General features: G+C 42.0%; 1 protein-coding gene and 1 long non-coding RNA gene across 7 annotated transcripts; one reads left to right on the forward strand and one right to left on the reverse strand.

Moving 5' to 3' along the window:
• Positions 1 to 28,029: 28,029 nt before the first annotated feature.
• LOC140992252 (prospero homeobox protein 1-like) lies at positions 28,030 to 71,060 on the reverse strand. 6 transcript variants are annotated; one of them, XM_073462548.1, is made up of 7 exons: positions 70,112 to 71,060; positions 65,211 to 65,626; positions 64,372 to 65,022; positions 62,822 to 64,057; positions 57,047 to 57,154; positions 46,160 to 46,354; positions 28,030 to 30,664 (listed from the first exon to the last, which is right to left on the reverse strand). In XM_073462548.1, the coding sequence occupies exons 2-7, from the start codon at positions 65,559 to 65,561 to the stop codon at positions 30,479 to 30,481; spliced, it is 2,727 nt and encodes a 908-aa protein (XP_073318649.1). In that variant the 5' UTR covers positions 65,562 to 65,626; positions 70,112 to 71,060; the 3' UTR covers positions 28,030 to 30,478. The 6 variants fall into 6 exon arrangements, with proteins under 6 accessions (XP_073318649.1, XP_073318651.1, XP_073318647.1 ...); XM_073462550.1 differs by lacking the exon at positions 70,112 to 71,060 and adding an exon at positions 68,730 to 69,604 and having other exon boundaries at positions 64,372 to 65,001; XM_073462546.1 differs by lacking the exon at positions 70,112 to 71,060 and adding an exon at positions 68,730 to 69,604.
• On the forward strand, positions 34,397 to 89,421 carry LOC140992254 (uncharacterized). Its single transcript, XR_012178013.1, has 3 exons — positions 34,397 to 34,459; positions 83,577 to 83,674; positions 89,398 to 89,421. It is a non-coding gene; the product is annotated as an uncharacterized lncRNA (long non-coding RNA).
• Positions 89,422 to 144,179: the final 54,758 nt, after the last annotated feature.

Genomic DNA, 144,179 nt, shown 5'->3' on the forward strand with positions numbered 1-144,179 from the left:
CATTTTGGACTTGTTTTTGTGTACCATATTTTTCTATGTTAACATATATGAACTTTAGGGTTTTGGATAGGTTCATGGGGTATTCAAGGAGTTTCCTCCATATATATCTTAACACTGACATTCTTTTGACGCACTCCAAAGGGATATACACAGTTTGAGCCTTTCTTTTTGGAGTAGAATATTTATTTATCTATTTGTTTATATCACAAATGTATTAGAGGAAAGACAGTATGATAATCTGTGGATTCGTTTGGTGGCAATTGTTTTCCTATTTTTGATTATATACATATGCTGTTCCCTTTTTTCTATGTATATTTGTATTGGACGTAATATATATAGTTTAGTAAGTGTTTTATGCTATTTTTTTCCAGTCTTACTTATTGTCTGATAGCTTGTCTTTGTGTTGTGGCCACAACCTTTTGACACTAAGAGGCCGACTTAGCATGCTGATGAAGGCGTAGTGCTGAAACATGTTCGTTCATTACCCACAGTAAAGTAACAGTAAGTGGCATGAAGTTCTCATCATCAGTGTTATTGTTTACATGGTGAAACCGTAGTTTAAAAAAGGAAGCGAATTGGCTACCATGAAAAATGTAAGTTGTAGTCTCCACAGGTGAACACACCAACTGTACCAGCTGCAGAAATTTGACCATCTTCACTCTTTTATCGAGGTGTTTTGTCAACGAAGTGCACTGCGAAAGTACCACAGCAACGAGTGCTGAACGCCAAGTTGGTGCCAGAATGGAAATAAAACCTTTTAACTTACTTTCCGCCGAGTTCTTCAAGAGGAGCTGAGCAAGCATGTGGCACAAAGTACAGAAGGACTACAGCTATGAATCACAAGAGAGGCTATAAAACTACAGCATCCATCAAGGCACGGGCCAAACGGCTAAACGCTAGTATTCAGCAGTTTGGATTGGTGGATTGATGGTCTCTATTTACATTGAAGCCCTTTACTGTTGCAGCGCAGCAAAAACAAAAGCTTGGACACATTCATACAGACGGGCTCTGCAGCAACAGTCGAATCTGCAGTTCGGGAGCTGAGAACGACCGCAGCAACTCATCATTTTGTTTTACATCCATCTGTATATTCGTCAAGTCATCATCAGTCCTTCATTTGCTCGAATGCAGACTTTTATCTTTCCCTTACTGTCATGCAGACCCTGCCTCACTCTCTCCTCCTCTTTACTGCAGGGTATTATGTGTTTTGGGTGTGTCTTTCTTCCTCAGCGTTTGTCTGCAGTGGAGGCAATTTCCCGTGAGGCGTACAGATGCAGAGACAGACTGGGGAGCAGCGCAGGAGCTGCGAGGTGAGGATACAAGTTTTTATGGACATTTAAACGAGGGATGCTCTGAGCAACAGGCAGCGTACCGAGATCTAATCACAAGTCTGTTCATGTAGTGATGGTGAGGCAGACGGACAATTCTCAAAATCTGCGTCCCATCAAAAATTGATTCCTACTTCCAATATGATTACTATGATGTCTTCTTCCTTAGATTGTTTTGCTGACCCAGCAGCCATTAGATTAAACAAATTATGTCTCCCAGTTCCCCTTTTTTCCACCAAAATAGCTCTGGTTCTTTAACCGGTTCTGCTCAGGACACCATCTCGCAAAACAGCCGCTGTTTCCACCAGTTTTGAGCGCAATCATCACAGTTGAGGATCTGTCATCAATAAATGGCGTTGCAATGAGCTATATATACAACTAATTGTCATTTTTTTTTTCAACTTTGAAGCAAACTTTTGAAAACGTCACAAAACCAAATACAAATCTGACGCTTTTCCATCAACTTGTTTGGAGCGAATAAACAAAGCTTTACAAAGCACAGTCTCGTCAGAAGATGGCGGTATTGGCAGCGTTGTGCATGGTAGAAGAATTAGAGGTCACGAACCGGAAACGAATTCAGTTTGAAGAAGAAGACATGAAAAAGAAGAAGAAGAGGAAATATGTTGATAGAAACGTGGCTAGTGCTGCCTTCTCCATCCTCTTATTTCCACCTGTAGAATATGAACCAACTTTTATGGTTCTGAAACAATTTGATTTTGGTCGAAAATGCTCCAAATGGTTTTAAAATTACATTGTGGGTTGGGGTGAACTGTCCCTTTTTTAATGCAATACAAGGAGCAGACCTACACCACACAGCAGGGACCAAGTACTTAATAAAGGAGGCAATTGTTTAACCAGTCATCTGGTAACTAGATTGATAATGAGATGCATTAAGATCTGTCAGATTCGGCTCAGCAGGTGAGTGATTAATCACATTGTCACCGTTTGTAGTAATTATTGAGAGCAGCGTTAAGCTCTACAGTATCTGTGTGTGTGTGTGTGTGTGAGGGTGTGTCTCTTAGGTCAGACTATCACTGACAGCAGAGGGAAGAGGAGGAGGAAGAGGGGTGACAGAGCGACAAAGGAGAGGAGCGCTTGATTAGAAAAAGAAGAAAAGTCCATCATCAGCAGGAAAACTCGCAGACTGCCGATTAATCTGTTGCTGCAGTGTGTGTGTGTGTGTGTGTGTGTGTGTGTGTGGTGCACTGGGAAGCCCAGCCCAACAGAGCTGTCTGGTCAGTGAAGTTCCCCATCCAAATGAAATCCATTTACTGATGGCTAATGTCCTGCTGTAAATGGAGGGAGACAGCCACCATTAGAAACAGACACAAACACTCACTCTCGTTAAACGTTTGCTGGCCCCGAAGTGAAAAACATTACAGGCTGCCATTAAAGTTCGGGGACTTGCTTTTAGTAAATAGTTGAGTCAGAGTCTGGTGTATAACTCTTCATGCAGAAAGGACAATTTAATGTTTTGTTTTTGTGGAGCGTATCGGGGGCTTGTCACAACTTCTCTCTTCTGTCTTCCCAACCCACTCAGAAAAAAGGTGGCAATGTACATTTCTGCAAACATGGATACGTTGAAACTTAACGTTTCTACAGGTACAATCTTCCATTTCCAGTTGGGTTTAGGCGCCAAAACCACTTGGTTACAATTGAGAAAAGATCATGTTATGGCTTACCTGGTTTTGTTGCCACAAACCCAACTTGAAAATGTCCAGATGCAACCCAATCACCAGAGTAAATGTTAGTTAAGTATATTTCTGCAAAACCAAAGTTGAGTTGAAGTTGTACATTTCTTTATACTGAAACTTTGTTTGTTCAGGAGCTGTGCTTATGCTCTGGTTAGGTTTAGGCACAAAACCCACTTGGTTAGGGTTAGGGAAACATCATGATTTGACTTAAATAACTTTGTTTGGTCACCACAAACACAGTAAGCAGGGTCCCCAGCTCTCCTTAAAAATATATCCAATGGTGTCACACTTACAAATGTTGAAAGCAGACTTGAACCTTGCTTGGCAGCCGTCTCACGGAGCTATAACGCCACCACCTGCTCCTCTGGATGCTAAAGTCGCTTTATACACATGTAAGGTGAATGTGGCTTGACATGCATTGTAAAGATGTTGATGGTACATATGACAAATTTGAACATCCATTTTATTCTGGCGACTGGGCTCATCTACCGTTTTCATTTATGCAGAGAACCCTCTGTAATGAGCCACTGCAGAGGTAACATGGCCGCCTGTACCTTCTTCTTTTCCTTTTTCTTCCTCTACGCAGCACCTTCTCCTCTGTAACACGGTGATTTGTAAGCCTGAGTGAAAGCAGAGATATTTACAAAGATAATGCTGCTGAGCTGCAAGGGACGTCTCCGTCTTTCAGGCTGTTTTAGTCCGAGCAGATTGATGAAATCATAAATTAGAGCCCTGCCTCGCCCCGTCTGGCTTTATAGCTGCAGTAAAACACAGAGCAGCCAGCGTCGAGGCGCAGAGGAAAATGCTGTGAATCTCCACCAGCATTAAGTTCCACGAGACACAACCGGAGTTACTTGAATTGAAGCTAAGCAGACGTTGCAAGGCTACAGAGCAAAGAATACCAAAATATAGTCAGTTTCATGTGATACTTTGCTCTGCTTCGCGTCTAGATGTTATATTTTACTCACGTTTTGATTTGCTGATTGAGCCAAGCATTTAGAGATACCGTGTAGGATTGTGGTTCTTGAGAATAATGTTTTGATGGTTTTGGGTTTATAAGGGGTGAATCAATGACAGGTGCCGTCGCAGTTCCCAAGACGCTGCATGTTCCTGCCGCATTTACACTCGTCCATCTAACAGCACTTAAACATCATTTTAACTAACCTTGTGACATGATGGGACCGCCAATCAAATCTTTGTTCTTTGTTCAACGAATGTGAAAGAGAGTGACAGATCGTTGGTCGTCTGTTACGTAGCTTTCCTTGACATTTGATTTTGGACTTTAAGAGGAATTCTGGTATTTCTAAACCTGGGCTTTAGGTCGACATGTTCCCATCATTCTTGGACGCGATCTCTGTAGACTTGAGCATATTCTGATGGTTCTTGATAAGTCACAATCTCCTTTTTTTTTAAGTAGTTGCCCTTTTTATAAAGAGGCTCAAGAATACGGTGACATTTATCAGGAGTCATATTGTCGAAGCTGCTTCTTATGTCACGCCACCTTACCCTTTAGTTTTTTTTACACACAGTAATGTCACTGACATTATCAGTCGCATTCTTCATCAGCGTCTTTGTCACTGGTGTCCCTTTCATCTCGCTCTATTTTTGGATTATTATTCAGTTCTTTCTTTTTTTTTTTTTTTCGTCTCGTACCCCTTTTTTTTTTTTTTTTGGCTTTCACTGTGAGAAATAGGTAAATTGTTTAGGAACCATTATGTTCATTTGCTGCCAGAAATGTACATTTTAAGTGTGAGGCTCGAGTGTTTTTAAATGAGTTGTTCTGACCAGGATGCAAAGGAAAAGCTTCAACCTGCAGGAATCTCTTTAGTTTTATTTCATCTTCGTCTTTCATGTATTTTTCCCTTCTTTCATCTCCCTCTTCCTGCAGGTTCGGTGTAAAGACCCTGGTGTATCCTGCACGGCTCTCAGCCTCTCGGGCTATATTGACCATTACAGTTTAATTATTAATAGACAGAGGAGGTCTGATCCTGCTGCTCTTAGCCCAAGGCTACACACTCACACCTAAGTCTTAAGAAGAAACCATTATACCCCACCTCATGAGGAAATTAGCGATAGCTCGGCTCTCGTTTTAGTTTGTTACATCGCGGTTTCTCAACTTTGAGTTATATTTTTGAGGGTTGATGTTGAGGTATACCCAGGGTTAACTTTGACAGCAGGTTGCCTTTTTAAGATCTGAAACGAGTCCAGAAAGACGGTCCAGTGAATTGATTTTCAGGAGTACGATGCCTGCTCTCCTCATGTTGTCATTCATGTGCGTTTGACCTCTGACCTCGTGTCACATGGTCCCGAACAACAGTCTCTCTCTCTCCCTCACATGGACGCGAACAATAGGACTTCTTTCTCAGATTCCTGCAGTCTAATCGCGTTATGCAACCTCCCACTGACCACAGTCGGTTGGACCCCCCCCAACACACACACACACACACACACACACACACACACACACACACACACACTTGCTCTCTCTTTTTCACTTTGTCTCTTTCTCACACTCTCTCTCTAAAACTGACCACTGACGAGGGAAACGTGAGGGAAATATAAAGTGTGTGTGTGTGTGTGTGTGTGTGTGTGTGTGTGTGTGTGTGTGAGCTCAGTAGTGCCAATGGTAGAAAAGATCTTTTGTTTTAAAAGCCAAGTTTCAGCCGTTTAAAGGAGCAGCGCAGGCCGGCGTGAACTTGGAATATAGCCGGTTGATTTTTAATACTAACACGTTTTGCAGCGTTCAGACCATCTCTGTGTTTTGATTGGCGGTTTGTTTCAGAGTTTAGCTGTAACACACTAATCGCTTTTCTTGGTTGAGTCCATAAATGCACTCTTACGTGAACTAATGGTTGGATTTAAACCCATCATAGTCATCCTAGTTATGATTTGTAGCCAATTTATTGCAATTTATTACCTCTGCCAAGCAGGTTGTATTTTCGCCGTGTCTATTTCTTGGTTGGTTGGTTTGTGACCAGGATTACACAAAAACTACTGTATGGATTTCCATGAAACTTGGATGGAAGATAAGTCTCGGCCCAGAATAGACCCCATTAACTTTTGGTGTGGATCTGGAAAAAGGGATGGATCCCTTAACAGTAAGAGATTAGGCGTTTTTTTGACATTTTTTGTTAATTTCTCAGGGAATAATGCATGGATCTTGAGGGGAAAAAAGGCTTTTTTAAGTTACCTGGTATCTATGAGTGAGTACAACCTGATGCAGATGCAAATAAATCTGGATATAGCGGATTTAAATATGTTTTATTTGCTAGCGGATAAGCCTTGATTGAATTAAAGGTGACCATTGGGCCTTTGCAGAGGTATGCGCTCTACTGAGTGCCATTCTAGATTCTTATGTTTGATTTTGAATGATTAATTGATGATAGAGGTATTTATTGTGCATGTCATTCTGTACATCTTTTCTATCTTTACACCATTCCCCTCAACAGAAAGGGGAGCATTTTCCAAGACATTTTTCTTGTTGTTTATGATTTAATATCTTCCTTTTCATCATATTAAGTAAACTAAGCTGGTGTTATTTAAGTTTATACTGCTTGTTTTCCAACATTATTCCCTTGTGTGTCTGCAAACAAACAGCTTGGCTGCACATATGAGGGCTCATCTCCCCTTCCTTCAGAGGAAAATACTTTCTGCTATTAATTGCTATACTATGTCCGTGCAGAAGTAAAAGGATATAACGTGGTTTTGCCAACAATTTTCTTTTTATATTACAGTTATGCTAAATTTGTCAGTCGTCTGAGAATAAAGGATGACATGAAGTCTCTGCCAATACATGATCATTTGAAAGATGTTAAATTTTCCAATCTTCTCATATTAACAAATACTCAAATTAATAACCAACTATTTTGATTATTGATAAGTGGTTTAACTTCTGAAAATGAATTGTTTGTTACAGTTCTATCTGAAAATGAATTTATACGCTATATGCACAAACTGATGAAGACTGCAGCTAATGATTATATTCATTATCAATTAATCTGCTGATTATTTTCTCTATTTGTCATTCAGTCTACAAAATGTTTTTAAAAAAATAGAATATTTTTTGCATTTCTCCTTGAAAAAATGACTAATTTTCTGTCAACTGCCTAATTGATTAATTGACTAAATGTCCCGACTCTAATTCCCACTCTACTGTGGACAGGCAGCAAGCTCTCAGCTCAGCAGTCTAGTGTGACTCTGTAAATGAGTGTTAACAGCATGTGAACTCATCCTTACAGACGACCGGATTTATGATCCGTTCATTTTGGCGCCAGTGTGCTGAAGTACAGACACTCCCTCTGCATCAGCATTCATCATCCACCGTGCACTCACTCACTGTGTCTCACCTACCAGTTATCACATCACTATAGAATAAACACACAAAATTATAGCACTGTAAATGTAGCCTTTATTTGCTGTAGTTCACATGGATCAGTTTGAAACGTTACCTTTCCGAAGACAAAGTGTTTTAGAGCGATTTCATCTGATATCATCATATGTTCATTTGATTCTTATCAAACTTGAATGATATCTGTAGTGAATTTGGGTCATGCTAGAAACAACTTGAGTAAAGCCAAGAAACAGAGACAATACAGTAAACGAGAACAAAGATGGCTCGGTTTCATAAACATGCAAAATTGATGATTTCAGCATCAGAATGTAGAGCGTTTTTAGGGTTTTTATTGAGGTCAGAGAAAACACAGAAATCCTCCAAACTAGAGCTGCAAAGATTACTCTTTAAAGGACTCCTCGACTGACAGAATATCTTTTAAGTATTTAAGTAGCTGATCAATTATTAAACTCGATTTGTCAAGCAAATATACCAATGATATGTTGCATCCAGCTTCTCAAATGTGTGAATGATGTGTGTTTCACTTTACAGTAGTGACCACAAAACAGTGGTGGTTACTGAAAGTCTGTACTTATGTCAAAGTACAATTACTCCCATAAAAATGGGCTCAAGTGAAAGTAACCATTTCGGGAAACCTACTCAAGTATAAAGTAAAAAGTACCTGATTAATGAGTCACTCCAACAGACCACTAGCTACAAGACAAGCTAATGTCATTATCATCAAAGGTTTGTGAAAAAATTAAGCTTACGTTAGCTAGCTAACTTCATTTTCTGTGGAGGTTAGAAGAGGAGTTTATAAAAGCAGAGATCAGTGTTTTTTTTGGGAGGCACAAGAAGCACTTCATCATTTAAACTTGCAATAGCCAACATTGTTGCTTTACCGTATCATTCTGAAGTAAATACTGATTGCACTGTGTAATGCGACAATACCTGGCCAGATGGGGCCAGGTATTGTCGCTGGAAGCTGCCTCTTGTCCTTTTTTTTTCTTCCAGGCAGCTGGCAACCATCCCATTTAGAGGAACCTAGTTATAATAAAGGTATGATTTGGCAAATGTAGTGAAGTAAAAAGGTGATTGCTGGTTCAAATGTATCCGAGTAAAGAGTATAAGTACAGTTCCTTTTTAAAAAAGCATGAAAAGTACATGCACAAGTGAATCGTGGCTCTATCTCTTAGGATTTTTTTTGTACAAATCTGTTTTCCTCCCTCTCGTTCAGTCTCCCATACACACATGCGGAGAGGCGGGGAAATATCAAAGCGTAATTCATTTTGCAGGATAAAAAAATGGCACATTTCTAATGACCCATTAATCCGGGTTTACATTTCCATGCCCTGCAGGGGAAGAATCACATAAATGCTCATCATAAAGCAAACTGTGATAAATCAGGGAGAACAGCAGCAGGAAATCTTGTCGGAGCAACAGTGTCTGGGATGTTTCTGGTTCAAACGCACAACACAAAGACGCTTTAAGGTTGCTGGTGGTTAACCTCCCTCCTCTTGTCCTCCTTCATCCCAAACTGAATCGCCCCGTGTGTTCTCGTGTTGCCTCTGGAGGCCTCGCACAGTCGATTATATAAGCTTTTTCACAGCAGAATCCCTGCGTGCGGGTCTCAGTATCGCTGGCCCCGATGGGACAGAAACCACTTACGCTGGTGATGTTGACAACATTAGTCCGACCAGTTGAGCTACATGCCAGTCGTCTGCCAATCTGTCTTTTTGAGCTAGGATTGAGCTGTTCCAATCTGTCACACAACCCCGTGCTCTCGGCTTTAATGTCGTACTTTGTCTTTTTATTCTCTTTTAAGTCCAAGACTGGGAACATTTCTTGTGTTTTGTATGAATGAATGAAAGAATGAATGAAGAAAATGAATGAAAGGAGTGGTGGAGATGGATGGAACCAGCCGGGCAGCTCTCAATTATACACTGTTTGAGCTGTCATGCTTAATTGAACGCTCTAATACATTATTATTTCTTTCATTTTCCTGTCACTCAATCCTCCAGAGTCAAAAAGCATTAATCAGCCGCTGCTTGATGGCTTTAGCAGACGTTGCCTCCTGGAAATCGTGTGGCTTTTCGAGCAGCCACTGAACATGGCTGCTGGGATTGCGTGACAAAATACAGAAATAGCTTTTGCATCCGCTCACAGCTGATTGTGAAGAACAGGACTGAGCTGTTGGCTGGCAGCTCTGGAGAGAGATGGATCACTGCAGATCACTGAGGGCCCCTGGTGGCTCAGAGAGTTAATCCTCTCTATCACTCAGCTGGATGGAGCACAAGTAGTGTGGTCATAAAGAACGGTAATGGTTATCTGTGTAGGTTTACACAAATCAGAGGATGCAAACAGATCTGTCAGTCAAAGTGATCACGCTCATTTCACAGATTACCAGTTTATTTGTATTCTCAACAGAGCTGAGGGGTAATTATGTCAAAAGGTAACGCAGATATCAAGTTATGCAATGAGAAATGAAAGTAATGCAGTAAGGGATATTGAACCCAACACTGCAGCTGAGTGGTTCCTGTCAGGGAAATGATAATTGGTCTGTGAGGACACCTGGTGGATACTATGAAGAACTGCAAGCAGAAATAAAAAGGTACCCACTCAGCAGCACTATAGGTGGAAAATCACATCATTGGAGCAACATGACAACAAAGTTAAGGTTAAAAAACCCTCATCTTTATAGAGAATACTTTGAAACTCCTGTTTGTATCCTTTATCTTGTTTTCTGTCTTGTTCGAGCTTCTATTTGTCACTGATTCACTGTTTTCTCCCCTCTGCTTACAACTCTTGAGCCGCTGTAACAGGTGAATTTCCCTGGTGAGGGATCAACAAAGTCTTCTCAGAAGTTTATTTGAAATGATAGTTCAACGTAAAGTTTATAGCTGCATGATTCATTTCAGTATACAATGCAGTGTAAGAAAATGTCACTAAAACCAAAATGAAATAACATACTTCACAATCAGGGAGGCAACATTTAGGGAAAAGCGTTATCACTGCATGGGACCTCACCTGTAGATCGCTTCTCATGTGTTTTTAAGAGAAAAATATGAAAAATTCCTAAAGTTTCTGCCATTAAACTTTATATTGTACGTAGCTATGTTGGACTTTCTTTTGTTTGCTCATTAGGTCACGTCAGAATCAGAATAAGCTTTATTGGCCAAGTATGTGTTCACATTCAATGAATTTAAACACTCACAAAAAAGAATTGACTTTAAGTATTTTAATGTACATTTTCATCTAATTCTATAACAAACGTTCAATGTAAAGGGACACATTTGATGCTTTTTTCTATTATGTTGAGTAAATGTGAACACTTGAAAAACACGTTTATGTCGAAGTCCCCCTTAACTGTAGATGTAATAACTGATTAAACACATAAGGGTTATGCATAAGTCTGCATTAATTAAATTTAATCAGACTAAGTTATTAATTTTGAACACTGAGTCAACATGATAGAAATAAACTTTGCATTACATGTGAGTCAGACGTCACCTTGAGTCTCATTTTAGTCAAATAACAAACAGAAGTCTTTTCTCTTCAGGGACGCCATCAAAATAAAGATTTCACCTCACCAAGCCCGGGTGTTTGTGTGCAATATGTACCAAATAGAGGAATCTTTAAACATTTAAAAACACATTTTAAGACCTATTTACAAGGCTGCTCCAAAATCCAATCATCTCACAGTTATGCATGTTCACATTTATACTGTTAATCCTGAATTAACATGAGGTTTTTGGGTTTCCTTCAACATTTAATAGTGATAAGTTGATATTTATCGGATTCTAGGGAGTCCCTGTTATTGGGTAGTTTTCAGGGCCTTTTGAAAATTGTCCACGTTTAAACACACATGATAGTATATACATGTTATATACTTATGTAGCAAGACAGCCTTATGGTTTAAAGGATGTATAGTGCCATCTTATGGTAAAATGATTCCTCTGTCATTGTCAGCAATGGCCTCAAAATTGCACACACATTAAGACTGTGTCATAAAATACCTAATAATCCTTTTACTTATAATTCACCATTTATTTCCTAGTAATCTGGTTTTCTTCATCACACCACGGTTGAGACCCGTTTACACCTCTAGAGGGTGCTGCTGTTCTTAAAACAGGAGCATATTTAAAGCAGCGGGCCATGTGAGGTCAGCAATAGCAGGTCAGCTCCATCTTATCTTTGTTTTTGAATTGAAATGTAATTTTTAAGACAAATCACTTCGAATAGATTTCTTTATGCCTTTTACTTAAAAATATCAAGTGCTGTTGTACTGAAATTCCCCTTGAGAGTTTAGTGACTTGATTGGAAACATTTGAAGTATATTGTTCTCTTCATTATCATAATTTTATATGCACTCCAATCCATAGTTTTACTGTCCAAATCAAGCTGACCGATAGAGAACAAGAAATATCCAAACCGGTATGATGTTATTTCACTGCTCATCAGTTTTTAGAGTAATGTCTTAAGTCGTTCCAGCTTGACATAGATGGATTCCTTAACTCCTCTTTCAAACCATCTATCTTCTCTGGCCAAGATGTTTACATTGCTGTCCTCCCTAAGGAATGATTTAAAAAAAAAAATCCTTTGAGGACAACAATGTAAACATCTTGGCGAGAGAAGACAGATGGTTTGAAAGAGTCGTAAAGGAATCCATCTATGTCAAACTGGAACGACCGTCTTGGAACAGAGGAGGTGGCCCAAGACGTTACTTATCACTCACAGTGTGCTTGACGACTCTGTAAAGACACTCCCACACAGAGTTTAAAAGCCTGCAACTCCCCTCTTGGATGAGAGGTGAGACGTCTTCAAGAAGTCCAGTTGCCTACGATACAGCACCTAGATGTACCATGACCTGGATGACTGAGAACCTTCACCAACATTACTTCAACTCCTTATTCTTTAAAAGTTGGACACATAACTGATAAACTTCAGTTGCTTGATTGACTGTTGAATGTTAGAAACAAATATTCTTAATCATTATTCTTTACATGAGAATTATAATAAACAGTCCAGACAAGTGTATAGCTAAGAGACAATTCATTCCAGTTCGGTTTCCTTGATTTTAAAGTTACTTTGTCAGAGTTTACAGTGTACTTAGGCGACAAAATGAAGATTTGCATCTTTCCAGAAATGCAAAAAAAAGCAGTAAAGTGCAGACTAATGCACATATGTATAGAGATTCTCAATAAGAGTGAAGGATATATATTAAAATTTGAAGATAAATACAGTATGAACTGAGTGAAATGAACACAGTATTGATATATGCAGCACTTATAGTAGGGAAGGAAACTCTTGCGTCTTTAAATATCTTGTTTTATTTGATCAAAACTCAGTGATATTCAGTTTAAAATGATATATGACAAAGAAAATACAAATTTCTCACAATTGAGAAGCTGGAACTGGAGAATTGATGTAAATTTTGCTTGAAAAATTGCTCATTTTGCTCAGAAAATGTGAAATGAACCCCTGTTGGTACCCTGACGCCTCCTCCTCCTCTCTGTCGTTACAGTCCGGTCGAAAGCTTAAACTGATTGTTGGATTTGGGATTGAAAGAAAAGCGGTCCGAAACCGCACAGGTGACGACCCCGACTTCTTATCTCTCCTCCCTCCCTCCATCCATCCATTGAACTCCCCCCTCCAGATACACCCTATTTCATTTTTCATCATTTTCACCCGCCCTCCCCTCCCCACCTCCCCCTCCTGCTCTGTCCGAGATGAAGATTTGGCTCTCGCTCATCCACTCGGCCCCCGCGCGACCGCTGTAATTCAATTTTTCCAATCTTTCTAATCTAAAGATTTCGTTTTCATTTTTCTAATACTATCAAGGCAGCGTGGAGGGGAGGCGGGGGAGGGGATGGAGGGGTGGGTGGGCCCACAGCTTGGGCACCATTTGTGAATATTACAACCCTCGTTTTATTCCTTGTCTTGATTAATAAGAGACTTCTTTGAACCCGTCCCTCCCCCTCTCCTCCCTCATGTCTCTTCATCTCTCTGTGGTTTTTTCGCTGTTCCCTCACATCTTTTCATTCCTTTCACTCTTCCCCCCTTTTTTTTCTTTTTCATCTCTTCTTCTTTTCTATCCCCCTTGAGTCGGGTCCCGAGTCTTAAATCATTAGGATTATTTGGCTGAGGGAGGGCAGCAGACCGTATGGGGAAATGATAAATCCATGATGGATTACGACGTCCAGATTGTCGTTTCGAATTAAAGAAAATGATAAGGAAGATATGAAAAAGAAATATAAAAACAATCGTAAGTAGATTTAGTTCTCAAGGAGAAGCTGTGTTATAATGACAGAAGGGTTCGGGGGGGGGGGTTGACGGCCGATGTTACAGCATTCAATCACTGAATATCGGCTCGGCGCGGCCCCTTAAAACCTCCCCCTGGTAAAAACGCAGCCGGGCTTAACCGGGACCTGCATCCACTCAATTTAGGCTCTCATCTGGAAAGCACTGGGCAGCCATCTTGTTTGTCAGTTTGTGTTATTGCTCTCCTCCTTCAACCGTCTGAGGAGCAGAGAAGCTTTTCTAATAGATGATTCTGCCGTGTGACAACAAACGGTCGCGTATTTGATCATCCGTATGTTCGGTGTAGTTTTGCGGTATCATTGTCTCTTTCTTTTATTTGCATTGTTTGTTGATTCACAAGCCCAGTTCACTGAATTTCTATAAAAAGGGGCAGAAGATTACGGTATTTTTCTTTTCTTGTGATACATTTTCTAAGTCTGACCTAAGTTATCTTCTCTCCTCTGTTTGTGACTTGCAATCTGGTGGGGAAAAAAAAGTTTTGCCAGGAAGTTCCTTCTTTTTTTGTCCATCTGTGAAAACATGTTAAGACAAAAAAACTGTGTGAAACGGAGTAAAAATATTTCTTTTCAGTATTTGTTTTGTTCCATGTACGAAAAAAAGTTTTTTTTCTATTGTGGAAACATTTTTTCAACTCTTCCTCACACATGGAAAAAAAATCTAGCAAAACTTCTTTGTGATCCATGCCCATCGAAACCTACCTTGCGAGACACCTGGATTCACGCCATCATCATGATGTTGCAAATCCATCTCTCCAGGCTTCAAGTTATGTATCCACAGTTGCTTGTACGACCGGTTTAGATGTGACGACCAGCAAGAGAAGTGTCCGTTCATTTGAAAACAACAACGGCGGCTCCTCACGAGGTTAGCGTAGAGGCTGCTTTAGCATCAATTACAGAACTGGAGTTTGTTTCATTGATAGAAGATTTTCTCGATGTTAAAAGATGTTTCGCTCTCAATGACTGGCTCTGGTAAAAGTTTGATTTTCCAATTGGAAATCATGAGATCAGGTTACTTTTAAGGTTGGCTGTATTGTGAAGTTGACATTTTCAGAGTGAGATAATCACTGCAGCTAATAGTTGATTTTTGAGAAGTCAATGCTGCTCAACCACAGCGACTATCTGCTCATCTTTGTGTACTTTATGTGGAAAAGAACAAAAAAAAAAGCAGCTACAGCATTTAAAATTCCTCGTAGCTGCAGGTACCCACTCAAGATAATTTATGTAAAAGAAGTCAGACCTTTCACAGACGTGTGCTTCTGTCCTTTATTTACACATTTGTATTTGATAGATGGAAGCCCGAGTGTGAGATCAAGCTCGTGGTCTAAAGATGGAGGGGGAAGAGTCGGATTAGTAGACGAAGACTGCGTGGTCTTGGGTGGGATTACGTCCTCAGGTCACCAAATGCTTAAACTCAGATTATATTTATGAAATGTTTTGGTTTCTAATTCCTGCCATGTGGTCCATTTATTGGGGGGTCAAATCTGACAAATATTAAGGCACGGTTTGCGACAATGAATGTTATATTATGGAGCAGTTGGCTCACTATGCCACTCCCGAAATGGGAAAATTAAAGCAACATTATGTAACTTTTTTACCTTAAAATAATTGATTCCTTTATGCTGAATCCAAATTTTAACTATGGAAACAGATTTGCATTTAATAAACAATTGATTGCTCCACATTATTCCAATTAAAATGATCAGTTTCTTCTGTTTTGAGACTTTGTTTTGGACTTTTGAACTCAACATTTAATATCACTTTCCTTTCCACTCTTCTGCTGTAGTAATCTGTAGTGATCCTTAAAGCCAGAGAAATATAATCTTCCTAATATTATAAAAACATTTCATTATCATCATATGTTTGCCTCTATTATCCTCATTCGGAGGCTTAGATTCTGCCCGCAACAATGCCTTTTCTCCGTCTTTTTATCCGTCTCCCTCCCTGACGCTGCTCTCCCAATCTCATCTGGACTTGTGCGAGAGAAGGCAGGGGGCAGTAAAAGAGCATTACATGGTAATATGCAACACCGTGCCCTGCTGTATTATACAGTGCAACAGGCACCGTAAGAGGCTTTGAATAGAAAAACCCTGGAGCGCATTGTTATGGATAAACAATGTCTAATTGATTACTGTGTGTTTGCGAGTGTGCATCCTTCTTTTGGCAATTTGTTTTGTCACATTTCACGGCAAACTTGCTGCAAAGGCACAAAGGAGAGATCTAATCATGACACAAGTGCTGGATTGTAATGTTAAAAAGAATATTTTCTGGATATTATCAGAAGTGCCACTTCTATAAAACAGATGTCTGTATCTGAAAACAAATTACAACAAAATTCATTTTAGTCACAACAAATCCAATCCAGGGGCGACTGGTTTTCTTCTCAAAAGTGGGTTTTGAAACTTAATTTAATTTAGTAAAAGGTCTGCCAATAAAAATCTAAGGAATTAAAGGAAGAGTCCGATCCTCACAGACTCATTCGACACATCTGATTCCAGTCAGGAGACAAGAAAGATGCAGATGTGGAAGGTAATCTGGAAGCAGATGTTTACGTAATTACATCATTTTTACCAGCTTTTCTTTGTCTTTTGTGAATATTTTTAGTAAATAAAACACCTGAAGGCTTTAGGAAATCTAAAAAAGGCACATTTTTCATTATTTTAAGACATTTTACAGACAACAACTGATTAATTAATCAAGATCAGCAGATACCGACACATAATTGTAGCTAGATATTCAAAGTGGTTATAGAGGTTGATCAAACCTGGCAAAGTGAGGGGATGTAGCTCGTGACCTTTATCTCAGAGAATTTCTGATGGATTATTGAGTTTATTTCTCAGAACTTTACCACTAAAATCTGAGAGAATATTCAAGTTTTATTTTGTTAATTTGTAACCCTAATCTCAGAGATTTTTTTCTTGCATATTTACCACCTTAATCTAAAAGAAAACACAAGTTTTCTCTCATAAATTTACACCGTCAATCTTGGAGAATATCTGTCTTTTTTCTCAAACGTGACTATAATATCAGGGAATTTCTACATTTTGTCTTGCAGATTTATGACTGTATAATCCCAGACCTTTCAGTTCTTTCATCTGTAAATTTGTGGGGTTTTTTTCTTGTAAATGTACCACTTTGATCTGAGAGAATATCTGAAAACTTTTCAAGTTTTTCTCCTTGTAAATTTACCACTTCAATCTCAAAGGCAAGGCAAGGGGACTTTAATCTCAGAGATTTCTGAGGTTTTTTTTTTCTTGGAATATTACCCCCCCTCCCCTGGCTCGGTATTGGCCATTATACACTGTAGTACTCATTAGCCTACCTTACTGCTGACATCATTTTCTTCTCTTTCCTCTGTTGAAGCCTTCGGAGCGCACAGAGCCAGAGACGGGGAATTCCTCGGTGTCTCGTAATGTTCGCAGTAACTGTAAAAAGAATTGGTGCTAGAGGATGTTTGCGTGTTATAAACACACATAAGATTCTTGGCATGTCTCGTACTGATTTACCGCGGCACATGCCAATCGGAGAGCTTAACCTTGTTTTAACCCCAATAAAACTCTTTGGTGTTCTCCTTCAGCCCCATTGTTTCACCTCAGACCTGCTTAGCCGCCAACTGACAGCTGTCCACAAGTGTCTTTGTGTTTCTCTCTCTCTGTGTGTGTGTGTGTGTGTGTGTGTTTTATTTTCCATGTTGTGTTCGCCCAGTCCACCAGCTGACCTGCCAGTGAACCTTGACCGCTGCATGTTCAAAGGAGCCGCAGAAGCTTATTTGTAGTCCGTTTGTGTGTGGACAGACGAGGACGGCAGGCCTGAGATTCTTCCCTCTGCCGCTTCTCTTTCATGCCAGTTATCGTATATCATCTCTTCACTACTTTCACCCTCCTCTCTTCACAATTTCATGCTCTCTTTTTCTGCTCTACTGTGGCAAACCGAACACAGGAACATTAGAAGAAACTCACCTCTGTCATAAACATTTTGACGGTTTAATCGAAAGGCTCTTTGTGCCTGTGTTGGAGTGCACAGAGACACACTTAGACCCAATGACCTCTGACCTTTTTAAGGAGGAAGGATGTCAAGAAAGACGAGGAACAGACCCGAGAAGACGTGCCTTGTCCCTCCATCCACGGACTTTGCATCCTCAGCCTTGTGTCTTAAACCTATCAAGAGTCATAAATATACCGCATTCCTCTTTCTTCTCCTTCTGTTCACCCTAAGTGACTGAGATGCCAGCACTACATGAGTGTATTTGAAGTTAACGAGAATGATTTACTCATGATTTAACTTTTATTTATTTATGTTACTCGTTACTCAGTGTTGTTTAATTAATTCATCTTACAAGCTCTTAGTGCCTCCATTGGTTCTTATGATATGTTGTGTATATATTGACGACAGATGGAGTGACTTTCCGATCTTTTACGATCTCTGAACTGAGCAGAAAGAGCGCGAAAAAAGCCTGTTTGCTTGTTTCCTTTTGGCTCCGTGCATCCCAACTCTGCAGTGTGTCTCCTCTGTGGCCTCAGGTAGGCCTTGTCTGAGCCTGGACTCATCACCCTGAAGAAGTGAGACCAGCTGCTTCACATCTGGCTGCAACGTGGCTCCCGACGATCACCGAGTCCGCTCGCCATGCTCGATTCATTCATTCTGCCTTCAATTGTTTAATGACTACATTTACAATTCATTCATGCCCGTATATATGTACATATGTATGCTTCGTGTTCCTTATTCATCATCCATGTCCCTTAGTAGTTCAATAAATATCTTCGAGACAGAGTTGGAGGTCAACGTAATCCTAATTAATTAATCAATGTATTCATTAATCAGTGGAAGTGGTGCCCCTTCCATTGAGATCTTAATAATATCTCATATGTGGTGAGGACGCTACACTACTCTTCCTCCTTATCCACCTAACCGTAAGCAGTTCCTCTCCAACTGTGCCCAGTGTGTCATTTAGTTATTTATAGCGTGTGTGTGTGTGTGTGTGTGTGTTTCTGAAGAGGGCTCTTCGACGAGCCCTATCCATTTCTTGATAAATGAAATTCCTTGGCCCTCTGTGGGGTCTTAACAAAAGGACAACACAGACACTAAGCTCAAGAGACTCGCTGAACATTTACACGTGTGCAGCTGCTCCACGTGTCACGTTTTTTTCCTCCGGTCACGTACATATTTCATCCAAAAGCAGCCCGAAGATTTTGCTTTGTGCTAAAGGTTGCTTTCAGTCAAATGCCGGTACCGAACTTCGACACTTGATGATGCCAAATTTCAATGTCTAAGGAGGGTCAGCGAGCAAATGAGCATGCAGCAGCTTGTTGTGCCGAGATCTTATAGTGCTGGTGATTGGCTGTCTCGAGGTTTTACATTCACAAGTTTTGAGGTTTAACTTTTGATTGAGCATCTGCTTGCATGATAATTACTGGTTAACACTCCTGTCCAACCACTGTAGCTGTGAGGTTTGCATTGGCAATCATAACCTGCCCTTATTGTGGAGCGGCAGCGTTGGATTTGAAGTTATTTCCCTCTGAATGCATCAGAAGTTCCAAAATGTGAAGATGCAGTTTTTATAAATTGGTGGCCTTTTTCCAACAATGCCTCGCTTTTGATTGGATTTGTTTCCCATTGTAATATTGTTTTATCCCCCATCAGATTAACCCGTTTGTCCATGAACAGAATAACTCCCCTTTCTTTTGATGAGAATAGCAGCCCTGAACCGGATTTGTTTGCTTGCTCAAGGACACTTCAGTTAGCTGGATATTCAGTTATTGTAATTTTTTCCCAAGGCCAGGTTTTGCTGTTCTTTTGGACAGGATCAGCTCATAATAAAACTGCCTCTCATCTAGTCTCTCTTGAAGGGCTCAAAGCACCGGATGCGTTTACTCTGACTTTTGCAAACTTTTGGGATTTATGATCAGTTATGTTTTATTGTAATTTAACTGTTGCAAAAACACAGCATTTTTCAGTTAATTCAATAAAAATCCCTCTTTCTGTCTCTTAGAACAAGTTTGAGTACAATCACTCTGTGCAACAAATGCATATTAAATCGACCCTTCATCAAATCTTATCACTGGAAACTGACTCATTACTGTTGAACAAATGCATAATAAAGAGCTTATCTGTGGTTCTTGCTTAGATTTCGTGACCAGGGGCAAAATACAAAGGACGGTAGTGTAGCTAAGGATAAAAAAACGTGTGAAAGATGAGGAGGAAACATAAAAACGTGGGAGTCGAGCGATGTCAGGAGAGGTGGATTAAAATGGAACGGCCCCGGGCTTCACTCCTTTTCTGTCTGCTTAAAGGACAAAGTGAGAGTAAGCCCTCGTGTGTGTGTGTGTGTGTGTGAGTGTGTGTGTGTGAGCACAAATGAGGGTGTATTATCTGTCCTCATGTGTGTCAGTTGACAGAACCCCTGGTATTCTTGAAAGGCTCTTATTGACAGACCTAATGCCCTTATTGGACACGAGACACGTGGCTGACACGCTCCCTCGGTGCATGTGTGTCCGAGCAAATGCCAAAAGTGTGTGTGCGTCTGTAAGCATGAATTAATGTGTGTGTGAGCCCCCTGTATCTGCCCTGTGTGAGCCTGTATTGATTCCCTCACCAGACGTCTCCTCTCTCTGCTGGTTGAGTTTTACCATCGCAGGGCGTCCAGTCGCTGCCCTCAGGACGTCTGATAACACGAAACAGGGAGAGAAAAAAATGATTTGATGAATAAAAGTTTAAAAAGCTTTGATGGACGCGTGAGCTGTGAAACTTTTATAACGTCAAATAATCTCTAAAATCTACATAAGTGCCTTTGATTGCATCTCTGTAGTGGTCTCCTGCTAAAAAATCTTTAACCGGCGAGTCATTTTTTCAGCTTTGGTGTTTGACAATATGACATTGTTTTAATGACTTCACACACCTAGTGAGCAAAGCTTATCAGGTAGCATTAATTGGAAAGCATTGACTGCAACAAAAGATGCCAGGTGTCCTCGAAACATCATTTTCAATAAATTAATTTCTCTTTTTCTTTAAAGAACAGAGAAGTGAGTGAATAAATCCACTTCTGACAGCGACTACTTTTCATTAAATGAAATCAGCAAGGAGGCACATAAAGCTGACTTCTTCTCTGGACAATCTTCTTGACAATGTGTGACCACAAAAAGTATACTCTAACTGTTTGTGCTAATTTAAAGTAAATTTAAATGTACTTAAAAAGTGTCAAATACTTCTAAGAAGTGTTTGCCCATTCACTAACGCTTTACATTAAGAAATCCTTGTAATACGCGTTAGTTGATCGATGAAAAGGCATTTATAAGTCCTAATAAGATGCTTGTATATCTTAATAAGACCATGTAAGCATTAACGATCATCATAAACACATGTATTGTTAGATTATGAGACATATGTAAGCATTTATTTTTAATCTACAGTTTATAGACTGCTACATAACGTTAAATTGTTTATAGAAGCATTACAAACACATTCATTGAGTTTAACTAACTTACCTGTAATGTCATTGTTAAGCCTTTAATAAGCTTTTTTGTTGCTTTATTAGATTTGTTATGCATTTATTAGTGTTTACCTAAGGGAAGGTTCAAGTTATGTGTTATATGTATACACTAACATTACCAACAACCTGCTTTATTTCAATGTAATGAACAATATTTATATTTACATAAACACACACACCGTATCCTCTTGTGAATGACCGTAACAATGACTGTACTTCACCACCTAGCCACCAGGGGGTACGGTAGAATATCGCACAAACTACAGTATATGCCCGTTTTGTGCTCGTTAGCTGTTTCATGAACAGGAAGAAGCTAATACATGAATCACAAGCCAATAAATGTATCCAACAGAAAGTACTAGCATGGACGAGTTACTATACCGCTGTAAAAAGGCCGCTGCTAGCGCTGGTCCCTGACGTTCATCTTTTCAGAGACCCCCACAAATCTCGGATTTCAACTTGAACCTTGCAAGACGTGACATGCAGATAGGGCTCCAGCTGAACCTGAATTAAACCTAGTCTTATAAATGTTAATGAGCATCTTTATAAAGGCCTAATGCCTTGTTTCATGGACCTCAATATAAAGTATTACCAACCATCGTCCTGTCACTGATCCTGCATCGTCGGACAAACATGTTGGTGAATCTTCTTCTCTGCTGGCCCAAAAAGAAGCATAAACAAACACTCGGCTGCATGTAAGTACGTGAACCTTCCCACTAGGTGTTTTGATGAGGTATTATCACTTACCTGAAGCACCTCAATGCGCCACTGCTGCTGCGTTTACAGCTTATGCGATGTTGAGAAATTCGTCTCTATCACCTTCTTTTATCCACACCGTTTTATTGTCTCGTCTCACTCTGGCTCCCTCTCCTCGGCTCTTTCACTGCCTCCTTTTATTTCTCTCTCCCCTCCTCACCTCTTTTTCCTTCCCCTTTGTGTGATGAAAAAGTGCAGTCTTGGCGTTTCGGTCTCATATCAAATGCTTGTATGCGTAAAGGGAGACGGAGACAAAGATGCCAGCCAGTGTTACACTCAGTGTGTGTGTGTGTGTGTGTGTGCCAGGAGTACATTGCATTGAAGCACCAGCGAACATCTGGCCTATGTGCCGATGATTGGTTGGGGAAGTTCCTCAGGATATAACACTTGAAAATGTCTTGGCATGTTCGCGACAACAGCAGTGCAGTTTGCGCGGCGAGTGTGTGTGTGTGTGTGTGTGATGGAAAGTGATTATATTTGTGATGCGTGTCGGTGAGGGATGGTTGTATTAAATGTGTGAGAAAACTATTATGTGCGAGTGAGTTTAAGATGATTGTAATCTTCTTTTTTTTGCGTTTGTGCGTGAGTGGTGATTGCGGCGCGCTTGTGTGTAAAATTGTATTCTTGTGTGTGTGTATGTGTTGGGAGCTTTTACTTCCCACCATTAGCTCTAAACCCCTTTTTGAGCAGGCGGCTGATTCTTCCCTTGATTACTATTTAGACTTCCACTCGTTTACCGAGCGCCATTCCTCCTTTGTTTTATCTCTCCGTTTATACCTTCTGCTCGCTCGTTATTACTCTTTCTCTTGGATGATTTTATTTACTTTGCCCGTGGTTCCTAACGGTGCTCCTTAGGTTCAACGAGAGGCCAGTAGAAGTTTTCACAATTTCTCCTCCTTCACTTTTCTCCTAACACGCTCTAATAGGCTGCACATGAATGCTTCCCGAACGCCACTGATCGCACACGTCTGTGTTTTCGCGGCGGCCCTCGTCGAGCGACGTCCGCCCGGCGGTGGCGGCGGGCCGTGGAAGATGCGGCAGGGTTGTTAAAAGTGTTGTTAAGAGAGCGGCTGGCAGCTGTTCCTGACAGGTTGGGGATGGAAGGACAGATGGTGTTTGATTAGCGAACAGACCGCTGATGGAAGGAGGGATGGAGGGGAGGAACGAGGGAGGAGGAAATGGATACCAGTTAGGAGGGAGGGGAGAAAGAAGGTGGAAGGAATCTTTGAGGATTGTTAAATCATGATAAAGCATCACTTTTTGACTAACTGATGGGCCTTTTTTTTTAAGAAATGAGGGGTTGATGAAGGTGGTGACTGAGGAGAAAGACGCAGGATCGATACGAGGATAGAAAAAAGGAGCAAGACCTGACGGAGAAAGGAAAGGGATTCAGAGCACGCTGGGAGGAGGAAGTTAAAAACGCTGTCGGGGCAGCTGCTCCAAACAACAATTATCCTCGTTCACCTGGGTGCCATCTTAAAGAACTGATGCAAATAAACCTGCAGCGCTGGCTGATTAAAGTCTGTTCGACAAGTGAACAGTGATCGTTGCAGCCAGCGATGGTCCGATTCAATCAGCCGTTTATTTGAATGATGTCTTAAAGTTGATGCGTTCAAACGAGTCATAATCGGAGCTGGATTTAGCTCTCAGGTCAGTCCGAGGTCAGACGGCGCACTGAGGTTTCTTCTGAAGCAGCTTGAAATATGAATGAATGCTATTTATCAAACGGTGATGACAGAACTAATGAATTCTGTCTGTGTGCAGCAGACAAAGGAAAACACTTTGCAGCATCTTTATCTTCTCTGACAACAGTGTTTTAAAGTTGAAAAGATGCAAGATGTTCTCCGTTTTCATGATTCATTTTCAGAGTTCACTAGACAAACAACTAGTTTGATTATGGTTTAATCTGGCCTATATTTTCTCATGTATCAACCAATATTTGAGGCTATAAAATGTCAGAAAATGGTAAAAAACGCCATTAAAATGTCTGTTTCGTCCGACCCCCAGTCCAAAACCCAAAGTATCTTATTTACTCTCACTAAAGACAAAAGGAAAGTGATAGATCCTCACTTTTAAGACGCTGGAATAGAGAATAATTGGTTTAAAAAGTGACCAAATCAAAATAGTAGCTGTCGCCGTGCTTTCAACACAGCTGTTCTATCAGCTCAGTTGTAGAAAAACTTTAATTTAAGCTTCAAATTTGTACCTTTAGCTGGAAATGAACACTGAAATGAGGTTGAGCCAAAAGAGCAGCTGTCGGAAAAAAAACCTTCACTTCTATAAAAATTCATTTAAAAATGAGTCTAATGAAGTGGTGGTTGATCAGTTTACACCCTCCAAACAACCAGCAACAATTTAACTGAGAAATTTCCACAGTTGTGTCAAATGTATTATCTTTATTACCCTCAAAACACGACATTGAGATAAATCCCACTTTTCTCACTGACGTCCTGTCGTAGCTTTCTCACAAACTTAAATATGACTGAATATACAACTCTCACGCTGAGAAATGCTCAATCTCAAGTGTTTTCATGATGATGGAAAACAAATATCTGTATTTATCTCTAACAAAACCCTTTAAAAACAATGTGAGGTGCAGTCAGAGAGTCATCGGACACAAACGTCCAGCCCTGACTGTTAACAATCATCAGTAATAATGTGGTTAGGGAACAAAACTCCCAGAAAACTGCAGGTCCGCTCCAACTCTCACCTGTTTTAAATCGAGACTGAAGACCTTTCTGTTTGCCACTGCACTCTGACTTTTATTCTTTAGTCTTGCCTCTTTTAAACCTATTCTATTATAGCTTATTTAGCTTATCAGCTATTGTTTTAATGCTTTGTTTCTTTATGTTTTCCTGCTTGTCTTTAAATGTAATTTTATGCCCCTGTAAAGCACTTTGAGTTGCCTTGTGTCTGAATTGTGCTTTACAAATAAACTTGCCTTGCTTTTTTGAGTTGCATGAAGTTTTCGACCGTGGTTTCTTGATTGTCTGTCCAACTTTCTGGCAGAAAAATGTCTTTCTCTTTTTGTTTATTTGAGGTCGTCTATTTGCTGGTGGGTGAATACCAAGCTTTTTTCTCATGTCTGCAATCCCCTTTTGTCGACAGGATATCGATGTGGATGGATAAGTGATATGTCCTTCGTGCTATCCAGGTTCTTGTTTTCTTACTTGATTACTTGTAAAGGTATCGATAGATTCCTTGCAGTCATCCACGGTGTAATTGCGTTGCTTTGTCCTGCGTTCATTGGAAAAAAGTCTAAAAGTGTCCGAAAAGCATTAAATCTTTTGGTTAAAGTTTATCAGAGGTGAAGAATCTGATCTTGCAGCCTGGCACCGCCACGTCGAGTCTCAAAATCTCGCTGTTGTAGAGATTTAAAACGTAGCCAAGGCAGCAAAACAAACACAACTTAATACTTAATTTCTGCTTTCATGCCAGAGTAGAGATGTGAACCAACGAGCTAAACACTGAATTATATCCTGAAAATATAGTCGCTGCAATTACTTCAGTGAATTTGGGCCGATTTTCTGATTATTCTCTAGCAGTATGGCAGCAGATATTGTAAAGTGACACACACACACACACACACACACACACACACACACACACACACACACCGACAGTCCTCTTTGGCAGCAGTCGACGCAGAGAAGACAGTTACAGCTATTAGAATTATGTTGAGGAGACATTTTCCTCCATAATAAACTCTCTCCCTACTCCATTATAATAGCAGCCATTACCCAAGATGCATCCCTGTCATGCCATCTCTGCGGACAGTAAGTGTGTGTGTGTGTGTTTGTGCGAAATGACGGGCTGATTGAGAATGAAACAATCAGCAGGCCAACACAAACACAGCTGTTTTATTGTTGCGCTGCTCAGATGTGCTTTCACGGGCAGACGGTGTGTGTGTGTGTGTGTGTGTGTGTGTGTGTGTGTGTGTGTGTGTGTGTGTGTGTGTGTGTGTGTGTGTGTGTGTGTGTGTGTGTGTGTGTGATCATATAGAGCAAAGAGTGACCCCACCTCCTGTTCAGCCCCTCCTGTTCTAATGAAAAGCTCTGGCAGTATAAACCAATGCACAGGACACCCGTCATCTCTCTCCGTCTGTATGTTTTTGTTGTTCTTGAAGCTGAAATCTGCAACAGTTTCACTTAATGTCTCACTATTATATTAATCTGAGTGCTGCCTGACAAAAACACTGAGTAGACAAGTTAAACTAGATGATGTGCAGAATGATAATTTATGCTTTTCTTCAAATAACTCGCTGATAAATTTGCTGGAAACATTTTTAGACTTACCTCCGAGGGTCTAATACTCCCTAAAGTACTTTAAAAAGGCACCCCAGCCATTTAGTATTGCTCTTGTGAGAGACGGATCATAAAACCACTTGTCAAAATCTGTTGAGTAGATCTAATTATTTCTCTCATCTCACAATATTGACTGATGTACAGATCCGATGCTGGCCACATGGAGAAAAGCTTGTCAGTAGACGGAGGAGGAAGCATGAGGGCAGGTTGTCCAGTTAATGGATTGTGGATCGTCGTTCTCTTTTTAAAAATATGAGTTTAAAATGCTAAAATCGGTCACTTAATATACTTGTGTGGCTGTTAATATACCTGGGCAGTCATGTGTGGGAAACACTGATGACAGGATGTGATGTTAGCAGCAGAGATACAGTGCGTCCAAGTCTGTACATGTCATAGGCTGTGTACTATATTGATATTTGTACAAAACGTACCGTATCACGTTCACACAGAATCTTGTTACCTGACTTTCCTATCAGGAAGTGGAGGGGATGGTGCTGGAGGTACAGCTCGAGTCTGCGTTTCAACATTTGTAAGTGTGACACCACTGGATATTTTTCAGGAAAGCTCAGGACAACTTCTTGTAATGTTCGTTGCGACCCAAACCGGATACTTTTCATGGGAAGCCGGGCCTCCTCCAGCCATGTCTGTGTTTGAGCCAAACCCTGATGTTTTCCTGACCAGAGCCAAGTGGATTCTGTGCCCAACCTTTCCGTGCGAAAATGTTCTTAGCTAGCATTTGTTCTGGCGATTGCTGCACTTCTGCGCTAAACTAGTATGGCGAACATGGCAAACGCTTGCCAAACATCAGGAGATTGGCTTTTAGCATGCTGATGCTTAGCATTTAGCCTCACGGAGCTGCTAGCATGGCTGTGGACTTTATGTGTTGTTTTTCATGCTTTTATTTTGCGATTAACTTCCTTGTTGGTTTGTTTTATTTTGATTTGACTTCTTTATAGACAAACTGCAGACCTATAAACACTTTACTGTGCTATTATCTTAACTGGAGTTCTGTCAGTATATGTGATACTGCATACAAATACTACATCTGTCAGAAGTTTGTGTACTCTTGTTTTACACGTGTTTTTTCCCGTCATATTTTCTATGTATGGACGAGAGAGAGAGTTCGGGGAGAAACAGGACAGGCACTTCATCAGGCACTGGCACTTTATCCCATGCTGGTGATGGTGGTTGGCACTGTGTGATGCCAGTTAGCGTTTGGCGCCAGCATACAGAGGGCATGTCGTGTGTGTGTGTGTGTGTGTGAGCGTCGGGGAGGTAAGTGGTGTGGGAGGACGACAGAAATAATACCTACGAGGAAGGAAGCGAAGAGGAGGAGAGCGATGAAGGGGTGAGAGAGGACGAGCAGAGGAGGGACAGAGGAGCGAGAAGGATGGCAGGGCAACGAGGGCAGACAGGCCTTGTGCCTTTTGTGTGTGTGTGTGTGTGTGTGTGTGTGTGTGTGTGTGTGTGTGAGTCTGTACCTATGTCTTTTTGTGTGTGTCCCTGCGTCTTTGTACTGGCTAATCTAGGCGTCAGCAGCTTTTTGAGGCTTTTGTGCTGACAATAATCACACGGCGCTCCTCTTTTCAATTCATCAGCAACAACAACAAGGGATCACATGTCCCCTATACAGAATCCAGAGAGCGAGGGAGAGAGTGGATGATGGGGGGGGAGGGGGGCATGGTCGGAGTTAAAGTGGCCATCATGTTGCCTAGTTACTGCTCTGGGATGATGGCGATTTGGTGCGTGTGGGCAGGCAACACTCGGTCAACGCCCTCTGAACCTCCGCTGAGCAGCGAAAAGTACAATCACGCTTTTTTTTTTTTTTTTTTTTTTTTTTTCAAAGAATAATTTATTTCATGTTGCAGTGTGATGGATAAACAATGAGTAAACCACTGGTCAAATCTGTAGCAAGCATTAATAATCATCATCATCATCGTCATCATCAGAATAACATTAATAGGAATAATTATTTCAATTATAAATAATAACAATATCAGAGTGATCAGAGTAATTATTACATCTATACAAGCTACAAATATCAGCATTTTTGTCGTATGTCGTCTTTTTTTTTCTGCTGTTAAAACCTTAAACACTTCACACATGACCCGGCCGGTGCAGCTGCCCCTCTCGGCCACCCAGAGCAAACGAGACAAAACAGCTTTTTCCCCAATGGAGGTTTGGTTTACTTCAGTTTGGAGAATGGCTGATTGTACCACTGTGTGTGTTTTTAAAAAGAGTCGTATCCTCTGTGCACGTCCGAGAGCACCACGATGAATGATTCTTGTGTTTACATTGTGTGGGAACGATGTGCTGCTTGCAGAGTGAGCTCCATGTGGTTTTGCAGTTAGGGGTGGTGATGATTCAATTCAATTTTCTATTTTAAACAACATCTCTGTTAGATCGCGAGTCTTGATTTGTAAAGATCAACAGCCGTGTTGTCAAAAATATTGACTCGGACCATTAAAAACAGTTTCAGTACTTGTTTTCTGCTGAGAAGAGACAGCGATGTCTCTTCTCTTTGACAGCCAAACGACAATAACATTATTTTAAAGGCCTGATCTCGAGTGTGATATTTAATATTTACTACAGTCATTCTGCTGTTTTCTGTCATAAGATGTTGTCATATCAGTCATTTTTGTATTTTAATAAAAAAACATGTTAATTTTAAGTCCTCAATGTTGTCATTTTTTTCACAGCTGTATTGAAAATTATATTTTTCGAGGTATTTCCAGTATCGTGACAACACCGATCACTACATTATTGGTTTCATGTCAAATTACAGAGATGCAATACATGCTGTGTTTTAATTTTGCTCGGACGTGCACCGGATAAAAAATACTGTGAGAGTCACAAATCATTCGATAATTTAAACTGAATGCTCATTTCTGTTGATTTTTGATTTTGGGGTTGAATTTTTGACCCCTTTTACTGGTAAAACAACGACTTACAAACAGTAAATCCACTTTATAGCAACAGAGCTACATTTAGAAAATATTATAAATAAACCAAGAGTAGTTAAACATGATATCAGATTATCCCAGGTATAAAGTTGTTTTTCTGCCAAAAAACGCCCTTACCCAGTTTCTCTACCTGAAAGCACTGAGACGGATGTTCGTCACAAATCCTACAGGAAAAATTTAGTAGATCCTTCTGAAAAATGTATAAATATATGACTATAGATATAAGCATTGGATGTGTTGGTCAGGCTGTAGTCATTTAGTAAAATAAGTGCAGTAACTTTGACAGTTTGGCAGATCAGTCTGGTTCACAAGGGCTTAAAAAACAATTTTTCTAATATCGCAAAAGTGTGTGACCGTTAACGTGAAAAATGAAATAGCAAGGTGTTTCGTCTTCGATGCTCCGGGTGCCTGAATGCAACATGAACCAAGAGGGGCGGCCAGGGGAGGGGTTGGGGCGGGGAAGAGCCACACAGTCAAAAAAACACCCAGTACGTCTCAGTACAGTAAGAAGAGGGAGAAGTAAAAAGAGGAGGGGAGAAAAGGAGGGAAATAAACAACAACTAAGTTTGTTTACGCCCAGTTTGTCTGGGCTCGGGTGAGGATCTGGGAATGCTACTGTGCTTTCCTATTCAAGAGGTGTGTGTGTGCAAGTGTGTGTGCTTGTGTATCTATGTGAGTGACTGAGGGTTCATACGTAGAAGAGAGGCTGTAAGCTTTTACAAAGGAGAAAAAATACAGAAACATCACTTTTTTTTCTTAAAAATGTCCATGTAACTTAAAAACATCCACAATAAAAAGATTTTTATATATTATCTTCTTTACTTTTAGTTCGCCCCGGACCCCCAAGTCACGGTCTGAAGATTGATCCGTCATCTTCCTCGTCTGTTTTGTTCCTCCAGCGAGGGGATGAAGAGCGAGCTTGGACGAGGCGGCGGAGGGCAGCAAGGAGGAGCTTTTTCTGTAAGTGCAATGTTCAATTTCCACTGTTTTTGCTTTCAATTTATAAAAGTCTCAACGTAATTTGTTTAATTTGAGCGTCGGCTGACTCGTGAGCCCTCGTAGAAGTCGTTGAAGAGGAAAATCTTTTTTCTTTATAAAACGTTTTGAGGGCGGTTACGTCTTTTTAAAAGATGGACCAAAAACAACCACCAAAAAAAACCTCTCCGGAAGTAGAATCACTTCAAGTCTCTGCATCGCGTCATGAACGTCAAACGTTTTGAAGACCTCAACCTAGTCTAACTGCACCTTTGGGGGGCCTTGGAGGTTTGTCTTCCTTGCTGTGTTTCCTCCCTCGTTTCAGTCAGTCATGGAGGAGTTCTTGTAGACAGTTGGGGGATTTGAAGACGTCAGGAACCTCGCTGTCCAGTTTGCAGATCACCTTGTAGATGGCCTTCTTCCAGGACGGGTCCGCGTCCTTTCCGGCCACAATGGCGTTGAAGAACTCGCGGAGGGTCACCTGGGCCACCTCCAGAAATCGATCAGGAACCTGCCGGAGATAAAGGAAGTGGGAAAGAAAAGGGAAATCATGAGTGATATGCGTGCTTCGATTGTTTGAACTGAAGAGGAACTTTCCTCCAATCACCTTCCCCTTTCTCGTACCAAAGTTCAAGTCACGATCGAGTAGTTATGACTATAAAAAGCTAAAAATACAGAACTGTTTTACTTCTGTATGACCATATTCGCATCTTGTAAGTAGAAAGTACATGTGTGGTCAAACGTATGTGGACATCTGAGCACTACAACCATCATACGTGATTGTTGTGCATCTCAATCCAGAAACTTCCAAAGTTTGTTTGTGGACTTCTGCTTGAAATTGTAACCGATTTAAATATGTAATTTGCCACTGATGTAAGTTGCCGGAATCGCTTGAAAATGCACATTAAATATGCCATTTACCATATAATGTGTTTTACAATTCTAGCGCTGATGATAATCTTATTAAACTGAAGTAATAATTAGACAAACTGACCTGTTATCTTAAAGCTATTGCAGAATTTCAAAGCACAACATTAAAATATTTACTTCGTTAAGTTACCTGAAATGTTACAGAAACATATAGAATAATATATCAACATTTTTAATAAGTAAATACCTATTAATAACACAACTTTTTATACATCTTTTACAATACACTCGTCACGTGCCACAGCTGTTGAAAGACACATATTAAAAAAGCCAAACACACAAACATATATATAGATATTTCATATGTAAAAAAGGCAGTCATACGTGAAAATGTCCAGTTCATCATTCATGTTTGTGACATTATTTTTCACATGTTAAAAGTCTAAAGTCAAATTTCACATAATTTAATCTGCCATAGTTTGTTTCCACGTGTTGAAGCTCTTAAACCACAGTCCCGTATGAATGTATGTAAAATGCACCTGTGGAAATGTTCGTTCGTATGTGAAAAAACCTCAATAACTTGCGAAAATGTGCAGTTGACACGTGAGAACAGCCGATCACGTGTGACATTTAGACTTTAATTTTAGAAAAGTGACTGAAAATGATGCAGAATTAGGTGCGCGTGTGTTTCAGGTGTCTATATGTTACTATTCCCGTACCGAGTTCTTCCTCAGCGCTCGACTTCCTTAAACCTACTTCCCCTTTCTTAACAGCTCTCAGCTGTGCGTGTGTGTGTTTGCTGTCAGAGTTCATATGCACACACACTCGCACGCCATGACACGTTCAGTCCTTGACAATGGCAGGTGAACAGTTGTCTGTGATCTGTCACCGTGTGTGTGTGTGTGTGTGTGTGTGTGTGTGTGGCAGAGTTTAAACAAGAGTGAAGGGATTGCAGCGATCCAATTGTCCTTTCCACATGCAGGCATAAATATACTGTCATCACAAGGCTTAGTGTGTGTGTGTGTGTGTGCACTCATAGCAGTGCTTGACAGTGGAACAATGGCACACACACACATGCACACACACGCACAAACACACACATTTTTCATTCTTTCTTCTGCCCTTTCTCCCGGGGGCAAGATCATTCAAAGACACTAAACAACCTCTCTACTCTTTCTCTTTTTTTCTTCTTCTTTGTCTCTTTTTCTTGCATACAGATGCACCGACACACACGCACATAATAACACGCACGCACACACACAGGAGACTGACTCTTCCAGACGAGGTACATGCACCTATACACCCCTAACAAACACACACACCCACGTAGAGGACGACAGAGCGCCGTCTGGGTGTAACCCCGTCACGCGTGGCAGGACATGCCAAGGTTAGCCGCCACCAGAACGGATGAATCACCACACACACACACACACACACACACACACACACACACACACACACACACACACACACACACACACACACACACACACCCTAAATGATTCCCTCGACTCTCATATACTCTGTCTACCCTCACCTACCCTCTCTCTCTTTTTAGCTGGCCCCTTGAGACCACAGTTATTTCAATGAGGCCCTCTGTCACTGTCTTGCTATAGACACTACTGTACACACACAGACACACACACACTCTTCCTCTTAGACACCCTCAGGAAAGATTAAACTTCACAGGTGATGTCTACAACGATGCAGACATGGTAGATTTTACACATTCGAAGGAAAAGTTCTGGTCTTCTTTTTCTAGTTTCAGCCGTCATTTCAATCGGATCCAGTCACATTGACCTCACCAAAGTGATTCCTTGGATGTGGCAACACGACAAAATCGCTATAACGGATTTCAGTCTATCAGCGCATATCACTCGAGGCATACGAAGACTGAACTAGGTAAAAGACGTAACAAAAAGGCGTGCAGCGACAAAGCCAGCGACATGGATTAATCTGAACCAGGCTGCAGTGCCGACGACGGCGGGGTGATGAATCCAGGCTCAGACAAGGCCACAGAGGAGACACACAGCATGTGTTCTCCGGTCTTGTTGCGTTCAGCGACAGGCTGCAGAGTTGAGATGCATACAGCCAGAAAGTCTTCAAAGGTCAAAAAGTTAAAAACATAAAGTAAAGGAGGATTACACAATTAATGAATATTCATATAGCAAACGGAGGAATCTGCAGTCTTTCTTCTCAGTTCAGAGTTCATTCTGGAGCTTCGCTTTTGTTTTTCATTTTTCACTGAGAGCTGTTCTCATATAGCAGATTTTAAAGCGGAGTTAGAGTTTCACAGTATCAAAATGAATACATGTTATAAAACACAGGATGTATATGTATTCATTTAGACATCTAGGAAGATAGCTCTGATCGTTTCAGTCACTTGGGCTGAACATAAGGAGAACAAAGAGAGAGGAACCAACTTAGTGAGGACTGCGCTATATTTATGACTCTTAATAGGTTTAAGACGTGAGGATGAGGACGCAAAGTCCTTGATAGGACAAGGCATGTCCTCTCAGGTCTGTTCCTCGTCTTTCTTGACATCCTTCCTCCTTAAGGTCAGAGGTCATTGGGTCTGTGTGTGTCTCTTTTTCTTTGTATATTCCTGTGCTCGGTCAGCTACACCACCCATGGCCTTGTTTAAGTGTTGAAGCTGTTAGAAGCTGTTGGCTAAAAGAAACATTACTTTCTACTTTGAGTACACTTCAGACGAAATATCTGCACTTCTACTTTAGTAAAGAATGTTTGTACTTTTGCTACCTCTGCCTGATTGTACTGAACGGCAATTATCCAATTTAGGAAAGAAAAGAAAAATGGGAAAAAAAGCATAACCCAAAATATTTCTGTTACTATAAAAGGCTAAACCTTCTGGTGCTACCTCTGCAAGCAAACAGAGAAAAAAGCCCCAAAGTCAAGCTGCTGTTTTTAATAGTTGCTGTGAAACGGCCCGCTGGGACAAATAAAAGTTGAAACCTGAGCTTGATCTTGAAGATGAATGTGCCTTTGAGGCGTCCTCTCCCTGCTGGATTACATCCCTTCATCCTGTAGTTGTTCAAAAAGACTCTAACGTCTTCTGAACATTTCTTTCCTCACTGATGTGAATATTGTTGATCTTTGAAGCTCAAATTGATCTTATTCTAGTCAGTTTCACATCAGTGAAACGTGTAAAATGCGTCTACACAACCTGATTGAATATTCCTCCGCACATCTGCTCGCTTGTTCGTCCTCTCTTGTCCTCGTTCGTCCATTGTTTGATATCTCAATTGGAGACAGGAGCGATTCAGTGACCTTGACCTCAGAGGGCCCTCGCTGGTTCAGCAAGATGATTGGTGTGTTTTTTTTTTAATGTTTCAGGACGGCGTGCGTCATCGTGGCTCAAAGTGCTGAAACGCGGCTACGACTGGGAGAGAAAAGGATGCCGCTGATTCATTGAGAGGTAGGAATACACGAGCAGAGAGAACGAAACGAAGCGGGGAGGATATTGTGTGTCTCGTTGGGTATCGGCTCAGCCGGACAAACACACACGCAGACACACACTTGGGTCCAGATGCCCAGATTTGTCTGGCCATCGTAAATCAGTCCAATAAAGAGATCTAAATTAGGCCATCATCAATACAGATGGGCCTGTTTCCCCTATGTGTGTGTGGGTGTGTGTGTGATTTCCTCCTGGCTTGGATCTTGATACGGCGTCTAGTTGCCAGGAGAGAGAGCGAGCGAGCGAGGAATGGGGTGGGAAAAGTGTGGAAGAGAAAGAGAAGATAAAGAGGAAGAAAAGACACTTGGTTCCCAGTAAACATAATTCGCATGATTGCTCCGGTTTGGTGGGTAAATATTGGATGAAGGGAGGCTCAATTACTCTCTCTTCACACACACACACACACACAGACACAGATGCACACACACACACAGAAGGACAAGAGCCCGTAAATCTCTAAATCGCTGCCCAACAAAGAGGCCTACTGGGACGCCCTCCCTCCCTCGTTCCTCCTCTTTTCTCTCATCCTCGGAGCTTCTTGGAAATACGAGAAATCACAAGCTCGCCGAGTGTTTATCACCACAAATCACAGGCAAAGTCATCACACTTATTTTAAGATATCTGAAGTAAAAAAGTTCCCCCGATGTGCTGCTTTCAAAGAAATGAACATCTACTACATCTGCTTTGCTTTTTCCTGATGCGTTCGCTGCCTCTCCTCAGACATTTTCCATTTTTGTTGCATGCTATTGTTATTTGCATTTGCAAATAGATCAATCTTTGCCTTTTGGTTTCATCGTCTGGATCCCTGTCTCGCCGTCTCGTTTGCATTGTAACAATGTTTTGTTATGGGTGGAAAGTTATGACCCATTTTATCTCAGTATATGAAGGAAACATGCAAAAACATTCATCTGAAAACAGGAAGCTGCTTGAGTTAATTTCACAGCTCTATCCTGCTTACAAGTCGTGATTGAACAGGATTTGCTGTAGCAGTCCATCTTTCTAGTCGCAGCAACGGCGAGCGCCACTTGCGCGAAGACCTGAAGTGCAGAAACTGCAGCACAGCAATAAGCACTTAGCAACAGTGACGTCCCGCTTTGCTAATTTAGTCATTTTTTACCGTGCTGCAGACCACGAGCACAAAAGGGCAGTGTTGCACTAAGAATTATTTTTAGAATAAAGGCGAGCCTTTTAGAAGTAGGTTACTTCTTTATGGATACACTGCTCCATTTTAACACATACAAAAGAAAAACCAAGAGTCACACTCATGTGGAGCAGCGACACAGGCGGCATCAACACCCGGTAACATACAGCGGATACGTAGAAATGATCAGTATCTTCACTTTATCCACGACAGTGTGGTCCACTCAGACAGACACGCGAGCAGAAGAATCACTTTATCTCAAACTTTGATGCAAAGCACCCTCTGATGAGAGATGTTCCAGATCATCCACTTTAAAACTTGTTCTCAGCATCACAGCTAAGGCCTGTTCCTCAGACCCAGACACAGATACTCACACTGATGGAGAGGTCTTTGAATATGTGTGTGTTTGGTTTTACATAATCTCTAATGTGATATTGATGCTGGCAGTGTTGTTAAAAGTATCCAAAAGTCATTCAGAATTGGAGACCAGGCAGGGCCTTTCTGTGCCGAGTTTGCATGTTTCTCCCCGTTCCTGCGTGGGTTTTCTCCGGGTGCACCGGTTTCCTCCCACAATCCAAAGACATGCAAAACCTGACTTGAGCGTCTACTCTAAATTGTCCGTGGGTGTGATTGTGAGCGTGAACGGTTGTTTGTCCCTTTATGTCAGCCCTGTGATGAACTGGCGACCTATCCAGGGTGTACCCCGCCATCGCCCAGTGTCAGCTGGGATCGGCTCAGCACCCCCAAGACCCTGAAGAGGATAAGCGGTTTCAGATAATGGATGGATGTTAAAATATTACTGTGAATATTACAATTGAGTAAGAGTCTTACAGCTTCTAATATTAAATGTACTTAAGTATCAAATGTAATTTTCTTGAAATAAATGTACTTAAGTCCCAAAAGTAACTTATATTTACAGGTATGTATATACTGTATATTCAGGGGTTGACCTCAGCATTTTTCTTCAGTGTTTGCTAATTAAATCAGTGTTTTTTTTTTAAATCTAATTGCCAACAAAATCATTTAAAAAATTGTGCCATTGTGGCTCTATTGCAACATGCAAAGTATCTGGTCATGAAAGTTAAAAAATGTAGCAAAAAGTACAGTATTTGCCTCCAAAATGCAGTAGAATGAAAGCGTCTAGAAGTGAAAAATACAAGTACCTCAATATTGTACTCGAGCACATCCCATCACTTAATGTTTGTGCATGTTTGACGCTACTGCTGCTGCCGTTTCATCCTACTTCGTCGTATAGGAAGTCTCCTATTCAGTTTATAAAGAGGGCTAAAGGATATGCAGTTTAGATATTGTGATATAAGTTATGATTTTTAGTGGAGAGGGTAGTTTTTGCATTTGAAATTCAGTGAAAAGGAATATTAGAAAGATGATGATGTAACATTTGTTGGGGTCTAGCACCTTCTCTTACAACTGGAGATTATGATTAACTCCCCTCTCCTCTCCTCTCCTCTCCTCTCCTGAAGAATTAATGACTGTTTCTCTTCATGCTGTCACCATGAGACCAATTGAGACGTCTGGTGTTTGTGTGTCCTCAGCTGACTCTACCCATCCACCTCCCCATACGTCTTTCCACCTGCCCTCCCACCTATCTCTCTCTCTCTGTTTCCTCACTAACACACACACACTGGGCTCTTAAGACATCACTGTGCAAACACCATATGTTTGATTCTCAAGGTATACAAACAGGAGGAGACTGTATTTGCGTGTTTCCACCGCCTCCCTTTAGCGTAGCAGACTATGACGATGTTTACTCAAGTGTGTGTGTGTGTGTGTGTGTGTACACGTGTGAGCTCACGTTTCCACGCGTCACTTGATCATTGATCATTTCTCAGCTCGCTCGTCCCTTTCAGACCCTTCTTTTTGTGGTCTCGACGCAAGGTGTTACTCTTTTCAATTTCAGATGACCCTCACCCTCCCACACATGCACACACACACACACACACACACACACACACACCTCGACACTCTCCATTTTGTTGCCATTCACTCGCTCTGTGGCCTTGAGGTCCACTGTGCCGTTTGGTCAGTGGAGTATTTTTCTATCATCGAGACAATACTGGAACTCTTTCATGTGCTGCTCCTTCTGTGGACTGAGCAAATGCCTCGTGCACGTGTGTGTGCACGTGTGTGTGTGGGACTGAGTGGACATATCATTTTTGTGCCAACACATAAGCATCTGCTTCCTTTTTCCTCCTCCTCCTCTCTCGCACTCTCCCTCTCTTTCCCTGCTATCAGGCCTGGCTTTAGTCACACACACACACACACATACACACACACACATACATGCACACACGCTGGCAGGAAAATACGACCACACACACACAAAGTTGGGACTCTTCCTCTTCTTGGGCTCTGGTTAGCTCATGGTGACCGAACACCTTATGTTGGTTTTTCCATCTTTGCCTGCGCTCCTGTTTTTGCTCTCAGACTGAGCATGCTCCGGCCTCACACTAACACCAATTCATACAATAAAGGGACACTACTGATTAAACTGCACGTACACACACCCCTCGTGCATGCAAACGAGTCCTCTCTCTGCAACTTCCTGGCCCATCAGCCTCCATTTCCTCACCTAATGTTAGTGTGGCAGACGAACACTCAGGAGCACCTTATAAAACTGTGAGCTGGAGTGTTTAGAGGCAGAGCGCTACAAGACAGAATAAATGATTTGACTTGACACCAAAACAAAAACCTTCAAGTCTCCGATGCTGTAACAATCCGGGTACACTAAAAAAAAGAAAGATGAATATGATGATGAAAGGGAGGCCTTCCACGGCCACGGACCTTGAATATTTAATCATGAGGCCAATGAAAGGAGTTTGTTCCTGCTTTTCTTCTGAAAAGAAAATGCAAATACAAATTTTGCATCTTTTTGTTACATTCAGAAATCTGAAAGCCCTCAAGGACTTGACACTCGATGTAAACGTTGCATCAACAAGACTTGAGACCCGTTTCGATCCTTGCTTTAAAGGAGCACTGCGTTGTTTTGGGAAATACATTTTAGCCAGAGGAGAAAAATCTTAGTTGACCGATTTTTAAAAAAAAATGTCATGCCTAAACAGACAAACTCTCTTTGTGTTCATGACCGAGTAAACTGAATAAACAAACTGACCTTACAGGACAACACAATCATACTGTTTCACTTTGTTTACATGTGGCAGATTGGATATATTGGATTGTTTTGGTGCCGAGTTTTGTAGATATAGGCCCTAGAGACGAACTGAGCACCACAAGCCATCTTGTTCTAGTTTATTTAAGAGGGCGCAGACATCTCAAAAACTTTACCCACACCAAAACAATTGAGGTGAACAAATAGCGCTACAGGGAAGAGGAATAATACGTATATTTGATTTTGTTGTGAACTGCCCCTTTAACTCTAGCTGTTCGTTTTATTTTGTGTCCGCTGGGGAATTCTTGTGTTCCTGCTGCATCGCACATACTGCACATAAATAGCACAGACAAGTAACCTGCTGCCGAGGTGCTGTTTGACACAGTCACCCATATTTTGCAGCAGACAGATAGCAGCCATTTTCAAAGAGGAGCGGGATCGCACGTTAGCGGGACGGCGAAATAAGTAAAAACGGTTTACGAAGGTAAAAGTGGAGACTGGGGGTTCCTCCAGGACATCAGCAATATGTTTCCTTTCTCTGCTGCTCTTTTGTCAATCAGTCACTGATCTCACTGTCACCAGGACAATGGCAATAAAGTTTCTCTTTGTTCAGACGGCATGTGACCGAGAGGAAGGGTCTGCGTCCTGAGATTGCGTCTGTGTGCTCGAGCGTCTGTTCTCACTATCTCATGAGTGTGTGTATCTTCTCGTCGTGTGTGTGTCTCTTCGCAAACCGCTGCCGTTTTAGTGCGTTTTTCGTACACGTGCTGCGCTTCCTTGGACTGGTGTGTGTTTGTGTTCTGTGCTTCCTTGTGTGTGTGTGCAAGTGTGTGTCAGCCATAGAGGACAATAGCCCGGGTCATCTGACTGAGAGGCTGCAGACCACTAGTATCACATGACGGAGGCTGAAGGCCACGTCTTTGTTACCAGGCCTATTGTTAAAGCTAAGGAGACAGCTGGGGCAGGGGAAGGGAATCACTGCACACACACACACACACATTCATATTCACACACACACACATACAGGAAGACCATACACAGACACACACGCATGCACACACACACACATACGCCGCCCCCTCGTGACTCCAATCAGGCTCAGTGACAAAGATGATGCCTTCTTCTTCTCGACTGGCATACTAAGACACACACACACACACACACACACACACACACACACACTGCAAGCAGATAGCTATAATTATCGTGACAGAAACTGGCAGGTGGCATTGTCTGTACCATACCGCTCTCTGTAAGGCAGCGAACAGAGCCAAGGAGACGGTGAGGAAGACTTACTTACTTACTCAGAGCTCAGACTCGCTCCATGACACTGAGTGACAGCGACAAAGAGTGTGTGATCACATAGATTAAGTGCTTGTGTGTGTGTGTGTGTGTGTGTGTGTGTGTGTGTGTGTTCAACAACTCTGATACTTTGGTATCCACTCCTGGCAACTACGAATCAAAAACTTTATCAGTCGAGGCCTATCGAAGCTCGTAGGTTCAGGTTAAGGAAAGACTGACGTCCTGGTTTGAAGCAACAAAATGTAACTTCCTGGAGAAACGCAGTTGGTTGTCGAGTCTCATCCTCAGGTCGTCAAACACTGACACTTTGCATTGGCGTCTCGGGTCCGTCGCCAAACCCAAAGCGTCCTCTGGTTGAGACTTGTGGTTGCTTTAAATACAGTAGCCAACAGATAACAATCGTCTCTAGTGTCACAAGCTTTGTTCGCCCTTCCTTCTGCCCCTGACCTACCCAGAAATATAGACGGCGAAGCAAATCGGTATCACATAAACATATTTTGTACTAGACCTAGTTCTGTACTGGTTGTTCAGGATAATCCCTTAATATGACCTCATTTACCTAAAACTTCAAACTACGGTTAAAACTTAACGAGAGGCCACTGTCAGCCAGTGATGGGATATATTCACTTGCTGTTTGCGCCTGCTGCCTTCCTCTGTTGTTGCTGGCCTGTGTTCACTTGGTGAGTCACGCTCTTTCTTCCGAGGCAGACAATTAAACTTGATAAAAAATTGCACAAAAATCCCCCAAAAGAACAACCGGATATATCCGTCCAGTCGCCCGACCCTAGTTTAATAGTTTCTAGTTTCACTTAATACTAAATCCTTTTACACTTCATCAAATAAAGATTATAGAGCACGGGTGCCCAAACTTTCTCCCTTGGGAGGGCCGAAACTGAAATCTAATGATGGGAAAGAGGCCAAAAACAAACACCTATTGTATTGTAAAGGATCCCAAGTTTGCTCGATTGACTGACTTCCTGTGCAAAGTGTCGCTCTGCCTGCCGTGATCAGATAATGGAAAAACAAATAATAATAATAATGGTTAGGAATCCTACATACTGGCGTCTCCTTCGAATCATGAACTCCAGTGTGTAAGATTTAGTAAGTGCCCAAAGCTTCTAGGCTCAGAAAGAGGGAGGAGAGAAAAAAGAAAGCAGGACAGGTGTAGTCGTGCAAATGTGTGTGTATGTGTGTGCGCCTTCTGGGTAGGTTACAAATAGACGACCAAAAAAAAAAAAAAGAAAAAGAAGTGTGAGGACAAAGAAAGACGAAGGAGATTTAATAAAGTTAAGGCTAATGGGCTGAGACGGATGAATCCTTAATATTTTAGCTCGCGTAACAAAAATTATGAAAAGCTCTGCGGACAATACGAGAATGAAACCCAAACTTCAGCACCAAGGCGAGCGATTTTCTATGAGAGGGGACGATCCGATAGAAATCCCACTTTGAGAATCGATTCCTGAGAGGCGGAAAAAGATGAGTGAGCGGATGAATAAGGAGGGACAAAGGGTGACAAAGAATCTAAAACGGCGGAGAAAGACACGAGGAGTCGAGCCTTTCATGAAGAGCACAGCTTATGAAACCAGATAGCCCTGAAATGTGAGTGTGTGACCACTCTGTGGCCTCCAGGTGTGTGTGTGTGTGTGTGTGAGTGTGTGTGAGTGTGTGTGTGTGTGTCAAAGTCAAAGGGCAGATTTTGGTAGCAGCCACACCCACCCTTCATGGGAGGGTATCTGCTCATTCAGACGGACACAAATGAGGATCTGTGTGTGTGTGTGTGTGTTAGTGTATGAACATGTGTGTGTGTGTGTGTGTGTGAGAGGCGCAGCTGTGCCGTCGTTTGGTGCTGACAGAGCCAGCGAGGATCCTTGAACTGGAAAGATGAGAACGTCCTCTAGAAGGCTTCATAAAAACGTCTCATTGTCCCTCTTCAGCCGACACACACACACACACACACACGAACACACATACAAAAATATGACAACTTCATCCCTTTATAAGCTCTCGGCCTCTATTCCTGGCATGTTCAACCGGCGGACCGCGGGCCACATCCACAAATCACCGTTCTCTCATGTGACGCACTTAAAAAAACGCTTAGTATTAGCTTATTAGATATTGACAGCTACAAGTAGGCAAGTGCTTCACAGAAAAATATATCTCCGTCAACCCCAAAACATGAAATTACAATGAAAACTGTCGGTTTTGTCTATTGTTGCAGCACCGGCTCCGACCCAGCACTTGAACAGCCTTGGTCGAACAGGGGTGCGTCTGTACGCTCTGTTCTGGTGCCTGTCTCTTTAAGCCCCTCTCCTGAAAAGTCTGCTCTGATTGGTCAGCCCTTGCAGGCCTGAGTAAGCACCACCCACTGTATTTCCGCATCAGCTCCATCAATGTTTTTGTAACCTAGCGGTGACTGTATAGTTGTGACATCACAACCGTACAGATGTTCTGACAGCTCGTTTGAAGGCACAGTTTCTCCGTGGACCGAGCGATTTGTTATTTTCACAATATTTATATACACCTCGACCTGCTTCATAGTCAAAAAAGACAAGAAATCTCACTTTCTAGAACATGGGACCTTTTAAAAGAATATAATTTTCATAAACACTGCTGTTTTTTATGACATTCATTTACTTTTGTTCAAAATAAGTCATTATGAAAAGCTAAAATATTGTTTTAAAAGGCGAAAATCCTGAAAAAGCACCTACATTTCCTGGTTTTGTAATCGGGTCCACACAGACTTTTCCCTATTCACTTCACTTCACTTCACATTAGCCAAAACATAGGTGTGCTTCAAATATCGTACCAAAACTTTAACACTCAGAAGTTACAAGTGCCATGCCCAATGCTGCTGGCAGTCCAAACCAACCACTCGTCAATCTGTTCTCAATATGAAAAAAAGAAGAAGAAGAAAAAGAGGAAGCGTTTCTCTTCCTCTTGGCAGAAGGTAGAAGCTGACACCTTTCCCTGAGCGTCCTGGCAAAGAAAATCTCTTTTTGTTTTCCCTTTTATTATTTGAAGATGAGTCTACTCCTTTCCCTTTCTCCAGCTTCATTCCTTTCTTTGCCTTCCTCATTAGTAAGTGGGCAGAGCTGCAATTAGGACAAAATTGTTTCAGAGACGAGGGGGGGGAGGAGGAGGCGAGAGGAGACGGGCGAGTATGGAGATGGAGCGAGGGAGAGGTAAACAAGAAAGAAGAGTTGAAAGAATGTGGCTGGAGAGGGGAGGAGGAGGTAATTAATGAAGCCGCTATAATTACTGGGGCCTGTTTACGCCAACTTTGGAAGACGACGCACACACTCGACACACGAACACGCTGCAAATTACACTCACCTTTCGGCGGCAGTAATCTACGATGACTATTTAAAATGCTGCCGGTGTACGTCGACTAATGACACGAGCTTTTTTACAACCCATCAAAACCAAAGAACACAGTGTTGACCAAGATTAACTTCCTTTTTTTTTTTTTAAGCAGAAAAAACATAACAAATGCAAATTATTTAACCTTGTGAGGCCTTCTTTGAGTATTTAATTTGACAAAAAGCTGATTTTTATGGAAGGGAATAAAAGCTGCCGGGGCGTGAAGATGAACGTAGATAAAAAAAAAAAAAAATGACGGAAAGAGAGACAAGAGACGGGAGTCGGGAGGAGTGAAGGGTGGGATGAAGGAGAAAAGGAAAGAGGCAGCAGGGGGATAGAGAGGACGAATGAAAAAGAGGGATAAGAGAGGAAGAAGAGGATAAGGAGACGAGGTGACATCGGCAGAGGACAGAATCAGCAGGAAGGGAGGGAGGGAGGAAGCAAGGAAAAGAGCAGAGGAAGGAGAGGAGGGGAGGCGAGGAGGTGGGTGTGATGGGGGACAAACCAAGGTGGAACTCTGATGATGCTAAATTTGGCAAAAGGAGAAGACTTCAGTGTGTGTGAGTGTGTGTGTGTGTGTGTGTGTGTGTGTGTACGTCGGGAGACTTGCTGAATCGGCCGCGGTTCCAGTTTCACGCCTCTGAGTTTGACAGAGGAGGGGGGAGAGAGAGAGAGAGAGAGAGAGAGAGAGAGAGAGAGAAAGGGTCCCTAGCCGGTAATGTTCCCTCAGGGCGGACGGACGAAAAGGATGGAGGGATGGAAGGAGGGAGGTGAAGGGAGAGAAGGAGGCAGGCGGGGATAGGGGACAAAGCACGGGGAAGAAAATTTATACCTACCTTTGCAAACACATAAAGGACGCACTTGTTCTCCCACTGAACAGTTGAAACTCTTAACCCTTTTCAACACGTTTTTATTTAAATTTCTTATCGTTCGTTCAGCTATCGGCTTGCATTTTTCTTCAGACGTGTGCAAAGACTCTTAGTAGAGGTCCTCATGAGTCAACGTTGGCACAATTTGGCCTCCCAGATGTTTCTTGTGGGAAAATAAAAGATGATATATCTCAGTGTTTATGCTCTTTTGATATTTGATTATCAGTTATTTTTCACAATCTGAACACGTGACGCAGGGAGTCAGTCGATTAAAGGAACACAACATAGTGCTATTTTGCATCTTGGTGATACAACTGACTGTTTTATAATTGTATGGATCCAGTCAAGTGTTGCATCAAAACCCTGACAGGAGAATATTGAGGTCTTAGCCACAAAAATCCGCCAAAAAAACAAGTTTACCTTGTAGGTGATTGTGTCTTATATTAGGTGTAACGAGATATGTTGACTACAAATTAGACGAATATACTTGGTAAGATTAAGAGTTTTACAGTAGTAGTTCAAAAGTAGTTCTGACTGCTGAGGTTTGTCACAAGTCTTCAAAATGTTCGACCCTAAAATGAATCCTTAAACTGTTTTGACAAGTCATTTTTCAAGTGTGAAAACCAAACTCACATGATCTTTTTAAACACAAACTTCTCCGTAAGTCAAACTGTCTCCACACACGTGAACTGAAGCAGACGATGCAAAACGATGACTCGACTCCCAGAGTTCGGAGTTCATGCGAATTCACCACTGAGGAAGAGTTTTTCCAAAACAGTCGCTGCTCGCAAAACTAGAATATTCAAACTAAATGATCACTGTCGTGTTTTGCCTATCTCAGTTTACTGGTATCAAGTGTCTTCGATTTGATTTTCATATTGCATGAAATGAACTGAGGCTAATGGATGCAGCGAGGGTGGCAGATGAATTTAAAGACTCTGTTACTGATGTGTGACCTGAAGGCTCGAATACGCAAAGCCACAGTCACGGCGCTCAAACTCCTCACCCGGCCTGAACCTTCACCCTCCGTCCCCCTAAAAATAACCCCAGTGAGGATGGGCTCAAATAAACACACACATGGGTTATTTGCATGTGTGTGTTTGTTTCCTGTGCAGGTTCTTTACATACACACCTGTGAAAAGCTACCTGACTCTTGCTATGCAAAGCAGTCCCTTCAAAACAGAATACCTCAAAGTCTGCGTGTGTGTGTGTCCAACTAAGCTTCAACATTTCTCTCCCTAAGCAAAAAAAGGAAAGTGTGTGTGTGTCAGCGGCGAGGTGTGTGTGCGCTAATGGACATCTAAATGCTGCTGATGTTACGTTGAATAGTTTAAGGGCCCTCAGGTCCCCTTAGACCAATATTGGGAGAGAAAAAGTGAGGGAGGGAATGTGACTTCTGCAAATCGCTTTGACAAGGACACCCGCGCCTCGAGCGGCGTCCTCTTTCGCCTCATCGAACACACACACACACACATACATAAACACACACACACACACACACACACACACACACACACACACACACACACACGTACTGCGACATCCACACCTCAGCAGAAATCGTGAGGTGACTGTTGCGCTCCGAACAGCTGACTTGGTAGAGGACGTTTGTGCCAGTTGTGCTGAATCCAGTTTCTGATTCAGTTTTTAAAAAGAGAGCTGAGGAGATGTTGCTTAATGATGTGCGTCTTTAAGTCTTTTTTTAAATATTGTGCATTAAACTGTCAAAAATAGGGGTACAGTAGGAGTCCATGTACCAAAAAAGATACTTATATGTACCGTTTTATCTCCTGCCAAACTCCGAACTGGTCATGATCTACCTCACATCAACCGAACTCACGCATCCGAAAAGCTCATCTTACCTCGAAGTCGTTGGCCTTGTTGTAGTGCATGTTGAGCGCCCTGAAGAGCTCGGACTCGCGGCCCACTGCCAGCTCCTCGACGCCGGTCACGCCCTCGTTGATGGCCTGCCGGGCGAACTTCTCCATCTGGATGTAGTAGAACTCCCGGAAGTTGCTGAACCACTTGATCAGCTGGGAGGTGATGCAGCGGTTGAACTGAAAGAAAATCAAATTACATTTCATCAGATAAATGAATTAAAGGTGCAAAAACGTAAGAATTGGCCAGCTTGAATCGCACTCCCCATGCAGTCATGACTTTAGCTACTGTTAGCTCAGTTAGCCGTGCAGCTAGCCGGACCACCAGGGCAGTGTTGGTGTTGGTGAAAGAGGCTTTCAGGTCTGGGGCTAGCTAGTTAGCATGCTAACTTCAGGAGATATCTCTCAACACTGTTGTTTCTTCACATTCTGTTGATAATTTTAACTATTTTTTTAATGTTTTGAACTAAAATTCTCACACATTGCATTGTTTTGCAAATTTGAAGGATTGTATCAGATTTTAAACATATTTCCAAAGGTTTTAACAGATTTTAGTGTCATGGTGAGCAGATTTTACGCTGGAAGTTGTTTCCTGTTTGCTGCTGCTGTAGATTTATTACAGCACGGCGTCTTGTTTGCTTTCCATACTTATTTGCATTGTGATATGTCATCAAATTTGACTGGAACTGGTGCTTACTTTGGATCATGGAAAATCATCTACATATAATTTGTTTTGGGTGCATATCTCATGCAGTTGCAGCTCATCGCTTTTAAATGTACTCGTGTCATTGAAGAAGCTGTAAATGTCTGACTACGAACAGAAAAATGAAAAGAAATGTTTTTACACCTGAGCTCTTTGTGTACTTCAAAATTAATCAACCAGGCAGCTTTTTAAACACTGAAATGCAAAAAGAGAATTTCTGCTTTTCCTGTTTCTTTTTTAATATTATTTGGTCAATGTCAAATGTGTTAATTTGAAATCAAGGAACCTTTATTTTGTTTGTTTGTTTACAGCAGCTAGACGTTGCTTACTGCTGGGATGAATCAGTCAGCAGCCAGAACATAGTTGTGATATACTGGCATTTTCTTGTGAGCGTGTCCCTGTTTGTGCATAATGCATGCGTGTGAACATACTCCAATTAACTTTGACAAAAAAAATCTGTAAAACATTTCTTTTTATCCGCCTCATTAGCCACTGAAACACTGTCTACACCTTGAGGGTCCTTGCTAGAAAAAAGGAAGAATAATCGGCCCCTAGAAACCGTCCTAATCAAACAAGAATGACCCAAATATTATCTTATTGTTATGCCATCGTGGGCTTTCGGACTGAGCCAAACCAACATTAAACAACCGTCTTCAAACAGTGTTCCTGCCCTGCAGGCCTGAACGGCACACTGCAAAAAATGTCTACTACAGTAGGACATTTAGAGATTACACAGCTTGTGTTTAACTCCAAAAATCTTAAATAATGGAAAATATTTAACCCGCGCGTTTGTATGTATTACACTGATAAAAATGTTACCATTGATTATGTTTGAAAAGCCAAATTTCTTGTATTTAGTCAACTCATAAGTGCTGTTTTAATGAGTAAAAGAGGAGGAGTGAAGGAGGTGATGACAAAGGAATAGACACAACTAAAAAACAAACACAGGAAAAGACGTCATTCTGCTGACAAAATATAAATTTAACACACATATTACACTGATAAAAATGTTACGGTTGATTCTTTTTGTACTTCCCACGTTTGAAAAGCCAAATTTCTTGTGTTTAATCAACTCTTAAGTGCTGAATAAATTCAGAGTGATCTAAACTTCCTCTGTGCATTTTTATCTCTTCCTCATAAGAAGCTAAACACACACACACAAACAAAAAACATGGTGACAGCTTAATAAATGCAGTGATGTGAAACACCACAAGTACAAAAATAACAGGAAAAGACGTCATGCTGCTGACACAATATTAATTTAACACACATATTGCACTGATAAGAATGCTACGGTTGATTTGTTTTTCTACTTCCGACATTTGAAAAGCTAATTTCTTCTGTTTAATCAACTCATGAGTGCCGTATTATTGAGTTAAAGATGAGCAACGAAGGGGAGAATAAAAATAAACCTACTTGCTCTTTGCATTTTCCTCGTATGAAACAAAACACGTAGGGAAAAAAGAAAAAAACCCACACGGTGACAGCTGAGTGAAAGTGTATGTGTGTTTGTGCGTGTGTTCGGTGAAGGGGAAAAACGGCTTTGATACGGAGATTAAGCTCGGTATTGTTACAAGACATTGTCTCGCAGGAACGAGGGATGAGCGGGAGAGATAGAGGGGAAGAAAGAAAAGAAAGAAAGAGAGAGAGTTGAATGGAGGGAGGCAGCATGGAAAAGGGAATGCAAGCGCAGAGGATGACAGAGGGGGAAAGAGATATTTTTTCAGGAGCTGTCAGAGGGGGTGACATAATGGAGCATAATTGGGAGGGTGTGTGTGTGTGTGTGTGTGTGTGTGTGTGTGTGTGTCTGCGGCAGAAGGAAAGGGAGTTGGTTTTTATAAAGCAGAGTGACGGGAGGGGAAAATGTGTGTGTGTCTGTGTGTGTGTGTGTGTGCGGTGGGAGGGTGTTTTTGACCCACAAAGGAGTTACGTGATAACTCAGCAATTAACGCGCGGTTACACGAGCAAGACGATGTCGTCCGTCCGTTTCGGAGCAGCCATCACGTCACAAACGACATACATACATAAGATAATACGCTTAGAAGATCAAAAACACGACCCTCGAATTACTACAACGTTCAAGTTTATACATAAAGAGATTATAAAACATTTTTGGGTGAAGACATCCGAAGATTCTCTATCATATGAGTTAAATGGAGTCAATCCAAGGCTGCAGTATTGTAGAAATAATTGCATTTTTCAATATGAAATAAGGAAAGTCTCACAGGAAAGGTGATTAAAGAGAGAGGTATAGAAATGTGATAATAGTTTCACCATAGTAACATCTTGCAGGGTGCTTTTGTGTCGTCTTTGCCCTCAGAGTCTACACCGGTAAGAAAAGCGAACAATAATGTTTCACATGTTGAGGTTGTACACTGTAAAAATCAAGTCTGTGAATGTATTATGAGATCTGAAGGACCCACAGACTCATCCATAGACGGTGAAAGGTTTCCATAATCCACACAAAAAAGAAATTCCCTGCTTCCAGCTTCTCAAATGTGAATGTTCGCTGGTGTTCTCAGTCTTTGGTATGAAAAGACCTCTAGAAATAGACATTTACAAAAAGTCACCTTGACTTTCTGTAGGGTTTTTCACTACTTTTACATTTAATAATCCAAACAAATCAACCACTTCAACAGTTAACCCTAATTAAGATGATGTGCTTAAAATGAGTTCTCCTAGGTTTTTATTAAACCTCGCTTTTTAAATTCCCCATGTCTCTTAAACAGTTTTACGTACTCTGTCTTTTTGATGGCAGTCTTTGGAGAAAAGTCTTCTCATGGCAGTGCCGTGGTTGACCACTGGGACATAAAGCTGCAAGCCTGACTTTGTGTTTTCAAAGATCTTTACCTTAATTTGATAAAGGTAAAGACAATACAATAAGATTAGTTAAGTGCAACCATTGACATGATCTCATATAAAGTCTTGTCAGATCATAAGTCCAGCATGTCTGATTTATATATAGATCAAAATTTACGCCGACACCAGTTTATTGCAGACTTCCTGTGCTCTATAAGTCCATCAGTAGATGCTGCTTTGTCTCATCATTGTGACTTTGCCACACGGTAAACTGTAGATGACCTTCTTATCAGGAAGAGGACATGATGGTGGTGTGAGGGCTAGATGAGACAGCTGAAGAGCAAGAGACCACTGTTCGAGACCAATGTACTAGCCGTGTTTGTGGCCACAAAACTGAGTATTTTCGGCCGAAACATGATCTTCTCCTGACCCTAACCAAGTGTTTTTTGTGCCTGTCGACCTCATAATTTCTCTTTCAGAGGGAAGATATTCCAGGAATGACTTCACATGTAGACAGGACACAAACATGCATACACTCAGCCGTCCCACCACCTGCCCTCCCACCCGCCCACGGTCCCGTCCAGCTCATCACAATCAGCACAAACCAAAAAAACAAGAGACAAAAGACAGAATGGAGGTGGTGGTGGTGGGGGAGACGAGGGGGGGGCAAAATGCTGAGGCCGAGGAATGCCATTTTCTGTTTACAACGAAAAGGGGGAAAGAGAGAGTGTCAGAGAAAGTGTCAGGGTGCCTCACCCCCCCTCTCTCCCTCGCTCTCCTTCCCTTGATGGCGGGTGTTGTCAGCCCCCCCAGGCCATGTTGGAAGGGCAAACACACACATCCTTTAAGAATCTGCCCGCTTCAACTGGATTCGTCGCAGCTCGGCACATTTTATAGAGGACAGTGTGAAAGTGCACGATCGACATAAAAACGCACTGAAGGTTTCCTGTGGATCCTGGAAGAATAGCTGTTGTAGTAACTTTTAAATGATGTTTTAAGGCAGTTTTGCTTTAACAGACAGTATACACTGCAGGGGGGTTGTTTATGTGTGTGACGGTTTTAACTCAGTCTCAGGCATCGAGTCTAAAAACCTTTATTTACAGTCATTTAAAGTAGTTTGTGGTGATCGGAAGAAGTCTTGCTTCAACCAGCCTGGGATCGTGGGAGTTGTTGTCTTCACTGTTAAACAACCACCAATGCCAGTTAAAATCTATCTGTGTAACTCGGGCAGGAAAGTTAACGGACGACAGTGGCGGACTCAGGATGTTTGAGGGTCAGGGGCAAAAAAGATAAAAAGGGCACCAGCTGTGCGCGGTGGGGCACCAGTAGGCAGAAAGTCGTGATATATTTATAGTGAAGACGGGGCACCTCGCCACGTTTTGTACCCTGGAAGGCCGCCTTAAAGGCCACCTTATTACGCGATCGGATGAGGAAATGTTATGTTGCGTCACTTTTGCTGACTTCCTTCCTTCCTCTCTGATGTATCATAAGGCGTTCACCCAGACATTACTGTGACAGGCGACCGAATGAAACGTAATCTTAAATAAAAGTACAGATTTCTCTGGGTTTGTTGGAAACATTTGAATTAATGTAACTACACAACTCATCTGGCCTTTTTTTTTTTTTTTGACATTTAAATGTGGAAATGTTGCATATTATATCTTTAAGTTAGGCCCGTTTTGGTATTTACCAAAATATATTTTAAAGTACAGAACCAATGAGATGGTTGTGTTTTCAGTTTCATTTCTTAGCTTGCAGGATATTTCTTAAATTATACAAAATTTCAATGGAGTTTGGTGGAAACTGAGGCCAGTTAAGTATTGTTTTCTATAAAGGCTGAGATTTATTTCCCACAGATTATTTAACTAGCACACTATAGTAACCTTAGACCCTGTTGCTCACAAAACAGTAGCTGTTTGCTATATTGAAAATAGTGAGCTATTAAGAAAGCTTTGTTTTAATATTCTCCAGTTAAAGACAGCCGAAATAATTAACAATGTATCCAGATAGTTTCATGCTGAACATCTGGAGTGCCTCTGCAGTCTTCACAGTTCATAAAAGACAGCTTTAAAAGCCTGATCATCTCGAGGATTCAAACACTTAACTGTGGTAATTACTCAAGCTCAGATCTATCTGTATCGATAGACGTGCTGTTGCTGTTTCATATCCTGACGTTGCCAAATTGGCTGTGTAGCTCTAATTGACAAGACGGGTGAGAGGTGGGTTGGACGCTAATTGATTCCTGCTGAGACGGCGGCAATCGAGACGTCGCCGCAGCCTCTCAAGGCGAGAGTCTTCGGGGCTCTCGCTGATGAATGTGTCGCCGTTTTCGTGCTCGGTGTGTGTGCGTGCGTGTCTAAGCTGGCAGGGAAGTTGCGAGCGAGAGTTAGAAGGAGCTCCCTGAGCCAGCGAGCGTCTAATTAATCCTAACTCCTCCAGTCTTAACGAGGTCTTAATTACTCTGGCTGACTCTCTCTCAAGACGAGACGGCAGGGACCTCGGCGTCTCGTGCTAACATATATGATTGTCTGGTCAGAAGGCAAGAGCTTTCACTGCGCAATTAAGATCCCGTGTGTGTGTGTTCGTGTGTGCTCGCTCATCTGTGGCTAAAACAGTCGTCAGCTCAACCCACTTCCCACACGGAGCGAGGCGGCCATTGTGCGTAAGAGGCTCATCTTTAAGAACCAGTTTTCCCATAGACAAAGTCCATTCAAGTCCAATTAGGGGAAGCCATTCAGGGCCCTAATTCCCTTACAGTGAATCTGCCTGATCCTCCTAACACATGCTACTTATTGTTCCCGGGGAAGGAGGGGGGAGGGAGGAGGAGTAAGGGAAGAGGGTGAGAGAAAGGAAAAGAGAAAGGGACACTGACCCGGATTCTGGAAATATGGTAATAATGAGGGTAATGAATGCAGTGGGGCAACGAAACAGGACACACACACAGCAGACAGACAGCAACAGGGTGCTAACACACACTCACACACTCTCACACACACACACACGCACACACACTGCTTCGAAAAGCCTTGAAAAGAACAGCCTCGCTCATCACAAATAGGATTATCCATGATTCATTTTCAATAATATCTGCGGAGTTCCTCCCACTGATAAATATGATGGATTAAGTGGGATTACGACTCAATTAAAACTAAATTTGACTGTAAAGCATTATTTGCATGAAATGTGAATAATAAGAAACAGTTTTGTTGAAGGGCGAGACTGTAGATATACTCGACTTATTGTCAACAACGATGAGTTGCAAGTACCGTCTCCGTTCCTCTGTGGCATGGGCGTCATTGTCGTCCACAGACTATTAAAAAAACATCAGTGAGTCGAACCGTCACACCGGGTGACATGTTTCTTTATTACCATGATCACACACATTGTAGTTTATTGTAAGTCAGCCTCCTGGTGCTGGGAATACTCACTAAAACTCCAAACGTGTATTCTTCCGCATCTGAAAGTAGTCCCTTCAAAAAATGCACTATTTACTCATGTTTTTAAAAAAACCTTTTTTGAAAATAAACTTTCCATTTGTGACCCATTTTGACAACTTCACTAGGAAGAAGTGGCCTGGGGCAAAGGAAGTCTTTCTGCCTCTGCCGCAGAGGTTTGGTTTTCGTTCCTGTGTCCGTTTTGTTGGTGGTCAGTTGGTTTGTGGCGAGGGTAACACGAAAACTACAAAACAGGTTTCCACGAAACTTGGATGAAGGATGGTCCTCCACCCAGAATAGACCACAATAACTTTTGGTGAATATCCAACGATATTTTCTTACTTTCTTTAACACTGCAATAAAGGCCGTTTTCGACATGTTTGTCAATTTCTCAGGAAATAATGCACGGATCTAGATGAAAATAATCAGGCGTATTTAGGTGGCTGGTATCGAGTGAGTACAATTTGATGCTGACATTTTGTATAGAATATATACTTTAAGTAATTACGTCTCTATTTAGTAGTTTTAATTGTTAGCGGCGGGGTCTGCCATTCCCTCGCAGGGCTCAAACTGATTATTTAAGTCAAATTTTTCTGTTTTAAGTTTCTGTTCATTCAAAATCTCAGGGATTATAATATAAATATACATTTCCTCTACAAATATGAAGAAGAAAGAAGAAGAAAAACATGTAAAACTAATGGAAACTATCTGGTTTTGACAGTTTTCAAAATAAAAGCTTCCTTCTTAGCTGTTATTCCTCAGAGCTCACACAATACATTCCTATAGAAACATGTTTCCATTCCGATAAATCCCAGTTTGTTTGTTTGTGGTTCTGATTCAGTTACAGATCGGGCTCGTAATGCCGTCCATCTGCTGAGCGAAGTGGCCGAGCCAAAGCACTGCAAATATCTTCTAATCTAAATCCATGTTTGTTGAGATGAAGAGATTAATTGAATATCAGTTTGGAGATAAACCCACAGATTGGGAGACTAGATTAGTTTTAAAAGCCAATATCAATTTTCAAAAAGATAAATTCATACCCTGAGCCCGTGCATTAACTCATCAGTCCTTAATTATTCATTGTCCAAATTAAAGCCCAAAGCCTCGTAAATATTAAGCATCTTTACTCGGATAATTGAAAGTACGACTTAGACATGATAAGTAAGCTGATTACGGGAAATGATCGATGTCAGCACATGACAGTTTTAAATTGTTTTCCCCAAAGTGAAGGTTGACGGGACCCTTTAAAATTCTGGTGATGTACAGTTATGTTAAATCTGAAGGTAGCATTAGCGTTAGCTCACATAGCTCGTCACTGTTAATGTTTATTATTCATGCAGTTGGAAATATATGTAACATATGTTTACAGTTTCTGAAGTTTGAAAGGACTGCCAGTTTATACATATGTACAACCACTTCATTCATGTGTTCATAATTTTCTGCTTTTATTGTCAGAGACAGAAATATAACTGGACACCTGCTCACACCTGGCATTAACGTCCATCTTGAGTGATCCGATCATAAGTATCGGTGTGAACGCACCCAAGAAATATTGAGGACACACTGAGTTCAAATCATCCAGACATAGGGCTGCAATGAACAATTATTTTCATTATCGATTAATCGTTTAGTCAATAAAATGTGAAAAAAAGCTCATCACAATTCCCCAGAACCAAAAATGACATCTTCAAATTGCTTCTTTTGTCCAGTTAACAGTCCGAAACTGAAAGACTCTTCAATAACTGTCATGAATGACGAAGAAAAGCAGCAAATCTTCACTTTTAGGAAGCTGAAACTAGCAGAAAAGTCATTTTTTTCACTCAGAAAAGCCGAAGTAGACACTCATTTGTGTCGAACAACAAAAAAAAGCCACAAAAACCGGCAAAATGGATTCTTGACATATGAAATACAGTCTGATCGAACCATTAAAACTAAGTTGTACGAGCTAAAAAGTTCCAACAACGTAAAATTATAAGTCTACGTAATCGGTTTCCTCAAAATCACTTTATCAGATTTGACAGTGCAGGCACAGGAATTGTATAGCTGCCTCATGCCGGATAAAAACAACACATATTTGGCATTTGTGTTACAGAAGTGACGTACGTGTTTAATCGAATACAAAGCGGGGGAGGTGAGCCCTGACCACAAATGCTCACTTGAGACGCATGTGAGACCTGAAGTCAGTAGATCCGTCCGCTCATGATCGGATCACCAGGGACACGTGTTGACACCAGGTGTAAACAGCCTCCATGACACCCGCTTTTTATCACCTAATGGACTCCCAGTTAATGACAGATCACACATACTGGGAGCAGGTAGGCTTAGCAACCTTGTGTTTGCCTAGCAACCCGGTGTCCACAGCGACCCTTGTTGCCATGGCAGCCGATGAGGATGTGGCACTGCCACGAGGAAGTGGTCACCACAGATATGAGCCAGCTGGTGTGTGTGTGTGCGTGTGTGTGTGTGTGTGTGTGTGTGTGTGTGTGTGTGTGTGTGTGTGGCTGCTCATTTGAATACAGCGTCCTGAATCCATGGAGGAGCCGTATGCTCCTTTTGCAAAACACGTAGCAGCCTGTAAACACGAAACAATCAGCGCCTTTGTTTTAAAGCTGTTGTTCTGTTGTCATCCCTTTCATTTGTTGTTTGTCCCCCCCCCCCCAACCCCCAACCCACCCTCCCCTCGCTCCCTCTGTCGCTTTCTCAAACACACCCCCAACACACACACACTGACACACACTTACTTTCCATCATCTCCTTTTTCCTTTCCAACTCATTTTCCTCGTCTTGGCACTGATTTTATTCCCTTTCTCTTCCTTTTTTCTACTCTTTTTTCTTCTTTCTCTCTACCTGTGCATCTTTAAAATCATAACTCGTACTGTGACTGTTTCTGCTTTGAAAGAAAAGTTCAACTTCTCATTTCATGTAAGCGAGAGTGAGAGTGAAAGTGTTGTATATGTGTGTGTGTTTTGGGTGAGCGGGACATAGTGGTTGAGGTCAGTGTGTGTGTATGTGTGTGTGTGTGTGTGTTGGGGAGGGGGGGTTACAGTATGTGTGTGTGTGAGAGGGAAAGTGGGCGTTAACACTCCCCCCTCCTCAAACCCCAGGCCGATTAAGGCCAGGAACTCTAATTATGCTACAAAGACGTGACAGACTGGAGCTCCCATCTGCGCTATAGGTTCTCACACACACACACAGAGTAACGGAAATACGCACAAAAACAACAAAACCGAATAAAATCAGACAAGAAAATGCACAAAAGTCACAAACAGATGAGTGTGAGAGAAGTTGGTGAGGAGATGAGAACGATTGTGAACGATAAAGACCTGAGCGCCTCACAAAAAAAGACTCGTACCTGTTCACAACAGCTCATCTGACCCATCTGTCACCGAAAAATACGCTGATGTGATTCTTGAGATCTGATTCGAACCATTGAATTTTGTGTTCACACTCGGCCTGCGACGCTTCTCATGTCACAAGTCAGGATACGAGTCACTTTTTCCTGTCTCCAAAAATCCAAAATTGGCCTTTTTCTTTATGTAGTTTTGAATGTAACAGAGCAACTTGTGCTAAATCTTAAACTTCTGTCTCTTAATGTGCCTTTATATGATCAAATGGTAAATGTCCACTGAAAAACAATTACCTTTAGCACATTAAATACAAATCAGAGCAGACAGAGACAACTTCACACTTCGTATTTTCACCTGTTTGCACCCTGACACATTTCATCATTCATTAATTTGTTGCTTTTCAGTTCGGTGCATGTATGTCAAGTTTAAGCTGTCTTCCACTGCTTGAAACTTCTTTATCTCCTACAGTCTCCAGAGACATAAATACACCATTCAGGGTGGAAACAAAAGATCAGTGAAGTCAGATGAAAAGAGATTTGAATATGACGGGCGGTGAAACCGTGAGAAGAGAGAAGAGAATAAGTCTTACCTTGACGTCGGAGAAGAACATTTTGAGCATGTTGGAGGAAGGGTAGCGGGTGTAGAAGAACATCAGCTTGGCCTTCTTCAGGTGGTTTGGAGACAATCCCTCCTGAATCTGAGTGATAACATGTCAAGGAGGCAGCAAGTTGTTGTAGAGGAAAGTTTCAGCAGGAGTTATCATCTTAAAATGTTCTGTTGACTCTCAGTCAACGCACGTTATAACCGCCTCATTTGTACTATTGTTTTAACGCTACGAAGAACAGTGCATCAGTGTCGCTCTTGAGTTCTGCATTTAGACTTTACGAGTGAGGAACTGTGATCTTACAACTTAAATTCACCCATCTCTTGTTAACTGGAACCAGATGACCTAAAATGACCAGAAACCTAAATCTACTGCTTATTTTTACGTCCTATCCTGTTGGCTGGATCAGAGATAGACTAGCGACTAGCACCATCCCGAAAACCATTTTTGGGTCTTCGAAGCCTCACTGACAACGACCCGCAAACATTCGAAGCTTCAATAAGTGGGGGTGGGGGCAAGCTTTCAAACTAATTGCAATTATCAGTCTAAGTCTCAACAGTTAACTTGGCGAGGGAGCGAGTGCTGAGCCGACGCGAGCGTGGAAGGTTGAGCTCGCGCTTCTGACGGCACTGTGCTAATGCGACTGCTACCTCGCTTGTTTTTATGTGGACAGGATACTTAAAAAATACTTTAACCCCACAGGAAAGCTTAATTTCTTGCTTACTTTGTCAGTCTTTTGCCTCTTTTTCGGCGCAGTTGTCGTAATGTTTCCTTTCTTTTAACAATTTGGGTCCGCCCTACTAGCTACCTGTGCTAGGATGAACCCTGCCTCTCATCGGGGCCTGGGGAGCCATCTTGGAAACGAGAAAATGGTGTCTAATTCTCTTACATTAATGCCTTCAAACCTGGAAAGATCAGATTGGATGGAGAGAGAACAACTTGATAATTCATTTGTTTTTTAAAAAGTAATCCATAGCAGCCAGTGCTACCGATACAAGAGGGATGTTTGTCCGTGGAGTGACCGCACTACCGTAAAAACACAACTACAGAAAATTTGGCGCTACAGTAAGAGGAAACCAGCTCTCTCTGCAAAAGCAACCACGAGCACCTGCTGGCTTTTGGACCAAACCCCACATTCACTCCTGCATCTCGCCGCCCTCTGCAGCCCCGGTGTCGATCCCACCGCCTCAACAAGGAAAAATAATAATTGTGGAGGCCCCGGTTGCGGGGGCACGAAGCGAGTGTGTGTGTGTGTGAGTGTGTGACAACAGCTGTGCCCCACCACGCTGCCATTTCCCCACCACATTAACAGCCCTATAATCTATCAGAGAAGATGAGGCAATCAATGGAACCCCCTGCAAGGTCAATTAGCACACAGACAAACACAACCACACACACACATAGAGAAACCCCAGGGGCCCTATATGGCTGGAGAGAGGCAGAGAGGAGCATCAGCAAGCAGGGGAAAAGGATGTCCTGACAAAAAGAAATTAAACTTATCGCAAAAGTAATCCGACTACACGTCGCGAATGATAACACGACGGCGAAAGAGGCCGTTGAGAGGTGACGTCACGTCGTCCATCATTCATCGAGCAGCGGATACGTCAACAACACCATCACCTGGTTAACATTCATACCAACCTGTCACTGTGTGTGTTTACAGCAGGTAACAAACACACACACACACACACACCGAACCTCACACGCATGACTCAGAGTAAACAGTCCGGAGCAATATCATCACAAAGAGCGAATGACGTGTGTTTGTGTGTAATAGTAGCTAAAGTGAGTCAGTGAATAAACAATGCAGATCCTTCTTCTTTCCCGTCGGTGAGCCGTTCGTCCTCGTCCACATCTGTGAGTGTGTCTGTGTTTTTGTGCAGGGCTCACTGTATCAGCTGTAACTTGACCTTGCTGCCAGGTGTGTGTGTGTGTGTGTGTGTGTGAATGGGGGGGTGGAGGTGGATTGGGAGGAGAAGAGGAGGGAGGATAAATTCATAAATGAATGGGGGACATCTGCTCAGTTCTGTGCAAAGGATTAAAGATACACAGACCTGAGTGTGTGTGTGTGTGTGTGTGTGTGTGTGTGTGTGTGTGTGTGTGTGTGTGTGTGTGTGTCTGTTTGTCTGTGTGTGACTGTGTGTGTGTGTGTGTTGATCAATGTGAAACACCTGAAGCTAACTGCCAGGTTTTTCTTGAAGCCTTAAATCTACAAACGATGAGTTAGAAAAAAGAGAAGTTCAAAAAGAAATCACAAAAAAATGACTTTTAGCAACTGGGTTTGGTATGTGCTCCATACAGCTCGTCCAGCGTAGTCTAAGTCTACAGAAGATCCAGAATTGATTCAAAAAGATGCCAAAATCTAAACTGTAGCTCCCAAGCTAAACGCGTTAGCACGCACATCTGAAGTGATTGGATAAGCTTGACATCGAGGGTGTAAAAAACGTCTTTTCAAATCGATTCTGGATCTCAGGGCTTTCCGAGACTTGGATTACGTCGGATAAGCTGTATGGAGCCATTTTATGTTTCTTTTTCAGTCGTTTCTTAGGTTTTAAAACAAGTCCCCATCTACTTCAGTTGTTTAGCTGTTTAGCTGTTTTGCTGTGAAGCTCCAGAAATATTTTGTGGACTACGAAACCTTCACCTGAATCTCCATCAGCATGAGGCTGAGTAGATAATGAGTGAATTTTCAGTTTTGGTTGAATTTATCCTTTAAGCCACATGTAAGACATGATGGATGCCCAGACGGCTTTAGAGAGTTTGTATTGTTCAGTACAACCAAAACATTTTGTAAATGTCTTAGTGTGGTGTGTCTGAAAGGATCCTGTGTGTTTTAGCATATTGACATAATGAATGTACAACATGTTCACTTGGCAGTGAAGCTATTTGTTAATTGTACATTTTGACCGAGGACGATAAACAAAACGTGGTTCCAAATCGTCCAATCCATCAGACTCATAAGCCTCCAAGCTTTTTCTACTCCTTCTTCCTTATCCTTCCATTTTTTTATCGATGCCAGCATGTTGATTGCAAAACAATAACGTCAAACTCAACAAGAAGGACTCACGGCTGAGAGGAAGAAACAATCCAAAGCGTGGCTAGTCGGAAAGCCTTGAATTATAATACGATCACGCGCATTGCCTTTTTCTCTTCTACACTGTGCTCAGACTCAGAGACAGTCTGCCCTAACAATTAAAGCCACTTTAACGACATCCTTTGCTCGATGAGTGCTTCCTTTTTCTAATAAAACAGTTGTGTTGACGCTGAAATCTGTGTAGGCACAGAAAATAAATCAGGAATCAATAAGGGAATCGATAAGGAATAGTACAGATAGTGACATCGGTATCTTATCTTATCAATTGTGACATAAATAATTTAAATAATCTTCAGAATAATTCAAAATATGGAACCAGAAGATTAAAATCACAGATAAATGCAGCTGAGAAGGATACCCAACAATCTTTTCATTATCTTTTCAATTAAGAGTAACCATTTAGTCTAGAAAGAAAAGTAAAAGCTGGTCACACTTTCAAAAACTAATTAAATAATATAAATAAAATTAATTTTCTTGGACCACCAGTATAAAAGTCAAAGATATTCCATTTGCAATGATAGAAAGGCAACAAATCCCAACATCGGAGAAGCCTGATGAATAAATTGTCAATTAATTTTCTCTCCATCCAAAGTAATAATTCATCGACATCATTTCAGGACTCGCCGGTATCGTTATAATTTGCTCAGAAGAAGAAAAGACGCATTTCTTATAAAAGTTAAATTAACTCATTGTGAAAGATTGCAGTTATTAAAATGAAATCACCAAACAATTTCAGATTCTTTTACCTCCCAAAATAAAAAAAACGTGCGGGTTGAAGGGTGGTCAATATCTTTGAAATACTAATGTCCAATTTCAAAGACTGTGTTTCTTTTTTTCTTCCAAATGAATGGAAAAGCATTTTGGAATGAAACGGCTCAGCGGGATCAAGAGACGTGTCAAATATTTCTTTTTTTTTTTTTTAATTAAAGCAACATCTAAATTGGCTTTGAAGACGACACTGTGATCACATCCCCCCCATCGCAGCTGCAAGGAGTTCCTATTTGTCGGGTTCAAAGTCTTATTTTTCTTTTCGCTTTGTTCTTCGGTGTGTGTGACTCAGAGTGTGCGCGTGCAGTCACCGGGAGAAGCCCTCTTCATATGAAAGGTTAGAAAACGAAAAAAGATAAACAGCTACCTGCGAACACCTGTCCTCGTGCACGCACCACGAAAGGGAGTGTGTGTTTGCACGTGTGTGCGTGTGGAAGCGGCAAAACACACACAGCTGCCGAGCAACTGCGAGCGAGGCCAACAAATGAAAGCGAGGAGGAGACGGATCGAGAGGGACAGCTAGCTTAAAAACCATAAAGAGGAGATGAACGTGTGAATTTTAGATATTACGCTTCTTCTCATGTGTGCCCACACACACACACACACACACACACAAACCCCCCGAAACACACACATTTAGACAGCTTCCCTCAATAAAGCCAAGCGTTCACCTGTTCCTCTTTGAAATATGATTAGCTTTGAGCTCCTATGTACAAGGTCTTACCCCACACCCACCCGCACACACACACACACATGCATGCAGACAGACTGAAATATGATTTGCTTTGAGCGTTTATGTACAAAGTCTTTGTGATGAAAGAGAAGCTAACAGCACAAGAGTGTCTCAGACAGTGTGTGTGTGTGTGTGTGAGGAGGAGGCTCACTAGCCTTTCTCAGCACCTTTAAACACCACAACCTGCTGCACAGACTTAAAAGAGCTTGAGAGAGCAGCGTGCGACCTGTTTAATCTTCCCCCTCTTGCAAGACCCATCGCGCCCCGTTTCATCTTCCCCCCCACTCGGCGAGGAAACAAGAGGGTCAGGAACCAATTAATGCAGATTAATTGATATTAAAGACTTTCTTTGACGGCTGCCCGCTGCTGCTGCCTCTTAAGTGGGTCTCGGTGTGTTTGACGGCGATAGAAATGTGACTCTTGAGGAGCAAGACATAAAATTCAATTTAGTTATTTACATAAACAAAAAAAGTTAAATAAGTTGCCTTTATCTTTAGCGTGCTCAACATAAGACATACTTAATAAATGATAAAATCAAATTAATTAGGTCAAAAATGACCCAACACGGGGGAGGAAATGTACGTTAAAAAATATAAACTTACATACTTTACTGGTCACATAGTCCAGCTCGAATAGCGTGTACTATGTACTTAACTTTAAGTATATTTGATTACACATCCTATAAATTACATTCATGTAGTTTTAGCCTTAGATGTGCACAAAGGGACAAAAGATTTAAATACTTTCAAATGTTTTATGTTATATATTGAGCCTGCTCAACCTTGTCCTCAATTTATTATAGTTATTTTGAACCTTTGAGCCGCCTTTATATCTTTTTTGCACTGCATGTGGGATTGTAGGGTCCATCAACAACAGGCTTGATAGATTTGAGTGGATATGGCGTGCATAAAAACAACTTTGCGTATGCTGAGTCTTGTCAGTGTTAATGCACTGGATACTGAATGAGTATGTATTTTGGAGGGACACCTTAACCCGAACCCTGACCCTCTTAATTCTAATTTTACTTCTAAAAACAGACCTAACATGACACTAAAAGCTTGATATGGTGAGGATTACTTTCATTCTGATGGTTTAAAGCACTTTTAGATGCAAGAAAAAACACTCTCGCACACAGACAGGTACGAAACCTTGGTATGAAGGATACGGTGCTGCCTGAGTACGGCGATATGTCGGACATGTCTTGCAGGTCCCCACACTCAGACTTGATGAGGGACAGGGACAGACCCTCTGGCCCATGCTGACTCGGTGAGCTCTGCCTGTGGTGGTGGTGGTGATGGTGGTGGTGACTGAGATGGCCTCCTCCGAGGGATGCCATTTTGGTTCTGAGGCTGACAGTTTCCCGGGTCATGTCCATTGAATCTGGGGAGGAACGATGGTGGTCCTTGGGCCCTGGGGGATAGCCGTCACCACCACCGTGTGACCCCAGGGGGTTCTGAAAGGGGTAACCCATGAGGGGAAGAGGGAACGGGTGGCGAAACGATGGAGGGCTAAACCCGAGTGAGGCCGTGAGGGGAGAAGGGTGGAGGGAGGGATGGTGAGGAGGAGGAGGAAGGGAGGAAGAGAGGTTGGCATTCTCTCCTCCACCTCCTCCACCACTCTTGCGCACCACCAGCGGCAGTGCCTCTGTTTGGTCGTTGGGCGTTGGCACGCCGCTCAGTCTGCCGCTCAAGCCACCGAATGAATCCAGCGGGCTCGGGACGATTACATCGCCGAAGCAGTGCAGCCTCTGGTTGGAGGTGTGGTAGTTTGGAGTGGGACTGCCGTCGCCGTTCAAACTGAGTGCCAGGGCGCCACCGCCAAAGCGTGAGTCCGGGGTGAGGGAGGGGAGGGGACCGAAAGGTGGAGGACAAGAGGAGGATGAGTTGGAGGAAGAGGAGGGTGCAGCCGGTGTGCTGCTGTGGCAGCCATGATGGTGACTGACGGCCTGCTTGGGCGAGGAGAAGCCCTTGACGACTGTGTCGACAACCTGCGACACGGCACAGTTCAGCTCCTGCTTCAGCGTCTCTGCCAACTGCCTTCCTCCTCCTGCCGTTCCTCCTCTCCTCTTCATCACACGTTCTCCATTCCTTTCCTCCTCCTCCCTGCCGTCCACGTCCTCCTCAATGTCTCCGTCTATCAGGGCCTGTTCTCGGAGGAGGGCTCGGGCCCGGTCCAGGAACAGACCCGGGTCCAGCTCGGACAGGTCGTCATGGCTGTTCCGCCCTCTGTCTCTGTGCCTCTCCTCCAGGCCGTCAGAGCGGATACTGTCCTCGGACAAGTTGCCATCTTCCTCTCTTTCTCTTCCTCGGTCGGCCTCTCCGCTCTCACCGTTCTCTTCCTCTTCCTCTGTCTCCGAGTCGTAGATCTGGTAGAACTTCTCCTGGAGTTGACGCAGCTGTTTCTGAACAACAGAGGAGAAAGAATGTTAAAGAAGACGTCTTTTGAACCCTGAAAGTCGCCTGTTACCCTAAATAAACTAAAGGATAAATTAAAATAGTACAGCCTCAGATTACAAGTAACCCACTTGGTTCTGCTGTACTTGCATGTGTATTAACGCCACTGAAACTCCAGCTCAATGATTTTCTATCACAGCTTTTTCTTATATCTCGGTACAGATTGAAGGATTACGATATCATGTACATATTCCTTGAATCTGAGCCACTTTCACAGGTTGGCCTTCCTTTAGACCCTGACATTCAAGATTCTGCTACCAACCTGCATGTCCTCCAGTTGCAGTTTGAGCTGCCGCCTCTCTTCCTGTCTTTGCTCCTGCCTTGAACACACCAGCTGGGTGAAGCTGTGTTGCTGCTGTGGCAGGCGCTGCTTTCTCTTATTCTCCCTGTAAACCTCACCAACGCTGACCGCACCACCCCTCGAACCCGGCGAGCTCAGGAGGGAAGAAGGGCCGTCGCTCCGCCTGTGATCGTGGCCGCTGATGTTGTGGCTGTTGCCGTCTCCTCGGTGGTCATTGCTGCTGTTGCTGTTGTTGCTGCTGTTCTCGTTCTCGCGGTTGCTCTCTTGGTTGTGGTCGCCGGGGTTGGGTCGGACCAGTGGCGAGTGACTCATGCCGCGGATGATGTTCTCCACGCGGGCGCGCTTGGCGCGAAGGTGCTCGTCCGACAGCCTGTCCAAGTCGAAGGAGGAGAGGGAGAGGGGCTGAGAGGGAGCGTGGGAGTTATGGCTCGAAGGCGGTGGCGGCCGCCCGAAGGAGGTGGAGGAAGGTGGAGGGGGAAGAGGAGGCCCAGGAGAGAGGCAGTCGGAGGGGCTGTCCCGATCACGAGAGGAGTTGCTGCAGGCGTCCTCGGCCTGGATCTCTGAGCCACCACTGGACAGAGCTCCACTCCCCTGTGATGGAGGACAGGAGAACTGAATTAAAAAGAAATTAACAAATTAAATGAATGATTTAATCGATCAGAGGATTCAAGATCTTTTAGTGGCTTGATTGTTTGGTTGACTGGAAGGGTAGGAACAGCTAAACAGTGACTAAAGCCAATGATTTAATAAAAAGAACTGAAACCAGTTAATCTGTTTATGACCTGGATGTGCGTGTTTACCTGGAAGCCTGAGTCACTTCCTCCGTTCTTCCCCATGTTATTCTTCAGTAGCTGAGAGATGATGGTAGCACCTGGGAATGGCATTATGGAGTCTTCATACGAGTTGGCCCTCTTCAGCAACTTCCTCAAAACATTCGACTTCTCTCCGTCCCCGTTGGTGCCCCCGTGGCCGTGACCGACCAACGAGCAGTCTCCGTCCTGTTCGATGCCGTGCGATTGGTTCATGCTGTCGAGCAGGGTCTCTCTGGCGCGGGAGAATATCGCGCTACCCACAGTCCTTTTCACCCCAATGTCGACACGTCGGCGCTTTGTCTGTCTGGTTAGGAGGGTGGTGCTGTCATGATCAGGCATCACGCAGGGGAGCTAAACGGACATGACCAGGGGTCCTCGCAGACACGCAGGGTGAGAGGAGTTACCTGGACAAACACATGAAAACACACATTTTTGTGATTTTAATCTTTATCATTCGGCAAAACTGTGCTCAAAGTGATCATTTGTCACTCAAAAGGAAGCCCAGACATTGAAATTGGCAGCTTTATTTAATGTAAATGTGGCTCGTCTTCGAAGAAAGAAAAGTTACGGATAATATTTTAAAATTGTGAGATATACCAGCGCTAAAATAAAAAAAAAACATTTAACTAAAATCAGCATTTTTGAGGCTTTAAATAACAAGGAAAGAATTATTTGATTTGATTCAGAATTAACTCTCCACAGTTAAAAGACACAAAAACAAATATAGAAATCTTGTGCAGGAAACTCTCTCCAGTGTTTTTGACCAGGGGTTAGGGTTACTCAAACCAAACAAGACGATATATAACAGATATAAATATCAACAAATTTCAAACAAACTCAGACCAACACACACTCATCGATCGAACCCCCCGAGCCAAATTCACAAAAAAACACTCGTGTTACGTTTCTTGACCACGAGCCAGGGGGAACCACTGTGAGAGAAAAACACACTCTTTAAAATAGTTCAAGGATGTATTCCCACAGAGAAGTAACACCTGCCTCTAATAACCAAAAATCATTTCCCATTTCCTCCTTCTCTCCTGAGGTCTAACCTTGATTTCTGCATCTTGTGAGGAGCTGTGAAGCATCGACAAGCTCTCTCTTATTGTCAGAGGGGAGAAAAAAAAGTGTTTCCTTCACACGAGAAAGAAACGGGCACTTATCTTACATTTTTATAAGCAGTGCATTTGGCTGTTATTGAAGAATTTTATTTTGACGAGACAAGGTACATTCTTATAAATGCTACCACTTGACGTTTTAACAAGTTCTTCACGTACGGCACACTTAAGGCTAGGTTTTTCTTTTTCTGTCACGAGTGGATGTATCTTATCTTTTATGCGGCAAAGTGTAGAGAGGGACACCTGTGGTGGCGGTGAGAGCACCTCATGAAGGTTAAGTTTCTCTCTTGACGCGCTGGAAACACCTTAAACCATCCCCAGGGGGAGGGAAACGCTGAAGAGGCTGGCGTCGTCTATATCCATGAGTGTTGCCTTTGAGTGGATTATGTTGCAAAGAATGCAGAAAATCTCCAGATATTCTCCCGAGAAACAAAAATCTGAACGTTTTCAGGATTTATGGGTCAAATTAAACAGAGGACGGCGAAAAAAATCTATAAAAAGCATCTCCAGGAATAAGTCTGGCTATTTTAAAACAGGTGAATGTGTACGTGATGTTCCTGCACTTGCAGCGTTTGCCACGTTACATGTTTGCATCTGTTTTGCAAGCGATTTCAGGGTCAAGTCCAGGCAAATATTTCACAAATTAAAACCTGCTTTCCTGCGACAGTTCAGTCGAGCCGTGCCTGCAAACGCGCCAGTTGAGCGAGGAGAATTTACAGAAAAAAAAGACGTGAAATTTGAACTTTCTCCGACTCAATCAGTGACACGATTAGGATGCTTTCGCGACCGCCGGCCGAGCCGTTCTGTCCCTGCAGGGCCATTTAGCAGATGAAATACATTCCAGGCAGGGTTAGTGTGTGAATGTGACTCTGAGTTGCAGACGAGAGGCGTTCAGGGAAAAAAACGCTCAGCCCCTCAACACATTGCCCGGCAGTGACCCAGATACACACACTTGCACAGACACATACAGAACATGCATACACACATTGCTGGCTGTTTGCATTATTTGCTCCTCACACACACACACACACACACACACACACACACACACACACACACAGAGAGAGTGAGAGACAAACAGTTTAGATTAGGAGGTCCAAAGAGCTCTGAAACTTTTGAAATTTAGGTCTGAGGTCAAACTGAGGAGGGAAAAAAACCTTCATGGCCTTTCCTGCGACTTAAAAATCAAACTTGGACACATTCGTGCCGCAATATGACGCGTTTTTAAATACACAAGAAGTGTGAAAGACCTTTTACATTAGTGTTTCGAGGTGACTGTGAAAGGTGAGCAGCGAAAGGAGATGTGAGAGTATGTGGCTTCTGGGACAAAACAGAAACTTCACGTTTTTAATCTGAATTGGACGAGCAGGAATAACTCGCTCTGTAATCGAGAACTGAAATGGGAAGTAGCTGATGAGTGACTGTAACTGCTGTATCAGTTTAAAGGTTTGATGGTTTAATTTAAGCATGTTAGTGTGGACGTGTCAGACTTTTTATTTAAAAACTAAAATTACAGAGGTGGAAATGATTTAAAAAGTGAAAGGTTTTGGTCATTATTAGCACAGCTTCTGCTTCCTGAGGAGCCAAACATCGTGGTTATTATTGGTAGAATAAGTGTGAAGTGGATCCTTTACTTCTCGCTGTGCGCTCTGAGCGCAGAGCACCGCTGTCCACACAGAAAACATGAGCTTTTACTTTTTACGCACGGTCGGCAAATTATGGAGAGATTTAACAACGATGAGTCCAGGATCCTGCAAACATTTCCATCTTTTCATGACGCGTTTTCTTTTATTTTACAGCTTGTAAAGTTTTCTTAAAGTTGGGGGAATGGAAGGAGATAAATCCACTTGTTTTCAAAGAAAGTTTGGTCGTGAAACATCGATGAAATTGACTTTTATTTGATTTGGGAATCGGGAGGATTCTGTTTATTTGCTTCAATTCGAGGAAACGCAATAAAGGAAATCTGACTCATCTGTTTGTTGATTAAAAACTGAAATCCAAAAGTGGACGGCCGGTGCGTAAATCCAAAACAAGACGGATTCCGCAACGATACCCAACAAAATCGGTGGTGAAAGAGAAGCGAACAGCGAACAAAACCGCATTTTTATTTCAAAAACACACTTCAGACGGTCAGATTTGAGGGACACCAACGCGCGTAAAGTCGATACGAGCGGAAAGAGTTTCGCGAAACGGTCCAAAAATTCATCCAAAAACCATCTGGATCCGCGACCGGGATGAACTAACAAGCGCCGAAGTTAAGTTCCGAACACGATGCGGACACACACACACACACACACTCTCTCTCTTTCACACGCACACACATCCAACATATAAAAACCCACGAGTCGTGTTATAATAATGGTGGTAAATAATCGGCGCTTCTACTCACTTCTCTGTCGAGCCGGGTTCCTCCAAGTCGCTCCGTCGAAGAAAGGGCGAACACAAGAGACAGATCCGCGCTCGCCTGTTAAGATCAATGCCGTAATTTACTACGGACGAAGTGGAGACGTATGCGGGGCGTGCGTGCGCGCGGGCGTGCGTGTGTGTGCGCGAGGCAGAGAGAGAGAGAGAGGGAGAGAGAGTGAGCGAGACACAGAGAAAGAAAGAGAGAGAGAGAGGTTGCTCTTGTGCGCCGCTCTCCTCCCGGGATGGGAAGTGTTTAGTATCGAGCGCACCCGCGTCCGTCCGCCACTCTCCAGCTCGCTCGTCCAGAATCCTCCGCTTTCTCCCCTCCGAGCGCCGGCAAGACTCTCAACTAAGAAACAAGAAGAGACGCGCATCATGAAGGATACGTGAAGACGTTGCGTCACCGGCCCCGGAGTGAGGTAACGGCTCCACCTGACCAATAAGGAAGAGGGACCAGGGGGGGACGGTGGATTTTTTTTTATTTATAAGGAGCCCCCACGAAAAGCGCGGAGAGGGAGGAGAGAGGAGCGGAGGATGATGGAGGGTAAACTGAGAGTCAGGTTCAGCGACGTTTTTTAAAAAAGAAACCCACATTTATCGCTTAAATTAAATCCGACTTCAACCGCTTCTGTTGTCCTTTTTATTAAGTGTTTGAACACGATTTATTCCAGTTTTATTTCTTTTTAACTGTTAACAGAAAGAGTTTGTGAGAATCACTTTAACAGATCAAATCAGCGAATTGAACACGCGTAATTTCTTCCTGACTTGTTTCATCCAATAAAAATTACTTTAAAATGTCCGTTTTTCATGTTTTCACTCAGCTTTATGATTATTAACCTCTTTAATAAAAACGAGTTTTACATTTATCTGATTCTTTTCATTCCTCTGCACTGATACTCTTTAAAAGTCAGAAACTCATTTTATGCGTTTTTGCAGCTGTACTCGCGTGTGCGTAATTGGGAACAACCGTGCGCCTCTGCGCGCAGCTCCTTATTAATCAAAGAAAGTTCAACTAAAAAATAAATACAAATAATTGTAGGAAATGATTCTTCTGATGGGGAACCTCCTCTCTTCTCCTCTTCTTCTCAGGAGATCAGGGGTCAGGTAAACCCTGGAGCTGATAGGGGAGTCAGTGTTTTGCTCGCGGACAATCCTGGAGAGCTGCAAATAAAACACACTCACAGGGAAATGCGAGTATTTCCAAAAAGGCAACACGATGAGGCCTGCAGTGAAATTAAATTTATTTCTCAGTAAAATCAGCTTTTCCTCTCGCAGATTCTGTGAAACACATTTAAATACAGTCAGGCCTAATTAAATAAAACTGTACAGGTTGTGTCGACGCGTTCCTTCAGGATCAGGACTCACCGGTGAGGACCGAGTTACTTCCCAGGCTGCTCCTGCAGGACGCATCGTGGGTGAATCCCGCAGGAATAAAATCAAAATCACACACAGAATAAAAAAATGCATGAAGAGAAAAGAGTTGTTGATGAGAATAATCTAAACACAAAAAAAGAAAGGAGCGTCAAATTCTGCCTGTGCGCACAAAAAAGGTGAGAAACTGACAGAGTTCCTGGAGGATTCTCAAAGGAATTTGAGGAAATATGTGAGAAAAGTGTGAATACATTTTTTTATTTGATTTTTAAAAACATTTTCAGGCGGATTTAGATTGTAAACTCGCTGGATTTAAGCAAAATGTGGATTTCTGCGGTGCGTATTTGTGCAGAGGAATGCCACATCGTGGAAAAAAAACCCCACTTCCTTCCACAAATAAACGCGCACCTGTACTCCAAAGTTATTTAGATCGGATGCAACAATTTTCTCTGCGCGTTGTGTCTCCTCCTGGTTCAAAAAACGAGGTCGCACAAAAGTGGATTGCGGTGTTTCTCCTCCAACATTCCTCATTATCAAATATGACAAAACAGCGTCAGAGCTGCGGAGGGCATCTCTCCTCTTAACTTAATTACGCGCGGGGATAATCGGCCAAGTTATACAATAATTATCACGCACTCTGCGGATGTTTCGTGCGCTTGAATTTGTAGGAAAAAAATACAAATATTAAAAAACCCCAGAAATGTCCGATAAATATTCCCCCCCCCCCCAGGAGACAGATGTGCGTTCTCGTGCCACGCAGGTTGTCCTCGCATGCAGGCCCCAGTTTTTCTAATGATCCCATCGCCAATTATTTGGCACAGACAACTTCACTCCACCACAAAGCAGCACACAAACTTTTTTTTTCTCTCTCTCTCTCTCCGCTTAATAGAAGCTGTGACCCATTTGAAACAACTGCGCCCAGGGTGATGCCGTTTTGCAGTTTGGAAAACGACGCTTATAGAAAAATAATATATTTGGAGGGGGAGAAGAAAAAAATGCAGTTGCAATGTCCGTGAAAGCAAAAGAAGAGGAGGAGGGGGGTGGAGGTGTGCGTGCATATGGATTATCTCTGTAAAGAGGAGGAGACAGTGTTGGATCTGCGTTATGAGACAGTTTAAAGCTGAAAACGGTGAGAATGAGACGGTTTGAGGAAAGGAAATTATGGCAATTTACACAATAAAAGGCAAAAAAAGAGAGGAGAGGGTGGCTTCTACATTTTAAACACTACAAAATAAGAGCAATGCAGGATGGAAAATAATCTCAAAATATGGATTTTGGCCTCATAATTATGTGCTTTTATTTTCTTGAATCTATAAAGAACAAGTCCTGGAAAATCTGCAGGAGTTATTATCAAAAAAAATCGTATTAATGTTTAACTCGTTGACCTCATGGTGTTTGCCTGCCTGCTGTGGCGATGACCCCCCAGTAGTGTGTGTGTGAGAGTGAGTCATGCATGCACACACACACACACACACACACACAGAGGAGAAGGTGGAATCAGTGTGAGAAAGAGAAAGTGTGTGTTTCGGTCATGGTCAGTCACCCTGAACTCTCCCTACAGTTTACACAGAGTTACCTTTCACCCACCTGCTGCTAATGTGCCAGGATTTAACCCAAAGAGTGAAACTGAGAGTCCAAACAAGCACGACCCACTCCCCATCCATCGCCACCAAACAGTTTTCCAGCATGAGAAAAAGGACAGAAATTCAAAAGCTATTCTAAAAAACTTCTTCCTTTTGAATGTGACGCTTTCCAGGGAGTCAGGAGAGGGTTTTCCCCCACAGCGCCCACACCGTTTTGGGCACCACCTAAGCCGAACGACTGTAAAATCAACGTGGAGAGCATGAAAAGTAACCAAATGACAGATCTAATGGTTGTAGTTTGTCCCCAGTGGGCTTCCTTGGCAAGGTTTATCATTAAGCTTTTTGTGTGTTGTTTGTTTACTACCCGCTCGAGCTTTTTCAATTTCTTTTTTGGTCCAAAATGATGTGAAATCACATGTTTTTTTTAAAATCAAAAACCAGAAATTTTCTCAGGAGAGGATCCCCAAATCCACGGCCAAATACATGCACATAAATCTTCCACAAATATAAGGACAACAAAGGAGAGGAGAAGTCTTTCATCACTTTATTTTCACATCTTTGGTTTGACTTGAGTTGATTAACAATTTTAAAAAAATAGTGTGAATCTCGCCCAAAACCACTTTTTAAAGAACAGATTTGAAACACTCGAGAGTGAATCCGTCTTCTCACGTGCAGCTTAAAGGTGCAACACGTGTTTTTTTTTTAAAGAACAAGTGTTGCACATGAGACAAAAGTCTGAGAAGATCCTCTGTTGCAGCTTCACATCTGCAAGATTTCTTTGCCGCACGAAACAGGAACCGGTTCTATCTTGCGAGTCTTAAACGGTTTTATTCCAGTTCCACTTTTCTGTTTCAACCATAGACTGAAGAAGACACGCACGTTGTAAGGACTGTTTTAGTACAGAGGATCTGTATCAGCTGGAGAAACCTGAAGTCCGAGCAACCACCGCGCCTGACACCGAACTTTACTTCTCTTATACCGTTTAAAAATTGAACCCAAGACACATTACAAGAAGAAAAATTAAATACTGACATCTAAAACGTGTGGAAACTCAAATTTGAAATTATTTTCTAGACTTAAAGTTGCAATATGTCAGAATTTTAGTTGAAAAAAGTTTAAAAATTAGATAAAATTATCAACAGAATGTGAAGAAATAAGAGTTGTGACGTCACGACGTCTTTGTATTGTGTTCGCCGAAGTTAGCATGCTAACCAGCTAGCCCCTCAACGCTCCTGTGCTAGCAGTGTAATCACCAACACTCCCCTGGTTTTCCGAAATCTTTGAACTCCCAGTCCGGACTGCTAGCTGCACGGCTAACTGAGCTAACTGTCTAACGTATGAGTAGGAATTCAACGGGCGGCCGTTTCCTACATACTGCACCTCCCAAATAAAGTTTTTGTTGGAGCCAACAACTAGCGGCCATTAGCGACGCTACATCTCAAAGGACTTGCTCGTCTAATGTTTCCAAAAACGGCACAGTCCCTTTTCTTCCTCATAATACCTCGATGGCATCAAAAGTTCATTTTGCTAAAAGGCTGGCGCGCACGCCGAGATGTGTCTTTTTGCAAGAGCAAGTAAAATCTCTGCGGATCATCATGATGCTGAAACAACGAGACAAAAAGGGAATAATGAAAATAGAAAGGCAGAGAGAGGGAATAATGATAGGCCTGCTGCTGATGGAGGTCTGGAGGTAGAGACAGATGGATGCAGAGGTTTTCTCTTTCTGTCTCTTTCTCCATCCCTCTCGCTCCACTCTTTCTCTCTCTCTGTCTCTTTTTCTCCCCCCTTTCTCCTCTCTCTCTCTTTCCTCCACTCTCTCTCCATCAAGATACCATTATTCAGGACATTAGTGAAGAAGAGCTAAAAGCTCTCACTGTCGAGGAGGGTCCCAGGGTCCTTTCTGAGAGCTGTGACGCAAGCACACACACATGCACGCACACACACACGTTGACTACTAGAAGTACCATATAGTATAGGTGAAGAGGTAAGAGGTGGTAAAAAGGTCTTATTGCAGACATTACCAGGTATCTAGGCTTCTCTCCTCTCCTCTGTGGCCAAAAACATGGACATTAGCTGACACAAAGAAAAACGAACGGTGCTCAATAAAGCGGCACACCGGGCAGCCACCATGTCCTTGTTGGATTATTTATACTTTGTGAACTTTGATACACATCATCTTCTCTCTGTGCTCGCTTTTCTCAGCTCTCCCGACGCTCTCATGATGCCTTGAATAATGCGTAAAAATATCCTGAAAATTGACGCATAATGTGTGAATAGATGAGGGTATTGACTGGCAAGGCTTTTTGCAAACCGTGGATACGTTTAGTGTGTATGTGAGACCAGAGACCACTGTTCAAGACTGTGTTTCAACATTTGTAAGCGTGAAACCACTGGATATTTTAACGGCAGTGTTGGGATGTTTTTAAGCCGTGTTTGTGGAAAACTGAAACCTATATTTTTGACAAGACGTCAGGACAGTTCGGAGGCAAAAAAACAGGTACTTGTAACAAGAAGTTCGGACAGTTTCCAGCCGTGTTTGTGGCGACAGAACCAGTTAAGCCAAAACTCGATCCGTTCCAAAACGCTAACCAAGTGGTTTCTGTGTCTAAACCCAACCAGACCATGTGCAAAGGTATTGTAAAAACATAAAAATGAAAATTGAACCTGAAGAAACGTGAAGTTGCAACATAAAGAAATGGAAAGTTTCAACATATCTGTCGTTTGCAGCAACGTACATTGCTCGACTTTGGGTTGAAGTTATTCTAGTCTCCCCAAAAACAAGGCTGAAAATGTTCTTTAGAGCAGATGTGTTATTGTAAAAATAAATTTTGCACCACTTACAGTTTAGACTCCTGCATTCTGCTTAATTCTGACGCAAAGGGGGTTTTGTTTTAAAGGTTTTATGTTATGTTTCCACTTCCTTCCTCACTCTCTGATTTACCATGATGTTTCCCTGGAAGTTACAGCGACAGGCGACCAAATGTTTAATTTCTACCTGTAACTGGATACAATTACAGATTGAATTGAGTCTGAACAATGTTGGAAACATTTGGGATAATGTAAGTACACAACTTAACAAAATAGAATTTAATGTGAAAATGTTAAATATGATGTAACATTCAAATAAACCTCAATGCTGCAATGTTTCTCACCTCAGACATGAGCAGGAAGCTGATTGTGTTTACATGAAACTACTGTGTTTTGTAGCCAGTCTGCGTTTGATATTGAATGATTTGTTTTAGTTTGGTTCGACATCTTTCAATCACTAAAAATGGTCACTATCTGCCATTGCACCGGTTTAACCTGGCCAATCCTGTCACATCTCTCTTGTTGTGAACCTGATACTACTTGTACATCAACTCACAGGCCTCTGAAAGTTCATCTCTGACATTATTTTCCAAACTTGGCTCTTTAACTTCTCCTAATTATTCCATTTCCTGAGCTCAGGGACTTGGAGGATTTTCATAATTCATCAGCCTCCTTTTCCCTTTTCTTTTTTTTTTTCTCCCACCACAATTACTGTAGTACAAAACCATCAAAATTATTCATCTGTTCCCTTTTTTTCAATTTACCATTCTTTCTTTCAGTCGCTGTAATTCATGTGTGTTTTTCTTTCTTTTTATCAGTCCTATGGAGCTCTACACTGCTCATGTATTTATTCATGCTTTTCTGCCTCTGATGGGCGACATGGACGGAGCTGAATAGAGCCAGTGTGTATGTGCGTACGCCTGTGTGTGTATGTGCATGTAGACCTCCTCCATTGTGCTGATTCTAAGAGAAGGTCTTAATCTAGCCACTGCCATTACCGCTGCTGAGACCTCCAGCCTCCATCTCCCCTCTTGCCCTGATGTTGTGCCCAGCCACGGAGGCCCTTTAGTGGGCCGGCTGGCAAGCCAGATCAGGGTCTTGGGTCTGGGGCTTGGCCTGGATCCCTGGTCCTCATCCTCTAGCACCGACGACGCCCCCTGCATCCCCACAATGAAGCCTCCGTCCTGGCCCGACTTGGCCCCGAAGCCGCCTTCCTGGCTCGGGGCCTGGATGGATGGAGGGGGTGGAGGCGGGGGAAGAAAGCCTGTAGCTGGGTGTGCAGTGGAGTGAGGAGAGGTGGAGAGGCTAACAATGCTATCAGAGAGCTGGCGTCCGTCTCTCAAACGCACACACACAAACACGTACGAGCGTGTTTGTCTTTATTTATCACAGCTCTTCACACATAGACGACAACAAAGGAAAGAAAGGCAGCGAGCAGAATGGAGAGGGTCAGAGACAGAAAGGGAAAGAGGAGAAAAGAGAGAAAAGTGGCGGACAGAAAAAGAGAAATGGAGCTGAAGGGCTGCTTAAAGACACGGATAAGGGAAAACAAAAAAGACAGAAGAGCATGAGCAGAGTAAGAGAAATTTAAAGAAATATAAAGAGATGCAACAGAGATGGAGAGTTGAGGAGGAATAGAGGGACACAATGTGAATAAAAGAGGAGAAAAAGGCAGCAGTGTTTTCCACCAGTCTGTTGGCCGGAGCCTCTGTGACATTGTCGGGCCTTTCTGGATCCCCATGGAAACAAAAAAATCAACATGTTTGCTTGAAATGCTTTCATTAACGCCTTGTAGCCGAGCCAAAATTGTTTAAAAAAAAAAAGAAAGCCCGACAGGGGACGAGGAGATGCAGAATAAAAATCCCAACACAAATAATGCAAACAAACAAAGGATAAAAAGAGCAAAAACAAACTTAAAAAGCAGTTCTCTTCCTCTTTTTTTTTTTTTCCATCTACTCATTGACCCATGTCGTTTTGTACACAATGCGACAGGCAGACTTTCAGGACGTTTTTTTTTCCGAGTCGCCATCACTTTGGGGATCAAACTGTGCTCGGTGTAATAATGTGGCCGTATTTGCAGGGGGTATTATAATGATAGCCTCTGGCACATTAGAATAAGCTCCGGACGGGCAAAGTAGCTTAAACAAACAGAGCGATTGAGTTTGCTGACTTGTTTAATTTCATAAAAAATCACAAAAGATAAAAATGAATTAACCTTTGAGCACATTTTTATCTCATGCGCGCCCTTGTTTACGACCAACTTTTTGTAAAATATCCCCAAAAAAATCTAAATTAGCTCAATGAAATTAGCATTTCTGCAGTCATTATATATAATAATATCATAAATACAATACAGCGCTGACCCCCTCCCCATGCTAGTCTGCTGAAACAAGCTGAGTATAATCAAGCAAGGAGAAAGTAGGACATCTGTGTGTGTGTCCACAGTCGCACACACACACAGCTCGGGCATAACGACAATCAATTAAAGCTTCCTCCCCTCCTCTCCTTTAATTGAAATTGAATTACAGAGTTTTACCTCCCGCCCCTTCAACTCGGCACGTAAGGAAACGCCCGGGGGCCGATCTGAAGCCGAGCCGCGCTCCCATTTAACCGCCGAAGAAGTTTAAGGTAAAAACATGGCAAGTAATAAGGCTGTTAGGGTATAAAACACGGACACACACGCACGCACGAGCCAAAGTAACAGGGTAATTAAATGGTGATGCTCAGTCTAGCTGAAGTAAACATGTCTAGAAGGAATGTATTTAAGATCGTGACTCTAGCGAACACACAACCGCCAACATCAGAACACAGCGTTTTATTTTACTGCAAAGAAAATCATCTCTTTACGATGTTTCAATGCAACGTAATTCAGTCACACTCTAAATTTTTTGTTATTGTTGTAAAATTGCTCATAATTAGTGGCATCACTGACACCATCATCGTTATTTCACTGTTGTGAGTCACTGTGTTGAGCAGCAGCAAACACTCTGCGACTGTCATTACAACCGTCTCTTCTCCTCTCTGATGGAAGACGTTTATTGTTACTAAGCCTTGCAGTAAATTTGCTCCATTAAGCGCCAAATTAGTTGTGATAGGTCTGAAGAAAGAGCCAGCTGACAGCTTTATTTCTCTCTGTGTGATCTGGCAGATGTTTGGATGAATTTTCTCGACGAAGACAAATATGGAAATATTGGCAATTTCTCCTTAAACTCTCGACTGTGTCCATATTACCGAGCTTGGATTATTATTATTAGGGGGTTTCTAAAGGGTTCAGTCACATCCTCATCCACACACTTCCTATAGTGTCCTGATTGGTCAGCTACATGCAGTGACTCTAACTGGGCTGCGTCCAGAATAAGGCTAAAGATGCTTTGATCAGTGCCAATACTGTCCCCTTTTAGTTTCAAGCCACATACATCGTTTTTTGCCCTCTGCGGATGTCATTTAAATTGAGTCAATCCATTATTGCAATTATTCACTCGTGTGGAACGCTGATTTAAAGTCCAGCGTGTAGGATCTAGTGGCATCTAGCGGTGCGATTGCAGATTGCAACCAACTGAACACTAGTGCTGTCCTGATTACCGTTTTTTTGGGGCTCTGGAGTGGAGACCACAGAGGAGAAACGCAGCATGTGTGGTCTATTTATGACTTTTGACAGGTTTAAGAGACAAGGATGAGGATGCAAAGTCTGTGGTTGGTTGGACAATGAGTGTCTTCTCAGGTCTGCTCCTTGTCTTTTCTTGACATCCTTCCTCCTTAAGGTCAGAGGTCATTGGGTCTCTGTGTGTCTCTGAGCTTTTGGATTGAAACCATCAACATGTTTTTGTAGTTTCTTTGTATATTCCTGTGTTCGGTCCGCTACACGAGTTTGGTTAAACAAGGTACAATAATAACTATTTTGTAGTTCGCCTTTATTGATAAAAGGCAAAAACCCAAATCCCAAAATCGTACAAATATCCCAATTGTTGAAAATTTGGGTCCAGCCCTACTTATTGAATAATTGGATTGAATAATAAATCACGAAGGATAAAAATAAATTAACCTTGGAGCACATTTTATAATTTATTCATTCATTTATCAATGGCTTTGACCAACTTTTAGTAAAACAGGAAATAAAACTCAATTAAAAGCTGATTTAAAGGTCTAGAGTGTAAAGGTTAGACCTGCCTCTGTATAAAAAGGCACATCTTTCAGGTAGTTATACACTAATTAAAACGTAATTCTGATTATTTCATTTCATTTCTGCCAAAAGATCTTCCAAAATCCTACATACTGGACCTTTAATGTTTGGTGACATAGCATCTCTGGCACATAATATTACCTAACTTATTACAAAATGCCAGGTATGGGTTTGTTATTCTATATTCTGAGTTTAGGTGTCAGAATCTAAGACCTCTGAATGAGTACCGCACAGTATCTTGATTTAATTATAAATAAGTGAGGCCACAGTCAAAAAGATTCATGATTTCCTGTGAAGTTATACCTGTTGGCACATAAAGGACAATGTGTGAAGACCTGCTGATCCTCCCTTTCATCACTGTTTCATCACTGACATGATATTCAAAAAGTTCAGACTAAAGGCAAGGCCACACAGTGAAGAGCTGTGAGTATATCTTTCTTTCTCACCAATATAATCGCTCTTCTTCTGTCCCCTTTTTTTTTTCATCACAGTCACCGTCCAAAGTGTCTGTGGAGAAATCACTCTGGCAATGCTTTTGTGTGTGTTTGTTAGGCATTACCATTGAGATGTCAGTGGACATCCCACTTGTTTCAACAGGACTTTAAAGCGTCGACATGATGATGAAGAACACCGGGGGGGACGCAGACAAGGAAAAGTGGATGGATGGATGGAAGGCAGTGGATAGGTCACATGGAGGGTACTCGGGATGAAGGTATAGACAAAAAGTTGAAACAAGTAAGTTGATATAAAGCTAAAAACACATATAATGAGTCAGAAATAAACAGGTAACATTAGGAAAAGAGAGCGAGGAAAATAAAATGTTGATTAAAAACTGAGGGTTAGGAAGAGGAATAAAAGTGGAGTGAATGCAAACAAATGAAAGACAGACCTGTGCCAAGCTGTGATTTCCCAGTAAGAGTTAGCTCTTCATCCACCGCTGAACCCAGCCCTTCAGGAGAACAAAGCCCCTCGTCTACCCTCCATTTTTCATCTCTCCTTTTTTTCCTACATGCAAGAGAGCTCCCTCCCTCTTTTTTCCTCTTTCTCTCTGACGCAGTGGGATAACCCTCACCCTCACAACCTCGCACCTCCCCTACCGCTTCACACACATGCACGGACAGCACGCGCACGCGCTCTTTGCCAGATACTGATGGACATACAGCAAAGACACACACATACTTCACTTGTTTGCGAGTGTCGGCACTGTGGTTGCAGATGCAGCTCTGTGGCCATCGTCTGCTCGCTTATCAGGATACTTCTGAGAAATGTTTAGACTTAAGTTCGATGAGCGCCACCCCGTCACTCACACCTTCCGCCTCGACCTCAGTCCACCCCTCTCCCCATGTGCGGGTCAGGAGGCGGTGTGCCGACTCCGCCACCTGCTGTCTGATAGCACATAAACAAACCAAACACTTATTTCCTCCTGAGCCGTACCCCGCAATCACAGCACCAGTAAAACCTCACACTCCATTTACCTTCAGTGCAGGTGACTGCCTGGGCACTGTGTGTTTGTGTGTGTGTAGATGTGTGTAGAGAAAGAGTTGCAGTAAAGGATAGAGGACTTTGGGACTTTTGAAGGAAGTGAAAAAAGAGAAAAAAGCGAGCAGAAAAAGAAGTGAAAGGAGAGAAATGGATGATACCACCTAAAAACCAAAATTAGCACGTGTATGCTGGTTTTATTAGCGCCAGATAGCTTAAATAGGTGACGCATGAAAGCATTTTTATCAACTATGGTCCTTTTTGACTTGCTCAGTTGGATCATTTCTGTAACTTTGTGTACTAACTTGGCCATGTCTCCCTCGAAAAAGAGATTTGAATCACAAGGGACTTCCATCAAATTAAGGTTCAATTAAATAAAATAAGAAATAAATACGCGCCAACGTCTGGAGCTTCAATGCATGTCACAGATGAGTTAGTGTGTCTACCTGGGTGCCATTAAGATTTCAGTGGACATTCCTCTGGTTCCATCAGGACTTTTACAGCATCAACATGATGATGAAGAACATGGAGGGACGAGATGCAGCTGGGTAAGGGGCGTAAATTAGCGTGTCCACCTAGGTGTTGTGTTTCCAGCACTAATTATCGGAGCTCGAGCCAATTAACCCCAGTGACTACTGCAGAGTCATTTGGCCCGGGAATAAATGCTGATGGTTCCCTTTCCCACTGAAGACAAAGCTATACAAAAAGTATATGGACACCCCTCACTCTGGGTCGCTGTTTAAGACAATAGTGTGCTTCCAACTTGTTTAATGTCAATGTTTCTAATGTTTCTTAACTAACATACATTAAAAAAATTATCTCAAGCAGGTTGAAATAAATATTTTGACGTTTTGTCACAATGCACCACAAACTTTGATCTTAACACTACCTGTATGGCACAAGACTGACCCACTCATGCACACGGGCGTGGAGATGGATTAATGTTCTGAGTTTTACAAGCAGCAACTCTCAGAATTTTGGGGCTGCAGAGTCCGCGTGGGTTCTGCTTATCACCCAACATAAGTGGCCAATTTCATGAATGCTCTTTCGGCTGAATGGAGGCAAATCCCTGCAGCCGTGTTCCAAAATATGTTGGAAAGGCTTCCCAAAAAAGTAAAGACGGCAGATGAATCCCTTTAGTTTTGGACTGAGATGCTCATCGGTGATATGGATGCATCGTGACGGTGGAGGCGTCCACAAACTTACGTCCAAACAGAGCAGAAAGGAGAAAGTGACGGAGCGCAGATCCACATATGGGAGATAGCGCTGTATTACAGCATCATCGCGGAGATGGCTTGACCCGCCACTCACCCCTCCATCTTGTTTGTGTACTGGTTTATTTGTTGGAAACAACAACAACAACAACAGCAACCAGCCTCTGTAATTATTCCTTAGTGCTGCTTCACTCACTGTAATTATACACCCATACGGTGTGTGTGTCTCGCGCACATACACGCCTGCGATGGTGGATGTGAATGTGAAATACTAGTGTTGATCTGTGTATGGCGTGCCCGTGTGTGTGCGTGTGCGTGTGTGTGTGTGTCAGATGAAGAGAGAGAGGGAGAGAGAGGGGGATGAAGGGACAACAAGCTGAGGTCTTTGTTGCTAAATGACAGTGATTCACCATCAGGCCACCCATTTAGTTTAAGTGTGCTGCTCATTTGCCTGTGTGTGTGTGTGTGTGTGTGTGTTGGTGTGTGTAGTTCAAAATAGAGGGAGCGAGTGTGTGAAATAAAGATGAGAGGATGTAACAGACATAGAGGAAGAGAGGGAGCAGGACAATGCGGTGGAAAGTGTGTGTGTGTGTGTGTCCCTCTCAGTGTCATCAAGAACTGGCAGTACACCAAACTCTGTGTGTTAATTTGTGTGTTTTAGCGTGTGTGTCTCTCTGCAACTGTGCATAAATATGTGTGGAAGCATCTGTATTTTTCGTCTCACGTGTGTGTGTGTGTGTGTGTGTGTGTGTGTGTGTGTGTGTGTGTGTGTGTGTGTGCACAAGGGCCTTTGTAAGTGATAGTTAGCTCGCGCCCTCTCCTTGTCGCTCCTCTCATGCAGAAATTTTTGAATTTTTGGTTCGTCTGATTTTCAATCTGGCATGTGCACCGCTCTCGTTGGAAATGTTTAAACTCAACCTCGGGGCTCTTTCAGGAAATGTTTTGGTGTTTTTCTGTAATTTTAGCTCGAATTGAAGGTTTACCTTGTCCTTTTTAAGGGTAACTACATGTCTCTGAAAACAACTTTTCTCACAGCTCATTTAACATCACACTCAGTAGGGGATTCAAAATGATTATCATTTCAAGCATCTGATTGGAATGGCCAGCAATCTTATTTAGATTTTGGTTATTTTGCAGTGAATGCTCCAGCTATTTTTTTTATGTTTGTTTATAAAATAGTTTCAGATAAAGCCAGCTGATATTTAACTGCTGTAATGCAAAATGTTTTAAGAAATTCTTTCCTGTCAGGGACTTCCATTTCTTCCTGTGGGGGTCAGATGTTTTCCAGGAAATGGAGGGTAACAAAATCTGGCAGGGATATGAAAACACTCATAACAAAAACCTTTGACCAAAACAAACCACAACCTGATATATTATGTAACACTTAAGCATTTAAGAGTCACACCAATGGATATTTTTAAGGAGACCTGATGACATTTCCAGCCAAACCATGATGTTTTACTAACCCTAACCAAGTGGTTTTTGTGCCTAGCAGAGCAAAAGCACAGCGGTATGTTTCGGCTTATCTGTGGTTTTGCAGAAACGTAGTTAGCTAACATTCATTGTGACGATTGGGTCGCATCAGAAATATGTTTTATGAAGTCGTCCAAAAAACACAACTCACATTTTGGATCTTGTTCACCTGCAGTTTCACAACAGCAGGTGATGCCGAGGCAGCCTATCAGGACGATAGAAACTAACGTGGTACCGAGCGTGGTGCACTTGCAAGCTTTTACAAAACAATGTTATCAGTGGGGTCAATGTGAAAGTCAAAAATAGCTTTTGGCGGCCGTCAATACACTTGGAGACCGACCCAAGTAAAGTCTATGTGTGGGAAACACATGATGTGTGTTTAAATGAGAGTGACAGACTGGGTTGGTGGTTCATGTGGATATGGTGGCGGGTCGCCACAAAAAAATGAATGTAAGGGAAACCCTGTACATTACCTTGTCTGTGAATATTTCTGCCTGAGTCTCATTAGCAATGTTGGTTGTTTAAGAATGAAGACAACAATACTACTTGCTAAAAGTTTACCAGTTTCTAAAGGAGCATCATCCGAGTACTTTCTTCTCATCTGCTGAGGCGTTTCCTTGCCCCCTCCAGCTGAGTCTTATCCATTATTAATGTCTGAACATGGTCCCTAAGGACCTGCCATCCATTATTCATGCCCGACAATTTCTCTCGTTCTCTCCAAGGATCTCCTTCTGTCTCATCCTCCTCCTCATCGTCCCTCCTTCGATCTGTCCATCCCGACTTCCATGAGATCAGCCGTCTGGAGCAAAACTAATAACAGGTGTGTCTTCCTCGCTCTTCATGTTGTCTCCTCCTCCTCCTCCTCCTCCTCCTCCTGCTGCCCCATCTTCAATCTGTCTGTGATTTCTTCTGGGTCACCAGGGGTTTTTACAAGGTGTTTAGCGCGCCAAATGTGTGTGTGCGCATGAGTGTGCGTGCCACCTGGGAAAGGTGGCAACCTGCTAAACATGTGTGTCTTTGTATTAATGATGTATGAAGGCTTGTCTTACTCCTTGAGACAATTAAGTTGCTCACAGAAACACACACCACCGACTCACACATCGTCTGTCATGTGTGTTTACTCACACCTGCTAACAGTAGTGCTTTTAGTCCACATCTGTCTGAGACATAAAGCATCAACAACTGTATTTGATTAGACACATTGTTCAAGTGTTGCATGTATCATTTAACCTTCTACACCTCATAGAGCCTGGGAGCGGCTGTCACTTTAAAATCATTCCCAGTGTATCAAAACACAAAGAATAAAGTCCTGAGTTAGTATAGTCGATACTTTGAGTTGTCATCATTGATTTGAGTTCTTTGAGCCAGTTCCCACCTGGTTTCCACTTGTAAAAATCTAAAAACACCTGATTTTATCCTTTGCTGCTCAGTGTGTTCACGACTCAGAACTAGAAGAGAGCAGCATTCTGCACAAAGTGAGCTTTAAATCCATCACTCGCTCACTGCGGCAGATGGTACGACGTCTTTATCCTCAAGACAGAAGAGGAAAAGATCAGCTTTGTGACAGGAAGCTGGCGGCATTGTGAAAAATGTGCTCTTAATTTTTCAAAAAAATACATGAGACTGCAGGGGTTTGAAATTGAGTCAAGTCAACCATAGTCTGTTGTAGGGTTGGGCGATATATCGATATTAAACCATCATCTTGATATGAGAACATATGTATCGTTTTAGATTTTGGATATTGTTGTATCATGATATGACATAAAGCTTTTCCTGGTTTTAAAGGCTTGTTTTTACCCACTTCGTCAATATATCCACATTATTGATGATTATTTATTAAATTTGTCATTGTGTTATTATTTTGCAAGATGGTAATCCCAACAATATAGTCGCAATATCGTCATCCGTACAAAATACTGATTATGTCGCCCAGTCCTAGCATTTATGAAGTGCTTCAGAGGAGATTTCAAAACATCCAGATATATATCATGTACTGCTGTATAATCTTAAAATATTGTCATATTATTTTAAGGCCATATCACCGAGCTCTAGTCTGTTGCATAATGCTATGACATTTAACATTAACCCCTTTAGATCAGGCTCATCAGCTTGCCACAGCTGTGGAGTCTTTTTCAACATGTATACAGAACACATTTCTGATGCAAATGAAATGCTGCATGTCCAGCTGTTGGACTTGTTTTTTAAGCTTGGCGAACCACATTGTAGATGGGTCAGAACATTACAGCAGGTTCTTGCTCGCACAGGCTGGTATGTTTTACAGAAAAATCTGGTGGGAAAATCGACAAATGAAAATGTATGGTGCAAATAAACACAAACAGACACAGCACAGTGACAAATCTGAGAATCAAATTAAAAGGAAAATGAAGTGTTAAGAAGAGAGACTGTGTGTGTGTGTGTGTGTGTGTGTGTGTGTGTGTGTGTGTGTGTGTGGCAGGAACAGACGGTGCTGTGGCCTTTTGCTGGCACGTGAGTGTACTCAGGTGCAAGGAGTGTGTGTGTGTGTGTGTGGTGACAGTCATTCTTTCCTCAGGTGCATCTAGGAGGGGAGTGCTGGGTGTTGTCTTTTGGCAGGAGACGTTTGTGTGTGTGTGTGTGCGTGTGCGTGTGTGCGTGTGTGCGTGTGTGTGTGTGCTCCTGGATCATCTTCCAGAGAGGCTACAGTCTGTAATTACTGTTGTAGGAAGACTCTTGCCAGCCACAGAAGAATCAGACATTCATCTTATAACACAAACTCACTCTCTCTCTCTCTCTCTCTCTCTCTCTCTCTCTCTCTCTCTCTCTCTCTCTCTCTCTCTCTCTCTCTCACACACACACACACACGTACACACACACACACACACACACACAATTATCTACCTGTGAAGTATAAACCCTCCTTTCCATTTTTAGACTCTCCCCTGCCTATTAAACACAACTACAACAAAACCCACCTGCAGCATCAGTATCTTCACATACAAAGACCCATTCAATAACCTCTGTGTTTTACTCATTTATTCTAATATTAAAGGCAAAGTTTATAAAGACGTCAATCTGGCCTGCATTTTTCACGATTTTTGACATTTTACAGGCTGAACTCTTAAGTGATTAATCATGAAAACAATCAGCAGATGAACTGATAATGAAAATAATCATTGAGTTGCAGCCCTCTTTATTATACAGCTAAAAGGTTGCTCAGAACTGGCACTATAGGTTTAATTAGTTTTTCTGATAAAGCTCAAAAGCAAAGTAATAATTTGAATCATGGCATTTTGCGGCTTTTACAAAGTGAAGAATCAGAAGAATCAGTACCAAGACCATCTACAGCTACAAACTATTTTTAATTGCTTGACCTTTGGGGTGAATCTGGATTATTGGATTTTTACCCGGATTATTTTTGCGACAAGGCGATTTTTTGATTAACTTAATGAACAAATAGGCAATTGTGTCGAAACATGTTCATAATCATGTAACTTTTCATAGCACAACATCCCTGCCAGCCTGGACCCTCACCAGTATGCATTCAGAACCAACGCACCCACGGAGGATGCCGTATCCACTGCCCTCCACTCCGTCTTTGCACATCTGGAGAACATGAACGGCAACATCAGCTTTGCACTCAATACAATCGCACAGATGAAGCTGATTGGAAAGCTAAACACTCTGGGCTTGAGTAACACAATCTGCAATTGGGTAGTGGACCCAGGACAGTTCGGACTGGCAGTCACTGGCCACCCGACCTTTACCTTCACTAAAACAGTCTATGAACGGGTTACATCATGCAAGACTCCTAACAGTTATATAGGAAAAGGAACTCAAATTCACAAGTCAACTCTAAAACTTTTTCTCAATAACACTGTGCTCACTCAGTCTCTTCTCATACATCCCTCTCATTTGTTTTGAACCACCGCCGCACATGCTCTCGCTTCTTAACAGATTCTTGTAATAAAACGCGGTTCTTGAGTTTTAATTAGTCGTCAATCTGCTTTTGTGTTCCTGTGAACTTCATAAATGCCACGTATTCAACAAATAACAATTAGGCTTAATTAAGATGATTAAAAACTCCCATCTAATCCATCAACACACCGTGTTCATATCTTACACTGTACGAGTGTGTATGTGTTCTCTCCTTTTCACGCTTGACAAATCAAGAAGATCACCGTATAATGACTGCATAACGAGCGCGTCCTTAAGATACACAGACACGCACCCCACACACACTTTTGCATATTCACAAACAAACATGTCCTTAAGACAGACGAAGCTTATCAATAGCCGTTAATTAAATTCTTGTGCGTATTAATGAAAGACTTAGAATTGCTGTTTATGGTGCTCTCTAAGTGTGCGTGTGTTCTCTGCTTGTTTGTTTGCTTTAATGAAAAGATTTCACCTTGCAACTGTATTGGTTGTGGGAACTGTTTGTGTGGCCAAGTGTGTGTGTATCGCCTGTATATACAGTATTTTGTGTGTTTACTACCTCAAAGTAAATGACAAGCGGACAAATCCGACAAGAGGTAAAGAAAATCAGAGTTTAGGGTACATGAAAGTGGAATTACTGTCTGACTTCTAGTGGCATCTCTCCATGCAGTTTCAGTGTAATGAGGCAATTTTCTGAAATTTCTGCCGCCATAGTTTTTACTGTGAAGTTGGATGAAATTGTTAGTGTAGGTGCTCACAGCGCTGAAAAATGACGATGTAAAAACTCTGTTAGAGGTCTGTTTTCTGAGTAATGAGGATGTTGTTGCTGAAAAGTGTAACACCGTGTCTTAAAAGCAAACGAGCGTCCGACTATCATGTTGCGTCACATAACCTCTGATGCTCTCTTTCCACCCTAAATACATTAAAGATGAACTTCGGCGGCGTCATCTAAACACACCACTAACCTATGAGTTGTGTGCTCAAGATCAGACTGGAGATATATCCACTCAAGTAAAAGATAGGTGAGTACTTGCTATCTCCTTGCGTTCTGACCTTTTATTAGATGTTTGTAGTTAAATTAAGAGGTACTGTATAGATACGTCCTCATTCATCTTAGTGAATACACTGTTCCTTTGTCTGTAATGAAGTGCTGTCAAGGCGAGTGACAGGGATCAATAGAAACAGGGTATGCAACACAAGTTCAGCTCAAAATGGTGCCCCGTGTGCACTTAGGTCACTCGAATGGAAAAGTCAATCGTCAGATGTTGGTCATCCAGTCGGTCCAACCAATAGATGAAATCCTGTTTTGCTTAACACACAGTACACAGCCTTGTTCTGTTAAGCTTTTATTAAAAGTCCTACATTTTAAGCCCTCAATGTTGTGTCAAGTTTTTCCGTGGTGTCAAAAATGGTATTGAATATCGATATTTTTAAAAGTATTGTATCAAAGTTAGAAATCCAGTATCTTTACGACACTTAGTTCCTTATAGTGTTAAGTGTTATTAGGACGTGTTGGAAAGCTAAAACACACAACTAAAATGGTAACCGTTTTAAAAATCAGCTGCTTAGCATTGTTTTTATGAGCATGCTTTATGTTAGCTTTAGCAGCTTGCGTGGCTCTTAGTCTTGTTTAACTCTGTGAGCATCAAACATGCGATTCCAACAATCATTGTATTGAGACAGCAGCAAAATTCTCACAAATGACTAGATTCTACCAGAGCTAAGTAAGAAAGTATGTTGTTTTTGTAACTTTGGTGACCCAATCATTGAAATCAAACACATATAAATATGGTTATTATGTCTTCCTCTTTCTTTGTAACACCAAGGCCAGTTTACTGTGAAGTCTTTGAAACGAGCCACTGATGAAAATTTATGGTTGTGAATACAGATCACGACCCTTCATTTCATGTACATTCCTCATCCCTTGAAAATATGCAAATCAATTAAAAGTGGCCGTTGATATCCATTTTTGTTGTCCATTTCTCACAAAATACCACTGCCAATACCCTTCAGACCGCTAAAGCAAGTCGTAACCTGAGTAATGTTTCCAATTTATTTGATTGCCTAAAAACCATAATGTCTGTAAAATTAGTTTTTTTTCTGTAATGGAGTTTGGTCACCTCAAGAGTATATAAAGGCAAGAAATGATGGAAAGAGAAGCAGCGACGATTCAGATACAAATGTGGCAACTCTTTCTTGAAATCCCCTCATCCCTCTCTCTCTCTCGCCTCTCATCCTGTCTCATCCCTCCGTATCTCCACTTTTACACCCAACACCATCTGTTCATCTTTAGCCGAGAAGGAGCTCGCTTTCCTCTCTGGCTCTTTTCTGCCCTCTCTTTTAAAATCTCTGACATTGGCCCAGTGCCCCCTTGGCTCTAATTTATTAGAAAGTGAGAGCTTTTAGTTAAATCCTTAATGGCCTCAAAAGGGCTTCGCCATGACATGCTAACAGTCATGACTCTGAAGAATAGCGACACAATTACCTTTGAATTAAGATTTTGAAATTAAAGATGTGAATTTTGAACAAATGTATGACATAGAACAACTTGAGAATCCTCATTAGATCCCTCGACTTCCATCTGTCTTATCATACCCTCATTTCTCTGCTTGCTCCTTGCTCTTCCAGATTAACACCCTCCTTCTCCCCCCCCCTCTTACATCCCCTGCCTTCCCCTCCAATTCCCATCCACCCTGCTCCATCTCGGGGGCATATGTCAAGAGGAAGCAAGCATCTGCTCCTTGAGAGGGATTTTGTGTCCGCCGCGCTGCCATTCTGTGCCAGAAGTCCGTCAGTCGCACGGCGGCAGTATGGCCATGTACTGCTTGGCGAGGAAGTGGGACATGGACCTGGGAGGAAAGCACTGCTTGATTTCATTTGGGTGTCTGTGTCTTGGTGTGAGTTTCTCAGTAGATTTCTGTGTAGCACAGACCTACATAACAGGATGTCAGAGCTGCACCTGGTGGTGAAAGGAATCAGTATGAAGGACGGCGGAAGACAAGTGAAAATGAAACAAGGAATAAAGGCAGGGGGAACAAAAGGCGCAAGTGCAAGTGGCTGTGGCGAAGGGTGAATTGTAAACCAGCACATGAAGACGAACTCTTAAACGCGAAGGCCAAGTGAAGCATTGAGTTGAAGAGCCAGGTGAAGCAGGTGGGAAGGCTTGAAACATGTAAAGGTAGCAGGTAGCTAAAGTAGTGAAAGTTGTCTTTGTTTTTTCTCGCAGATATCTGATCAAAACAAGTTGCTCTTCTTCCAACATCAGCATGTCATTACCACAACAGCAATAAATTAGATCTTACAAATGAAAGTACTTCTTCACATCTCAGGCAATTGCTTTGGTTTGCTCTAATGAAGATGTACTTCATGTCAAAATTATTTCTTTGCTCCAGATGTCGTCTGCCGGGGCAAGAGTTTGAGCTTCGACTCGGCAGACATGGAGGGATTCCTTCATCTTAAAACCGTTTACTTTCATCACCAAACATCACCTCTGACTGCATTTCTTTATTGCAAATGAATTGCAACCCATTTTCTCGGTACAGTTTTGAGGATGGGGTAGTTAGAAAGTAATGTACAGAGTCTAGAGCAGGGGCTTCGTCAGCACTTTTACTAAAATATCCCATAACTTTCAGTCCAAGGAACTACTTCTCTTCTCTGCTTCCATTCGCAACCGTCCAAAGCCGGGTGTTTGTAGGGAGACCTCGAGACATTTCCAGCGGTTTATGATAACCAAAAGCAGTATTTTTCAATTGAACCCGGCCATCACCAGCCACGTTTGTGGTGACAGAACCAAGGGTTTTGAAGGAGACCTCAGCACATTTCCAGCCATGATTGTCATGACCAAAACCAAATAGTGTTTGGCCCAGAAACTAAATTGGGACCTGTTAAGCAAACAAAATCCAGTCTTGAGCTCGTCAGAATGAGATAAAATTTCCCTAAATCTTGTTTCTTTCTCAAATACTGTCTATTAAAACAGAGACTAGCATGTGTACTGTGTGTGTATTGACCTTGACATGTGGTTCAGTGTCCTCACCAGCTAACTGTGAAACACACACTGACTGGGGCCATGAACACCTGCAGGACTGCCAATACTTGCACACCAACACCAAGAGAGAGGAGCATGCAGGCATCGATAAATATGCACATGCAGGTTCTGTATGTACATGCATAGTAGCCGTGATCGAGGCAAAAAATGGCTTTGAAAGACTGAAGTGAAGAAGTTCGTACATTTGTTTGTTTAAAATTGAATGTTGTTTTTTTTATCCTTTTCAGTCTCGATGCAACGTCCGTCTGTTGCTAACGTTTTTTAGTAGGACGGAGGTCTCTTTGTGTGTAGATGTTGTGTCAATGCAAGGTCATATAATAGAAATTAATCCAAAGGCAAAATAAAAATATCGATATTTCTTACCATCTTTAACTTTTTACTGATGTTGATCTGGTCAATACTCAAACTCTAACCAGACCCAACCTCTGACCAACAAATAGTCCTTATATCCTCTACACAAGGATGTGTAAGCGAACGCACCTAGAGAATAAGTGGGGCATTATTAAGTAGTGAGTCAGCCTGTTTAGGCCGACAGCTCTGGAATCAACAGATCACAGAACAGTGTTTCTGCTTGCACACACACACACACCCGAACACATACACACACACTACTCTGGTCCCATCTGCTAATATACTACATGTGTCAGTGTGTTTAGCCCTGCATTTTGATCCCTGTTAGTGCAACTGTGCTACTGTATAATAAATGGATATATAGAATAAAGCATATTAAATGACTAATTTTGTTGTTTCTTTCTCTCAGCTGCTACTCAGTTGGAGTCGAATTTAAAATCAACTGTGATGTTATCCGTTACAAATGTGTTGGCATGTCAAAGTGACACACACACACACACACACACACCGACACATTCACATTCAGAGGCTAACACTAGGTTTTCCCACATGTGCCGACTCCAGATGGCCTCAAAGAGACAACGGGTAATGCCAACATCACACACACACACATAAGCGCGTGCACACGTACAAAGTAATGACCCACCCCCGAGACCCCTTTAACCAGGTTTCATGCAGGGATCAAAAGCAAAGTATGAAAAAAGAAGGCGAAATCAAAAACGGATGGCGGTGAGGGCTTAACAGAGAGGGAGAGACAGGATCACCTCCCTGACAATAAGAGGAGGAATGGAACGATCTTTGTGACGGCATCAAAGCAACGCCAAGAGCGCCTGCATGTGTGGCTCACACACACACACACACACACACACACACACACACACTAGAAAGACAATGAAAAAAATGAAAATTTATTTAAATAAAGGTCTTCAAAATATTGGTCAAAGTATCCAACCTGAGGAGGAGGTTCACTCCTGAAAAGGGGAATTCACCTGAAATCAATTTTTAGTATCGTTATTCATTTTTAATTAAGGTTTAATTATAAAAATTAATCAGCAATCAGCAATGTGGTTGTTTAATGATGTCTTCACCAGCAGCGAGGCGAGTTTGACCATGGTTGACCACCATGCTTTGCCCCTAAAGCCGGATAAGTTTACTGTACATTAGCCATAAGCTGACATTACCAAGCAACGCCGCACACCAATGGAGTGTAACAAAAACACCCGCCAAAGGATTTCACGCCCGTTGAACGCTGCTGCAGTCAGGTTGATAAACAGGAGCGAAGATAAATCCGGCACAAGAGCAGAATCCGATGTGAGTCTGGGTGTTTATTCATCAAAAAGTTCAGTTCAGTTTTAGCTGACAGTCACGTTTCAGCCGTATAAGCCAATATCAACAACATATACTCCAATACCAAAATAACTGTGATAAGCCAATATCGGACGATTATTATTCGCCAACCAATATATTGGTAGGACTCTAGTTGAAAGTGCTGACTGGGAACCCAGAAATTCTGATATCCGATAAGCAACGCAGCATAACAACTACCAACACTACAGGACAAAACATGAGTTTATTCATATGTTAAGTCTATAACGGAGACGTGAAAGCAGATAGAAATGGATTTTCTTTTGTGCATGGTGTCGGATAAAACTGCATGTTGTAAGCGAGGTTTAAACGCAGATGTTGTCATTATCCTATATTATTACATTGTGCAGTCAACATTTACTTCAATAATTGTAAGTTTAAGAAGACAGAACTGAGACAAGACCATCTTGATTTTCAGCATTGAACATTTAGTAATGAAGTAGTGCATTATGAATTGTATGTACGTGTACAACAGTATGTTCCTCCTCCACTTCCATTCTTGATAATGAGAGAGTGCATCTTCTTCAGTAGAGTTATAAATGTCTGTAAAAGCAAAAAAAATCTAACCCTTGACTGAACTCACCAGGCTTTTACCATCTTCCTGATCAGCTCTCTGAGAGAAAAAAACACTTCAAGAAATGTTGTCCCTCACTAGACCCCATAGGAAAATGACTTCTCCTTTTTGTAGGAGTGCTCTGACCTCTCTGAGCTGGTAAAGCAGAGCAAACATTAAATGACAGAGCTAATTGTTTCACCCCAGAGTCCATTCTGTCTCTCTCGTTCCTCTTTACTTCAACCGGTCCCTTCCATCATTTCTTCTAATTTCTCTCAATTACCGTCTCCTTCTGCTTCCTCCCCCGTGTGTGTGTTTGTGTGTGTGGGTGACCTTCCTGAACTGTACGGCCATTTATGGAGATTAGATAAAGTTGCCTCTTGCGTGACTCATTGGCATGCATTAAGCGCAGAACAACAATAACATACACACGCGTAGAAACACACGAAGACCATCTTAAATCGGGGATATAGGGCCAAATTAAAGGTAAAAGCGCCCTTGGTTTTTCTTCTTTTGTGAGACATTCTCTGTTTTTCAAAAAAAGCCATGTTCAGCGTCCTTTCCTCCCTCTCTAATGGATTTTTGATTTTTCCAGAGCATGCAACACAATTAGCTCGTCTTCCTTTTTTATTAATGACACATTTACTCTTTTCTTTTCCCCTCGCTGTTGTTTATTCTTGCGCTAAATTGGAGAGTGAAGAGGTCTTAAAAGGTGCATGCCGTGTGTGTACGTGAGCAGCGGCGTGTGTGATTTCAACAAGCTTCCACCTCATTATTTTTGTCTTTTTGATTTTTTTTAAAACGTATAAATGTATTCTTGTTTATGTTAAATAATAAAAACAGACGGAAATCTAATAAAGAGAAAAACAATGGCGCAAAAAATGAAGGTGAAATCATAGTTTTAAAATACCATTTGCAGTCAAGACACTTTGGTTTAAGCATTTATTGTTTTTAATAACTCGGAGGCCGTGGTGCATAATCAGCTGCTTATTAGCATCTCCTCCCCATTTTTCTTTTCGCCATTATTATAAGCACTTACTGTTTAAGCACTACTTATGTGGTGTAAGCTGAGGTGAACAGTCTTAGTGCAGCAGCAACCATGAGACAAAATCCAGGTAAAAATCAGATCAGGTTTTTAAAATCTTTTGAGTATTTTTCAGAGAAAAATGGTATAAATGTAAAACCGTAAGCATTCAAAAGAGGTCTTGTGGGTCGTTAGGGTTGTCTATATGTCTACGTACATAGATAAATGTGCCGTAAAAGGAAAAAAAGATTGTCGTTTAAGCGTTTTTTTCTCCTTTTTTTTTTTGAATTTGCAACAGCTGAGCTTCAACGTGAGATCTTGACCCAGCACACTTTCCATCTAGAGCGCCCTTCAAAACCAGTTGAGTTACAAGGTGCTTCACAATATACAGTAACGTACAATATAGAGCTGGGTTGTATGGTCTTTGAATGTCACATTATTTTTAGGCCATATATTGTGAAAATCTTCTCAAAAGCACTATATTAAATCAAATATCACAATATTTTTGACCAAATAGGCCCTACTTTGATATGGATATTGCAACAATACTGTAGGGATGACTATTGATACTTTTACAAGATGTTAACACAATGAGATTATTGATAAATAATCATCAGTAATGTGGATATACTGACTAAGTGGGTAAAGGAAAGTATCAGAAGAACAGTCTGGTAAGAGCTTTACTGTCATGCAGCCTTTAAAACCAGGAAAAGACAACAACCATGCTATCATGATGAAACAATATCCAAAATCCAAGATGATATATAGTCTCATATCGCGATAACGATATATATCGTATATCGCTCAGCCCTAACACAATATAGTCTCAAAGCTAGCGAATCATAGACAAATAAAACACAATAAAATCAATGAGCAATTAACAAGAAGGATAAAACATAGAGAGATAAAACAAAATGAGCAACATTAAAACCTTTGAAGAGATGTTACCCAAACGCTTGTCTGTACATGTGTGTTGATCACGTTTAAGGCTTTTTAAATTGAGGAACAACTGATCAGTTACTTAGAGGTCGTTAGTTTCACAGCGTTTGGGCTATAAAAAAAACACAAAAGCATGATATGCTTCTGTTTGAAGCCTCGACTGTTGTACTGTTAACAACGTTTGAAACAAAAATCTGTTCTTTAAAATGACTTCAGTTAACAGGGAATCTCTCAAATGTTAGAAGGGATTTAATGAACCGAATGAATTCATTAAAGAGTTGTTGTGGATGAAATGAGGAGAACACGATGAAGGGAGGGAGACGCAGCATGGCTGGAGGTTTATTTAGGTGTGAACCTGGCTGCCAAATGGGGTGAATAATAGATGTGAGGGAACAGAGGATAAAAAGTGGAGAGGAGGAGGATGGGAGGGAGAGATGGATGGATGACAGGGATGGAAATGGTGCCCCTCCTGTTCTCTTTCACCACTCGGCTTTCTATTTATCAAATTTTCCTTGTGATTAAGGATTTACATAGAAGGGCTTAATTAACTTGCATTACAGTGGCATGCACTTTTTTGTATTTGTACATTTATCAGGTACCATTTTTCAAGGCCGTCAATGTCCTCCTCTGTTTTAGGATAGACCCCTTCAAGCACCTACAATGCATAAAGGAGTAGCACCCTTTTTATTATAACCACATGGGAACTTTACTTACGTGAATGTGACAACAAGAAGAATTTTTAATATGTAGGTTGTTGCTCAACACCCTGTTTTATATTCATTGTCTGTATGACCACAGTCCTGGGCTTTGTTTGAAACTGCACACTAACATACTGCCTACTGCCTCCATTATTTATCACGAATGTAAATCAATATTACATCCGCCACTTAGTGTAATATTTCCAAGTATTATTTAAAGGTAGGGCAAAGAAAAATGGGGAAATAGACTTGGTAAAGGCTGTTGTTGGTGGTTCACATTTGATTTAAAGAATAAAGAGTTAAAGCTGTTGTAAGTGATATTTTCGAGTGTTAAATAGTACTATATTCCAACAGTAATCAATGTTATGAGGAGGCGACTGCGAGTGATACGTGGCTTTGTACGTTATCTTACCTATGTAACCTAAAGCAGCACTTAATAATGGAAAATGAACAGGAAAAGGTCTGTAAACCAACAAACGAAACAGTTAGCTGGCTGGCACACAGAATTGTATCTGTTCTATCAAGTTGTGATTAATTGAATGATCCTGAGTTAACACATTGTGTTTAATGCTCACGCCCGAGGGTTGATTGCTGTACGTGGCCGAGGATAAAAAAGAAGGATTAAATCACTGAAATGGACTAAAATAAATTTAAACTGTCCTGTGTTTTTTTTTTTTTTTTTCCTTTTACTGCCTGCCACTATGTGTTTTATTTATTATCGAAAGAGGGTACTTTTTATTTTGTACATTTTCACAAACACAGGGAGGACTTAAGTGGTTCTGCATATATAGCTCTGTATTGCTACTCTATTTCTATTTATTGTAGGTTAGTTCTTCTATTTCATAAATGCACCAAAACATGGCATCATTGAAATGGACATGCAAAGTTCAAGTACCTTATACTGTAAGCATAAGTAGCCCCCTGCAGAGTTGCCACATCGTGTGGAATTATAAATGAACGCTCATTGAGGCTGATTAATAATCTTGATAGGCTAATTTAGACTTTCTAGGCTGTGTTACCTTCACTATAAGACACAAATATGTTTTGCGGCTCCAGACATATTTTTTTGGCGAGGGACGGGGGCAAAAATGGCTCTTTTGATCGTAAAGGTTGCTGACCCCTGACTTAGACGCACTATATGATCAATTTGACATCATAATTCGTATAAATAGTTCGTTAGTATGCACCGGTCTGAACAGTCCTGGACCTAAATGTGTGAAACGGCTCAAATGTCTTGCACAAAGGCACTTTAGAGGAAGATGTTGAGGTTAAATGCAGGCTACATCTCCCCTATCCATACCCACAAATTGGGATTTAAGTCTGAAGAAGCCTTTAAATGAAGATCGGTGTCCTTAAAAAATCCAGGAACAGAATCACACTGACGCAAACATCCATATTATTTGAAGCGAACAGAGACGCAGACGTACACAACCTCCTGACTGTGATCAAGAGAACAATGTTCCGCTCTGCCCAGTGATCGTTCTCCCTCTTTCACCTTTTCTCTCCCCGTCTTTTATCTTCCTCTTTCATCCCTTTGCTCAATCCCATCAGGCCCGGGACCTGAGCAGCTGAGCTCTGCCTCCACCGACTCCAGTTGGACACACATACACACACAATAATTTGCATTCATGTTTGCACACACACACGAGCACACACTCTCTGAACACTTCATACATTGCCTCCGATTAATTTTCTTCTCTCATTTGTTTGAATCAAGACCCTTAAGAGTGCATACAAACGCTGACCTTGAGACACAGAAGATTAGACACTTGAACTCCGACTGAAGAGAGACGCATCCTCCGAGTGGGGGAACCTTGTGGAGAAGCGACAACATACTTTTCTAAGAGATGGGAGGCAGGCACTTGAGGGAAAATTAAATCTCTCCAAGGATGCTGTCGGGGCATTGAGAAAAGATTGTTGTTTTGTGTCGTTCCGCGGCTCGGTTCAACTCATCCTCAATTTTTTACATGTTTTTGTTTATGGTAGATTCATTTAAATGCTTTTCCAAAAGGTGGAGAAACTTAGCGGAAGATGTTTGTCTAAAGCTGCAGGTGAGAATTTTTTTAATATTTTTTCTTCAATGGATGAAGAGGTTTCTCAATCGAACTTGTTATAAAAAAAATATTTAAATCTCTTTAGTTCAAAGTCAGTACAAAGTCCCATCAGCGGTGCCAAGCTCCTCCTGCAAGTTTCTTTTTTTCCCCCACCGATTCTCCAATTGTAACCGTCTAGGTCATCACCTTGTCTTTTATGTCATATTGAAATTATTTCTCATAATGTGAACTCTTTTTATCCAGCCATGAATTGTGAGCGGGCCTATTTTTCTCTTAAATTAATAGAGCTTGCAAAGAAATTGTATTCAGACTGAGTTTCAAATGGTTAATTTATATTGCTTATAAATACTAATCTATACAAGTTTACTTTGTAAGGATCATTTTCCATCAGCGAGTCTAACCTGTGCCAAATGTTACCGTGAAAGAATTACCCACTAGATGCTCATTGACACATCCTCGCCCTCTTTAGTTAGGTTTCATGGTGTTGCGAGAATGTATTTCAAAAGTTAAATAGCCGTTTTGTAAGAAGCCACACGAAAGCCACTTGTTTCACAAAGGTGTTCCACGGTGGTACAAACTGATGGACAAAGGTGTGGCTCATCAAAAATAAAGAGCTCCACAGGTTGTCAATGTGCCAGCATGTCAGCTATTGATACAGTGAGCCGAAATCACAGGTTAACAACTTTATTTCAGTCCTCTACTTAGATCCATCAGCCTCCAGACAAATAAATTATACCACATACATGGCTGAAAGGCTCTGGTCCATTATCATATGAATGAGGACGTGTCTTCTTACCTACTTTGTCAAATAAGAATTTGGTTTCTTACATTTAAACTGAAATAACATCGCATTTTTTTATTGTAAAGCAAACTATCTGCAAGTGAACGCCCCAGGGCCGTTATTTTGGGCTAATAATACCACGCCCCTACTTGAATGAATGGGGAGGGAGCCATGACTTCACTCTCAATGATCATCGGGACATTAAAAACTGCTTCTATAGAATCACAAGTCAAAACTGGTTAAAAAAAAAAAAACGCTTCAAAAAGTTTGGTGATTTAGCCCAAAATAACATTTAAAATTCCCTTTTCCCCCGGGTTATACGGCTTCTGTGCATGCACGCAGTTTCCACGACGTGACATCTACAACCCATCCCACCAGAGAACTTAAACAAATGCAAGTTTTGGATCTTTCTGATCAAACCAACATTCACAGGGGGTAATGTGCTCTGCTAACAAAAGTTTGCATCTAGGTAGCTAATTAGCTTCTCAGCTGCGGCATGTAAACGTACCTGCATATGTCACTTTGGTCAAGTGTGGTTCTTCTTCAGTACCATTAATAACACACTGCTCATGATATGTAGGCTACAGCACAAGTCTTTCATTACCTTGTTTAAGTACGTTAAGCGAGTCAAAAGAACTCACCGCTGGGAAAGGAACAGCAGCCATCTGAGCGAAAGTGCTGCGCTTGTTTGTCCCAGCCACCAACCACACATCCTTCTTGTCTGGACTCTAATACTACGTCACCTGATTTCCTCCTTTGCTCCTGTCATAATTACTAATAACAGATTTAATGAGTCTATTCTTTAATGTCATTTTTTTTTAAAGTTTGTTTACCTTGACTGTCCCCTGCTGGGGCTCAGCCTGCCAGCTGCAGTCAACCAAAAACGGACAGAAACAAAATAAGCCTCATGAGTGAAAGAAATAATTTCTCTTCTCAGTCTTGTATTTACTCCTCACTTTTATCTTGGTTTAAATGATGAGTTTGATATTTTTCACATATTGTATCAGTCTTTGCATCTTATCCCGAGAATCTCCATCACAAGCTTCATCACACCACTACACACAACCCAGGACAGTGCTCCGGATCAGCGAAACACCAGTGAAGAAAGCCTTCTAGGACAATCTAACCATCTCTCTTTGCGACATTTGTGCAATCGGAGAAAAAAAACGTTTTGAATTGTTTGCATTGAAGAAAGAAAAGGCGCCCTCCCTCTGCCTTTCTTACTTCTTATTGTGAATTTAAATGAAGTTCAAATTAAAGTCATACTGTATCCACACAGAGATCTCTCTTGAAAAGATTTTTTTTTGCATTGAGGATTTTAATTTTCTCTCTTGGATCGGCTGCTGCTCTCTTTAGCTTTTATTGTGAGCTCTTTTCCTATTACTCCTCTCACCTGAATGAAGGGCACGATGGCACTGACCCAAGTGCTCCTCACTCATTTCATTGCCATGGTCATCATGTTTGTTGCATATTGTACACTAATGTGCCGATGAGCTACCACCATTAACTTTATTATTATTTTGGAAAAGGCTTGATTTGGTGGGAAAAAAAAAAAAAAATGTTTTTGCAACTTTCAATAAAGTTAGAAGTTCACAGAATACTTAATGCCCCAAATTTTCTGGTTTTACCAAAAGCAAGGAGCCTTTACAGCCTTTGTGTTTGTGCTGCTCTACAATTTCGGGTCACAACCCCGCTGCGTCTTCATTTTGATTTTTGATAATGACTTTCAGTGTTCATTCGGCTTTTTGTTCAGCGCTGAATTGTAAGTAGGGACTTGTAGAAAAAAGTCAAGGTTTTTTTTTTTTTCCCACTCCACCAGTTTTAAAATAGGGAATCAGACTGAGGCAAAGACAGTTTTATCGAGACTGACACACACACACATACGCACGCACACTCACGTGCACAGTGGTGCAAAGATGAAAGAATCAATCAGTCAAAACTTTCTCCAAAACCACAGGTTGCGTCGCAGAGGGAACAGAGGGATGAAAGGCGAGGAGAAGCGCGAATGAAAGAGAAAGGTAGAGCGGCAGGGCGACTGACTGGCAGGGCAGATCGCATGCCAAGCCACTGTCACTGGCACTTAAAGGGCAGACACACACACACTGTACAGTCCAACATCGCCAATATGTACACCTGCTGCCGCCTAGTCGGAGCACAAGTCCAATATTTTTAAAATTTGTGCATATTTTGAGCAAAAACCAAAAGATATATTTCATTTACACACATTCAAACGAACACACATATGCGTGCACACACACACACTTACACACACACGCACGAAAACAGCGATTAGCTAATGATGTTTTGTTGAAAGTTTCCTCCCCATCTCACCATTTTGTTTCTGTACCTGTCTGGTTACCGTGCCGCCCAGGGCCTGCCACTCAGACAACAGTGCAGAAAGATGAGTAAAGCACACACACACACACACACACACACACAAACACACACAGAGAGACGCACACACACTAACGCGCGGTGGGCGACGGTGTACAAGTGACTGCTGGTGCCCACATCAGAATGCAGGTTGGAGGTTTGACATTCCTGGAGGCTGTGTCCGTCTAGCCAGTTAGGGGGAGGACAGCCAATAACACACACACACACACACACACACACACACACACACACACACACACACACACAGCACTGCCCTGACTATCTGATGAGCCTAATGCTGATCCAAGTCAATAGTGAGAAAAAACGCGGCTTTTAAATGTTCCACCTCTTACCAGGCCTGTGTGTTTGTGTGTGTGTGTTCATGTTCATGTGTGTGTGCGTGAGCGGTAGGTGTGGTCGTGTTGAATGTATGTGCCTTTCCTTGATGCTTGTCTCTGCGTGTGTGTGTATGTGTGTGTGTGTCCTATAACAGTAATGAAGGCAGTCTGAGAGATTATCACAGTTGGGCGCTCGCAGACCTCAAGGTTAAAGGAGCACAAAGGCGCTGCAGAAACAGTGTGTGTATGTGTGTGAGTGTGCGCGCGCCTTTGTATACGTGTACATGAGGCTGTGTGTGTGTGTGTGTGTGCCTATCCGTGTGTGCGTATAAGGTTTTAGGACGAGACGGCAGAGCCACAAAAGGCATGATGATTGATTGGCTTGATGCTGAGAGAGAGAAACGGGAGAGCGAGCCAGCAAAGAATTAACAGAGAGAGAGAGAGCATTCCTGAAATTTAATTTACAAATCAATCAATTACAAAATACGGATCTTCAGGTAAAACTCAGGCTGTAAAGGCATAGCTCAACGTTTTGACACTGATTTGTTTTGATTACAAGAGTCAGATAAGAACACTGAAATCAATCACAGGTCTGTGTGTCAAGTACACAACTGAAGTACGGAGCTTTCCAGGCAAAATGTGTGATTTTATTTTGCACACATTTTTTGGATGGAACCGGCTTAATTCAGCTCCGGTTCTTGAGATGAATATCAATGACATTTCACATTGTTGATCTGTTCCTTTCATTCATCTAATTTTTCAGTTCCTTTGTTTTGTCTGCTGGATGTCTTTAACGATGAACGTTGAAACGGAAACTTTAGACCAGCCGACTATTCTTAAAGTGAGAAAACAGTCAAAAATGGAGCACATTTGATCTGTAAAGTTAAACAACAGCCATCTGAAACTGTTAATCACATCCTTCAATAACCAAATAGTTTTTTAAATGCTACTAAAATATGTTTCGCATTATAAACCTTGGACAATATCGTACAAAACACGACAATGACTCACTTAATAAAAGTAAACGAATACTATTCATTATAAGAAAATAAGAAATTTCAGTGTGAACTATGTCAAAATGTGATTTAAAGGACATTTTATAAGATGTGAGAATTGCAAAAGAATCTTGTTTAATATAAATTTGTTGTGGTGTTTGTGCGAAAAACTGTAAAATGTATGTTTTATGTTGTATATGTTGCTAAGAAACATGAAAATCAGGGGCCTAATCCGGAGTTTTTAAATTTGCCAGTCGTTTCTTTCCTCTGCATCCGATATGAGTTCTAGTATATTTGTTTATTAGATAAAAAAGGTGATGACTCAACTCTGACACACTGTCAACAAAACCTGAGTACCAGCGATCGGTTTTGATTCTAAGTACGACTGAAGCAGAAAACCATGAATATGTGGTTATTTATAGAAACAACCCAAATACATTTTGACAGTGTGCGTTTCTGCAAACCACTGATATGTTAAAACTTTAAGTTTCTCTATGTTCAATTTTCAGTTTTCCGTTGTGACAACACAGTCTAGTTAGGTTTATGCACAAAAACCACTTGGTTAGGGTTGGGAAAAGATCATGTTTTGGCTTAAAATACCTGTTTTGGTGGCCACAAACATGGCTGGAGATGTCTCAAGGTCTCCTTAAAAACACCTGGTCGTGCCAATGTGTCAGTGTATCTAGTCTGGTGAATAACAGGTGTTGTCTGGCTTAAATCTCCTCTACCAACGCTGTGATCCTGTCTTTCAAAAAGTTTGATTTTCTCTCATGGTCCACGACTATTCCTGACTAAACCCTCACGTGGCTGGCATTATATGAGGGGAAAATGCAAGACAGGTGCTGTCATTTTAAGTTGCTCAGCATCAGTTCAAGAGCAGTTTTCAAAGTGAGACCCCTAAACTTTTCAAACTTTTAAAAAATATTGTCTTTGCAGAGTCTTTTATGTTGTCTCACTTCTTATTAAACTGCTAACTTGGCCATTTTTCAGGGCCCAAAGTATGAAACTTAAACTTACTCAATTTGGATTATGGCTTCCCTGAAGCTAAAGGAAGAGGACACTTTTAATGGTTTTCGAGAAGCCTGTCGCCAGTGATCGAAGTGTTTCCTTTAGTGTTTACGACTGTTTAGTCAACCTTGCCAAATGGCCTCTGAAGTTTTTAATGTCGCTCATTCAATTAAAGTTCGAGGAAGAGCTGAACCTGAGGGGGCAATAAGTCACATATTGTTATTATCCTGCCCTGCTAATTACTGAAGCAATGAACTTTAATTAATATCTGAGCTTGGTGTGTGTGTGTGTGTGTGTGTGTGTGTGTGTTAAGGCATGCAAATGTGCATGTGAGGGGCCTTCCGACTCTTTATCTCAAGCCATCTCTCTTCAACACACGTACATACACACACTTATACGCACAGGAGGCGGAGGCTGACATTTCGCAGAGTGTCTCGGTTCACGTGAGGAACGCTGACACCGTGAACCTGGGAAGGCTAGCAGTGCCGTTAGCATTAGCATAATTATCATCAGTTATCGGCAGCAGTTGGAGACCAGATCCTACAGCAGAAATGACAAGGACAACATACACAGCTCAGATCGGCTCCTACGTCTAATCTTTAACTCTTTTTATAAATTCATCCTGCTGCTGTCTGTTGCACAGTCAATCAAGAGTAATTCAACAACCTTTGAATTCAAGAAAATTTAAAAATTTTGTATGATTACCTTTAAAAAAACAACCTGTGAGCAGTGATGGAATGTAAATAAGTACATTTACTCAACTACTGTACTCTAGTACAACTTTGAGGTACTTGTACTTTACTCCAGTATTTCTATTTTCTGCTACTTCATATTTCCACTCCACTATATACTTTAAGTATATTTTAACTCCTCTACATTTATTTGATAACTTTAGTTACCAGTTATTTTGCAGACAGCACATTTAAAAATTAATTTATATTTTCAGCAATCGGATAAAAAAAAAGTATCAGATCCAATAATTGTCTTGGCCGATGACACCAACACCGGTAATGCCAAAAGCAAGAAATGACAATCACAGCGATAATGCTAATGCTAATGCTAATGCTGACAACGCAAATGTCAATGCCAATAACACCAGTGTTGATAATATCAATGCCAGTAACAGCAATAACACCAACGCTGATGACACCAACGTCTATATCGCCAATACTGGTAATGCCAATGCCAAGTCAATAGCAAGTATCAAGTTTATGTACTTTTAATTGTACTTTTGAAACTTAAGTATATTTCATGTTGAATACTTTAAGAACTTTACTCAAGTACTATTGGTATGGGTAACTTTCTCTTTTACCAGAGTAATATTTTAACAGGATATCTTAACTTTTACTCAAGTATAACTTTTGGGTACTTTTTTACAACACTGCTTGTGATGCACAAAAAAATTCATAACCTTTTTTTCCCCCTCAGATGTGCAGCACTAAAAATCCCATACAGTAGTTATGTTTGCCAAATGGCACTAAAGCACACAAAATGTAACATGTGTCTGTGTTTGATCAAGTGGGATTTAATTCAAAGGTTGCATAATTAAACAATGTGATTTAATCAACAACAGAGCCCAACGGTGTGCGGCAGCATTAATGCGTATTTCAACGAGTGGTTGACTTTCGTGGTTGAAAAAAAAGAATGATACATAAATTACATGTAGAAAAATGTGCGAAAAGATATGAATGTGACATATTTTACATTTCCAACATTGTACTTTTCAAAGGCAGTGGTGCGGTTTAGTCACAATGGTAGATTTTCTACATATTGCTCATAATAACAGTAAAAATCTCACTGCCGAAGATGCAGTTTGACCTTTCAGCCGAACATTTCCTGTTAAAATTCCTTCGAAAAACTGCATTTTGTGTCCCAACAAAGGGGCATTTAAGATGCTAAAATACCAATTACTGTGCTCCATAAAACATGTAAATTTAAAAGTAAAACTACAACAAAGGAGCAGTTAGCCTAAAAGTGAGCTGAAGCCTGGTGTGTGTATGTTTGTGTGTCTGTGTGTCTTGTGTGAGTCACGCTACCTACTGGGCTTTGCCTTGAGCTAGCGGTGCCCTTCACTTCCCTTTGCCCAGAGCTTCGCTACGGCCACGACTGCTGCGAGGCAGACAGAGAAACTCTCACAACTAAATCAACCGTCCTGATGAGAACAGTGGCTTCTTGGACGAGTAGAAATACTTTGATTTTCACCTTGCCAGGCTCGGGTGAATGGTTTTAAAAAGAGTTTTTGGTGGGTTTAGAAGACATCTTGGCCTTTTGTGTGTCATATTCAGATTGTTCTTTGGTCTGAAGAGGCAAACCGGTGTATGTTTGAATTGCTTTATAGACATTTTCAAAACTTTTCCTCTTAAAGAAATTCAAGTTACAGTGCCAAGATAAAGTTGGATATTGGCACTTCAGTGAATTGAGACATACTTTTCAGTTGTTGAAGAAAACAATAAGGGTGTCCGACCTTACTAACCAATTTGCTACATTTACTAACCCGCCACAGGCAATTTACTTGGGGCAAGTAAAATGCCTGTGGCGGGTTAGTAAATGTAGCAACTTGCTTATCCGATGCGGCAAGTGGTATAAAAGAATGAAACAAAATGTTTTTTCTGGAGCTAATGATGGAAGTAGTAAGGAGTGAGCCATCTACCGATCAGGCAATCGTGAGAAAATGGTGGCATGTAAAGACGTCTATGAGTTGAAGCCCGCGCAAAGTTATCCTGGAGAAAGGAGTCTAGTTGGGTTGCTTTTGAGGATGTGGATGAAAAGTTTCTGCACAAGTTCAAGAGCAAGGATGATAAGATACAATATGAAAATTAACTTTAAAAGTCCAACTTTAAGAAAACTGATTTTTGAGTCTCTTTCTGAGAAGCGTTGGGATGGCAGCCGACCCAATTAACAATCCAAAAGCGTCAGTATTTGACAAATTGGGAGTGAGACTTAAAAATCAACTTCCTCACAAAGTAAACCTTTGATCGATGTTGTTTTTGATAATAGCTAATAAATAAAACTTAGACAAGTTGGTTAGGGTGACCAGAGAAACCCACAATTACGTTGAACCCTGTATTATTAGGATTTCAACACTTAAATTACCTTAATTTTCCCACTAGATTCCTGCATATTTTGCTCATAATTTCCAAAGAGAAGCTGGTATGAAAGTGTACATTTCCTAATTTATATATATGTTCAGTTTGGTAGCTCGTTGCATTTAACCGGTTGCTTCTAAGGTGACTCAAGAGCATCCGACCGACATTTGAAAGCAACAGTAGACGTTTCATACCACATAACACTGATGTAACTACAGGAAAGATACAAGTTGTGACACTTTAACATTAAAAAGAGCGATTTAATTCTGATCCTATCAAGTTATCAGTGGTTTATAAACATAATTAACAGATTTTGGAGCTTCCCTCCCCTCTCTGTCTCTTCTCTCTCTTCCCTTCTCTTCCTCATCCCCCCTTTTTACTTTCATCCTTTCCTGCCGCGAGCCTCCCTATGATTTTTTTTCCTTCCCCACATCCTCTCCCTCCCACCCTCTGCCTTTTTCTCCCTCTCTCTCACCCCGCTCCATCTTTTTTGTCTCTCCCTATGATCGTTTCATGTGCGCTGATCTCACCTTGTGTGTTTGAAGCCCAAAGAGCAGCGGCAGCCGATTCTGGATCACACTACTAAAGACCCCGACACATCTGAGAGAGGGGGAGAAAGAGAGGGAAGTGATGGATGGATGGATGGATGGATGGATGGATGGATGGATAGATAGATAGATAGATAGATAGATAGATAGATAGATAGATAGATAGATGGATAGATAGAGCAGAAGGCAGACAAAGAAAAGAGAGACAGGTACGTAAAATGTGCCTTTCATGTCTGTCTTTAATGCCACTCATCTGCAGATGTCACCAGTTGTTCTTGCCAGCCAAGCGCACACACACACACACACACACACACACACACTCACACACACAGACAGTGCTCTCTCAATCACCTTGCCACAGGCTGTGTCCTCTTGCTTCAAGCCGGCACTGTCTGTGAGTGTATTGAGTTGGTTCAATCAATGGTGAATTGTGTGCGTCCGTGTGTGTGTGTGTGTGTGTGTGTGTGTGTGTGTTGAGCACAGAAACGTATGTGTATTCCTGTACGCTCACCCCCAGTGAGCTGTACGGCAATATGCACACATTAAAGTAGACGGATTCAGTCGGGAACAAACGCAACACTCGCAAAAAAGAGTTGATAGAACGAACAAACAACAGGAAAGACTCACCTGGGATGCACCTAGATGAGCGTGTGTGTGTGTGTGTGTGGGTGTGTGGACCAGATTTCAATGAAGAAATCTAAGATCCAAAATGTGTGAGTGGTAACAAGTCAAGGTTTGAAAAACATACACACCCACCCAGAGACACAGACAATCATTTTGCCGTATCCTTGCGGATGCAGCTGCGGTTGGATCCTACACCTGCCCCCGACCTTTGACCCAGGAAGTAAAAGTTGTTTGACCTCTCGTCTGACCCTGAAGAGGAAGCGTTGCAGAGAGAGAATGACGGTTTCTTACTTGACAAACTGAGCATGCCTGCAATGTAGATCCACTGTGGTCTTGATTGTGTTTAGAGACCGTTGTTATTATCTTATACTTGTTATATTTTTCTCTCTCTGCAGTAGTAGATTGGCTGCTTCTTTTTCACATGACATTCGGTGTGTTATGTAAGATATGTTCAGTGCTGACATTATGTCTTGTGTTTCAGAGATGTCTACTGAAGTATGCATACTAACCAGCTACCTCTGGTCTGTCCTGTCTCGTTATACTACTTTGTACCTTAAGAGGCAACAGTCCTAGTTGACCCCCGTAGTTCCTTTGTGCGAGTGGAGGGTTTGCTACCTTTTACAAGCTCTTTTTGAGTCTTAGAAAGCAAAATAAACTCACAAAATGTCAAGAAAGTAGACATTTGTACACCAAAACATGTATACCAAACATGAATATACAACCTTACATAGTCTGAATAAAAGTTTCTTTCTTTTACTGAAGTAAGACGAGCTTATTTGCCTCATTCAAACCCAACAGAAAAGAGGTAAAACTCATCAAAAAAGTCTTGGTTTTTGCCCGCTGCTGCCGCTTCCCACCTCTCCTGTCCCCACCTGCCATGTCTTCTCATCCCCAGAGTCATAGTCCTGATTACAGCCACTTTAAACCACCTTTGTAATGTATCCTCTGTCGTCAAACCGGCCTCAGTTGATCCTTGTCTGGTGTCACTGGGAGGTGGCTGAGCCGGGTTGAGCTAAGCCTCGTTTCTGGCGGTTATCCCCACCCGTTAACCGAGGCTGCGATCCGGTAAGACTCCAGTCAGCTAATAGGGCTACTAGTTCCATGGTTAACTGAGCAGACTAGCCAACAGCAGCTAGCTACAGCCATAATAAAGAGGAGTATAGTGAGCAGCATGTAGCGATTACTTTAATGATATGCTGCCCCCTATATTTTTGGAGCTACCTTCAATTTCTGGCCTCATCTTACTCATTTAACAGATGTTATTGGTCTTTGCCAGTCCTGCCCCAGTTTCGTGACTGTATCCTGAACTTCATCTGAACTGTCCAAATAACAGAACAATACCACTATAAAAACACTGCGGCGTATTACTCATGGGGTTTGTCATGAGGTAAGCAGGTTTTAAGACAACCCTTGTGTTTCCTGTGCTGAAATAACGAGGCTTGACTTATAGCCTGTAAGAGTACGTGACTTTGTCGATTGTAAATTTGTGTGCATTCATGTGGACGCGCTCGCACGCAGTAGGTGTGGTGTCCATTCTTATACTTTGTTGGACATCAGGAAGAGTAAATCTGTCAGCACCCATTATACACATCTAGTGGGAGGAAGTCACCAGGCCTGTGTGTCCGTAGCAGCTCTAAACTGGCTTTTCAACAATGTCGATGTGGAAACAGTCTTTTACTGAAGAACACAACACAGTGCAGTTAGGAATAGGACGATTGCATTATTTTAAAAACAGAATAATACCAAATATTTGGTATTTGGCCCAGACAGCAAGAGTGGTACACAAGCTCAGAGAAATTTATTTTGGACAATGAGCCAAAGGATAATCAGAGTTCAGCTCTTTTGAACACCCACTGGCAGCTCACCAGGAGTTTCCTCTGTCATCAGGCACTGACGCACACGATCTTCCTCAAATTAAAAATGGAAAATTGGCACCAAACCACCAGCAGCACTGAGATCTTTTCCACAACTAAGCGGTACCACTGTGAAGATGTAAGAATACGAGTGGTGTTCTTGTTGGAACATTAGCAGGAGCAGCACAATCAGCTTTGTTGGAAATGAATTAGTTCCTCCAAATTTAGACCAAATTTTATATACTGGCCTTTAATTTTAATTGATATGAGTGGATGTGAGCAGTAAGGAGTCCTTACTCCTTATTTTGAAATTAGATTTTTCTTGTCACTTGTCGTTTAAAGGTCCCATTTGTAAGAAAGTTGATCTTTGAATCTCATTCCACGTATTGCCATGGTGTGCTTTAAGACCAAGAGAAGTGTAAATCTGAGTGTTGCTCTAAGAAATCATGTTGCTCTGCAGGATTAGTCTAAAAAGGCAGCGTGCAGAAGTAAAATAATGGAGGCCCAAGAACAGAACGCTGGTGGACTCCACACAATATGCAGATTGGCATTAATCCATGATTAAATCGCCATAGCCACTGCCTTCTATACAGTATCTGAACCAATTTACGAACTTACCAACAATCCTGCCCAGTTCCAGCTCCATTTAACAGAAATGTGTGGTCATTAGTGCTGAAGGTCACTCTAAGATGAAGCAGCTTTTCTTGAATCAGTATTGCCTTTATCAGAGCAGCTGCGTCTCGCCTCAGGTGTTTATAAAATCTAAGACTGATAGATTTTAACAAATGATGAATGATGAAAATTGTGCTTAATGTTGAAGTGGTTGTGGTCGCTGCAAAGATTTGTGTTCTCAGTTCATTTTGTGGGTCTCCTCTTTGTCTCCTCATGTTATTTTTTTTTCATTTCTAAGGAGACCGAGTCGTGTAGCTCACCTTGCTGTGTGCAGAGCTTAATAATGTAAAAATTCTTCACAGGCATTAAAGGGGAGAATAATTTTAGCTGCCACTAAAAGACAGTAGATTTGTGTAAATGACCCTCAAACTGTCTGTCTGCACGCTAAACGCCCCAGCTGAGTGAATCTGGCTGTGTGTGTTTTTGTACGTCGGAGTATCTCTCTGGGTCTGTCAAAATACTGTATCGCAGCACACATACCTTTACCCCATTTCCTGTGGAAACCCCTCAATGCGGTGTCTCTTTTTAAACCGCAGGTCCAAAAGGTGAGAGTAGTGTCATTTCACATTGTTTTTCAGTGGTGGTACAAAGAGCAGCGCTGCACAGCCCTGCCCACGCCCAGGAAACGAGGACGGCTTCCTTTCCATATGGAAAATTGGCTGATTATACCTTCTTTCGCTCGGAGATTGAAAGAAAATACGTCACCTGTAACCTTTTTTAACAAGGGTTGGCATGCTTCAACGTGGAGTGACGTTGTTCTGGCTTTATTATCCATGTGTGGCACACGTCTACTGTATATTACTCGTGTTTATCTATTGAAGGCACGTCTCTTTTTGTGTCTTCCTGGGCAGAAGTTGTTTGTTCGGAGCTCTAAAGTCTTAAAAGTCTGGTCGTCTCTCGTATTTTTCCCGTGTCTGTATGTGTGTTTCGCCTTCGATTGGCGTTTAGAGGATAAAATTCACACACTGAGCTGTGTTTGATGTTCAATCGATCCGCCTGATTACCCTCCATGCATCTTAGAAATGACCAGGTGAACCCATTATAATGTGTGTGTGTGCGTCCAGCGGTGACTGTTGGAGCAGATCAGCTTATGTTTAAAGGACTTTCTGAAGGACATTTCTATACTATAGTGATAGTTTACATTGGTGTCATTTTAAAAGTAATAAAATACTAAGATTAGCATGAAGGTTAAAGCTAGAGGAATTCACAAAGACTTTTTACAGCATGCTCATATTTATTTTTCTAAAGGCTCAGCACTGATATGTATTTCCTGAACAAGCTTATGAACAACAATCATGTCCCTTGAGGGAAGTCAACCTCTCTTCATCTCTTTCAGGCCTGGAATTAGTTTCGTAGCTCTTCTCTGAACCGTCTCAATTATTTTCGAGATTAAGTTATATTATAGGATTTTTATGGAGCTTTTGACTTTTTCACATCGGTCTCCATCTTCTCACTTTACCAATAGAAAACCTGTAGCCTCTCCCTCTTTGCTTACCCTTCACCTGCCCATCCCCTCTCTTCGCTGCTCTTATTTTGCTGTTAAACATTAGAAAGCTAGCAGCTGGTCCTTTCTCCTTCTTTAACCTCTGGCGCCCCTTGCAAGTACGTGTGTGTGTGTGTGTGTGTGTGTGTGTGTGTGTGTGTGTGTGTGTGTCTATCTTCCCAAGGCACTGAGGCAAATGGCAAAGTCCAGCGGCATAGGCTACATGCCAACAAGCACGATAAGGACACAGTTAAGATTTGTGTCTTTAAACCAACATTAGAATATCTTAATTATTGCGATGAAAACCTGTGAAGTGAAGCCCGAGAAGTATAGAGACCCGGCCGTGTCAGTCGGTTTATCGGAGGTCTTCGCAGCGCTGCGTCTTTGGCACCTGCTTACAGGAGTGAAGCGGCGGCTGCAGCCGATGGAGCAGAAAAACACTGAGCTTTTCTTCTGCTTGTCTGATCAGCGGGGTGGCACTGAGGCACCTGGAAGAGCTCCAAAGGAAACACACACACACATGCTCGATGTCCACGAGGATGAGTGGCTAATGTGTAATGAAGAAGAAAAGACACATGTGCACTGAGCTGCTGTGTTCTTGGAGAGGGGGATAATAAAGATGTACAGCGTGCATCAGCTGCTGGAGTCAAACCTGTGCCTGTGCTGGCAATCATGAGGAAATGGATGAATTATAGAGTTTGCACTGAGAATCGTGCAACATGATGATGATTATTTTACTCTAGAGAAGTCAGAGAACAAGAGTCGGGGATAGAGGTTGTGTTTTATATCAGGTTTTGCGTAAATCTTTGCGTTTTCCTGGACTTAGAAGCACATATTTGGCAGGAGGTTAAAAGGCCAACACCAACTTTAGATCTGGGAAAAGTCATGTAGTCAGTTGATTTTACATTCATTTTACCAGGGTGGTGCCCCAAAATGGCTTAGGCGGTGCTCCTGAAGCCCAGTCCAGACCAAAGATTTAATGAAGTTGCAGAGCAAAGTGGCAACAGTGTGATTGGTGTCAAAAACAGAAGTACAAATAGTCGTTGCAATTGAGACGAAGCACGTCTGGTTGCACTGGTGTGAACTGGCAGGTCTTCATGATGAGTTTAATCTCGTCTGGTCATGAAACTTTGGGACTTAAGCCTTTTGACTGCAGGGAAACCCTTGAAATCTAGATCTTTGGTCCATTCATGAGGAGCTGAATCTGTCAGACTTTGACTTTTTCTTTGACATTTTTAAAAAATTGTTGCTACCTGGTCACCTATCGCACCAATCGTCGTTTACTATACATTAAAGCAGGCAACTTTTCAATGTGTATTAATGTTGGCGCCGCTGTTATGAAGCCTAGCAACTACCGAGAGCACAGGACACACTGCATTTATTTCCAGGTTTCCCCCAAAGGAACGATCAAGAAGAGAAAAGAAAGAAGCACATTCACTGAAAACAGATCTTGTCGTCGGGTTGGAGGAAGGAGACCTAGAAAACATTTGGAGAAAAAGCACAACTTCGCTCAGTTGATGTATAATCGAGCCTTCATCTTCCCGTGAGATTTGGCTTATAGGGAACCAATGAGGACGTTGTCATTATTCTACAGCCATTACATTTACTTCATAATGATGTGTTAAAGGAAAAAAGTTGCCTGCTTAAGTAAAAAGAAACAATCCATTGTATGGCTGCTCTCATAAGCTCGAGCGCTGATAATGGTCTACAATATGTGCATTTTATAAGTATATGCAGATTAATTTAATTCCTGGAAAGCGGCCCGTCTGCACTCTGGGTTATGAACATCGTCCGACTTGAACTGTGAGGAATTAGGAGGCGGACAAAAGACAAACACCGAAAGCAAATCCTGCAAAAACATAATGTGAGATTACACATGCACCACTTTGGGAGCTCAGGAATAGAAAAATAAAACATAAGATTATGAAGAACAGATTTAGAAGATTTAAGGGAACGATGTGAGGAGGCAGAGAGTAGAGAAAGGGCCCGATGGAAAGAGAAAGAGGGGATAATAAAGAAAGACATCTGTAGCAGTTGTAAGGACATGGATTTACTGTCTTAATACAGTTACATCTCTCCCAAGGGGACCAAAGGATTAGATATGGTCATTTCATCAGAAGGAGGGGGGGAGCGGATGGGTGGAGGATTAAGAAAAGACTGAAAGAGGAGAGGAAAAAATAGATGATAAGAAACGGAGATGGACGAGGGGATTGAGGGATAGACCGGAGGAGGAGACGGGAAATCATTTGGGCTCTTTGCTTTTACGGAATTGAACTAAATCTTTACGATCAGGGACTATTTAGGAGTTGATTTAATACATTTTTTTTTGCGAAGTGAATTTTTCAATCCCAGAAACAAATCGCCCTCGATTTTTCGGGAACCACTGGCACTTGCAACCCGCGAGGACCCAAATGGCCCCGGGAATTGTGGGAAGGGATACATGAAAAAGCAACAAGGCTTCCTTCCAGCCGGGGTCACTGCCACACCAGCTGTCTCCACACAGGGGACCGGGACACACAAACACACAAACACACACACACAGCCTGTTAGATACACATAAACACACATAAATTCACCGTTTACTGAGTTATATATGATTATTGGTTTTTAAAAACGTGACCGAGAAAGAAAAAAAGCCATTGGAAGTTACAGTTCGGCATGTTTTCGGGCAGTTTTGTTCCATTTCAGCGAGCGTCAAGTGAGTCGGAGCGGCCTTCCTCTCGACCTTATCCTTTACTTGAGACAGAGAACGAGAGGAAAAATGTCACGGAGGAGGAGGAAGAGGATGAAAAGACGATATCCGGAGAGCGACGAGGAAGCAAAAACGAAACGACTGCGAGAGAGTGAGGCAGTTGAGAAGGAGGAGAGAGGCCAAGGCTCAGCACCCTCAGACATATGGCTGTCTCCTTCTTGATTACACTTCAGCTGGCTGGAAGATTACCAGCTCTGTGTGTGTGTGTGTGTGCGCGTGTGTGTGTGTGTGTGTGTGCTCCTGCATATGCTCATGTGGGTCCAAGAGCTCACACTGAAGCCTGCTAAAGATTACTCGATACCACTTAACTTCTCTGCGTGTTTGAGACTCTTATTTAAGATTACAAGGCTCTGCTGGAGTGTGTGTGTGTGTGTGCGTGTGCGCGTGTGTGTGTGCGTAGGCCACCATTTGTGTGTGCCTTTAAGAAGTCAGTCAGTTTGCACCAGATTACCAGACGACACTATATTTTTGCTTTACATGATTAAGTGTGTGTGTTTATCTGTGCACTCGCACTTCTTCAGCTGGTCTTCGGTGGATTACTGGCATATTGACTGCAGTGTGTGTTTGTGTGTCTGTGTGTGTGAGTGTGAGTGTCTTAACACCAAGATTACTCCAAGTGGAGTAGATTGAGCCCTTGGGTCAGAGAGAAGATGACGAGCGAGATCAGATAGCTTCTGGTTTTTGTTTAATCTCACACACTTCCACTGCCAGTGTGTGTGAATGTGTGTGTGTTTGAAGTCGTGCACAAAAAGACAATGTGTTTTCCTCATATTGTATTCGAATGCTTATGTTTCAGGATGTAGTGTGTACAGAAGAGCGACAGTAAAAAAAAATAGAGACCTGACTTTACACTTTAAAACTTTAAAATCATTAAAGATAAAAGAAAGGGGTCAGAATTCTGAGATTTTAAAAACAGGATTCTGAGAAAAATGTCAAAATTCAATGAAAAAAGTCAGAATACTAAGAAAAAGCCTAAATCCTAACATCAGAAAAAAGTTTCCAGAAAAAAAGTCAAGAATTATCGGAAAAAAGTTAAAATTCTGAGATTAAAACGGCAAAATTCTTAGAAATAAAGTCAGAGTTTTGAGAGAAAAGACAGAAATTTGAGAAATTAGTAATTCTAAGATTAAAAAAGTCCAAATTTAGTGAAAAAACTCAGAAATCTAAGAAAAAAGCCAGAATTGTGGAAAAACCCTCAAAACCTAATTTTTATTTTACAGTGTCTCTTCTCCTTTTCCGTATCCATGTGTGTGTGTGTGTGTGTGTGTGTGTCTGTGTGTGCGTGTGTGTGTGGTCTCATCTGGCCGGGCTCTTCTTGGAAGGAAACGAGTCCATATGCTACAAGAAGGCTGCCTGCGACCTCACACCGGGACCCTGCTGTAGTCTGCCACTATCTGCAAGGAGGGCGAGAGACATAGCCCGGCTGAGGAGGAGAGGGAGAGAGAGAAATGAAATGGGATGGTGGGCAGAAAGATGGAGGAACAGGGAGGAGGTGGGCGAGAGATGCCAAGACAGAGGGAGATAACAGCGGAGGGAGAAGACTGTGGATACGAGTCAGCACAGCACTCGTGTTTCTACGACAGGCCTCAAATCATGTGATGAAAGTGGGCCGGCACAGCGGGCCCGTGTTTACCAAAGGGACCAGAACCAGAAGATCTAATGTGGAGGCGAAGCACTCGCTGACTTAAAAAGCAGCAGCGACCTTTGGTATAAAATATATAATATGTATGAAAGAAAGAATACATATATATATATATATATATATATATATATATATATATATGTATATATATATATATATATATACGTTCTCCTATTCAGAGGTTCGAGCTTTATCTCCAAGACGTTTGTGTGTCTGTATGAGTCCATCTCTGCGCTGTGTGTACAGGCCGTGTCAGCACACGTCTGCCTGTAATTAAATTTGCGCGTGGAGGTTTGAGCCTTGAGACAAACAAAAAAAAATAAAAAATCACAGAGCCGGAGACGTTAAATCCAGATGGACACTAATGGGTCAAGGTTTGTTTTTTAGTTTTCAAGCGTGCATAAACATCACTCAGAGCCCATTATAGCTGACGTCTAAGGAAACGCTGTCTCGCTGAAGACACAGATTGCCCGAGGGCGACGAAAGAAGAATAATAAGCAAAAAAATCTGTGTGTGTGTGTGTGCTTTTCCACCCTGCAATCAAAAGGCATTACAATTACCCACATATTTATAAATGTCTACATACATATCAATATGTATGTGTGTATCCATACCATTGTTCCATATAGCCAGTAGCAGTGTTGTGACTGAGGAGAGCAGCGCTGTCCAATCTGATACAAAGACTGTTACTGACGGTTTCTTCTCTATAAATAGTGGATGTATTGAGTAATAAATAAATAAGCACACGACCCTGGGAGAAAGGTTTCGTCCTGTGCGTTCTGTTACATGCATTTTCGACATAATACATGTAAATATTAACACTTACCCTACAAAAATGGATTCAAAATGTCTCGAAAGAAGGTTTTTTTTTATACATTTTGAGCTGATAATGAACACAAATCTCTGTCCGGTAGTAAAATCAAATGAATACTACAACTACGACTGTGAAATTAAATGAACTAAAGATATAATATGTAACATTTCCGCATTTACACGTCTGAAAACTATTAATATTGAAAAGTCTTTTGGGTTTAAAATGGCCTCATTCATCTCCTTAAACAGCCGGCTACTGTCGCTTTTAGCAGCCACTGCTCAAAAAGGAGTTAACAGTGTATTTGTTGGGGACTATTTTCAGCTGCGGATGAATATACAGTAAGTATTTCTGGCAGCAGGACTCAACACAAGTATGGCTCACTGATTTTCATTGTTTTCAGGGTTTTTGCAGAAAAGGAAAGTCTGTAGGATCAATTCATTATTGATTTTGCTTTTTTTTGGTTACTTCCTGTCGATAAACTGGAAAAATACAGATTGTTGCCGGACTTATCCTTTAATGAATGTTGCTTGAGCGGAGATCGATCGCCCAGCGTCTCTTAATCACGACTTTTTAATCAATAACGACAACATCCCGACACGGGCAGCCTCCACCTCCTGCAGTTAAAGCAAAGGGCCAGCTGACCACAGCTGTGACACAAAAAAATACCTATAATCCCTGGACGGAGTCGGAAACATTTAACCCCCCCTTCCCACCTACACCACCACACCACCACTGTGTCGGAGGTCACTCTCTCTCACCATTAATACCCCCACAGCCTCCACCCACCCGGGCCCCGGGCCACTGATCTGGCTAAGGACCTGAAATCGCTTCCACAAATGGGAGCCATGACATCAACTGGGTAGACAGATACTGAGCATAAAGTACATCCTGTGGCTTTTAAAGGACTTTGGCCTGGATGTGTGTGTGTGTGTGTGTGTGTGTGTGGTTGTCAGGGCCACAGAGAGAAAAAGCTCAAGCATGAGTGCCGTCTGTGTGTGTGTGTGTGTGTGTTGCCATGAAATCTTTAGTAAAATATTTGCACAGCGGCCACTGTGGATGAGCGAGATAACCTCAGAGCTTGAATTCGATCCCCCCACGCCACCACCCAACGCTGGAAACAACGGCTCGCCTCTCTCTTCCTCGTCCTGCCTCCACCTCTGAACCCATCCCCTCTTTTCGCTCTCTAATATATTCATTTTTATAAACTCCTACTGTGTGCTTTTCTCAGCTCGCCACCCATGATGACCAATCATCTATTATTAGCCCGCATTGAGCCGATCGCCGTGTGTGTGTGCGAGATGTAAAAACTCTTGTTCGACTTGCAGAACAGCGTGTCTTCCAGAGCGCTCGTCGATAAAACAGGGGGAGACGGAGGGAAGGGAAGGAAAAAAGGGGGGGAGAGTAGAGACGGTGAAGGACGGAGAGAGGAAAACGTGGATGGAGGAAAGAAAAAGAGAGGGATGTCTGAGTGGAAAGGTAAAGAGCAAGGTGTCGCCCAGAGGAGTGGATGGAGGGGATTGGGCGGCGGGGAGAGGACTCTTGGCAGAGCGCGGTGATAATCCGGCGCCTGTGTGAGCGATTAGCATATATGCTAAACACTTCAATTCTATCAGCTAACACTGAGAGGCCGAGATAACTAACGCAGTACGTGCTCCTCCCTCCACCTCCGTCTCCGTCACTGACTGTCTTCTGTCTCCCGTCGTTCACCCTTCTTGTGATTATTTACCCCTTCACACTTTTCTACACTCATCCTTGATTTCGTAAGCTTCCCGCCGTCTGTTTTCTCCTTTTTTATTTCACTTTCTCCTCAAAAATACAATCAAAATACAAGGACAAATATAGAAACGATGAAATACCATATAGAAAGAAATGCTTAAGTAGCTATAAAATCAAATAAGATAAGAGGTAGTAAAGCAAAATAGAATATAATAAAATAAAATACTGAGGTAGAAGAGAAAAGGGAAGAGGAACATAAGGTGCGAGAGGATAAGGTGCAGTATTTACAGTATGAAAACCGCTGAAAAAGCATCTTGATGAATGGATAATGTACAAATCCACAGCGCAGCGTACAGCTAACGAGGAAAAACAAGCTGAAAACACAATAAAAACTCAATAAAACCACAAAAGTACCGGGAGCTGCTATGCTGCCACTAGCACGGCGCCATCTTGAGTTCCTAGGGTACCAATCAGTTAGCAAAAACTGTGCTAGTGGTGTAAACATCAACGCTCCCTGGTGCGCCGAGCTCCGAGTTGGGACCGCCAAATGCATTGCCAGCATTTATTCTGGCGATGAGGTCGGGGGGATCATGCGTCCCGGTTTGGGAAACAAGGACAACGAGCCAGGCTTTCGTCCTGAGCGAGATGTTCCTTCATGCTACCACTGCAGCTCATTCTGCATCGAACCCACAGGCACGGTGCTGTGTGTGTATTAATCCGCAGCTGCAAATAGTCCCCAACACATGCACTATCTACTCCTGTCTGAGTAACATTTGCTTAAAACTACAGTTCCCAGCTGCTTCAGAAAATGAGTGAGCCTTTTATTTTGAAAATAAGTTAGATTTAAAGGTGCACTATGCAGTTTTTTGGGGAAAATAATATTCAAAGAGAAAGATCTTTATTGACAGTTTTTTTTTTAAGACTAAACAAACTAAATAAACAAACTCTCTTTGTTTTCGTGACTGAATAAACAAACTGACCTTAAAGGACAACACACTTTCATCCTGTTTTACTTAGTTTATACGTGGCGGACCCTGCCGCCTTTCTAGCTTCAAACAGTGACCTTACTTTCCTCTGAGAACAGCTTTTATTTTCACTTATGGATAAAATAAATATATCTGAGTTTGTATTATCACCTCATTAATATTGTAAATATTAAAATTCTGAGTTTGAATTTCTTCTCTAAAACTACATAGCGCCCCTTTAAAGAAAACAATGAATTTGCCTGGGCTTTTCTTCCCCCATTCAATCACTAAATAAACTGTAATAAAATTGTAAATTCATATTCACCCTGAAGCCAGCGAGTGTAACAAATCCTCCAAGGCTGTGATGCACAACAAAGGGGCGATTTGCGTTCGTGAAAACAGCCGACATCTTTTTTCTTTTTTTTTTTTTAATTTGCAATCGCTGGTAATGTGTCTGAACACACACTCGCACACACACTTGAGAAGGTGTGAGAGTTGTCTATGAAACACTAGCTGTGTTTGTGCAGAGTGCTAGTGAAACACATTGGGGCTCTTCAGAATCCATTCAAATGCAAAACACTCGCACACACACATACACAAACACACACACGGGCATACAGTACTCATCCCTGCCCACACACTCAACTCATTAGCACACACTTACGACTCACACGGTGTTTTACAGCGCGGAGAGCGAAGGGGGAGGTTACACTGTACGCGGACAATTAGGGATTTAAAATGGATACTGTACTGTGATGATTTCTGTTAAGCAAACATCACCTCCAACAACATTTATCTGACGTCTTCAGATTCATTTCTACAAAGACAAAGAGCGGTCGCAGGTAATCTGGTGATCGGCGGAAACATCACAGGAGGATCTTAAAGTCAAAAATATCCAAATGCTTGGCTTTTTGTTGATCTTCTCCCAGGAGAATTTATAGCGTGAGTAAAGAGGGAACGTAAAAGGACTGAGACGTATGAAGACGGCACAGACGGGACACAAGAAACAAACATTTCAGCGAGATATGTTAAAGAAAAACACATCCTTAACTTATACCTACCTCATAAATGGCAGTGGGAGAAGGTTATGAAAGAAATGTACTCATGTTGTGAACTTAAACATATTTTTAGTGTCCTTTTGAGGCTCCAACTGAAGTAAATTTTCAAATTTTCTGCCACTGTCGGAGGTGAAATTTAGACTTTACTCCACCATGTGACGGCCATAGTAATGAGTTACTTTCAACATGAAGATGTGCTTACAAAAACAATCATCTTATCAGCTTATGATGCATTAATTAAGTTTAAATTAAGATAAGATAGAACTTTATTAATACCGAAGGAAATTGCTGTGCCAGAGATCGCTACAAAAACAACCAGTAACAACCAGTGGGCTGGCTCACACCGGGCCCAGTCAACACAATAAAGAGCATTAGGTATTTGTGTAATATACACAATATACAAAGTATCCAAAATATAGAGTAAGAACATGTGAAGCCATGTTGTTGTTTTAAACCAAAACTAAACGTACAACTCAAAAAACTATATAAAAAAAGTACGTAAACTCACAACGACGGAGAAGGAAAACTATTTCCAAAAATAGGTTATAAACAGCTTTACATTAATAAACTACAATATTAAAATGCTTTAACCAAACAGTCAGACATAATGGCAATAGTATTTGGAGAAATAATAGAGTAGGAATTCTGATAAATGGAGGTTTGGGTAGTCTTAAATTGAAGTTACACAACAAATATAAATCCTTTCCTTCTGTCAGTCGTCTTTTCTTTCTTTCCTGTCTCGGCAAGCATCTGTTTGTCTTCAGCGTGGAGTCGTGGGGCCTCCCAGCGCTCCTGGCCTTCCAGACTGACACTTCCCTCCCATCTTTTATTCAGCTGCTGCCCAGCCGAGGGCTCCTCCAGACGGGCCGTGCCTTCAGGCGAGCCCCGGGCCTCGACGCCCGACAAGGCCTCTCGAGTGGTGGGGCGGTGCACTCCACCCCTTGCCCTCGCACATAATCACATCGAGGTGAATTAAAAACCGGCCCTCATACGCATGCGGCGCACACGCTTTCCCAGAGTATCCGGAGGGCCATTCATATTGGTCGCGTCACCTTTTGTTTTTATTCATACAAGTAGTTATTCATTTATCGTTGCTCTTTTATTCATTTGCTCACAGGAGAGTGGGAGGAGAGGGTTTTTCGTGACAACGCTGAAGACGTGGAATAACAGACACGCAGCTGAAATGGGTTTTACCTGCGGACATCTCGATTTCGTCACGAGTATAGGGAGGTTTCCAGGGGGTTAGGCGAGGTTGTGTGCTGATGAAGACAGGTGAAATGTGTGCGTCTGATGCGTTTTCCATCAGACGAGAGCGGAAACATCCTGGAACTTGTTTGTGTCTGCCGAAGCGAGGCTGCTTAGCCCTGGAGCGCCTCCAAACAGGAAGACTTCAGCGGGCGGTGTTGAGAAATACTTCCAGGTCGGCGTCGGGTCAACAGGAAGCGTTAAGCTGACAGCTGTGTCCATCTGTCTTGCTGACACGTACACACATGTATGAAGAGAAACACATGAACACTCGTGGCGCTCGGGGACGGCGAGGAGCCTCCTGGTCTATCACACGCGTCCTGTTTTCACCGCGTGGCACAGAAACAGAGGAGAGACGGAGACAAACAGGCGGAAGAAAAGGAAAGAAAAGAAGGCGGGCGAGCCAGAAAAAGGAAGAAAAACTAAGGAGGGGCACGTCTCTACCTTCTACCTTCTAGATTTCAGTTTTGTATATGACGTGTGATGAGAATATGTGTGTTCATAGCCTCACCTGAGTGTGTTTGTGTGTCTGCCCGCGTCGTCTTGAGGATAGTCGCGGCTACGCGACAGCCATTGTGTTCAAGCGAGCATATGGTTTCTGACACGTCTCTTTCTAGTGCCATACTGTCTGTCTATACGGCATAATGGCAGCCAAGACAGAAGTCCTTTTTACTGCGACTGAAGGCCCGTTTGAAGGAGAAACATGGAAGAGCATGAGTGGAAGTTTATTCCCCGGCTTATCGTTTTGGACTCCACGGACGAAGATGGTTTTAAAAAGTGGATTGGCTTTAAAGGGAAAAGAAAAGTTTGTATCTCCAACTTACTTTTTCTTGATTTCTATTTATACTTGCTGGAACAATGTGATTCTCGGTGGGAATGGGAGATCGGGGGAATAATGCCTTCCAAGCGACTTGGAAAGTCAAATTAAAAAAAAAAGGAGGAGAGTTTCCTTTCTTATTGTTTTTACTGGGGGGGATTGGATGGAAAATCCTGGAAATGGTTATTGTTGTGCTCGGTAATGATCCAGCGGGGACTGGAGATCCTGTGCGTTTGCTCTGTCGCTCAGAAATCACCCTCTCCTCTATTTTCTGTTGCCTTTTGTAGTTTAAAATAGAGCCGGTATCCTTAAAATAACAATAATGACTCCTTGCAGAGCCTTAAGGAATTGAAACATCTGTGTTTTTGTGGCTTGGAATCACATCAGAGGAGAAAATAAACTACAATAAAAGAAGTCTAGTACAAATTATATATAAGTGTAAGTGTTTCTATATTAAAGTTAAAAAATGTATAACAAATAAACATAAAAACATCATTTTTTACAGTCAGAGTTTGTTTGTGACCATGAAAAAAGCCGCCCTGGTCCATTTCTTTGATGCGTTTAAAGCCGTACAGCATTTGGTGTCACTCATGTGATGTTAACCACCTTCCCTTTCATTAACGCTCTACAGCAAACGCTGTCAACGAGCTGATAACTTTGTAATGCTAACAGCGGTTTGCAAAAAAAATGACACGGCAGCTGCTAAGATGGGCGATATGAAGGACATGAAAGAGAGGATAAACGATGAGGGAACGACCACGCATCGCAGAGGACGAGAGGAACAAACGAGTCGGGTAATCCTCCCGAAAGACGAGAAGAGAGAGGGATGTGAGTGGAAGAAGAGGGACACGCTTGTTTGATTGCTGTGCTTCTTAAACGGTGACGCTCTCGCCGCAAAGACCGTCCCCGCAGAGCAAACACAAGCGGCGAAATTAAACACTCCTGGGCGGCCGCTGAGGATGTAACAGTGACCGACTGACTGAGAGAGTTTGTGAAGATAATAAACCCGAGGGAGGAAGAAGAAACAGGAAGAGCGAGAGAGACGAGGAGAGGCAGGAAGGCAGAGGGAGCTCTCAGGATGGAGTGTGGAGTGTCTTGGAGATGCTCGCTCAGGCGGGATGATTGTTTGGAGACGGTCACGAGGGAGATGCCACAGAGGACTCGTGGAAAAGAAATGAAGTGGGGATGAGCACACTTGCCTCTAGAAGTTAGAGGGGTTGACTCACAAAGCGAGCTGTGTCGGGAGCATAAACAATATTTACTCTAGTTCAGACACGGTTGGTTCATTGATTGATTCCCCAGTGAGTATTTTGGAGATTTGTTCTATCCTACCCTAACCCTAACCCAAGGTTCAGCAATTTTGGTTTTGAGTAAAATGTCTTGACAGCTATTAGCAGTCAAGACGGATGTTCATGGTCTCCTGAAGATGTATTTTAATACTTTGGTGCTCCCTTATATTTCCAGCGAGCACATCTATTGTATCATATACTTTATTTATGACCAACTACCTGAAAAAGTGATGGTATTCCCATCAGCCTCGGCTGTGCTTTCTGTTTAGCGCCAGTTAGCAAATGTTAGCATGCTAGGCTAATATGGTGAACATTTTAACATTATACCAGCTAAACATCAATATGTTAGCATTTTCACTGTGAGCATTTAACCATGCTAACACTAGCATTTAGCTTGAAGTGCATGCTCCTCCTGACCCATATTGCATCTTGTGGATGCGTACGGTTAATTTACGCGAGCCAGTCGACCTGAAGTAAGTTACGTATGTTAAGTTAAAATAAGTCAATGTTGAGTTTTGGTTTCACAAGGGACAAAATGGCGACCTCCATGTTGAAAGTTCTGTGTTTGACCCATCCATCCACCTCGACCTCCACCCAATACCGACTTTCTAGCTCTTTATACCACGTCAACTGACTTCCTCCTTTGCTCCGGTCATAATTACAACAGCCACTAGAGGTCGCCGCTCATGTAAACATCTGTCATTTTACAGTTTTCCTTTTCTATTTTGTGTTTTGTTTTATTTTTAACATCGATTGCCGTGTTCCTGACAGATGTACCTGCCCCTTTTGTCGATATATGAATAGATCGCTGTGATCGTTGATTTTCTCCGTACTTTCGTTGATTGCCATTCTGTAGCAACAATGAAGTCACAAGTCAGTGAAGTTCCCTTTTGTACATGTTTTTATCAAAAGCTACTGAGATTGTAACATTTCGTATGAGTCTAGAAATCAAGGTGCTGCAAATGGTAACAAAACTACATACAAACTGGACAAAAGATTTATTCACTGCACAGGTTTCATTTTTTATTCGGCCTCAGTTTTCTGTTTTGTTTGTAAAGATCGAAAAGAAGAGAGCTGCGTGACAAAGAAACGCGCTCGGCCTCCCCCGCCTCGGTGAAAGATGCTCCTCCGGTAGGAAGCTTCGCCACCTCTTGACTTCATTTTTTAGCCCTTTGTCAAAGAACAGGATCCTGCAGCGTAAAGGAGAAAGAGGAACAGCGAGAGAAAGACAGCGAGGAAGGAGGGAGAGGAGACGGATGAGAGGGGTTTTTGTTCCCCCTGCTGTGAACCAGAGAGCGATCTATCATCAAAAATAAAGACGTGTCGAGTTCAACACCTTCTTGACCCTTTAACACCCAAACATACATATTTTCTCTCTTTCACACAAAAACACAAATATCAGCTGCACCGCGAGGGAGCGAGTGTCACTGTCGCTTCAATGAAAGCCGACAGTTTCTCCTCCACCCGCCGTCTCCTTCTGATCTCTGTCCCTTTCCATCAATTACTCCATCTCGCGCTCTCAACACCACCCCCATCCATCACTCCTTCCTCTCCTCTCCTCTCCATCCACCCATCCTTTCTTTTGTCTCCACCTATCCCTCCATCCATCAGCTGGTACAGTAGAAGTGTTTTGACAAGGGCATGGCCATAGGTTAGCACATACATCATTACTGTCAGAAGCAGCCTTGAATGGCTCTGATCTGATTTTAGTCCCAAGTTTTGTCAGGAGTTTGTTTGCAACTACTGATTATTATTGTATTATTTGTTAATTTTTTACACTTTCCTTTAAGTTCAGTGCAGAAAATGTCTGAAAATATTTTTTTAAAACCCCCAAAGCTCAAGGTTATGTCTCCAAATAGATTTTCTTTGGCTAACAGTCCAAAAGCTGAATATATTTTATGTCGGGTGACGGCAGCAAGAAACAACCTGACTCAGAAATCACTTGATAATCAAAAAAGTTGTACATTTTCTGTGTATTTGCTGGTTGTTCAAGAAATCATCACAACAAGTGACTAACGTTGACACAAGAAGAAGTTCTTAAAGGTGTTATTGTTAACATTCAGCCATGCACCCTCTGGTGGTTGCCAGTTTTTGGCACTAGCTAAAGCTGCTAACACTAAGTAGCAAATGTTGACATTGCTAATGCTAGCAAACTTTAGCATTGCTAACTCTAGCTAACATTAACGTTACTAACGCTAGCTAACGTTAATGCTCCTCAGGCTAGCTAGCTAACGTTTGGGCAGTGCATTGTAGAACTCAGTCATTTTTACGTGTTTTTGCACAAACTGGCAACTAGCAAATCTGTTGACGGCTGATACCACAAGATACCAACGCTTCATACCATCAGCTCACAGACCTTGTTAGAAGCTGGAGCCAACTGTCAGAATTGTGACACAGACATAAACAAAACAATCATTTTGGACCCGACACAATCACAATAATGTTTTTAAGCACCTTTCTATAAGCTCTGCAGATGTATTATTTCTGAAAAAATATTTGTCTGACGTGACTAAGTGTAAATGGAGTCATTAGCTCAGCAGACTGGTTCAACATTAATGTGAAACGGAGGGACACAGAGCTGCTTTTGCTGTGAAGAAATCCAGCTGATGATTTGAGCAGATATGAGCTTCTATGCCCGTCCTAGAGCCTACAACAGCCAATACGTGGTCGTGACAAGTGACTCACGCTCTCTTCTTTCTTCTCTCTCCTGAGCCACTTACACACCAGCCTCCAGATGATTGATGCATCATGTAGCCAACGAGATTTCAAATCCAACAATATATAGTTTATATCCATTTTTAAAGCCCTAAGCTTGGATATTAGGCAGGTTTATGTCATTTTATGCTCTTTGAATGGGCAGTTTTTCCGCCTTAGCACTTGTTTTGGATTATTTTATATGCAGAATTTGGTGTAAATGAGGAAATAAAGAAATATAATGACAATCGGGTATTTTGAGGTCACAAAATTGCATTTTTTTGCCAAGCAGCTGAATGTCCTTTAGAAAAGTGTGTCCATTTTCAGTGATATTGTTATTAAATTTCAACTTGGACCATGTCAGACTGTATGATGTGGACCCATTGTGTCTTCCAGCTAATAGGGGCAGTTACAGGTCATCTGCAAGCTTAAAAAATGTAGGCGAGAAAAATAAATAAGCCATTCAGGTACAATCAATCACCAATAACAAAATCTGATTCTTCTTCTTCTTCACCGCTGCGCCGCGGCACGTTTCACAGCCTCCAAACTCGCAAAACTCATCCAAAGTGCAAAGAGACACGCCGAGAAGGAACTCGAGTAATTACCGCCCTCTTCTTCCATCTCAAGAGCTCTCTCTTCCTCCCTCTTCCTCTCCCTCCTTCACGCCCCTTCCTCACCTCTGCTCCCCTCCTTGCCCTCGCTCCTCTCCTCGCCGCCGCTCCTTTCCTTCCCATCAACCGTCTCACCCGTCACCTCCTTAATCTCCCCCTCTCCCTCTCCCCTCATTTCCTCCGTCACCTCGGTGGCCTCGGCGGTTTTCTGAGGATGCTCTTCTAACACACACGCACACATTTGCACCTGCAGCATTCATATGCAAACACGCATTATTCACGGGGACATACGTGCAAACACACAACAAAAATGCACGGACGTATAGATTTTTGTTTGCGAGGAAACACACATTGGGAAAATGCACAAACACACACTTGCAAACAGGGTAATGGAGGATGATTAGGGGGCGAGAGGAGGGAGGAGGCGAAGACATGACCTCATGACTCAAGTAACCACTCAGAGCGCGACGCTCGTATGAACTACTCCAACCTTTCCACAAGGGCTTGATTGCCTCCTGGAGGAGCTTTATGTGTGTGCGTGGGTGTGTGCGTCCGGGCAAAGGTGCCTAAGAAAAGGAGAAAGACAGAGAGAGACAAGAGGCGGAGAGAGAAGTTGTCTTCCACCTCGTCCACCCCCTCTCTCCTCCTCTCGGCAGAGTACAGTACTTAGCAGAAAATCCTTGATGGAAGCGATCGGCCAATTCAGCCTTTTACCTGAAGAGACCACTTGAGGAAAAATGCAGAAATTTATTAGAAATTAAGTTCAGTGTGTGTGTGAGAGTTCTGGTTTGAAGTCACCGAGGTACAAGGTAGCGTGTGAGCTCGGTTGTGTGTTTCAGGACCGTCGAGTTCTCCGACGGGCAAAGTTCAAACATAGAAAATCAAATACAATTCTGTTGTTACACATAATACAGCCGGAAGGAAAAAATACCTTCTTTTTGCTCGAAATCCAATTCCCTGGGAGAGACTTTTCTGTATGGCGGTATAGATCGGAACAAAGCAAAGGCTTCTCCTTTCACGTGGACGGTGAACATGAACACTGGAACAAGACAGATTAAGAACAAAATCATGTTAAAGGAAGGAGAGAGAGGGGAAGCTATTGTCGGTGTCAAGGTAGCCATTGGTTCCTATTCATGTCAGCAGACAGAAAATCAGTGTGCTAAGACTCCGAGCGTGAACTTTTTCTTTTACTTTTTCTTCAAAACTTTTCGGCAGGTTTCTGATTTTCTGATCTTTCAGCAGTCTAAAGATTGTTTTCTCGATGCAGAGAGGAGCCGGGGACGATAACCGATTAAAAACAGGGTGATGGCGCGCAGTCTGTCCTCGAGCTTTGCATCGCTGCCCTCGTTTGTACACCGCCAGTGACAAAAGGGGGCTCCAGAGAAGAATTCAATGGCCACAGAGGTAGATTTGCTGGCCGCCCATCTGGCCAACTCCTCGGAAAAAGCTCCCCAATGGTTGCCACCCCCTGATTTTCAGGGGCCCCCTTCTGGCCCACCTATGAAAAATGTCTGTGCCCCTGATTATCTGATATTTCCCCAGAAGTTAAGCGACTGGTGGCCAAATGAAACGCACCGTTACCTTGAGTAAGAGCACATATTTCTCTGGGAATATACACTCGTCTCATCTTTTTTAGACATTTCAGTGAAATGTTACATATTCTATCTTTAAAAGGTGTTTCCCAAAAGTAACTGACGACACTCACACTAACGTTTGTGACTGTGTTTAAGGAAACAAAACTAAATACATTAATTCAGTGATTGATGTGCACTCTCCTGATGGTATGTATTATTCATACGTCTCTTTTCTATTTATTCATGTTGCATATATAGTTTGCCACAGGCAGTAGGTCATAAAGAAATGAATAATTCGGCATATATGACCCCTTCAGATACCACCACTGCTTCATTTTCGGTCTGCATCGCCAGTGTCGCACTTGGACTTCACACATCACATCATATAGTTTAATATAATTCTTAACTCAAGGTTCACTTACCAGCTTTCGCCCACATCCCGCAGGTTTCTTATGTCTGCGCTGTTTTCTAAGCGTTTTTCTTCTTCTCTTCTTCTTCCCTCTCCTGAGGACCATCACTTTTCGTCACGCTCTGTTCTCCCAGGGTTGAGAATGAACCTCTGCACTCAAATCAAACATCTGTACCTGCTGCTGAGGAGCCACATTTCTGTCAGAGTGCTCAAGTTACAATATTGTGGTCCCTCATAGAAGTCTTATTGATTTCTCTGTAACTGAGAAATGTTTACTTGCAAGCACACGTCGGTTTCTTCAGCCCCTGACTCTCAGATATTGAATTTCTGAGCATCCTTGAATGCACAAACGTAGTCCTCTCAAGAGCGCCATGTTTTGTGGGTCTGTCGTATTTTATTGGATTGAAATTGGATAAAATGAAGCCGATCAAAATCAATCCTTTCTCTGCTTTATTTCAGTCCACCTCAGCCTGCTCGTGTTACAGCGAGGCTCTCCATGATGTCATTATCCACTCGCCCTCACGTTGATTTAAAGTCAGGTGAAGTTTCGTAGTCCACGAAACATTTCTGGAGCTTCACAGCAAAAACAGCGTTGCAGCGTTCTCCTGAACAACTGAAGTAGACGGGGACTTGTTTGACAACGACCTAAATCAACTAATAAAAAACACAAAATGGCTCCATACAGCTCGTCTAGTGTCATCTGAGGCTCCAGAAGCCCTGAGATCCTAAATCGATTTGGAAAGATGTTAGTTACAACCCTTTTAAATCTGAGATTTTCGCTCATTGTCTCGCTCAAGTCCCCGTCTACTTCAGTTGTTCAGGAGAATGCTGCAACAATGTTTTGCAGAAATGTTTTGTGGACGTTCCTTCAACTTCAGGGTGAGTAGATAATGACTGAATTCTTATTTTTGGGTGAACTTTTCCTTTCAGCTTTGTCGGTACTCATCAAAGATCCTTCGCGAGGACAGAACCTCAATTGGTATCACTACAGCACGATCACAGAGCGTTTTGTCGAATCAATTCTGTCTCAGTTTCTGAATAAACCCAATAATTAAAGACTCAGACGAGGATTGCGGCCATAAAAGTATTTTTCAGCAGATCAGAATTTGTGTCTTTTGTGACTTGCCTTGTTTATCGGCGCCTGGCATTAGAAACGACACGACGGCCCTCAGACGACACTGTTTGTAACTATAGGCAACCGCCACCGAGCTCCCGGGCCGATGCTTTAATTGACATCAACGATAAAAGAAAGTAAAAGTAAAGAAATGTTAGCTAATAAAAATACAGAATAATGACGAACAGAGGGGGCGAGGGGGAAGATGCCGGAAACACAAAACATGATGATGAGCAAGAATTGAGGGAGAGGCAAGGTGAGGAGACAGGAGGCGAGGGAGGAGGATGGCTAAGAGATAGAGGAGAGATGAGAGGAGCGATAGCACGATGGACGCCTGAAGGACGCGTGTACTTCGATAACAGATACCATCGGAGAAGATGCTATCGCCTCTGCTATCGCTCTGCAACACACACTGTTAATAGACAGCAAATAGTGGCTGTGTGTGTGTACAGTATGTGTGTTTGTATGCTTCCTTTAGCATGTGCAGCTCATCTTTGTTGCCATTTTTCACTCGTCCGTTCGCCCCGCATCTGTCTTTTTCCCCCGCCGAACCCGCTTTCAAGCCATTATGTGGCTATTATATCACAAATGACTCATTCCGGAGAACAAGAGGAACGAGCGAGCGAGGGAGAGGAGGGAGAATTATCTAATTGAATGAAATCATTTCTCCAAGTTGGCAAACTGGTTCAAGTGCTATTAAGTTGTTCACGGGGCCTGCATTAGCTCCCCGGCTCTCTCCGAAAATGTTGGTGGTTTGCGGGTAACAAAAGAAAATTGTCACTGGCGAGATGCGTTTGGGGGCTCGTCGGAGCGTTTCGGGGGCCGAGACGCACACACGAGCACGGTAACACACACATGCACACACGCACTCGGGTTGCATCCATCAGCCAATCATGTGGACAGATGGGTCATCAGCTCTCTAATTGTGTGATTGGCTAAAATCAGCAGCAGAGGAAGCGCCGGACGGTTGGATGACACATTAGGTTTTCTTTCCATGTAAACGGGGAATTTGTGAGTGTTGTGTTGTGTGTGTGTGTGTGTGTGTGTGTGTGTGTGTTTGCATATATGATCATGAGTGGTTGGATGGCAAGGTGAAATTTTCTGCAAAACATGAAGTGATCGAATATATAGCGAGAGGGAGGATGACAAAAAAAAAGAAGCGCTCTTTCTTTAGTCCACCAGAGAGTAACATAAAGGAGTAGATGTGTGTGTCTGTGTGTGTGTGTTCATGTTTTTGTCCTTGTGGAGATCTGGCCAAAACACATTAGAGCACATCTGTCCACTCCATAGCCACTCCTCATCCTCCTCATCCCCGTTCTGAAGAGCTCTCTCGCTTCCATCCGTCCGTCCGTCATCCAGAAAAATGTCTTCAATGGACCTATTCTGTGTAAATTTAGGACACTTTGCTTAGTCTGGTCAGGTCAAGGCATGAAAAACACTCGGTTAGGGTTAGGGAAAGATACGTTTTGGCTGGAAAATGTCCCGATGCCTCGTTAACAATACCCGGTTTTGTTGCCATAAAGACGCCTGCAAAATGTCCTGACAATTGCAAAAATCAGCCTCGGTTTGTCGTTGAAACAGTCAGCAAACAATTGTTTTTTCACGCCGTCACAATCTTTTCAGCTTAATATTGTTATGTGTTAAGAAAAAAAGGGCGACCGCAAAAGTGAGACACACAGAGGCAGGAAGGTAAAAGTCCAAAATCGAAAAAACGCAGGTAACTAAAGGAAAGTCCGAGGAAAAACTACAGAGAAATACAAAACTCAAGATGAACCAGAAGACACAGAGGACAAAGCGAGGACGCAGATGAGACACAAGGACCGGAACAGCAGCCGCAGGATCACAGGAGGAGGGGGAGGCAGAAAAATGGTGGGAAAACAGACAAAGACAGGAAGTCACAGCCTTGAAATGTGCTTGGACATTGTTTCGCCTTAATCGTCTGTCAATAACACGTCAATCCTGCACATTTGTGTTGGATTTTAGCGCTCGTCAGAAGAAAAATATGAGCATTTGTCGACAAAACTCTACGACAGTCGAGAGATACCAAATAGGTTCTTTTGAAAATAAAATAAAAAAAATGCGTGTGGCCTCTTGCTTTGTTCACACACACACACACACACACCTATAATGTTGATCTAACAACACACACACAGACACACACAAAAGCTTTTCCTTGAGTTTATTGATTCGCCTTTTACTCAAGATTCTCATCTCAAATAAGTGCCATTTACTGGAGGAATCGTTGTGTTATTGAGATATCACACACGCTTGCTCATGAAATGAAGTTGTGTGCATGTGTGTGTGTGTCTCTGCATGTCTAATCGTTGTCGTACTTTCTGGTTTTTCCCACTAATTCCTCCCTCGGCCCACTCTTCCTCTGCTCTCCCTCATTGTGTCTTTATTTCAAATGTTTAATTTATACGCTGTTACGTCTAATTCAATGTGTTTCTGTCTATCTTTCTATCTTCCTCTCCGTCTCTTCCTCGCTCCCCGTGCTGCCTCATAATTAAAGCGCACTGATATATAATTACTGTGCATATTTACCTCAAGTCCCATCTCGGTGAATGGGGAGGCCTCTCCCCCTCTTTTGTGGCTCTGCATTATCAAATGTTATTATTTGCATCCCGTTCAGCTTCTCAGCCATCCACTCATTAAGTCCGCGGCTTTGAGAAAATTAACGACCTCATATGCAAATTGAAAAAGGAAAAAAGAAAAAAAGAGGACAGGCTCGCCGCTAAAGCGCGAGGCCGCATGTCAGAGTGTGGGATTGCGTGGCGACCGGAGCCGAGGAGGATGTCGTAACATCTTCATCTGCCCTCCCCGCACCGTTAATACACTTTCTGCTCGCAGCATTCAAAGAAAAACTTCAAGCTCATTTCAAAATCCATCAATATTAAGCCCTGAATATGCCTTAAAGAACCGCGGTGGTGGATAAATAGGAAGGTGCTGACCTTGGTTTGGTCCTGAGCAGACGTAGCTGTGCCTTTATGCTGATTGTTGCAGCCTAATCAAAAGTCGCCAATAGAAGGAAGAAAAACTAATTAACTTTTTTTCCCCTCCGCCTCTGATTTCATTAAAGGAAGATGTCTAACTTGAAATAGTTGGATCCAGATTTTTTTCACCAGGTTTCTTTACAAATTCCTTAATTGCGCTTCGATCACTTGAAAGAAAAACCAGTGTCGGACGGAGGTCGTCTCTTATTAAAGTCTCTGATGCCGCAAGAAACATGTGTCCTCTAATAAAAGAGCGAGCCGGCGAGTTATTCCAGACGTTTTTTTTGTTTTTATTTATTCACATTTGTTTTTTTGCTTTTTAACTTGAGTGCCGTCCTTCCCTCTCAAGAGAAAAAAACACCCCAAGTCCTCATTGTTTTCTTTCAAAGAAATACAAGTTAATTGTTTATCCCTCTTGACATTTTTAATAACCTTCCACTTGCAACAAAGAGGAAGACTTTGTGTTTGTAGTTTGAAAGTTTTACCATCGCGGCTGCCAAAATTTGGAGCTCTTGCAACAGAAAATCACTTCGAAGTTGTTACTCGAACTTTTTTTTTCTTCTTTTTACTACATTTCTTTTGACATATTTTAATTCAGCTGAATCTTAATTACGCCTGAAGTTCATGAAACTGGAATTAAAATGTTCAACCTTTTGTTTGATGATTCTGCAAAAGAGTCTCAAACATTTCAATTAATTTCAATCAGACTACTTATCCTGCAAACACACGAGCTTGTGTTTACTGAGTCACAGGGGTCGCACCGACGTCAATCACCTTCAAGAGGCTACTTTTGAGGTCTTGGGGCTGGAGAAGTATGCCACAACTAAGCTAGCTAGTTTGCTAAATTGTCATCATCGGCGGCTTCGGGTGACAGAGCCCAGCGACACCTTCAGCCCCATCCCATTTCCAATTTTTACCCTCCTTCGATCGCCCTGTTGCCCCTTCACAACAGGCCAACCCTTCAAAACCCTCATATGTCATTGACGATAGCTATTTGTGTCTCGTACCTTTAGCTGCCCCTTGACTCCATTCAATGGTTGACTTTGTGTTCCATTCTAGCACGCTGAGTTAGCTAATACCCACGTGGAGCGCCAATTAGCTTAGCTTGCTAATGTTAGCACTGATTCCCCACTAAACGTGACTCTTGTTTTATGCTTTGTCAGTGCTGGATTTGTCTTCAGCAGGAAAATACAGACACTGTTTTTTTCTTTCTTTCTACTTTTTACAAGTTGGACCAAATTTAGTCAAAACAAACCAACATGAACATGAAAATTAAAAGGTTTGTTCAGAGGATTCAAAATGAGGACGTGTGCAAATGCTAAATTGCTGACTTTCTGCATTGATATGTAAATAAACACGTGACCACGTAGCATCGCTGTTTCATATCCTTCAGTTCAGATCCCTCTGAGAGATCACAGTCTCGGTCCTCTGTCCGTGTTCGGTTCACCTGACCTGCAGGGGAAGTTAGATTCTTGCTCTGGGCAATTTGTATGATCATTCTCAGGACATTGTCTGCTTTTTTTATTTTCAAAGTACTTATCTGGCTGGTTAAGTGTAATGTTTGGCCCAAACCCGTGTTCAGTAGCTCTTAGAGAGGAGTTCATTGTGTACATACTCTTCCCGCTGCTGTTTTTAAGCATTATGAATGTGGGCCAACATCTCACTTTTAACTTACCCTCCAAATACTTGACACTGTATCCAGATCATGACAATACCTCTCGAAGTTGGTCAGAAATGTTGAAAAGCACCGCAGACAGAGCAGTTGCAGTGCTATACTTGACTCCGTATTGTGGCAGGAAATAAAAGTGCTTAGTTTAACTGTCACACACTCAGACAAAGATGTGTTTTGATATAGTCGTTGCTTAAGGGTGTCTGAAATTTATCTGATTGTATTATATTTGCTTTACGTGGATCTGCACAAGTGATTCTGGCTGCAGATCCCTTCATCAGTCTCTAAGCCATCTGCACTGGATGACGCCCAAAGCACACTTTCTGAAAGACAAACCTGTGTCTGTCTGTGAATGTGTGTGTGTACAATAGTGGTTCAAAGCCAAATTCAGCATCAGATATATCAGCAAAAGCTGTGCAAAGAATAGTGAAAGAAACTTGAATAATGACCGCAAATAAAATGTTAAAAACACAGATGAGAATTTGAACTTGATCCCAACTGAAGCACCAGCTACCGCTGCAAAACCACAGATAAATTAAAGCTTTATGCTTCTTTTTGTTGCAATTTTATGCTTGTTTAGGTTAAATCTTCTTTTTCTCTCTTGTCACAGCGCTGTGCTTAGGCTCTGGTTAGGTTTAGGCACAAAAACCACTTGGTCGTGGTTTAGAAAATATCAAGTTTTGGCTTAAAATACCAGTTTTTGTTGCCACAAGCATGGCTGAAGATGGCTCGACTTCCTGGAAAAATGTCCAGTCTTGGTCGCCCAACATCGGCTAGAAATTGAACAAAGTTCCCCTTAAAAATATCCAGCAGTTTCACACTTACTAAAACCAAAACGCAGACTCGAACGGCAGTCACCACCTCCTCCACCTCCTGATTTGAAAGCCAGCTACTAAACATGTAACGCGAATGTCAATACGGTACGTAGGCTGTGCAACGTCCAACTTGAGACTTAATTGCTAACATTACATTCCTGCCGACTAGGCTGCATGTACATAAAATAACGTCACATACTTGTTTTAACCCAAACCAGGATCTTTTCCTAAACCTAACCAAACTGTTTCACAAAACCAACCACATCTTAAAAAAGGCTTTCTGGCAGTCTCATACTCGGGCATCTGTGCATCTGTATGCGATACTAAGCGAACGCTGGGAATGAGAACTAAATGAATATTTCCACATTCCACATCTCGTCAAAGAAGCGTGCATGAAAGTTTGATTATGGTAGAAGTTAGGCAGCTAAGTTTAAGGAAAGCTATTGGCCTTTGTGTTGACGCTACCTCGACCTTACCACTCTTCCAGTTTATTAAAGTCGCCCTAAACCCTGCCGATGAACATTAATCAGTATGCAGAACGGCTGCATACGAAGGAGACCTGGCTTTTTGGTTTTGAATGACTCACTAAATGTAAGTGTGATATATCTTTTAGCAGCGTCGGAGCACGCAGGTGCAGAATATGCATGACAACTAAGTTTGAAGGAGAAATTTAAGGGGAACATCGAGGTTGAAGAGGCTGAAGTGTGTAGGTGCCGCTGTCTCGGGGCCAATAACGTCGTGACTTGCCGCTCTCGACCCTGCACCCCGGCGTCGGACGCACGCGAACACAGACGACTCTTGACCCTGCCGTGAATTGAAGCAAGCCGGTGTTTTGTCGGGCCAGTCAGGCGGGTTTTCACTGAAGATGATAGAGAGGTTTTGGTGTGTGAAGACATTGGGAGAAGGGAGCAGGGAGGCAGAAAAAGAAAAGTAGAAGAAGAAAGAGAGGAACATGGTTGAGTAGCGAGCGGCGAAATTGCAATATAACGGAAGACAGAGGGAGAATGAAAAGCTCCACAAATGAATACATACTCCAAGTAAGCAGGAGTACGGTGAGTGTTTAGTTTGTTCGGGAAAGGCACAGACAGACAGGCAGACAGCATACATCTCCATACTGATTATGCAGCGTCTATTGTCCGACGGCTTGGTAATTATTGCAATGCACAGTGCTCTGCTCTTCAGAAACCATTATGAAGCTCGGATAAGAAGTCTGACCTCTTTCTGTCTGGCAGACTTGTTGGTTCTTACAATGGGAGGGGGGCAGCGAGGGGCAGAGGGAGGAGAGGCGACGCAGGCAAAGAGAGGGGGCGATCTTATGTGGCTTCGAAGACTCGGAGGAGGGAAGGTCGAAGAAGAAAAGGAGAGAGACGATGTACAATTACGCAAAATGGAGTTTTGATTAAAAACTAAGAGAAATGAGGAGGACCGAAGGAAATATGGAATAAAGACGCTTCTAATGGAGAAAAATCTAACCTTTCTTTCATTGCCATTTGTACTTGTGCTTAAAGGGCCGCACAGTCCACTTATTATCATTTTTATAGTGGCTTGTTTTTTTAAAAAATCTCCCAAATTGAAGCATTAAGGGACCGGTGAGAAGAAAAATAATTTGGCGACCCCTGTTCACTGGTTAGTCCGAGTAAACAGAGGCGTCACGTGTGAAAATCCTACAATTTCACGTTAAAATAAAAAAGTGTCACATGTCAACTCAACTTTTGTGAATTCTTCATTTCACACGTTTTCATGCCGTCGGATATTATTTTTCTGACGTGTGAATATGAAATTATGTAACGTGACGTTTATATTTTCACGTGAATTACGTACGTTCGTTTGTGATTGGCTTTTTTCTGTGGATTAGAATTTCCTCATGTGAAAACAAATTTACTTTTTCACTTCTGAATTTAAAATGTTCATGTGCAACTGGCTTTTTTTCACATGTGAAAATAATCCACATGTGAAATGTATTTTCATTTGCACATGTGAATTACGTTTTGTGCACACGTGTGAAAACTAAACACAGCCCATGAAATCAGCTTCTTCACATGTGAACTCAAATTTTAACATGTGAAAATCAAAGCTCTTAACTGGACGTTTTCACGAGTGACTCGCTTTGTCACGTACGACTGAAAACGTACACGTATGAAATTGAGAATTTCTACGGAGGCGCATGAAATCATGTGAAATATGAATGCAAATTTCAGATTTCCACACATGATTTTCACATGTGAACTAAATGTGTAACATGTGAAAATAATGTCACATGTGAAGTGGACATTTTCACAAGTAACGTATCAAAAACTGAAAATTCCCACATAAGCTATTTACATTTTCACATGTCAACTACATACATTCATACGTGATCGTTACATTCATAAATAAAACAAAAAATAGTCTTAAAAATGGTTAAAAAATGACGGTTGTGATGTGTTGTAGCTGCATTTTAATTAATAATTGTGGTCAGTGCTAATTTTGAGTTTTCTGTGAGTGCTGCACAACTAAAGCCACTCCGTGTTTCACCAGCAGAACGGTTTAAATGTAGGAAATGTTGATTTTTATTAGCAGTAACTTAGTGAGAGTGAAGGGTAACTAATCAGGCTGTCAGAAGGCATGGGAATGGCGGACCCCGCCACCAATAATATAATTTGTATTACATAGGAAGGTAATTTAAGAATGTAAATACAATAATTGCCTAAAAAAATGCTGACTTAAAATAACACGGCATGAATTCACAACTATCTTAAGGTTTATAACTTGAAAGCAACATTTAATTTATCTTTCCGGTGCCTTTAACATTTTTTCTTTAGTAGCATGAATTGCTTTATATGCTGAGTTAAAGGCTGCAATTAGATAAAGTCTAATGAGGAATGAATCTGCGTAGCTGGAATGTGTAAGTGTAAATCTGGAGTGTGATTCAAACAACGACAGCGCCGCTGATCCCTTTCACACATACAAATATTTCTTCATCAGAGCACCACTCAGCAGCCTCTACACCTGAAAAAATCCAAATGGCTTCACTTTGCGATTAATTGGATTATTCCACTAATGCATCCATTTGATGTATCAGTTTTACCCCCTCATATAATAATACCACTTTTAAAGGGGCAGGTTGGGGGCGCCGCTCCTAAAGGGGTGGTGTCTGTTTGCTGCTCATTTATAATTGCCTTTTGTCTCTGCATGAGGCTCCATCTTAATTGGGACTTTGCTCAATTAAATGTGGCTGACTATTGAAAGTAATACACTTTTCTGTATGTGTAAGACTTCTCTACCACTGCCTCGCGGCTACGTTTGTATGATTGTATCTGTTTTACAGCATCATAAACATCATTTTTTCTTCTTTCTGTCATTTTCACGTCCCTGCACTATATTTTTTGCTTAATCACCCCAAAAAATGTGTTTTTTTTACAAGGATATGTGCACATCTGAGTCTTTAATTGAATTATTTTGTACTTGGAGCTGTTCTTAATGCTATTCCAACTGTTTCTGAGGCCTTCTTGCTATTAAACGAACAGATATCTACCTTCCGGAGCTTTATATCAGCTGATAAACCGAATTGCTGAACGATGTTTACATATATTGTCTCTTTAAATATGAAATGACTGGGTAATCCCTCCCACACTGAATACAAACACATACACACAGCATAAAGCAGTCCATTTAGACCATCGTCGCTTCTACATATTGTTCTCTCCCAAGGCTAATGCAGTGTGTGTGCATGAGAGACAGCGAGGGGAGGGGGATAATAGTATTGTTGGGTAATGGATGTGAAGGGCCTGAAATTGGATGTTATTAGGACTACAAAGCTTTACTACACACTTTACATGGACACAATGGAGTGGAAAGACAGGGCAGTGGGAGTTCTGGTGAGGGTGGAAGTGCACAAGATTTTAAATTCAGGGTGAGATTTCTATTTTCTTTCTTCTGCTTTTTTTTTTCACCTGGAGGAAACTGCAGCCATCGGCTTAAAAAAACTTCCAATGAGTTAGAGAGAGTTAGATGAAACGATTGACACAACTCTCCTGTCTTTGCATTTGATATAATGTGCCACAGCCAGCAGCTAGTTAGCTTAGCTAGGCATAAACACTGGAAGACAGAGCCAGGCTAGCTGTTTCCCCTTACTTCCAGCCTTTACGCTAAGCTAAGCTAGCCAGCTGCCGGCTGTAGCCTCAAAACAGATTTTCAATATTATTTTTTATGGACACATTTTGAAAAAAACTCCTATTTTTATTTATTTTTAGATATATTTATCTTATCTATCGTATTTCAATTTTTATTTGCCCTTACTTTTTTTACTTGCTACTTTGTCTTCGCGCTGCTGCAACACAAGGATTATCTTATTTTATTTTATCTAAAATATATAATTAACCATGCAAACAAGCTGCAGCGTGTCATGTTTGAGTTAATTTACTTACTTGACATTGCGCATTTCGCGATGTGACTATTGTGCAGGCCAATACTGGCGATATATTTGACTGGCTCTACTCAAAACACCTCAGTTTGCATGCAGTAGACTTGCATTACCCACTTTACAAACGTCGAGTTAGCAATTTATGAGCATTGCGAAAGAATGCACAGCGGCTCCAGTGTGTCAGCCTTATTGTTGTCACTACTATTTCTCAAAGAGGAAGCAAATGTCAGCGTGTGTGGCCATGTAAGGGAATGTAAGCCTTTATACCTTAAACGTGGCGCTGAAAGAGAAAGGAAGCCTTTTCCGTCAAAAATCCAATCTCTTTTTTTTTTTTTTCTCGCAATGCACCTATTTGAAAATGTAAAATGAGTTGAAGTGAGGTATTTGTAACCCTCATTTTGCAAAATCCTTGTTTTAAAATAAAGGAAAGAAAGCAGGGATGATTTGGAAGATGTAAAAAAAAAAGAAAAACCACAACGAAAGTAGGAAGGTCGGAGTGATGAGAGGGGAGGACTGTGGGGAGGGAAGTAATCAAAGTGCAGGAGAAAGAGAAGAAGATCCTAACAAAAGAGAGGGACGGGAGGAGGAGGAGAAACGGGAACGGATGAGAAAAATAAGTGAACACACAGCCGAGGAGGTGACAGAGGTAGGAGGAGAATGAAACTGACAAAGTTTTGTGAAAAAAAGACTTGAATAAACTGCAAGGCACACACTAGTTATAATACCTCTTCAGATCAGGGCACGGTCACTCCTTTAGAATACATGAATAGTAATTGATTGGAGCAAGAACAGTACATAATGCCCAGCGTGGCTCCTTCACCACCCACTAATCCGCCGAGGAGGGTATGAGTGCCCTATACGTAGGTGTGTGTTTTTTGTGTCTTAAGTATCAGTCTCCAGTCTGTTAGCGGACTGAATAGAAGTTGTTTGACAGGCAGATATTAGGCCGTCATGGCCAACATGAATAAAAGAGACTCGGGTAGCAAGAAACATAAAACAGTCATTAATGTACGCACCTCGCTCTCCTCTGGAGGAGACAAAGACACACACACACGCACGCAAACGTGTTCGTACCGGCACGCTTATAGCCGACGGCGCAGACTGACAGACAGACACACACCGAGGCCAGAGGTGACCAGGGCATCTTTTCCATCAACTGCAAAAGGATAATAGCAAGGGCTGAAAAGATTGTAAATTATGGACTGAAATTAATCTATAAGACTCGCACACACAATCAATTCACGTACACACAGAAAGATCCCTCCTTTTCAATGGCGGAGAAAAATACAGCTGAACTGAATGAGTGTATGGAAAGAGGCCGAGCGCGTACACGAGAGCACGCAGCCACAATACTAACGGGAGTCTAAGTACATATGCAGATCGTGTGTTGACAAGCAACTTAATTGGCGGTTTCGTGTTTCCCGGCTGATTGCAGGCGACGTGGAAAATCTCCGCCTTGTTCTGTGTTGCTGTTTTTATTTAGCTGCAAAGTTTTCAGCAGTCAAGTTCAAATCGCTTGTGATTGCTTTTCTTATCTTTGTATCGTTGTGACGAGGAGCACAGCTCGCTGATGTTGCACCTCTAGTCCCAGAGGCACTAACATCTACCTAGGTTCTAGGTGTAATATACATGGAATAGTATTTAAAAAATGTTTTTTTTTAATGTGATTGCGAATGCTTTTTCATGTTTTTATCCATCAGAAGACTCCTCATTTCACAGCAGACGCCGTCACACCTCTACACTGGAGATCCTGAGAGCAGCCGTTTGATTGAGGAGCTTCTATGTCCGCCCTAGAGCCCACAACAGCCAATGAGTGATCATGTAGACGAGTGACCCACTCTCTCTTCTCTCGCCTCAACCCTGAGCCACTCGCACGCCAGGCGCTCGAATATTTCCGGAGAAAAAAATGTGTCTAATGTGAACTTGGACCATGTAAGTCTGTAAGATGTGGACCCATTGTGTTCTCCAGCTGTATGGGCAGTAACGGGTCATCTGCTGGCTTCTTTTTTGCATAAAAAAATGTAGGTGAGAGAAATACATAATACATAATTCAGTGGAATATCAGACTGTAACCTTGTAAAAAGAGCTCGAGACCATGCCTGTACTCGAAATGGTTCAGCCGCTTTGAATTTACTTTGGTCTAGACTGGGATAGGCCTTCAGGATCATTTTATATGAACTTCCAGGAATAAGATGAGGTTAAAGTAAAGAGTTTTGAGAACTGTCTCTTGTCATTGTGTGCGTTGTTATATACTCCTACTACCTGTGTAGAGCTAGCATTAATAAAGTCTACTTATCTGGACTTAAGATGAGGACATCAAGCAAACAGGAGGTCCTGTAGTAGACCACACTGCTTCGACGAGCGTTCAAAGTCTCGCTAGGCTGGAGGTAATGTGTGGAGGTAACATCGAGACCTCACGTCACGCTTTCTACAACTTCGTCTTGCACTCTCTTTTGGGAACAACACACAAGGGATTAGTGGCCCCATATTGGTTACACTATCAAGCTTATTTAATGGAAGAAATAATCTAATATATGACATTTATAATGGACAATAAGTATTCTGGAATAGTCTTATTAAACCTGCAGTAACAGATTCATCAGCCGGTCTTGGCGGCAGAAACAAGCTGTGAACACAACGTTTAGCATTTTATCGCCTAATAAAGTTGATATGTTAGCAAGCAGTTGTTTATTAACATATCCAGCACACACAGAGCGACATTATTATGTGACACTCTCCTTTGAGCTCTGTTCTGCATCAACACCTGAGGGAAAAATCTGGCTCTGTACCTGCTGAATGTTGCACTTTGTTCTGTCTGGTGCTGAGAAGGAAGTGTACAGTTGTTTTTAAGGGTTTTCGCTGCCTTCTGTGTCTGAAACCCTGCTGATGAAATCGCAAACCATAAAACGTTAAATTAAAGTTGAGGTCGAAGCACTATCTCATTGTATACCATGCCTCTGCAGAGCTTGCTCTCATCATTGTTACTCTTTAATATGTCTTGAGGCAGTCACCTGTCACTGCACACCGATGGCAGCAGTCCGCTAAATGATGCATGCTGGGAACAGTGACCAGCGACGTGCAGGGGAGCAACAGTTTTGTTTGTTATTCCTCCGCAGGAATCGATGCCGAGAGAGATTTTGAATAAAACAGCAGGCACATTTTTCATGTAAGGAATGTATGTGCACGCACGATAATCATGTTTTGTTATTGTGATATTTTGCTGACCTTCTCCTCATGTTTTATACGCACTGTGTGGGTTAGATGAGCGGCCGGAGCAGGACGGAAATGAGGCGGAGGAGGAAGAATAAAGTAGCAAAGGTACTATAAGTGGAAAAGAGAAAGAGATTTGGACTAAAAGGAGCGTAAGAGAGGGAAGACGAAGAGATTTTGTCGAGAAACTAGCACACAAAATGTTTGGATTTTCAATGTCGGCAACCTATAATTAGGACTCTGCCTATATTTGTGCGTTTAGGAGGTATTTGATGTATTACCATGATAGGGGCACTGTGTGTCCCTTCAGGAGACCCGTACACCCCTCACAAGGCTCTCTTCCAAACCTGAAGGCTATACCTGAGGAGTGAGAGCTGTGTGTTTTGTGTGAGTGCGTTTGGGAGAGAGTGTGTGTGTGTAGGTGTTTACTGTCCATTGCCATATTGGTCACAATCCAACTGGCAGAGTTAAGATGGCACCCTCAGTAAGACTACTACTACTACACACACACACACACACACACACACGTGCACATACGTCGGGAGTGTAAATCAGAAGAAATCACGTTGTGAAGTGCCGTATACAGTAACTGGCAGCACGGGGGGATTTCAAGAGGTTTTTAAAGGAAAATAAAAAATCAATCTTCAGATGTTTGATGCGAGAAATCATCAACCTGCAATGCTAAGTGTATCCTACGAGTTGGAACCATCTCCCTTCAACCTGCCTCACAAACTACTACGTCTTCACTTAGTGGTTTCCTGAAACTTTAGATGTCATACGGTTGCATTGGATTTTGGTCCATTGAGGCTTCTGCTTTTGTTTGGCTACAGT

Source organism: Pagrus major, chromosome 24, assembly GCF_040436345.1.
Source record: "Pagrus major chromosome 24, Pma_NU_1.0".
In the NCBI taxonomy this organism is placed as follows: domain Eukaryota; kingdom Metazoa; phylum Chordata; class Actinopteri; order Spariformes; family Sparidae; genus Pagrus; species Pagrus major.

What these genes read in the sequence shown, in the direction of transcription:
- LOC140992252 (XM_073462548.1), bottom strand. Translation starts at nt 65,561, where the DNA reads ATGCCTGATCATGACAGCACCACCCTCCTAACCAGACAGACAAAGCGC. An exon ending in GAAGTGACTCAGGCTTCCAG is followed by an intron (nt 65,023 to 65,210) that starts GTAAACACGCAC and finishes TTTTTAATTCAG; the next exon opens with TTCTCCTGTCCTCCATCACA. An exon ending in CGCCGTACTCAGGCAGCACC is followed by an intron (nt 57,155 to 62,821) that starts GTATCCTTCATA and finishes GTTATCACTCAG; the next exon opens with ATTCAGGAGGGATTGTCTCC.